Source organism: Leuciscus leuciscus (assembly GCF_965113295.1).
Source record: "Leuciscus leuciscus genome assembly, chromosome: 1".
Classification (NCBI taxonomy): Eukaryota; Metazoa; Chordata; class Actinopteri; order Cypriniformes; family Leuciscidae; genus Leuciscus; species Leuciscus leuciscus.
The window spans coordinates 51,371,918-51,516,096 of record NC_138725.1 but is presented as its reverse complement, the minus strand read 5'-3'; the positions used below and the strand labels follow the sequence as shown (position 1 = coordinate 51,516,096).

Below are 144,179 nucleotides of genomic sequence, written 5' to 3'. Positions count from 1 at the left end.
TGATCCTCATGGGACTTTAGAGCAGTATATCAACCTGGCCCTTTTGTTGAGTGGCTCATCGTTTACTGTGGGCGGGGTAGAGGAAGAGCTCCGTGAACCCACAGTATCTCCTGAGCCAGAGCTTCACGTCACGTCTGCCGAGCCAGAGCTTCACGTCACGTCTGCCGAGCCAGAGCTTCACGTCACGTCTGCCGAGCCCGCACTTCACGCCAGATCTGCCGAAGCCAAGGCAGTATGCGTCATGCCCGCCGCCCCTGAGACAGCAAGCGACATGCCCGCCAAGCTAGAGTCTTCACCGCTGGTCCCGTCCAGCACAGAGCCCTCTTCAGCGCTGGTCCCGTCCAGCACAGAGCCTTCACCGCTGGTTCCGTCCAGCACAGAGCCCTCTTCACCGCTGGTCCCGTCCAGCACAGAGCCCTCTTCACCGCTGGTCCCATCCAGCTCAGATCCCTCTTCATCGCTGGTTCCGTCCAGCACAGAGCCCTCTTCACCGCTGGTCCCGTCCAGCTCAGAGCCCTCTTCATCGCTGGTTCCGTCCAGCTCAGAGCCCTCTTCGCCGCTGGTCCTGCCCAGCTCAGAGCCCTCTTCGCCGCTGGTCCTGCCCAGCTCAGAGCCCTCTTCGCCGCTGGTTCCGTTCAGTTCAGAGCCCTCTTCATCGCTGGTCCTGTCCAGCTCAAAGTCCTCTTCGCCGCTGGTCCTATCCAGCTCAAAGCCCTCGCTGACGCTGGTCCCGTCAAGCTCAGAGCGCGCTGATCCTGATCCAGAGACTGAGCTTCACGTCACTTCTGCCGATCCAGAGACTGAGCTTCACGTCACTTCTGCCGATCCAGAGACTGAGCTTCACGTCACGTCAGCCGATCCAGAGACTGAGCTTCACGTCACGTCAGCCGATCCAGACACTGAGCTTCACGTCACGTTCGCCCGTCAAGAGTCTCGTCCCGCCGAGACTGAATCTGATCCGGATACTGAGCCTGAATCTGTTCCTCTTCCTCTTTCTGCGCCTGTGTCTTCGGAAAAGATGGCCGACTCTACGCCTGTGTCTTCGGACAAGATGGCCGAATCCTCGCCTGTGTCTTCGGACAAGATGGCCGACTCTACGCCTGTGTCTTCGGACAAGATGGCCGACTCCACGCCTGTGTCTTCGGACAAGATGGCCGACTCCACGCCTGTGTCTTCGGACAAGATGGCCGACTCCACGCCTGTGTCTTCGGACAAGATGGCCGACTCCACGCCTGTGTCTTCGGACAAGATGGCCGACTCCACGCCTGTGTCTTCGGACAAGATGGCTGAAACCACGCCTGTGTCTCGGGACAAGATGGTCTCCACCGAGCCAGTGTCTTCGGAAAAGATGGCCGCCGCTGAGCCGGTGTCTGTTCCTGTCCCTGAGCCGGTGTCTGTTCCTGTCCCTGAGCCGGTGTCTGTTCCTGTCCCTGAGCCGGTGTCTGTTCCTGTCCCTGAGCCGGTGTCTGTTCCTGTCCCTGAGCCGGTGTCTGTTCCTGTCCCTGAGCCGGTGTCTGTTCCTGTCCCTGAGCCGGTGTCTGTTCCTGTCCCTGAGCCAGTGTCTGTTCCTGTCCCTGAGCCGGTGTCTGTTCCTGTTCTAGAGCCCGTTCATGTTCCTGAACCGTTGGATCCGCCTGCTCAGCCTGCTCTGCCCCGGCCGCCTGCACAGCCTGCTCCGCCCCGGCCGCCTGCACTGCCTGCTCCGCCCCGGCCGCCTGCACAGCCTGCTCCGCCCCGGCCGCCTGCACAGCCTGCTCCGCCCCGGCCGCCTGCACAGCCTGCTCCGCCCCGGCCGCCTGCACAGCCTGCTCCGCCCCGGCCGCCTGCACAGCCTGCTCCGCCCCGGCCGCCTGCACAGCCTGCTCCGCCCTGGCCGCCTGCACAGCCTGCTCCGCCCTGGCCGCCTGCACAGCCTGCTCCGCCCTGGCCGCCTGCACAGCCTGCTCCGCCCTGGCCGCCTGCACAGCCTGCTCCGCCCTGGTCGCCTGCACAGCCTGATCCGCCCTGGTCGCCTGCACAGCCTGCTCCGCCCTGGCCTTCCGCCCTGCCGGAGTCTTCAGGTCCTCTTCCGCTGCACGGGCCTGGCCCTCCATCCCGCCCCCGGGTCCGCCTCCGCTCCACCACCCTCCTGGACAAGTTAGGAGCGTCTGGAATCCGCTCCTTAAAGGGGGGGTTATGTAACGGTCACCAGCTGGAGTGCCCTTGAGAGCCACCAGAGGGCACTCCACATCAGACACTCACGTTCACTCTCAGACTACAATTCCCATACTCACTGACCGGACTCATTATCTCTGAACACTCATCACATTCACCTGTACCTCATTATCACTGATTGCATTCACCTGTGTCCCATCACCCTGTTAGTCTCAGTCTATTTATACCTTGTTCATTCATTCACTCACCGCGAAGTCTTGTTAAGTGTTACACTGCATTTCTGAGCGTTTCCCTGGTTTTCTTGTTTCTTGGTTTTTGATATCTTGCCCTGTTCCCTGGATTACTCTCTTGCCTCTGGTCCCTGGATTACTCTCTTGCCTCTGGTCCCTGCCTGTTTTGTTTGTTTTGTTTGTTTCTTTGTTTTGACTACCTGCCTGTGTATGACCCTAGCCTGTACTTTGGATTACGCCTCTGGATTGCCCCAGCCAATAAAGCTGCATTTGGATCTCCTACTTTGTGTCTCTGAGCAGTTCGTAACACAAATAGCCTACATCAAGTATTTAAAATTGAAGTCTTTAGATTTATTTAGAATATATTTGTCTACATGGCCATAAACATTTGTTATCAAATAACTTATTTATGATGTTACATCTTTTTTATTAAGTTAACAATATCACTGATATATCATTGATAGGGGGTGCCAACATTTGCTGCACACTTAAATAAAACTTTTTAATGGGTGCTTTCAGCTGGCGCACATCTCTGTCCAGTCCTCTTCACAAACTTTAATGGTCTTGTTTGGCCTCCAGCACAATAGATGACTCAAACAGTGACAAGCAAACCTTGTGGGCAATCACTTAGATAAGGAGACAACCTGTGTAGACCCACACCAGCGGGTAAATATTGATCCCATTTCCACCTAGCACTAATGATAGTCCACTGTCTTGCTGGGCAATTCAATGCCACTGGGAGAGAAGACCTGTTCCCTAGGCAGCTGCCGTCATCTGCACCACTGCACCGATAGAGCTGCTCCCCTGTGCATTGTCATCAATCTTTTTCAAAACATGCTTTCTTTCCCTCTCTTAGTCATTTCTTCTTGATGGTGTGAAGATGTGACATTTCATCCCAGACTGTTTAACCTCTGTGAGCATTAGTACACCATTGGTACTTGTAAAAATTAGTTGCTCAGTGAAAAAAGAGTGAGGTGATTTGAGTTTTTTGTTCCTAGACCACCTATGAGCAAACAGTCAGTTATATTGGAATATGCGACTACAAGATTCCCATTATACATTCTACAGCCATATCCAAATTAGCATGTATGCAGCCTATTAAAATGAGTGATTTTTGATCATTTTGTTTTAGCACTAGGCCTATACAAAATATAAATCCTTTTTCAGTTTGAAATTAAAAGGATAGTTTGCCCAAAAATGAAAATTTCAAAAGATGTTATTTTGGATTGAAAGATACTTGAAATTATTTATTTTTTTATCTGCAGATGAAAGAAAGTCATACAGGTTTGGAATGACATGAGGGTAAGTAAATTATAATTTTTGGTGAACTATCCTTTTAAATTGGAGCACTATTTGCGGGTGTTATTTGCTATCTGTCCTAAGTGTCAGTTAGCAATTTTTGTCATGCGCTCTCCGCTCAGTTAGATTGTACTGCAGGCCAGACCGGAGGCTCTGGCATTGAGGGTGTTCAGGTAGAGAATTTGTTCTGGCACATCAGAACAACTGAACCGCTTCAGGCAGAGTAATTTGCCCCCATCGTACTGTCATCTTTAGAAAGCATCTTTATTATTTTAGGATCACTGTCTTTTCTGATTTCCTCAGGTAGACTGAACCCTCCTTTATATTGAATGCAGCATGCTTTTACCAAGCAGAAGTAATGTAGGCAGAAGTAATGTAGAAAGCTTTCAGTGTGCTAATTCTCCCACTCAGACTATACTGTTTAAAAAAAACACATGACTCATGAGGGAATCAATTTCCTGGATTTAATTGATTTTATAATAAAATAAAAACAGGTTACTATAGTTCAAGATCAATGCTGAATAGTCCTTAATCAGGGTAGACACCACGTTTTCGAAAGTGAAAATGAGGCTGTGAGAGATGGATAATGGGTTGTATTGTAATGTGTAATGTACTATATGGAAGTCAAATAATGACAAATGTTTTTGAAACAAAAAAGCTTGTTGAATTGCATTACTTGAAAAAATATGCATTGCATTAACAATGCTTGCATTTTAATGCATTGTATTTTTAGGGCTTGCATTTTTATGGGCCGAAATTCAACATGGTTGTATATTTAAGCTGTGGATATTTCGATTCAAAACATTTCACACACGTTTTCATTAATAAAAATTCAATAATCCATATTCACCTTTCAGATTTCACTTCCAAAATATTCCTTCTGTTTAAAAATAGAATATCCAGTGTCAAGCCAACTTTATGCCAGTATTTCACTGTGAATTTCTCAGCGTTAAACTTTGCGCGTTACGTTCATATTCTGAGTCCGCTTGCCTGTTCCTATATCTGGAATAGCCCAGAGCCATAGAGAGACTCTATGTCCAACTCTTTCTCTCTATGGCTCTGGTATAGCCTACATCCCCAATAAGGTGCGAGTTTGGTCTTTTTTATTTCTGTATTAGTCCATTAAGCGTTAAGTGTCCTGACCGCAGAGAAATATATGTCTACTACCTCAGATTTAAAGTTTTATCTATACATCAGCATCGATTATTTATACATCACATTATAATCTCGTTCACGGTAGAGAAAGCTGCTTACATGTGCACAAATAACTGTGAAGATTTAAATGTAAACAGCTTTTGTGTCTTTATCAGCTTTTCCATATACTGGCCCTGATCATCATCACAAATACTTACCGCTTGCTCCATTTGTGTAAATCCGTTTTTATGAATGAATGACTCTTTCATCCATTGCTCTATAGTTTTCTTCATCAACAGCCGCTTGCATCCCCTGCTGGTGAGGTCGACTAACAGCTATGGAGATTGTTAATCGGCAATCTACTGCTATTCCTGCTGTTCCTGGATGTGAAATGTTGAATTTTCTGTCGAATTTGAACCACTGAATTTGTGGAAGCGAATTTATAAAGCTAAATAAAATGGACCGAAAATTGCCTGTTGAATATTATAGGTTGTATTTTTAAACAGAATGAATATTTTAGAAGTGAAATCTGAAAGGTGAATATGGATTATTTCATTTTTAGTAATGAAAATGTGTGTGAAATATTTTGAATTGAAATATTCACAGCTTAAATATACAACCACGTTGAATTTCAACAAGCTTTTTTGTTTCAAAAACATTTATCATTATTTTACTTCCATATACTGTAATTGCCCAATGTAATGTTTTTTCACAACAGTTTTTTTTCTCTCTCTCGAAAAGACAGATTTTCAATATTGCATCAGCTCAACAATTGATAGCAAAGTTAAAAACTTTACAACCTTCTGAACATGTCTATACTTCACAGGCTTGTCTCATTCAAATGAATTATGGCTTCTAACCTATAAGGTCCAAACCAGGGCCATATGGTCATCCTGATGTTGTGCAAGATCCTATCCCCCTTTCTCAATGCTTAATCAAAAAATCATCATGCTGTTATATTATGTTCTGGCTGATTAAACAAAAGTTAATAATAAGTCACCATGAAATCAAAATGGACAATTCTTATTTTTTTATGTAATGTTGCAGCGTTTATTGTAAGCGATTTATCTGTGCACATCAATACTTGTGCCTGCATAAACTTTAATTGAAAACATTAACTTCCTCTCCCTCTCGGAGCGTCATCTCTTCTCTGATGACGAGTGGACTGGACAATAATTCATCCCCTCCAGCAACCTCTCAATCACATGGAATCAAAGTAATTGGCAAATGACAACGATCCAATCAATTACTCTTGGACAGTCAATCCCTGATGGACCCTACTTTTTCTAATTTGAGAAGCTGTTTCACTTGGATATACAGTACATCACAATAGAGAAGAAAATACTAACACAATTTTCGTAGTTTCGAGTAATATAATGTGATATGTAATATAAAAAGACTACAAAATCATACTGAAATTAACATGTTTTCATGATTGAGACTAAATACATGGTAAAGCAGCACATTTTTAAGCTGGTTGGTTTAAGATTTGACCAGCTAAAAAGTGCCCAAGCAGGGTAATGTTCAGTACAATGTACAGGTGGAATATTTTATTCGGACAGCAAAGACACAGAATATTAAAATGGTTTAAGTTGTTGAAGAATCAAAGGTCATATGCCCATTACAGTATTTATTAGTTACACTTTATTTTGAGGTGTCTTTGTTACACCGTAATTACATATTTAAGTACTGAGTAATATTAAGTAACTATGTTACATTAGAGTTAGGATTAGGGTTTAATTTAGGGTTAGTTGATTGTAATTATGAATAATTTACTGTTATTACTATAGTAACTACTTGTAATGTAATAATTACACTGTAAAATAAAGTGTTACCTATTTATGATTCTAAACATATTGGATGTTACAACAGCCCTAGCTTGGACAACTAAAAGGGTGAAGCTAAGAATTTTTTTTTTTTTTTGATTTATCATTGACCCAAACGTCAAAAAATAATGGCGACATCAGTTGAAGGCTAGTAAATTGTTCTGATCCTCCCCTGGAGTGTTTCACATTTTGGAATGGGAAAAACATAATTAGGGCAATCAGCTGTGGTGAAGAGTCATGTAGGTTTGAATTAGATCATTTTGCAGTTTAGTCTTTATGAGGGTCCGTGACAGTCTGAAGCAGTAGGTGTCACGGGGCGACAGTATAAAATGTGGTCCATCGCATCCAAACCCGAAAGGTCTCCACGGCGACAGATATGAACTAGTAATAAAGAGGTATTCTTCTGGCAGTGGGTGCGCTGATTTGATTTGTCCAGCGGATCAGTGAAGCGTCTGCCCCGCAGGTCTTGACTCTACCTGCCCCTCACAGCACATCTGTGATGATTGTGATATCTCAACGCAATGCTCGCATTACCCTGCTTGAGTGTACTTCTGATGAATGGCAAACATTTGCTTCAGCCGGATGATATTGTGCTCTGGTATTACCTTATAGACCCTCTGAATACGCCACCTGAATTGTAGTAACTTGGATTGTGTCAGATGTCAGACTGAAATTACAAACAGAATGATTCAATATGTTTTTTTGTTGTTGTTGATATTTGCTTCACATCTCCCACGTCTGCAGAAAGATGTTTTTGGTTTGTTTTCTCAAATTATGACTATAACTTCCATTATGACTCAAATTCCATGCATTATTAACTTAAAAGTATGATCTTTATGTGTTCTACTTTGAGAGCCTCATAAGGAGACAATGACTAGTTTTTACTCCAGTGACTAATTTATTTTGTGACAGTATGCCTCAATGGTAAGACTTAAGATGCAAAAGCCTCTAAGTTCAGTTTTTCTTTAATATTAACATTTTTATCAGACTCCATTTCTGAATGGACTGAGGCTGGGATTTAGTGAGTTTGAAGGGAAAGTATTTGATGAACGTATACTATGTACGGAGAGCATTCACTCAATATTATTATCTCATTTTTGACATAGGTGGCTTTTAGAGGCTTTTGCATCGGAGGTCTTCATATATATATATATATACCATTGAGGCATACTGTCACAAAATAAATGAGTATATATATACATATTATAGTTGTTCTACTTGAAAATTTCTGATTTAATTAAATGTGTTACTTGCTGTTTCTTTGTAATTAGTCATTATTTGTGAAATATTAGCAATATCGGAGTCCAAATTGTAGCAAAGTAAACTCTACACCAACCTTTTTCAGTGTACCATTTAAAGTGTTGAAGTCAGTAAGAATTTTTTTATTTCATTTTTTTTAATGTTATTGAAAGATGTCTCTTATGTTCACCAAGGTTGCATTTATAGTCAAAACACAATAAACATTAATATTGTGAAATATTATTACAACTGTTTCTATTTTAATTTATTTTGAAATTTAATTTATTCCCTGTGATGCAAAGCTGAATTTCAGCTTCATTACTCAAGTCTTCAGTGGCACATTATCCTTCAGAAATCATTCTTATTATTATCAATGTTGAAAACAATTGTGCTGCTCAATATTTTTGTGGGAACCTACAAATCTTATTTTATTTTTTATTTTTTACATTTGATGCAGCTTTTTTCTGGACTCTTTGATTAATAGAAAGATCAAAAGAACATTTATTTGAAATGGAGCAAAAAAAGTCTTACTGACCCCAAACTTCTGAACGGTAGTGTATATATAATCTATCCTAAAAATAAGGAAATATTGTCATTTTTATTTTTAAAAATGAATGTTCAAATCTGAACTTGGCATTTGGAACCAACTAGAGAAATCAAGCATTTGTATAATTGGACGTTTGACTCAAAACATAGTTATTGGCATAAAGCTCTTTTGACAAATAGCCCTGGTCTGTTGTATATAACTACTGCAAGCTTTCATAATCAAACCTCTATGTTTTCATGAGCTTTTGATTGCACCTGCCTTTTCAACACTATCAATATTAAAAAAGAGATAGTGAAGAAAATCCTCACAGCAGATCAACACACCACAGCTTAATAAGTAAATGTTAACATGATTTTATCCACTATTTATTTTATTTACAATAAACTTGATTGATGTTCTTCTGCATTGTTGAGAGCAATCAAGGGCACTGGAAAAACACTTCTCAAAAATAAAAACACAGTGCACACCAAAGCCTTCAAATAGGGCAATCAAAATACAAACAACCCAATCTGAGAAGAACAAGAGTCCCCTTCCCTCCCCTCCCTCTCCCCTTTAGAGGTTAAGAGGGAGAGAGACCATTACAATCCTAGTTCGTCAGGCCTAAAAAAGGGTAATCTTGTTGCTTAAAACTCATTTTTTTAAATAAGATACTTGCCCTGGTAAGATACTTGCAAAACATCAAACTTTAATCTGGATGAGGGCTCAAGGGAACTAGAACAACAGCTCCAAACAGCCATCCAGATTTATGATTGCATCACATTTGTCAGAATCTGAATAAAAACATTATGAGGATAATAGAATAACTCAACAATAATGGGAGATCACATGGAATTTGATGCAGCTGGTATGATTTGTATGGTTGACGTGCAGCAAGCTATTACGTATGTTCTTTTTTACGACTGAAGAAAATATTTTCCTCTAAGAATGTCTATGTCTCTTGAAAGAATGGTGTAGTTGATCAATTTAATTTTCCTGGACTGAATAATGCTTTTTAGCCAGCTTACACAAAGTAATTTGTTTTGTTTAACTTAAGGCCCAGCCTTGTCATTTTGCCAAGATAAATAGCTGTAATTAAAATGTTGCCGTAGGCATGTTTATGCTGGAGGCAGGATAGTTTTGGCTCAATAGAAGTTAAATGTAAGTTGTTGTTGCAGGTGTCATCATTTACTCCCCCCTTCAGGGAATAGTGCACAATTGTATCAATATATCAAAAAAAGAGCAAAAACTCCTATTGATATTAGACTAGAGCAGTACTATTTTTCTATTAAGCACCCGCACTGCCTCGTAAGAATATATTGAAAAGAACTGTAGTTTAATGAACAATGTCATGTTCATGTGTAAATGATGTGTCAAAACCCTTTGTCTTTACATCAGTATTTTAACACCGTTTAACAGCTTAAGTAAACTATTTGCAATCAGTCTCTATCTGCAATCATGCTTTTATGTTCAATCATGGATCATTGAACCCCCCATGACATGTATTGAATAAGAAGAGATAAAAATAACCTCCCATAGACAATTGGATTTGGTATGTTAGAGTCTCTTTTTGAGCACAATATGAGAACAGAAGAAATTTTGTTAAAAGAGTAAAAAAAAACTAAAAAAACACACTCTCAATCTGAATGTAAATGTGTACAGATGATTTTCTATCATGCCAGCCATTTTAAAGAAATTTTAATGTGAGAATTTAAAACATTTTGTAAGAAAAAAACAAACATTTTACTGTGTTAGTAAAGACTTACTAACACAGGAAGTTAGCAAACAGCCACTTGTTGTGTTCGCAAGCTTGATACAACTAATTCACAACATCACACATTAAACTCCACTTGAAGCTTGATAATGGTTATCCACTTGGTGATTATGAGATCAGATCTGTCATTTTAACATAAATGAAACATAGAACCTTCGTTTATCAAGATGTCAAGGCATCAAAAGAGCCCTTAATTTAAGAATCACCCATTAACCTTATTTGCATTACCAATCCTTGAATAGCATCTTACCTCCTTCTGCAGCTGCTATTTTTAGTAGTCATAATCTGCTTGTCTAAAATGTTGGGCCGCGGTCAATAGCTAGCAATTTATTGGCAGACCAGACAGGAATCCTTTCAAAATGGCCTCTATTACGGAAACCATCTAATTCCATCTCACCCGAACAACAAACAAGGCAATAAAAATTGACAGTCTAGTAGTATCAAGAGAGTTTAATGTTTGGTCTGACTGGCGAACTCCTCAATTCTTTATCTCTGTAATCCTGACGAAGCCCTTAAAACCCCTTACAAACATGTCTCGTGGGACTTACACGAGCTTCTTGTCCTTGGAAAAACACCTGGTGACTATCAAACCAAATGCTGCAGTTTGATCTAAATCTAAATTCAGTCACACTAGGAAGACATTTCAAAGACACAAAGGTCTTCATGTTGCTTATTATTATATTTTAAATAGCACTTGAGCTTGTATACATTTGTATACATGTTTGTGTTAAGATGAGTGTCTGAATGTTCTTTTTTTTTTTTTTTGCCTAGATTTTCTAAATAGACTAATTGTGCGGGAAAACCGCAACACTAGAAATGTTGCCTGCTAGAACATGCAGCGACTGTGATACAGTGAACAGTCCCAGTATTGATAGTGCTGATATTTAACTGTGACTTATTTGAAGAACCAGTTATTTACCCTTGCATTGCAGACAAGCAGAGATGGTCCAAACTGCATGTGGCACTTCGTTCACGAGGTGGGAGGAGTTATGAGGTTTTACCAACAGTTTGAGGATCCATTGGAGTTACGAGGTTTAGTCACAAACTCTTTTCATTGGTTGAATATTTGCCACAGACAGACGTAAAGGGTGACCAATAGTAATGATTTATGAACAAAAATATTGTGAGTCTGATGGAGATACAAGGTTTATGCCCGACAGCGAAGATGTGTGTGTGTGTGTGTGTGTGTGTGAGTACATGTTTATATTACATTTGGCACCAAATGTCCCCACAAGGGTAGTTAAACCTGAGATGAAATTGAAAATGAATTAATAAACATACTAAATTATGTTTTATTGATAATTCAAAAATGCAGGAAGTTTTCTGTGATGGGTAGGTTTAGGGGTAGGGGACAAAAAAAATTACAGTTTGCAGAGTATAAAATCTATTACGCCTAAGGATAGAGTCCCCACAAAGTATGTGTGTGTGAATAAATTTCACATTTAGTTATGTTTCAAATTTAAATGTTTTAAAGCTAATCCTACTCCATTTTTTTCTACTTGGACTGAGTTTGGATATTATTACAATTTTAAATAACATTTTTTTTATTTTAATATTATTATAAAATGTCATTGTGTCACATACTGCTCTGAGACACAAAGGTTGAGGATCCAAATGCAGTTTATTTAATAGAGATAATCCAGACACGTAATCCAAAGTATAGGCAAGGTCAAACATAGGCAGTCCAATCAAACAATCAAACAATCAAACAATCAAACAGGCAGGGAACACAGGCAAAAGGGTAATCCAGAGACAAGCAAGAAATCCAAAACCATAAGACCAGGAAAATGCTCAGAGATGCAGTGTAAACAACTAACAAGACTTTGCAGGGAATGAATGTGAAAACCAGGCTATTATATAGGCTGAGACTGACAAGGTAATGAGACACAGGTGGACGCAAGCAGGGATGATGAGTCCGGGCAGTGAGTTATGGAAAATGTAGTTTATGAGTTTCTCTGGTGGCTCTCAAGGGCACTCCAGCTGGTGACCGTTACACATTGTATGTGATAACAATGCTGAATTTCCAGCAGCCATTACTTTAGACTTCAGTGTCACATGATTCTTCAGAAATCATTTCACCTACATTTGTATACATGTTTGTGTAAAGATGAGTGTCTGAATTCTTACAAAAAACAAAAAATTCTGTTGGGTATAAGGCCAAGCTTTCATATTTTGGCAGTAGACTCAAGCCATATGTTTTCTTCCATCGACAGATACAGCAGCTGTGTAGTCGGCCTGGAAGCTCATCATCCATCAAATCTAGAGTTGGTTTGAGTCTTCTATTGTGTTTTGCCAGTTTATTGTGTCAAGAACCTGATTTCATTGCAGTCTCTAGATTAAGATTCAAAGATTGTTGATTTAAAATGGTTGGTTTCATCTATCACAATTATAACTATAAATATTTTACAATATGACACAGACATTTTATTTTTTTAAATGCCATTTAACCAATTAATGTGGTACAAAGATCTTTCTATTCCGACCAGGCATTCTTTAAAGTACAAAGTAAAGAGTTAAAAAATGTAATGTCTCATTCTGTCATTTCTTAATGTACTTTTGTGAATACTTGTATCTCAACAGATGTTTTTTAATTATGCGTGAAATTAAGGCTCCTGAATTTCATTTGTGTTGTCACCCAGCTTTATATTCAGAGTTTATCTTGATTTATGTTTTTTTTCTTCTTTTTTTCGCATTTGTATCTTCAGAACACATGGCTCGACAAACATTTCCATATGCTTATCTTCTCCTCCTCATCAGAGATAGCAGATCATAAAATTAAGACGTGATATTTATTTAATCCCCATATGCAGGAAAGATCACTGTCAATCTTCTGTGTTAGCCTTTTCCCCTTGCATATATCAAATGCACTCTACAACAAGGAACAATGAGTCAGATTTCCTCTGTCATGATTTGCTGTTGATGTAAGATTTGCTACTGCTATGATGGCAAGCAGAGATGCAGAAAAGATGATTGCGTTATAAAAGCATTTGGCTTAAGGTTATTTAATCAAAACCAGCCATATAAAAAGGGTTCAGCTTTTCTGCCCTTTATTCTCATCATCCTCTCATTATATTCCCAATAATTTCTGCTTCTACAGTGGCCTTAACCATAATCCAGGGTTTCTCAAACTCGGTCCTGGAGGGCCATTGTCCTGCACAGTTTAGCTCCAACCCTGATCAAACACACCTAGCTGTGAGTTTCTAGTGATCCTGAAGACATTGATTAGCTGGCTCAGGTGTGTTTGATCAGGGTTGGAGCTAAACTGTGCAGGACAGTGGCCCTCCAGGACCGACGTTTGAGAAACGCTGCATAATCCCTCTTTAGCAACAACAAACGAACAAATCAGGTCTGCTTCACTGCTCAAGTTTTTGCTTTTAAGCGGTTGTTTCTTGTATACATTGTGCTTACTAGAGCGTCCACAGGGAGCTCCTTAAGCGTCACTAGTTTCACATGGCGTCAGAAAATGGCATATGGCCTCTCTTTACAGCTCCACATGCCCTCATTTGATCCGCTGCTGTGTTCAGAAAGACAGAGTTTAAATGAAACAGGGTTGAAGTGAGGAATTGGGAAAAGTTATTGTATTTTTTGAAAAAAGAAAAAACTGAATTATTGTATCCGTGTTTCATAGTTTGTGTTTTTGGACATTTAAGTCACACTTAATGTGTGAATGTGCAAGCATCTGCAAAACAGTGATGCTAGAGATCTGACAACTATCTTACTTTTCTGAGCCTGAAAAACATTTGGTTCTTGCATGTGTTTTCTTCTGCCTATGCGAACTAAATATCGATTTAATACTCTGACTACTGCCAGCAGTCATCACTCTGCAGCTCTCACCTGAACGCCCACTAAAGCTAAACAGGGTTGAACCTGGTCAGTACCTGGATGGGAAAAATCATGGGAAAACAAGGTTGTTGCTGGAAGAGGTGTCCAGCTGTGGGTTTCACAATGTGGTCTGTGTGGCCCCAGTATAATGATGGGGACACTTTACTGTCAAAAAGCACCATCCTTTGGATGAGATGTTAAACCAAGGTCCTGACTCTCTGTGGCTATAAAAAAAATCCCAGGATGTCCTTCATAAAGAGCAGGGGTGTAACCCCAGCATCCTGACCAAACTTGCCCATTGGCCTCTGTCCATCATCATGGCCTCCTAATCATCCACATATATAATACTTTGGCTTCATCACTCTGTCTCCACTCTGTCACAGACTGGTTGGATAGACTACACTACAACAAAGATGAAATTCAATGTCTTTAATTAGAAATCCACAATGAGTAAAGAAGTTAAAGACAGGCAAAGTAACAACCATCAAACATAGACAAGACTGGACAACTAGGAACAGAAACACAGGAACTTAAACACAAGAGAAAACCAAGGTAATCAATCACACTGCTGAACAGAATGACGAATCAAATGAGTAACCAAGGTGACACCAGTGGTGGGAAATAGGCAAACAACATAGAATCGTGACTCCGGTCTGCCTCGCTGTCTTTCTGTCGTGTGGTTTGCGTCTGTAAGCTCCATATAGCTTTCCGTTTTGAATCTCTATTTACTATCATTCCTTGTTTATATCGCTAAATATATCATACTCATCAACGAGATATCTGATATTATCTAATTTTGTCTGTCACATTGATCTGACTTTGCTAGCTTTAATCCAAATCACTATCGCTCGCAAAACGCACTTTGTGTGCTCGTGCCTTTTCGAGTCCATCAAACAACTGTGGTGAGTAGGATCAGAACTAGAGACATGCATCCAAACTCGAATCGAGGATAGTTAGAATGCAAGGGCTTTAGGTACTGCTTTGGGTGCGACTAGCTTAGTGAACTCTGTACATTGTTCGGTTCCGGGCCGGCTAGAGCCCATGCAAGCAGGGCAACTGGGTGACCGTGAGACGCTGTAGTCGCGGGACAAAACACTGCTCTTCCGTTCCGATAACAACATTTAACAGGTTCTCTCCACTCAGTGAAGCACCCACTGAGAATCCTGTTGAAAGTGCCCTAGTTATTGGCGATTCTATTACACTGAACGTGAAAATAGAGACACCAGCCACCATAGTCACATGTTTGCCGGGAGCCAGAGCGCTTGACATCAAAGCAAATTTAAAAGTGCTGGCTACTGTTAATCGTAAATTCTATAAGATTATTATTCACGTTGGCACTAATGATGTTCGACTTCGCCAGTCAGAGATCACTAAAATTAACGTTAAAGAGGTTTGGTAACTTGCAAGTACAATGTCAGGCACTGTAATTTACTCTGGCCCCCTTCCTGTTCGAAGGAGTGACAAGATACTTAGTAGACTGTCCTCACTCAATGGCTGGCTGTCCTGACCTGACCTGTTGAAAAGAGATGGTATTCATCCCTCTAGGGATGGTGCTGCTATTCTCTCTAGTAATATGGCACAGAGGGCCCTATCTTGTACCCAGCGCAATTGACTTTGTACACCGACGCATGAATCATTCCCATTTTGCACCCGACACACAGCTGACTTTTCCTTCTACAGACGCACGTCGGTAAATTAGGGAATGAACTTGCGCCGGGGGCGGTTTAGCGGTGTGTTCCGGCGCAAATGTTCCCTGGTGCTATTTTGCAGTTTCAGAAAACAATTCCGTGGCGTGTTATTCAGATGCTATTTTAAGGGCGCATGCTTGGCCATAATGTAGCATGTGCACAACACGCATACACTTTGCTTCTCTCATCTACACAGACACAGCAGTACCCATTTTTGCAAACCATACATAATTACAAGGAAAAATATTACCACACGAGGGAAATCATTGTGGTGTCCATGAAGATGTGAAAAAATAGGCACAAATCTAGCTTACACATTTACCCAAATTATTCAGGCTATTTGTAGTAATGACGGATCAAACCTTTTTGACCAATAGTGGCAAGACATTCAACAATATTATTTATCTGCCTTACTTAAGGTGGACGATTACGCAATTTTCTTCTTGAAACAAACTTTGTTGCATTATTTTCATGTTATCATTGTGAAGCTGCTTTGATACAATCTGTTTTGTAAAAAGTGCTATATAAATAAAGGTGACTTGACTTGACTTGACTCTCCACCAATAAGCTGGTGTGTGTTCTGGCACAATATGGCTGCCGTCGCATCATCCAGGTGGATGCTGCACACTGGTGGTGGTTGAGGAGATTCACCCCTTCCATATGTAAAGCGTTTTCAGTGCTGAAAAAAAGACCAGAGTCTGATTCCCAAGCTCTTCTTTATAATTAATCAAAAACAGGCTGTGCAACCAAAGCAGTCCGATTCCTTAACGAATGGCTCTGAGCCATTCTACATTCTATTTGGTGAATTAAAAACATGCTGTGCACCTGGAGTCTGATTATTTTAGCGAATTGGACAAATATAACTATGAGACTTAAATCACTGTAGTTACTGTTGTTCATATGACAGCATGATTCTACAGATACACATGATAGGCTAAGTTTTGTTAGTAGGTCTAGGAATGTAACATATTTTATTTAAAAATATCCACCTTTTTTAGTAGGCCTATTGTTGTTTAATATATTAGTTATGGCTAATTAATTGATTTCATTTATACCTCTAAAAACAATATTTTTTTATTGAAATTATCAGATAATTTAATAAATCCTTAAATTGCTAAGGAATAGGAATCATTATGAGGAATCAGAACTGGAGCTCTTCACAATTACAATCTTCATTCATTAGCTATTGACAGGTTCAACTAAAGTTGGCTACAAAGTGTGACAGAATGTATTGTTTTATAGTAAAAGTATACTATAGTATAGTATTTAGTAAAATGTCCTTAAAGTCTGCCTTTTTTATTTATTTTTTTATAAATGGTTTGATATTTTGTTACATAATATAAATACTTTTTTTGTCCAAATGGGGGTCACAATACATTTTCAGTATGGCACAGTGTTTGCTTTATTTGTGCACTTGACATGTTTTTCAGGTTTGCAAAAAGTTTTTTCGTTTTTTTCTATTATTATTTAGATATTCTGGAACTCATTGACATACATAAAATCACATAGTGTAGTAGTGGCCAGTGAGTGGAGTGTTGAACTTGCGTTCATGGTTCAGTGCACCGTTTGCAGGGACGGCTCTTGGAGGCTGGGGGATGGTTATGAACTCATGAGTGTGCTATTGAACAGGCCACAGGTGTTAAGGTTGCATGAGGGCTTCAGGGCTTTGGTTGGAGCTGTCAGCTTCGATCACATTCTCTAATCGAGATATAATGTTACAACCTCTGCACCAGAGGGCTGAAATTAAAACTAGAGTTACCTCAGTTGTGGTCACCTCAACAGAGAGTTCAGAAGCCACCGGTGTCCTTATATGGCCTTTTTCTTCATAAACCCAATATAGCATAGTTAAGACCTCAAAATACTTCAAGCGAAATAGAAGAATGAACTGGTGTGACATTTCGAACAAAATCAGTCCAAAGCGAAGTTTGTTTTGATTTTGTTTCTGGAGTTTGTTACAGCTTGCCAGAGCAAACTCTCTGGAAAAGTTGGCTGGTAAACAACTTAGAACTACTGTACCAATTGTCCGTGGCGATTTTTAATGGGTAGGTGTGGCTCTGGCTTTTCTGTTCAGTTCATCCCCGAGGTCAGACATGAGTAAAACGATGAACACACTGGAGAGCTGCTTTAGAGTAGAGACTGACGTTGTAATTCTATTTGAAAACGAAACTGGCAATGTTATTCATGTTTAATACTGTAAAGCTACTTGCTTTAAATCAATATATTGTATAAAGTGCCATATGAATAAACATGATGTGACTTAACTGGAGTGCCAAATTGCAGAGCTGGTGCAAACATTTCCATGTCATTATTATCAGTTGCTTTCTTATGCTTTCTTAACTGCCGTTTTCTCACATCTGTCATTTTTGTTGTGTTTATTTTGTTTTTGAAAGAAAGCGTGCAGCACATTTTTACATATCCATCTAAACATCGCTCTCAGCAGTGTCATGAAGTTTGGTTATAGTATACCGCAGCAATACCTTTAAAGGTATTTCAAACTTCCTTTTTACCTGAGCGAAGAATGAAAAAGAACTTTGTCGTGAGTATATCGGGGCCTTTAATAGACTGTAAAAAAGAAAAAGAAAAAAGAAAAATATGTTTCAACTTAAAAAAGTGTACATACTGCCTTAACATTTTAAGTTTAGTCACCTTGAAATGTGAAGTTGTACACATGTAAAATTTTAAGGCAGCATGAACATTTACTTTTTTAAGTTTAAACTTACTTTTTTTTTTTACATTGTGTTGATTTGTATGAATCATTGGTCAGTGGTTGCAAGAGCAGCAAATACCAGTAAAACAATACCTCCTACTTCTTATTACCTTTGCGATACAATATACAACCTAACGCAATAAAGCAACCCCAAGGAAAACTGCCACGAATCAAAACACATGATATGGACATTGTATCTACTGAGCCAGTTCCATATTATCATATTGTTTGAGTCACTTGGGCTGCAGGTGAGCATGTGAATGATGATGAATTGCTGGTAATATGGGGTCAGTCAGTGTTATTGAGGTCTTACTTCCTCTTCATAACATGTTCTGCCATCGGCGCTTGGAGTGACTGTTCACTCATCCTGCCATTGCTCAGATTTCACCGGTGGTCTGCTGCCAGATAATTGTTCTCATAGAAACACACTTGTGCCAGTTGCTCTTGCAGTAAAGCGCAAAAATCAAACATCACAAATTCCTTGTCATTGCCACGTTTGGTCATACAAGTTGCATAATGACGCGACTTCTCTCTCCACTTCCTGCCACATGACAAATTTTATCTGAAGATTTTTTTTTTTTTTTTTTGCAAAGAATGAAAATAAGTGACTTCACAGATACAAACTGGCTTCTAATATGACTAATATGAGCTGAATGAACAGCAAGTAATGCAGAAGACACAAACACTTCCATTTCCTGTAAAAGTATCACAGTTCACAGGCTATTTTCAAGGCCTCAGTATTTGCATTCTTTTCTTAACCTCTTTTTTTACCACCATTTCGATGGATTAGATTGTAATTGATTATCCTTTTGCTTTTAACCAGATGTTTATGCCATTTTTGTTCACCTGAGATCTTTGCAAGAAATCCACGGTTGCCAAGACAGAAGGCTGCGTGACTGACAGTGTGCGTCTGCAGGGTGTGTTATGACGCAGAGTCTGCAAACCCCCTACACATGTTCTCTTACTCCCTCAACCGCAGGTGTGACGGCTGGATCCGCACAGAAAATGATCTTTTTCCAAGTTCTTCTCCTTTTCTCTTTCAAAGAAGCTCAGCTGCTGCATATGAATATTATATTTTTTTGTAACATAAAATGCTACATACATTTTCACTGTGTTCAGCTGCTTGATTTCTATGTCATTTTAAAGAGGACCTTTTATGCTGTTTTACATTTTACATTTTTTTTTGTGAAAAATGTTGCTGTTTGAGCATTAAAAAGGTCTGCAAAGGTCAAATAAAGGTAAAATAGTCTTGAGTTTTCTTTCAGTAATGTACTTCACAATATCGCTCATTAACAATTAACAATTCAAACCGAAGGCATTCGCAAAGAAAAAAGGGACGAGTCCTGAATTAGTTGCGTTAAAAGTGTGTTGAAACTGTTAAAGGAAACATTTCCAAAACACGCTCAAAGCAGTTGACCAAGCACGCCACACTGGCACAGCACTACAGCTGACCAATCAGAGCACTTTGGGTTTGCTAGGAGGAGGGGCTTCATAGAGACAGGAACTGAACAGAGCGTTACTGACGGACTGGGAAAAGTGGTGCAGCAAAAATGTAAAATATATGAAAAAAAAAAGTGTTTAAATTCTAGTAAACATTTTTACTCCTATTGAGAAATAAAAGGACACATTTAACTTGTCATAACTTGTCTAAAAGGGTTCCTACCTGCTTTATAGGTTTTTGAATCCTATAAAGTTCCCCAATAAATCTAAAGGACATTTGGGATTTGTGTAAATGGCAAGCAGACAGTTTTTCATAGTTTTTGTTGTGCTAATAAAAGGCTAGTGGATTATGTGACACAACCCTGAGAGGCGGACAGTGAAATGAACAGGCACAGACTGAGTCACAGCTCATTCTGTAACACTTTTGTCGGTTTAACATACATTGATATTTGTATGTGGTATTTACTGGTGGTATTAACTGTGGTATTAACTGTGGTAAAACTAATTTGCTTTTGTATCATAAACTGATGAGTCTTATTCAGAGAGGGAAATCACACTTTTTAAAGTTGCAATGTCTGTTAACGCCCAGGAAGTTGTATAAGCCACAGCTTTAAGCTAAAACCATGCAGATGATACAGTATAATAATCCAAGCATGGATGGGATCATTTCACAGTGCCCAGTTTTTTTTGTTGTTGTTTTTTTTTGTTTTTTTGCAAATGAGTGTACTGGAAAACAAATGTATTTAACTATATATGATCATATGTATCATCTATGAGTCATGAGCTATTATCATCACATGCAAATCTATAGTGATGTGTGTATTACAAATGCTGTTATATTTCCTCCACCTTTAATGTTTTTATTATATTTCCAATGTCATACAATGGAAAATAGATAATACATCAATTGTAGAGTGATTTTTCTTTTGGACGGGTGAGCCATGGGTTTATCTAAGTCTGTCTCTCAGCCTGTTAGCTTTGACCTAATATTACCATGTCAAAGGAATTTATGACATGTGGTTGTGTGTATTTTTCCAAATAGTCTTTTCCAAGAAATTTCCAAAATGCCATTCATTTCTTTTCAAAGCCACTCACACTGTTAAAAGTAATGTAGTTTTGCTTGTGTAAACTATTGTACATGTTTTGATTTAATGATGCTAACCATTTTAATAAAATTTATTAATTTAGATGTTACATGATGCACACTTTTTACATCAACATTTTGTTCAGTGCACTTGAAGAGACACCAAAATAATACTTAATGGGAGTGTCATCAACCCCAATCCTGAGAAACCCTGGCTATGACGCTGTTAATTTACTCCAAAAGTTTACAAGATTTCATTGTCTTATTCTCACTCTCATTCAGATGTATAGCCTACTAGAACTATTATTATTGTTTACTCTATTTATTTATGTTCTCATTTAAATGCCTGTTCTAATGTCATATATGTATGTATGTACCAAGAGCTCCTGTAAAAAACACAAAAAATTCCTTGTGTGTTTGTGCACACTTGGCGAATAAAGCTCATTCTGATTCTGATTCTGATTCTGATTCTGATTCTATTATTTGTGCTGTTGCCATATGAATTAATTGGCATTAATTTATGCAGCTACTGATATTTCATTCAGGCATCTTTTAGCCACACTTTTAGTGGTGTTTTTTAAAATCCTATTGTAAAAACACACAAAAAAAGTGTTATTATGAAGTGAATAAATTGTATTTCCCTTTCAAACCATACTTAATTAAATATTAATAAATAAATTATAAATAATAAAAGATTTGTATTAATTAATAAGATAGACTTTCATATCCCTTTTTATCACTGACTGATATACTGTGTATATCCATATATCAGGTCTTAAAATGAGGTAAGTACAACCTCAGATGAACAACATATTACAACGACACAAAGGTACATATTACAATGTGTCATGGTTTATTTAACAAAAATAAAGTCAAAATGAAGAAGCCATGTGTGACAAACTAAGTACACCCTATGATTTAATTGCTTGTAGAAACACCTTTAGCAGCAATAATTTGAAGAAATAATTTTTCTGTATGACAGTATCAGTCTCTCGCATCATTGTGGAGAAATTTTGGCCAGCTCTTCTTTACAACGTTGCTTCAGTTCATTGAGGTTTGCGTGCATCTGTTTATGCACAGCTCTCTTAAGGTCCCACCGCAACATGTCAGTCTGGTTGAGGTCTGGACATTGACTGGGCCAGTGCAACACTTTGATTCTTTTCTTTTTCAACCATTCTGTTGTAGATTTGCTTCTGTTCTTGGGTTCATGACCCAATTTCGGCCAAGCTTTAGCTGTCGAACAGATGACTTCACATTTGACTCTACTTTGGTATACAGAGGAATTCATTATTGACTCAATAACTGCAATGTGCCCAGGTCATGTGGCTGCAAAACAAGCCCAAATCATCACCACTTCACCATTGTGCTTCACAGTTAGTATAGTGTTTGTGCTGATATGCTGTTTGGTTTTCACCAATATTTGCTCTGTGCATTATGGCCAAACATCTCCACTTTGGTCTCGTCTGTCCAAAGGACGTTGTTACAAAAGTCTTGAGGTTTGTTCAGATGCAACTTTTCAAGCCTAAGCCGTGCTGCCATGTTCTTTTTAGAGAGAAGAGGCTTTCTCCTGGCAACCCTTCCAACATACCATGCTTGTTCAGTCTTTTTATAATTGTACTGTTATGAACTTTAACATGCTAACTGGGGCCAGTAGAGTCTGAGCTGTAGTTGGCCTTGTAACCCTCTCTAGACTGATGGGCAGCAACAATTGCTTCTCTAAGATCATTGCTGATGTCTTTCCTCCTTGGCATTGTGTTAACACACACCTGAATGCTCCAGACCAGCAAACTGACAAAACTTCTGCTTTTATAGAGGTGATCACACTTGCTGATGATCAGTTAATCAAAGACATTTGATTAGCAGCGCCTGACTGCTACTCACCCTCTTCATTCCTATGGAAGCAGTGAGGGTGTATGGCTTCTCAATTTTAGCCTAGTTTTTGCTAAATAAATAATGACACAGTGTAAAATGTCAAGTGTTGTTGGTCATCTGTGGTTGTATAGTTTTAAGACCAGTTAAAGACCAGATGGTTTTTTTTTTTATGTCCTGAATCCTGATACGTAAAACCATAGAATTCAATAGGGTGTCCTTTCTTTTTCAAATGAATATATATTGGATATAGAAAATATTTGACAGAGTATGTACTGTATAACTAATTCAGAGCCAGATGGGATATGTGACGTACTGCCATCACAACATGCAAATGCTTTTAAATACAATTTGTACCTGGCTTTAGTCAGATTGTTTGATATGTCATTGGCACTATCTTTTAACTACAGGTGTAAAATGTTGAAAGATGACATTATTCTCCTCACAAGGCAAGAAATAGGTTAGCAATCCGAATGTCACTTGCACTTGCAAATGTAATAATGTCACTTACATTCATTAAAGTCCTGTGTGACATTTTAAAATGTTAGACTGTTAAGACACTGATGCTGAATTTTGAAAGTTAATTCTTTGATGTCTGGCCACTCCTGTTTATTTTATCTATGAAAACTTTTATTGTTTGTTTTATAATGTTTTTGTTGTGTTTTTTTTCTTTCTTTTTTTTCTTCATTTTATTTTGCCTTTTGTGACTTATTTTGTTACTTATCTTACTTATTACATAGGATAAGGATAGTGTACACATGAAATGATGGGGAAAATGATCAGGAAATGTTAAGCTTAACAACTCAACATGTCAAAGCACTTTCTTTTGAGTAATAATGTACATTTATTATGAAATATCATTATTGAGGGCCTCTCTGCAACAAATCCATCCATAATCTGTGTAAAAAAAAAAGAAGAAGCTAAGACTATACAGATAAAAACACACATTTGTATCTAAAGAATAACTTGAACTCTTTGTGAAACGCAACCTTTGCTATTCAGCGTAGACTCAGGCTTTTGTGTGGGTGACTCCTCTTGAGTCAGTGTGAGTTTTTTTTGGGGGGGGGGTGGGTGGGGGGGGGGGGGTCTCAGAGTTGGTGCATCAGTCCGAGTGACTAGATCGCACCTCAAGGGGGTTGAACAAGCCTCCAAACTGCGATTGATGTGGAGCTTATGAGCAACAGCACCTATCTGAGGAGGAGCAGTTAGCATGAGCAAGCCCCATTGACGTGTCCCGCGCTGTGATAGGACGATTATGATGCTTAGGGGTGGGGGCCTCCCTGTGAGGGCTCATGCACAGCCCACGTCAGCCACCCCACGACTAAATCCAGTACTGTGACGTATAGTGCATGCATGAGCCAGCAACAACTTGAAAGGACTGCAAGAAGTCATCACTGCCTGTTGTCACAATGAGTCAGATATTAGTTGACCTTTTTGATGCAAGACAATGAAGTTAATGACAAATGTAGATTTGAACTATTTGGATTATGACTTTAGGTTTATTGTGTGGAACAATGGATAAATTCTCATGGAGAAAAGCTCAATTTTGACTTTGCACAGACTTTTCCAGCACATATTTTAGTTCTAAATCAAGAATGTTTGTTAAAACTTGTAGCATACAGTATGGAGCACTACCAAATATATTCACCATTGGCATTAAACCAATTAAACTTTACTAGTCTTATTCTTTAAATGATAAATTAATTGGAACTTAATACACTTAAAACTTTAGCTATTAGTTTTATAATTAGTTTATACAAGACAAAGAAAGCAAAGAAACACTTTATAATGAGTTAATCAGAAATAATCAGATGAAATTGCTTCAAATGTGTAATACCTAAGATTATGTTACTGATTACAATTTCATGAGTGCAATTTATAATCAGTACCAGATTACACAGTAATCTACCCGACACTGCCCACATCCAAATGAAGTCGGTGATCAGTTGCTATTTTTCTGCATATCTTCAAGTCATTTAAAAGTCATTTGAGTCTCATTTTATTAATCATGCCTTTGTTTTGTTTTTTATTATTCTTTTGCCATGTATTGTAATAAACCACAAGTAAAGACATAATTGAATTACCACAAAGATCTCAGTGGGAGTATTAACTACCTGCAACATAATCAGTCTGTTGGGAACAAGTTTTATGCCTCAAGGGATCCTGCAAATATCAGAAATCAGATGCAGTATTACAGACCCACAGCCACAGAAACGCTTTCATTTCTTTGTACCCATATCCTCTTACTGATTTAATAGACCTTATGCAAATGTGTCACTGCATCTTCTGTAAAAATCACAGATTCTTCATTGTCCTGTTCCAAGCGATATCGACACAGATATACATTAATCTTTATTAGGCTAATCTTTATATCCGTGTAATTTGAGACGCAGCTGCAATATGACGCAAATTGCATAAACTATATTCAGCAAAATCATATTTCTTAAAAAAAAAAAAAATTATATCGGTTTTCATTTATCCAAGCTTCCAACCGCTATAAACAATCTCGTTGAACGATGAAGTAGCCAATGGCTTGTTTTTAGTGTAAGTTTTACACAATAAGCTTGCAAACCCTAACGGAAGTAACAAAGTTCCAGGTGTTTTAGTAGGCTACAAAAAAAAAAGTTTATTTTTATAGCCAACGTATCGTTTCAACATGGGTTGCATGTTTATGTAATGGTAAAAAATATTTAAAAAGTAAATTTGTGGGTAAATAGACGCGAACGAACAGAGGTCAATTTCGTCAGAGGTGGTAACCATAGCAACAGTGGGTAGCTCGAGAGAGTTCCATGACGGTCCGATAGGGATGATAGCCTATCATGACAAGTTTGTTTTATAGGCTATGTATTAAAAACTTTTAAAAGTCTTAATATTTGACGTTTAGCTAACGTAGTCACGCGATTTGACAAACTGCGTTGCACGAGAAGATTGCGCCACGATTGCGCCACGAAAAGAGAGAGAGAGAGAGAGAGAGAGAGAGAGAGAGAGAGAGAGAGACCAATCTAGAAGATAATCTCAGTTGTTTAGTTGATGAGATGAGACGCATTGATTGCTCGATTAGTCGTGTTTGAGTTTTGATTAGTCGGTGCAATCAAGAGGTACGCCAATCTTTATAGAGTATCATCTGCTGTTTTTGTAGTCTAGGTAGGCCTATTCAAAGGCCACTCCAACTTAATTCCTTTCATCAAAAATACTGACGCAAAACAATCTGAACTTGATTATTGAATTACACTTGACAGACCCTTGTTGCTATATCTGCTCATAAAGAATAAGGTAGCCTACATATTTAATAAGAATCTTGCATGAAAAAAAAAAATCATGTAAGCTTCAAGAATGTCATAGATGTCCATTTTAACTTACGTCTCATATTCAATAAAACTGATCTGCAACTGAACATAAATGATCTTGATGAAAATGTCTCGTGAGTTGTATTACGGTCAGGGGATCTCTGGATAATCCGTAATTCGTTTGTAATTATAAAACGAAAATACCGTTTTTCTGTTTTTTGTTTCAAAACGAAAAACCAAATAACCGTTTTTGGTGTCAGAATCAAAAAACGAAAAACCAATTAAAAACGGACCGTTTTTCGTTTTTGGCGATCATTTTATCGTTATTCCTTTTTGAACAAAGAATGAAGAGAGTCTTTGAACTTCAGTCAATTCGTTTTTCGTTTATAAACCAAAAATGGAAGTCACCCCTTTATTCGTTTTTTTAAAAAAACGAATAAATGACTTCAAAATTCGTTTTCCACATGTGGGCGGCCTGACACGCCCCCTTCCGCCGATTGGTCAAGCAAGTCTGAGCATGTGACGTCATCAGTTGTCGCTCAGGTCTGTTCAACAAAATAATAGTCCTCTACTATGGCTACAGATTCTTAAACTGTACAGGGCAGGTCCTATTGGGCTTTCTTCTGTGCAACTTTACACGTTTCACAGACATCTTTACATCAGAAATATTAATTATTAGTCTGCCACCAGCCTGTTTTATTTAGCTGTGCGCAGTTAAATCTGTGTGGTGAAGCTGCGCTTGACAGCGCCGAGCGGGACTGTTCAGTAAGCAGTCAGAACTTTTCTTTTAGACGCTCCGTTTTAACACGGGATGATGATTGCAAATACTGTAATGCCAATCGGCTGAGGCAAATGTTTTTGAGACATAATTTTTTTATTTTTTTTTATTTTTTTATGGTATAATTATGTAATCTGCTTATTGTGAGCCTAAATGAGTAAATTGGTATTCAATCATTATCAGGCTGACTTGCCACCAACTAGGCCTACTGGTGTTTTTTTATATATTGAAAGTAGTGTTTCATGTTGTCACTTCACATTTAATAGCCTCTTAGAATGAAATTGCTATGCAAATTCACAGTGCCTCCTTTGAGCTGCATTAGACAGTGTGTAATGTACATCTAAATGCAGGGTCAGAAAAGCCTAAAGCCTCTTACGTTGTTGATTTATATTTCAAACAACAATTCGACATTTGCTCGCAATGTTTTTCTTACAAAAAACCTCATCATTCTGCAGGACAATTGTCTATTACAGTATGCAACACAGATAGAAGGGTGTCAATAAATCTGTGGTGATATACAAGACACTTTAAGAAAAGTTTATTTCCATCACACTGTAAAGTGTTTTTAGATATTACATATAGATTACATATACCAAAGATTTTACATATAAACTGGGTCAGCATAATTACAGTTAGTACCATGGGAAGTAGGGGTGATGAGCGTGACCCCTGGCGTGGAGCCCATGAAGAAATATGGTTGGGGATAAAAGTTCACACAAACAAAACCAAAAAACTGTGGTGTTTTGCCTATAGGCATACACATATTACGTGTGTTTGTTTTTATTTATGCTGTATTATAAAATACCCATATTATAACAAATAAATAAAATATATTTGGAAATTGCCCTTTAAAACGAAGGCTCAGTTTGTGGTTCACAATTATTTGATTAAAAACAACAAAAACAATAAAACAAAGACAAAGTCACTTATATTAAACACTTTTTTTATTTATGTTTTTGTTAACAGAAGTTATCTTGCGCCTTTAATTGCCTCCGCTATCGACCTGTCAATCATCTGTCTCATTCTCGCGGGTCGCGGCTATGATTACAGCTTCAGTAAAAATGTATTTCACCATCATCGGTACCCACCCTCAGCCGATTGGCATTACAGTATTTGCAATCACCATCCCGTGGCAACACGGAGCGCCTAAAATAAAAGTTCTGACTGCTGACTGAACATTGGTCAGTGAGCCTCTCCCACTAGTCTGGTGGCAGACTAATAATTAATATTTCTGATGTAAAGATTTCTGTAAAACGTGCAAAGTTGCACAGAAGAAAGCCGGACCTGCCCTGTACAGTTTAAGAATCTGTAGCCTATTATTTTGTTGAACCGACCTGAGCGACAACTGATGACGTCACATGCTCAGACTTGCTTGACCAATCGGCGGAAGGGGGCGTGTCAGGCCGCCCACATGTGGAAAACGAATTTTGAAGTCATTTATTCGTTTTTTGAAAAAAACGAAAAAACGAATAAAGGGGTGACTTCCGTTTTTGGTTTATAAACGAAAAACGAATTGACTGAAGTTCAAAGACTCTCTTCATTCTTTGTTCAAAAAGGAATAACGATAAAATGATCGCCAAAAACGAAAAACGGTCCGTTTTTAATTGGTTTTTCGTTTTTTGATTCTGACACCAAAAACGGTTATTTGGTTTTTCGTTTTGAAACAAAAAACAGAAAAACGGTATTTTCGTTTTATAATTACAAACGAATTACGGATTATCCAGAGATCCCCTGACCTATTACGAATGTGTTTATGATTGACGTATATGATGTGGAGTTGGGGGCAGCGCTACTGTCATCTCCACCGCCCGGCTCGTGTTTACGCAAGGCGCAGCACTGTATATAAAGCACTTGAGGTGCAGGCAGGACAGATCCGTGAGTGTAACTTCTTATTGCTGAGAGACCTCACAAAGATTCGGGAGACGCAAAAAGAAGATTGGAACAAGAATCTTCAGAGTTCCAGTCCAGAGAAATAACTGTACCTAAACTCTTAAACTGCTGAAAGTAAGTTTGTATTGTGATTATCATTCTGCATGTGGAGGCGCCAAATCAGAAGTTACGTTACGTGCTAAATTTGACTTGAAGTGCTGTGGGAAATCTAGGCATTATTGTTTTCATTAATGTTAGATTCATTCTGAGTTTGCTATGCCGGATACAAAATATGTTTTCAGTGTCATTTTTGTCAGTACGAGCACATTCAGCACCATGGACAGCAGATACAAATTAGTCCAAGTTCGTTCATAACCTACTTCTTGTAATTATCTGCTAAGAAAAAGGCGCGATAGATTAGATTAACAGAACATTTTTTATTATTATTATTCGTAATTATTACATCGTTTCACAAAAGTTTGTATCGTATGCTACGCAAACAAGTGAGTCGTTGCTTTATGCAGTTCAAACCGTCTTGATCTCAGTTGTTTTTTTGTTTTTTGTTTTACTTTCGATTGATTCAAATGATAATTCTGACAAATAATTCCGAATTTCAAAGAGATAGTTTGTAAGTTTTTCCAATCGTGTTGACTGCAGTGTAGCGTGCACATGCAGCTCATGCAAATCTGAATTTTACACAACTATATATGCATATCAAAAACCGATTTACGCTTTCCCACCTGTTGTCGCTCCCTTAGATCCATTCAGACGTTTTATAAAACGCAGACCACACGTGCACTGGTTTATGCAAGGAAATAAAAGGCGAGTTGTATTTTTCAGATGGCTGTCATGCTGAAGCCCTGGACCGTCATCGCTACTCTCCTCTTCTGCGTGCTCCTGTGTCTCGGGACGCTTGTGGACGCCTATCCGCCTAAACCAGAGAATCCTGGAGACGACGCTGCTCCGGAGGAACTCGCCAAATATTACACCGCGCTGAGACACTACATCAACCTCATCACGAGACAACGGTGAGAAAGACACGCGGTGTATCATACAAACGCACCTGTAGCTATCATGTTTGCTTAAAATGTTCTTATTATCACCCGACCAGGTGACCATGATAAAAAATAATTTCCCGTTAGTGTCATTGCACCGTCTCCCATTAATACATCAGGACAAATGACTAAGTTCTGCAATATGATTCTGAAATTGCATTATGGTCCACTTTTCAGTAGCCAAAGGCTCTACATATAACAAATCAGAGTGATAAAACCCAACAGATGCACCTCGGAGAAGCTTCCAAGATTGAATAGGGTTCTCATCTGTCATAGATTGATGTTTCTCTGCAGCCCTGTCCTATAGAGGACTACATTTATTTACATATTTTATAGTCTAACAGGCCTTTGACATTTAAGACTATGAGCAACACATTCCAATAAAAACATTTACAGTAAATTATTTTCTCTCCCCACAATACACCTTTATTCCAGGGCCTCATACTCTGTTAGTCCACCAAATAACCTAAAGTCTTGCCTGTATAAGAAGCCAAAAGGAAAATCTATGATGCCTATCTGAGATAAAACAAACAGACGTGATGGTTCAAGCAGCTAAACCATGAGTATGTTACAGTCGTGACTACATCAAATGAATGTTTGCCACTTCACAAAGTATTGCCGATGTCCGTAATAGGGAGCAGGTGGGATTCTGTAGAGCTCATGTTTCAGAAATAGCTTAAACATTAGTTTAGTCTCAGACTCATTGATGTTGTTTGTAGGCATCTATTGAGGAGTAATCTGAGCATGAAATTGCTTTTTTATTCGAGTGCCAAACCAATGCACTTTTAGCTTGTTTTCAGCATAGGCCTATTCATCTAGAAGATGCTGTTCTGAGAGTAAAAATACTCAATTGTCTCAGGTCCATATTCAAACTCTTTGCTCCATTTCCACTAAATGTTCTCTAAAACTGACATTCATGTTTTTTTCTAAAGATATAGAGGCTTCATTCATATAATCTGTGAGATAAATGTCAGAGTCTATAGGTGACATGTCTCAAGCACATTCAGCTTTCAAGAAGTCAAAACTGCTAAATTAGATTCATAACGTCTGGGGTGAAAAGACAGTTTGTATTTATATCGATGATTGGTGTCTGACAGATAAAGTGGGCTGACTAGTTCTTTTCACTTTCTGACACTTTCACACACCACAGTGAGCTCTGTGTGAGCAATTTGAGTTCATTATTTCAGTACTGAAATGTTCCCAGCTAAGATACACGGATGGAATGAAGTAATGAGGGAATAAATTGTCATATTTCTTACATGCAGGTATGGGAAAAGGTCCACTTCGGAAGATGTGATGGCAGAGCTGCTGTTCGGGGACGATACAGAGCGCAAACAGAGATCAAGGTGGGAGTCTTTTTTACTTTAGCTGCAATTTTAATGTTAATTGCTAATGGGCTTGTTAGTATACTTACAACAATAAAACAGATAAACAAAAGTTTCCTGATTTACATGGTATTCTAAAGGTATTTTGGGTGAATGCAGTTTTTTTTTTTAAATCCTCGAGGAACTCATTAACAAAGGGTGATAGGTTGTGTGTTAATGGGAAGAAGGACAACTCATGATTTTTTTCACACCTGTAGAGGAATAAGGGGACAGATGGATCCCTGGCTTTCTTTCTCTCTGTCCGTCAGGAAGGGAGTGGGTTAGGGAACATGACGCACAGTGAATATTTGAGAGGCCTTGACATTTAACAGCCCTTATTAGGCCTCAAAATAAAAAGTCACACTGTGCTAGCTAATTGAAAACTGTAATAGACTGACAGAAATTCTAGCACAAATTAGAAGATGGAAAGATTTAAAGGTTAAATACTATCAGTGTAAACAATCAGAATAGGGAATAAACTATATTGATGTCAGTAAAAATAAAAAGTTGATTGTTTCTTTTTTCTTTTTACATTTGTCTCTTTCAGATATGATGACTCTTATATGTGGTGAAGTTCAGTGACTGTGTGTTGACTGTCCTGAGCTAAGACCACCTGTGCCTCCCACAGAAAACCTCCAGACAATTAAATGAGAACATCAGACAACCTCATCCACCTCTTTATTATACATCATCTTTTTTCTTTGGTGCGCACAGAACAAATATCATTAACAACTGTACATAATATATTATAATAGGAACTATCAATGGAAGTGTATATGTGTATACTTCATTGTGTCATTCAGACATGCTTTTCCGTTTGTACCATGTAAATTATTCTATGTGATTAAAAGTGTATTGGATGAATTTGGCTATTTATTTTTGCTATGGTGGTTTTTGAAAAGGCTGTGCCATATGCCGTATAATGACAAATGACAAGTTAGGTTTATTTTAAGTTTTTATTATTATTTAATATAATATAGTCTGATCGTAGTACATTTTCTAAATACCTAGTTGTTTTCGTTATAAGGTTATTTCTAAATGACCAGCAGATGTCCCTCCTGTAACATAAAATAAAACTCTTTTAGCTTCCACACGTCAATAACATTTAGGCAAAATACCTCAATTCTATTCATTTCTTTTACAACAAGTCATTGCTAACATCTCATTCTACAAAAACAACTGCTGAAACATTTTTTGAACAGCAAAATGTATATGAATGACAGATAATAACACTTAGAGTCACGTTTGGTAATATTTATTTAATGACGTGATGGTCTCGACTTATTTTAAACACATTTAGCAGAAGAAATGTTGCCTGCAACCTGCAAATGCACATTACTCAACTGTTTGCCACTGTTATGTAAATGAATGGAGAACATTTAAAGCGGGCTGTCGAGAACATTCTATTGTAAACGCGGCCCATCAGCTGGGTGGGTCCCACCTTCTGAGACATTTGAGCGTTGCCCCTTTATGTGTACGCAATGACTAGCTTCTGATTTGATGCTTTGTAGCGGGTTAGACACCTCTCTTAGAATCAAAACAACGCAACGAAGCTATACGGGAAAGGTTAGTATCTCTTTTTATTATACAAATAATTAAAAAATTGCGTATTTTGTGTGTTGATGTAGCCCTCTAAACGTATATTCCATTTAGGGATGCAAACCATATAGCCGTTTCATCTACTGTATAGTATAGTGTTGTCGTCTTATTGTTGTTAACGTTTCACGTTTAGGAAGGGGGGGAACAACAATGGTTTGTTGTTCTCCATTGACATGATATTCTTTTATTCATCTAATTTAAGTGAAATGTGAATGCTAATTAGTGTAATTGAGGACTGCATCTGATATTTGTTGGTATCGCTTCTGTCCATATTGTTGGCTGTGTGAGGGAAATTCTTGAAGCTCTTTTTTTCCTTATCATCAGCACTTAGCCGATTTCACAGTTATTCACCAAATAACTGCAAGAGAACCTGTGATCAGGATGTAGAAATACACTTTCTATAGTGCCTAGGAATTGAGCTATACTTTATTAAGGATGTAACAAAGGTATAGGCTAAATAACTGAAACATTATTATGAAAAGCATCTTTTTATGAGAGCTCTAAAAAGTATAGGATACATTATTATAGGCTGCAGCAATTAGTTCTGGTCCTCTAATGTGATTGGTCGAATTCCATGAAGTCGCAGATTTATTATAACAGCTCTGGGACGTTTTACTAGCTGTGTCCGAAATCGCCCCTATATGTCCTTTTATAGTACACTTTATTTCTGGTTAGACATTTTGTAATTGTATTCGAAACCATAGTGGAGTGGGTTGCCTAGTTCACCTATTCAATATAATTTTTTTTATTATTAAAGCACAAAGGAATAAAAACATGATATTTGGTGGTCCTTTTATTTTGTGTTTGGTGACTGAAAACTTATTTATGATACCATTACACTAGCAGATTTAAAGCGTTAATGCCTATAGGAATATTATTTATGTGCTGTCAAAACCAGGTGATTAAAAGCAGAGAATAATCTGGCATAGTCTCAGCTTCTTGTTATGGTTCCTTAAAGGGGACGCATATGTATTTGTCTGTGCTTGAGACAGATGGGCCATGCCTTTTTCTGGCTCAAAGGGAGCAGATGGAGAGCGTGGCTGCTTGTGATGTGGGCTGGGCCAGACCAGGGTGTCATTAGCATGGGGGGCTCAGTGGGGTCTGCAGGAAGGATGGGAATGGAAGAGGTGGGGGCCTCAAGAGTTGCCAATACATGATAAATTCACCACCCCTCCCTTTTATAAAGGGCTAGAGGAAGACCCCCTCGTGCCTTCTCTCAGGGGATCTCACTCAGATGCTGAGTTTGCATTCACACCTGGCCAAAACACACTGGAGCAGTCTGATTGGTTATGAGATTGAAATGTGCGCTTGAGCATATCCCATGTTTGGCTGACAGCTCTCCATGGGAATTGACATCAAACATTAGTAGACCCTTCAGCTTAAGCCAGTCTGAGAGAGTTTCGGGCAGTTGACAGAACGTTTTTTATTTTATTTATGGCTGTTTTTGGAGTTTAGGAGTCATTTTCAGATATTATTGCAAATCTAGTTAAATAATATTATATTGATGAATTATTTAAAAGATATGTTTATGTTAAATACTAAATGTAATATATATAAGCTAATACATAAGGCAAGTGAAAACAAATCCATGATTTTTAGTTGATCCATGTAGTTTGCTTTGTTTTTGAGGTGTATATTACTTTTAATCAATACCTGTTCTAAATGATTTAAAACCTTAAGAACACATATTTGTTACTTAAAAAATAAAACGTTAACTGAAATAGCCTACAATAAAATATTTAAATTTTTATTTAGTTTAACTTGATGTATTAAAATAATTAAAAATGAAAAAAATGAAAATGAATAAAATCTGTATAGAAATATTGAAAAAAAAATCTAAACATTTTTAACAAACAATGGCAAAACAAAGTTACTAAAACTTAAGCTAAAACGAAAAAGAAAAAAAAGAAAATGAATATAAAACCATTCCAAAATATTCATAAAAACTATAATAGTGTCTCAGATAATAAAATAACACTGATTTGGACTCTTGGAAAGAACTAGCATCAATTATTTCCATATTATTCAGACATTTTAAGTGATTTATGGATCAAATATATATTGGGCCCGCTGTGTATTTTATATTTTATTATTTTTAAGTTTTGACATGATATTTTGCTTTGCTTTGTTTTTTCCCCAGCAACATTTATGCTAATATTTTTCTAACTGTGGTGTTTAATATTTAAAGTTTAAGAGGAGCAATTTATGTCCTGTTATTCTCAAGCTGTGTGCCTGTAGGTTAACAATAAAATCTGTTTGTTTTGTGTGGGTTAATAAAAGCGAGAAGAAGATGTAGCCCTGAGGTGCTCTGTGATTAAAGATGGTAATAGTGGACAATCAGAAATCAGATGCACTTGAGGCGTTCACAACACCTATATATTCAAAGAAAGCACAGCCAACACCCCTTAATAAAGACCGTTTTTTAACAAAGGAGTTGTTGCTGGAAATGAGCTGAGTGAGACACTTAGACTCCATTTAAATGAGTGTCTGTGTTTGCCTGAACTGAACTGAACTGAACTGACACTTTATAGCAGTATAGCAACATCACTCTGAGGCTTGTCATGCTTGTGAATAAGCTAGAGTGTGAGAATGAAACGGAGGTGTGTGTGAAGTCTGACCTCTCCATCCCACCAGGGCTGATCTCAGCTACATAAACAACAGATTCACACTAGCATCACACAACCACATGATCAGAGATCCTTTGTTTTGTGTTTTCTTCTTTAGATTATTAAAATAATTAGACTATGTATATTGCAATTAATAGAACCAAAATGTGGAAATGTTTTTCATAATTTCCTTAGCTTAAAAATGATTTTATTTCATGGCTCAGCAAAATCAATGTATTTTTATAAAGTGGATAGAATAAGCCATCAGTCTGAGTTCTTTCGGGAATTTATATTTACATATTTATATTTATGCATTTAGCAGACACAACACACACACACACACACACACACACACACACACACACACACACACACACACACACACACACACACACACACACACACACACACACACACACACACACACACACACACACACACAGCTTGTCCATAAGCCATTTAAAATAAGCAATTTGTCCTAGCCAGCATTATTAATAGTGTACAATGTCAGGTTTATTAGAAAGCTAGACTAGGAAACAAGCTAGAGCAGAGGTGAAATGCAAAATTTGGATTTATTTATTATTATTATTTTTTTATTCCTAAAAGCAGAGTGTCAAAAGCAGGCTTATTTGACCTTGTTTACCCTCTACCTCATACATATAGAGAACTGACTCTATATGAAGATATTTTAGGACTGTTCTGGTGTTATTTAAATGTGTCATGTTCAAAGTGTTTTCATCTCTGTCATCATTTACTCTCATGTCATTCCAAACCTTTACACAAAAGGAATTTTGAGGAATGTTGGTAACCAAACAGTTGTGGTACCAATTGACTTCCATTGTATAGACAAGAAAGAAAAAAACACTGAGACATTTTTCAAAATATCTCCTTTAAAAAAAACAGAGGAAGTCATGCAGGTTTGGAATGAAGGTGATTAATGATGACAGTATTTTCATTTTTGGTGAACTCTCTGCATAATAAGCATTCAGATAGTTCAGATTCTTAAGTAAGACGTTCCGACTTTCTGGAATTCAGCTTCAGTTCTGTGCAGTATGTTAGGCAGCTACTTTCCCCTTTAGGGAAGTAGGCTAGCCACTCAGCACATAACCTACGTAACATGTGGGGGGAAAAAAGGAATCGCTATAGCAACCACCTCCGTCATTCAGTGTATGTGAAAATGGTTGCATGGGATTTTTGAGGAATATTTTTTCGTTCCCATAATTTGTGTTGAAATCCTCATAATGTTAGTAGAACGGTGCGTTGTTAATGCTCCGATGGGAAGATCTGTCTTTAACCTTAAGTAGTGAAGAGAGTGTAATTGTCTCTAGAGTAAACACGGCTAATGTATCGCCCTCTGTGTGCTGTATCAGTACATTCATTACAGTGCATCCTGTTTTACAATGTGATTGACAGTTCGTGAGAAACACAACAGATGTCTAAACCAAGAAAATAATTGTTTGCCTAATAGTTTGATGAGGCGTGATGAGCTCTCTCTCTCTCTCTCTCTCTCTCTCTCTCTCTCTCTCTTTGAAAATGTAAAAAAGTTTTCTGTGAGAGTGTACAGTATAAAAAATATTATTTCTATGAAAATTCCCCATAACACAACGACTCACAACATGTGCGTGTGTGTGTGTGTGTGTGAGAGAGAGAGAGAGAGAGAGAGAGAGCAAGCAAATGAGAGGGAGAAAGAAGATCTTGCTTACTGGGAAACCATTTACAGAGTTTCAGAGCAGGAACATATGGGAATCTATCTATCTATCTATCTATCTATCTATCTATCTATCTATCTATCTATCTATCTATCTATCTATCTATCTATCTATCTATCTATCTGTCATATGGCATAATGCATCAGCTATTTGACTATAATGACAAGAAGGCAGAACATTATCCTTCTAATTAGCAAATAAATGGACATGAAATATTGATTTGGTTGTTAGAAATTATTTTATTATATGGGAAGAAATGGAGTGGAGTTAATCTATTGCCTGGAACAACAGTCAATTATCCAGTTTAGTTAATTATACAGAAACAGTAGAATGCAGCTACTGACCAATCTGAAACAAGTATTCCAGAAATCTGTATAATAAATACATTTAAAACCTTTCAGTCTTACTCTCAGCACTTCTGTCGCTCCCATCGTCCATCTCCCCTCTCTCCTCCTGCAACTGCACCTGCTCCCTGTCATTGTTTCATTTTGAGGACACGGCTGAATCTAAGCACAATTCCCCCCTAAAAACAATTCATTCTCTCCCTCCCACCTCTCAACACGCACACAAAGACTGCATGTCTCATTTTATTGTATATATCGCCATAGCAACTTAGCAAAGCTTACTAGTAAATGCCCCACTCTTTTACATTTACTTTTATTCCCCATATCTTCTTTGTTTATACTTTACCCTCTAGTCCTAATGATGTAAAATATTAATGTTAAATCTCTCTCTCTGATGCTTTAGTTGCAGATTTCAAACATCATGCCTGTGGCAGCCACCGGCACAGAGCATGGTAAGTATCATCATCTAAGAGTGTTTTTGGCCATGTGGACTTTTATAAAATAACTCTTAAATTGTTCACACTGTCTCTAGTTTATTTGATGTGTCCAATAACAATGTTTAAAAGTGAACATGCATGCATCACAGAAGATTTTTGTCACTTTTTCTAAACTGTTGTGAATATTTCCACCAGTGTCATTTCTATCACATTTCAAATTATGTATTTTGTTGCATAACTGCATTATGTGATGGAAATAATGGTGATGAAATGCACTTTTTTTTGGTTTAGATTTTTTTTTCCAACTCCTTTGTCTTGCTTATTTTAATGTCATAACTAGGAATTTGTCCATCCTAAATAGACCATATACAATATTTTTTTTGTTATTTTCCACACAAAGGATAAATGCATGATGAAATGCTTCCAGTGTTGTTTTAATGTGTTGTTTTAACATTGTTTACAAATGTTGTTTTAATGTGATCTTCATATAGCAAAATTAAAAAAGTTTCGGTTATTTTTTAATGAAAATCAACCCTTGGGAGATTGTTTGTATTTTAGTTTGTATGTTTATGTAATATTTATTAAATTAATACCTCAAATAAACATCTAATATGAAAGTATTTATTTACAGCATATATTTATTTCTTTGCAATTCTTTGGACCCTAATGCAGATGGTTTAGCGTCAATACAGCACACTAGTGTTGTATTGTGCCTTTGGCGTAAGCAGTAGCCACATCAGAGCTGTGGCTCTGTTCATTCAAAGAATTTGAAGTCGAGCCAAACAGTACAGATCAAAATATGAATTAGAGAATAGATGAAATACAAAATCATTGAAGGTAGTTTTAATTGTGGTGAAGATTTTCTTGGCGCTGTAAACATGGACACACTTGTGCCAAAGATGGCTGGCACAGCAGGGAAACCCAGCTTTAGTGAGATCATGCTCTGCATCTTAAGAAAAATGCTTCTAAACAGTACCAAATTAGGGTTCTTTGGCTTGTAACAATAGCAGAACCCTTTTTGTTGCTAAATAGAACCCTTTTTATAAGGTTCCATGAAGAACCATGCTTTGAAAGTGTTATAAAGTTCCTAATTTTTAACAATAGTTTATTTTCATTAATATTAGTATATTAGTATCTTCAAACTATAATTGTTAGTATTATTAATATAATTTTTTATATATTATTTATTAATATGTTTTTTTAGTCCTTTATCTGCCTGGTTTTATAATATATTGTTGCCTCTAATTTAGATTTTACATTAAAAAAATAAATAAACCCCAGCATGTTGTGTCAATTAGGTACATTTATTTTTTTATTGACATGGCAAATTGTAGCAAAAATGACCTTGCTCTAACAACAGTTGATAGCTGAATACATTAATAAATAACATTGACATTGGACACAATATTGATGTAATGTGATATAAGTATGTGATATAAAGTCATGGGATATCAAAAGTGATATAATATTTTTTGTGACTGGGTGTTTAGGCATAAAATAATAATTAAAGAAAAGTTTTTTTAACAATATGGATCATAAATTCAGTATCTCTGTTACTTTGTGGAGAAGAGAAGATGAGTAGCTTATATCCTTAACTGAACAGAGCTACTCACACTTACATGTTCTGTTAAACTTAAAAGAGAAAAAGACATGATTGGTAGGACACCAGTTACAATATTTAAAAACAAAAGTGACAAAATGTATTGACATTTTGAGAAATAATTAATTTACCTGTTGAGAGTGTGTTGACAGTCTTTGTAGTTGTATCTGAGCTCCAGAAAAGCAGTAATGAAGAGGCTTTGACAGTTACAGATTTGAAAAACAAAAAGGCGGGAAAGAACCCTGAACTCTAACACAAAGAACCATTTCAGCATATAAAGGGTTCTTCAAGACGATACAGTTCTAAATAGAACTGTAAAAAACATTATTTTTTTTAGAGTGGAGGTCCACTTGACATTTTCTTGCCCTGTAGTGTCTGCTAATACATGTGTGATTCTGAAGAAACTCATAGATTAAGGGTCTGTGATCTACCCTAAAAGGTCAGTCTTGTAGTGTAAACCCTCTACATCATTCCCAGTCAAATTTCAATAGTTAAAGGCATAGTTCAAGAAATCTTTCTTACTGGCCTGACAAAAATGTAGTGTTCTGGAAAAACTATGGCAAATGTCTGGCAAAAAAAACAAAAACGGATTCACTACAAATTCATATTTCATGTGCAGTTGAGCTGTACTTTTAAAAAAAGACCTAATATCATCCATATGTGAATATATAATTATATAACAGATTGTGTGAGTGTGTTTGATCAAACAGCACAGTATCTCATAAGCAGCTGCATAATCATGTCTCTATCCCCCCCAGCAGTGCCGCAGATGCTGGACACACTGAGTGACAGCACCAGCTCTGCCACTGCCAATGACCTGGACCTCATCTTCCTCAAGGGCATCATGGAGAGCCCTGTGGTCAGTTTTCTTTCTGCATACAGTAGGGCAATTCCAGACCCAAAATGTTTGGCTGTTTGGGTATTGTAACATTGTACATTTTCTTTTTTCTTGTCATTACTATGTATAATGCTTTGCCAATATTATATGTAAATAAGTACTTTAAATTGAAATTTGAAACACACACACACACACACACACACACAGTTGTCAAAAGCAACAGTATGATTACTATGTTGTTTAAAACCTGAATGATCTCCCAGAGTGCAGAGAGTCTGGAGGAGACACGGCTGGAGGCCGTGAGGGACAATAATGTGGAGCTGGTGCAGGACATCCTGAGAGAGTTGAGCCCATTTACACACCGCAGCAACACTGCCGCAGAGCTGTCACTCATTCTCAACCAGCCGCACTTCCAGGTACACAGCTGCAGCTCAACAAACCTGTGAAATGAAACGAGAGTAATACACTGTCTGTATTTATGGCTGACACACTATGCTTGTGATGATCAGTCTCTGTTGGAGACCCACGACTCTGTGGCCTCTCAGACGTGTGAGACTCCGCCCCCAAGCCCCTGCGCTTTCATGGAGCCGCCCATCAACAGCGTACCCGTGCCAGCTGATGCCATCCGGATGGTGGGCATCCGCAAAGTGGCTGGAGAACACTTGGTGAGACCGCATTCAGTGTATAATTTGTAGTAATGTTATATTAAATGATAATACTAATATTATATTAAACAAAAGGATTAAATAAAAATTTATGGTCATGCTCTAAAATATGAGATTAATATACATTACACAAAATGTCTGTAGTGAATATACGTTGTATATTTACTTTTACATTTAGTCATTTAGCAGACGCTTTTATCCAAAGCGACTTACAGATTAGGACTAAATTAAGCGAGTCATCATGAAGAGGCAAGAACAACGCAAGTAGTTTATATTAAGTATATTAATTAAATTATATAATTATATATTGTATTATCATATTTCCATATAATAATACTATTATTCAGAGCACAGCATAATGATGGGATTACATTTAATTTATAGTAATACTCTGCTCTAAAACATGTGATTAATAAACATTATACTAATTTTCTGTAGTGAATATACATTGTATAGTAATTCAATTATGTAATTATTCATGATATTGTAATATCATAGTCACGTTATATTAAATTATAATACAAATATTATATTTTAGAGCAGAGCATAATGAAAGGATTAAACTAAATATGCTTATGCTTTGTTCCTAAATATGAGATTAATGCACATTATGTATTAAAAATAGATTTCATATAGAAAATTTCCATAGTAACAATTACATTGTATATTAATGTATATATTAAATTAATATATTTGCATTTAATAGAAATATTTTATTAAATTATAGTATTATATTATAATACTAATATTATATTTTTGATCAGAGCATAACAATAGGATTAAATTAAATTCATAGTTTTGCTTTGTCGTAGATTTTTCCCTAAACCTAACTAAGTCCTGTCTCATCTGGCCTAAGTCTATCTGGGCCTATAATATTTATACTCTAGCGCGTCTACACATCGACGTCGGCTGAGTCTAATCCTATAGTCTAACTTACTTGCTGTGCAGCAGAAATAACAGACAGACTTCAGCAAATGTCCTTTGAGTTCTTTATTTCTGCCTGGAGAGTACTCGAGCAATTCTCAGAGAATCTCACCCAAGCAAAAGAATACATCAGGTTTTATAGGACAAAAACAGATACATCAAAATAAAATCAGTGTGACTAACATGTCACCTTCTATCAATGATTGGTTCAATTGGTAAAGCAAGCCCCTCCCTTCTTTACCCTCTGTTACTGGCATAAGCAAAATCATCAAAAAAACATTGTAAAGGGTTAACAGTCAGTTGATTACTCAATATATATCATGACATAATGCAGGCAAAGAACAACGTTTTGGTGACATTGTGTTCAGGAAGTAGTAAGACCTGACCTAAAAGAAGAAGTAAAATTTAGTTTTTTATATTGTTAGACCTAGAAGAGGAAGTCAGGTAAAAGTTTGTCATAATGTTAGAGAAGTCAAGTTAAAAGTTTAACAGGTTGAATTAAGGTTAGAAGTTTAACACAGGTTAGATTCAGGTTAGAAGTTTTAACACAGGTTAGCTCTAAAAAAATTTGTTTACAATCTTATTTATTAAAAATCCACCACAGATTGCTCAAATTTGTTGAAAATATTAATATTTTATTGTTTAAAAATCCTGTTAGCCTGCACCCCCACTTTAGAAAAATGCCCAGAAATGGCATACCCAAACTAAAACAGATACAGTTCATGACCCCTCTGCACTAAAAGCACAAGTATGGTCTCATTTGAAAGCTGACACTTGGCAGTTTATTGTAAATTTAGAATTAATTATTGTCATAATGAACAAAATTGTTATAAATAGCTTCAAAGTTTTGTAAAGTTATTAGACATTTATTTTATGAAATATCTTCATGGAAATAATATTGAAGTTGCCATTGTATCAATCTAGAAATGCACTGCAGCTAAAGCCACATGTCTGACCATATTATGTTTCAAATATGAAGATGATAAGTCTAAAACTCTGTATTTAATTAAATGTTTCTAAAGATCATGTCATATGACTTTATTTTGATTAGACTCTAAAATGCAAACTGATGTTTATTGTCATCTTCTAAGCATCTATTCAGTCTATTGTCTCTATTGTTTTGTGGTGCAAACGAGCCCCATTCAGTCTCAGTCTCTCCTGCACACCTTCACACCTCTCCAGCCTTGTTATGGCTGTAAATATGCTTTTCTTTTGTCTGCATTATAATTACTAACCACTGGCTATTCACGCTGTTTCAATCCCTAATTTCTTTTATCAAACTTCTCACTTCACATTTGAAACTGTATCAAATGCCCTTCTTGAAAAAAGAAACATTTCAGTAAGCATTCCTATTTAAACTTTTTCATAAAAATAACAGCTAGGTGGCAGGTGCATCTTGGGCTAGGTAGCATGTTAGCTTAGCACACCATCAAAACATGACATTTTTGAGATTAAAACCATGTTTTTGTCCCAAACTTACTTTATAACGCAAGTCGAGTGTTTTAAATAACATTCTGTGATCTGATTTGGCTTCGGATAAAAAAAAATTGACAGAAAATATATTATTTTATAGTATTCTGCACAATGATAAAGTCTATATCGATTAGCATTACATTATAAATATAATCTATTATTATGAAAATACCTGACATGGCTCGAAGAACACAGATAAATCATACATCGTTGCAATCATGTTTACTGTCTCCAAAACATCTTTATCTGCATGTTACAGCGATCTCTGTTTATGTCAGGTAGTTCCTGGAATGTCACATGACATGGCTCTCCTTCATGTGTTCCATATATGGACTAAATGTACATAGGGCGCCCTCAGGCTGCCAGAGTGTATTGAAAACACAGTGCATCAGAGTATCCAGCACTCATAATGATTACATCGGCACATTTGGGTATAAATTCAATAAATATTATTCCTCTCTATAGAAATCTAATATAAACCTATGAGAATCGATCAATATTTCTCCAAATCTGCACATTTTTTAGCTAAAAGCCCTGAGGGACGTTGTTTTGTGAAGCGCTTTCATGACGACCGCACAGGAGGTTTTTTCTGAATGGGAGCGGCTGACGGCATGACGTATCGACTCATTTTTTTCATTGCATAACTCCTGACACAAATTAAGACATAACTAGTGTCACTATAAGTTTCTGAGGATAAAATAGTGGTCAAATACTGAAACTTGAATCTTATATCTTTTTAATGATGTATAGTTTGTCAAGGTAATAACATTAAATCTAATAGTAACTTTGAACTATTTAAACAAAGAACGATTCAGTGGCACTGGTGAAGCTTAACAGGTTTGTTTTACTCTAAAAATATCTATTATATTAAATTCTACAGTGAATATACAGTTTTTGTTGGTATGCTAAATATTAAATAGTAAATTAATATAAAAATGTCATGGTAAAGTCATGGAAATTCATTGCTCGAATTCAAAATGTGCTTGCAGTGTTTTGACCACCAGTTTCTGACTTCATCTCATGTTGTTGTGTCAGGGTGTGACGTTCCGTATTGACAACGGAGAGCTGGTGATTGCACGTATTCTCCACGGGGGGATGATCGACCAGCAGGGTCTGCTCCACGTGGGTGACATCATCAAAGAGGTGAATGGGAGAGAGGTGGGCGACGACCCTCGTGTTCTGCAGGAGATGCTGCAGGAGACCAGCGGCAGTGTGGTGCTCAAAATCCTTCCCAGCTACCAGGAGCCACATCCCCCGAGACAGGTACCATCCCCTCCCCCTAAATACAGAACGGGACATTGAGTGAGTCCCGTGAGTCGCTCTCAGTTAAAGCCAGATGTGTTTACTATGAGATCAGACAGGATCGTGAGCTGGAAGGTTGAAGCTTGTTAGACGGTCACTTCTAGCAGTATTTTACTATTCACCTCCTGATCTTATCATCTGTCCAGACTACATTTATATGGTTGTTTGATGGGGTGTATCATTTTAACTTTCAGATAGGCTGGGCATTTTAGGTTAAATAACTTCTTTGAAAACTGACCTAATTTCGTATATATATTTTTGAATCATTTTCAATTTTCTAATAAAATTGTAACTTTAATGTAAACTATATTTCTGTCTGGATCACTCTCATCCTTGTCTCTACAGGTTTTTGTAAAGTGCCATTTTGATTATGACCCTGCCAATGACAACCTCATCCCTTGCAAGGAGGCGGGACTGATGTTCTTAAGTGGAGACATTCTGCAGATTGTGAACCAGGAAGATGTGAACTGGTGGCAGGTTGGTTGGTCAACTTAGGCCCTGTTTACAGCTGCTATTAAGATGCGTTTTGGTCGATCACATCAAGTAGTCGAGGGAGACACATTCCCGTTTACACCTGGTGTTTTAATCCGTCTCTTTTGTCCACTTTCAACCACTTCTGTCCTTCAACCACTTTTTCGAGAAGAGCCTCTATGGGCGGTTGTAGGGACTTTTTCAGATCTTTCGATCTAATAGATGAAAAAAGCTCATGCAATTTACATATAAACAGAAAAACTTACAGAGAGAAAAACTTTTGTTTCTGCTCTGATAGTCTCAAGTGCATGTTAGAAATCAGAAATGATGAGAGAACATTGTGCTTGGTATGTTTTTCATCTTCAAACCAAACTTGGGTCTCCAGCCAAAGTTTAAATCCCGTCTGGATAGCGCGCTTCAAATAATGTTTATACATTAGGTCAGTAGGCAGAAATTATGTGATATTTTGTGACTGTTTGATTGCATTCGACCACATGAGCGTTTACACTACGAAAGCAATCCGGTCAAATGAGTTTTCGACTACCTCTGGAAGTGGTCTAAGTGGACAAGCTCAAAACGTTTTAGACCCCGTTTACACCTGTATTTAGCGTTGTCCACTTGTGATCGGGTCATCAAAACGCATCTTAATACCAGGTGTTTACAGGGCCTTAGAAGCGCTACAATATTTTTGTGCTAAAATGACATGCCAGATAGTTTATTAACTTTTGAAGGACCTAAAGTCGCATCTGCTTTTTATTTAAAATGTAAGATATCTCTTTAAAATTTCAGTCGAGGGAATTTCTAACAAACACACATAAAAATATGCTTGTTTATGATATAGAACAATGATACAACAATATTACCCTCTGAAAGCTGTACATTAGAGTCATATATCTCTTTGCAGGCACGCCATGTAGAGGGAGGTAGTGCTGGCCTGATTCCCAGTCAACTTCTGGAGGAGAAGAGGAAAGCTTTTGTGAAGAGAGATGTTGAGCTGTCACCAGCAGGTATAGAAATATATGGATTAATTAATCATTTCAGAAACATTTCTGAAGGATCATGACACTTAAGACTGGCATAATGGCTGCTACAATATATTAGAATAGAAAACAGTTCTTTTAAATTGTAGTAATATTTTACAGTTTTACTGTTTCCCTATATTACTATATATTCGATTAATAAAAAAAATCTTAATTACTCTGAACTTTTGACTGGTAGTCATAGTTTTCTCTCTTCTCTCTTACATTACATATTATTATTATTATTATTATTATTATTACAAAATTACAATTTATTCCTGTGATGGCAAAGCTGTATTTTCAGTATCATTACTCCAGTCTTCAGTGTCACATGATCCTTCAGAAATCACTCTAATATGTTTATCTGCTGCTCAAGAAACATTATAGGTCCTTGCTGAATAAAAGTATGAATTTCAACTGTTTTTAAATCTACCCTACTGAATGGTTGATTTGTGTATACTGCCCCCTGGTGGATTTAATATGAACCATTACTATGTCTTAATCTAATCCAGTGCTTCTCAAAGTGTGGGGCAGATCAGCAGAAAAAGAAAAAACAGAAAACAGCCAAGGCAACGGCGTTCTAGTGCATGAATAGTGGTTGGCTCTCTGCCTTTCTGAACTCCAATTCCTCTGAACGTTTCTCCTTCAGACCAATGACTTCGCACCACTGCTCTAATCAAACATTCACACAGCAATGCAAACAGTAAAAGTGCAAACTTTAGTTAAGATTCGATAATGCTATAAATGTTTTTATCTAAAAATAATATCATTGTGTATTGCAGCCAATCTCTGCACTGGAATGGTTGGCAAGAAGAAGAAGAAAATGATGTACCTGACTACAAAAAATGCAGGTTAGGTTTTCTTTTTCTTCAAAAGCATATCTTGTGTCTTTTGACGCTCAACACTCAACAAACTCGGTATTGCTATGCGATTTATTATTTCTCTTTTATTCCCTGGAAGATTTTGACAGGCATGAGTTACTGATCTATGAGGAGGTTGCAAAAGTCCCTCCGTTTCGCAGGAAGACTCTGATTCTGATGGGTGCACCTGGAGTGGGCCGACGAAGCCTGAAGAATAAGCTGCTAGTGTCAGACCCTCAGCACTACGGCACCACCATCCCCTGTGAGTCTTCTCGGGGCATATCGGGTGCAATTCTCCGTTTTAGGAGGGTTCAGACCAGGGCCATATGCAGGGTTTTAAAGAGGTCCCAAAATGAAGCTTGCTAGGGGAGTTCGGAGGCATGCATTTTAAGAATTAAAAATACAGAGGTAATTATTTGTTAATGTTTCTTGTCTCGTCACATTGCCAGTCACGAATTACTAGGCCTATTTTCAATTCAAAATGGTGAAATTAGAAACAAGTTTATTAGTTAGCATCCCTGTCAGTCGTTTAACATTTCGACCGTAAACCGGTTTCAAATATTAAATGTTTTGTTTAGCTACTCATCTTATCTCGCACTTTATGACTGTTAACTGAAGCGTCGGCCTGTAATTCTTGCTCAGCCGCTTCTGTGAACATAAAGCCCGTCTACTTTCATTTGTCCAGGCAAGTATTCGAGACTCTACTGTAAGCTGCTGTTTGAACGGGACATCCCTTGTGAATGTAGTATTCCCTTTAGTGTGAGAATTTGTTCTTTGGAGAAATTGTGCCACTAATCTGTTAATAAACAGATAATAAAGAATGATCTGATGTTCACTCGGTTGTTCTTGTATCAATGTCCGCAGACACCTCTAGAAAGCTCAAATCAGCAGACAGAGAGAATATGATGTATGCCTTCACATCCCGGAGTAAGATGGAAGCTGATATTAAAGCTGGTCACTATCTTGAACATGGTGAATATGATGGTAACCTCTACGGGACCAAGATCGACTCCATCCATGAAGTAGTGGAGGCTGGACGCATCTGCATCCTGGACGTCAACCCACAGGTAAGGGTCCTCTGACTTTCTAAACATTGATGAGATTCTATAAACTATTACAGATAAAAGTTCTTTATTGGCATTGATAGTTCCATGAAGAACCTCCATGGAATCTTTCCATTGCACAAAAGGTTCTTTACAGTGGTGAAAGGTTCATTTGATTATTAAAATTCTTCATTCTAAAAAGAAAACGGTTCTTTTAAACCCTAAATGGTTCTTCCATAACCTTTTTTTGGAACCTGTATGATGCTGTTTTGTAGTAGTTCATGAAAACCAGGTTTTGATTCTGATTTTTTCCATAGTCCCTAAAAGTCCTCAGGACATCAGAGTTTTTGCCGTATGTGGTGTTCATCAAAGCCCCTGAGTTTGAGGTGCTTAAGACCATAAACAGATCTGGGATTGAGGCAGGAGTGGCGACCAAACTACGAACAGTAAGTCCCACAGTAGCTGTTTACTAAACTTGGTTCTCATAAAAAATCCTAAAAATGTCTCTTTTTAACAGGACGCAGAGCTAAAGAGGACAGTGGATGAGAGTGCCAAGATTGAAAGAGTGTACGGGCACTACTTCGACCTCACCATAGTGAACGACGATTTGGAACAGGCGTACAGGACCCTCAAATCCTCCTTAGAGCAGTTAAAGGGAGCTCAGCAGTGGGTTCCGGTTGGGTGGGTCTTTTAGAGCTCACTATAGCAGCTACTGTATGTTTCATGTGACACTTTATATCAGTGCTACCTGGTTTATATCATCAACCTCGTTCCAAGGGTGTACACTGATCAGAGAGATCGGTCTCTTATATGAGTGCAGGTGTGAGTGTGTTTGTGAAATCACCATCTACCCTCTCCGAACACATCCTGATACAAACCTCAAAACCAGAATATCTTGTGTCAGAATTTAGCCAGTCTTTTTCTCAAAATCTTTTTGTTTACAGCATGAGTATTTACATTTCTGAATTAAGATACATTTAAAAAAAAATTTTTTTTAATTTTACATACAAAAAATATTAGTCTTAATCTGATTTTTTTTTTTTGTCCAGTAAAAATAATCCCTCAAAGAATAAGATAAATTTACTTCAGACACAACATTGTGTAAGATAAAACTATATTTTGTAGAATATATCTGTAATTAATCATTAATAATATGATACCCCATTTGCAAATAGTTTTTTGTTAAAGCATAAACTCAAAATTTTGTTAGATTTATGTTTAAACCAATTTTCTTTTTTAAATATAAACAATTATATTCAATATATTAACTTCTGTTAAAGTTTAGATTTTTTTAAAGAAATTAATTTTATTCTGCAAGAATGCATTAAGTTGGTTAAAAGTAACAGTAAAAACATTTATAATGTTACATAAGATTTCTGTTTCAAATAAATGCTGTTCTTTTAAATTTTCTATTCATCAAAGAATAGAAAAAACTTTTCCACAAAAATATTTCAACTGTAATAACATTTTCAATATTACTCTTTATACTGTATTTTTACCAAATTAATTCAGCCTTGATGAGCATAATAGGCTACTTTCAGAAATAAAATGTTCAAAGGTTTGAACGATAGTATATATTCTCTGAAAACAAGTCTTTTGCAGATTTGCAACTGAAGTAAATTTATCAAGTTATGTTTTTTTGCAATCCACTGGTTAGTGTACGTTAATTCTGATGACATGATTGGTAGATGGTAGATGATTGGACAGTGTTTCATCTCTGAATTATATTTTTTATTATAAGGTTCTATTTTGCTTCAGCTCCTGTTGTTGTGTCAGGCACATGACTTTTGTACAGTTAGTTTCTTAAACATCCACATTACAGTACTTTTTAAAAATTTTGGCCAGGAATATAGAAATGTGATCCTATTTAGACACTGAGAGCACACTGAAAGGGGCATGAGAACTAGAATCAGCAGGCAGATCATATTTATAATAATATAATACTGTGCAGAAGGGGTCACTGAATGCAGCCGTGTATTGATTTCAGATGGTTGTTTTTGTAGATTTGTTCACCATATCAACCATATTTACATACTACATGAAAATGTGGCAATAATAATTTGTTTGAAAAAGTTGAAAGGACCAAACATCAGGTTTACACCCTAATTAGAAATGAATCTGTGAATTGAAAGCAAGAACAGTGCTAGAGCATGACATTAAGACCTTTATGTTGATATCTATGAGGATGCTGTCGGTGTAAAATGTTGTCACTGCATCTGCATGTATCTGTGTATCTGATCTTATTCACTGAAAACATTGTTGCATATTTATTATAATGCTGTATATGCTTATTGGATGACAGTGTCTCTTTTTCCTACAGGCAAACCCTCTCTACTTTTTTATTATGAACAAACATAATTCAAGTGCTAATTAATATTCACCAATTACCATTCATGCTAATGGTATTTGGTTTGAATTCTGGCAGCTATTATTTATTTATTGTTTTTTATTGTTTATATCTAGGTGTAAGGTATTTGGAGTTTAGTTTTGATATTGATATTACATTTTCTACATATCAGATAATGGTATAAGCTAGAGGCAGATACTGTATAGTCATGTTTTACTTGCAAAATCAGTGTATGATTAGAATAACACTCTGTAAATTGCCTGATTTCTGAAATAAAATGTTTGGGGAAATAATGTGTGGAAATAAATGAATGACTAATGCATGACTTTTCCATCAAAATCCCCCCCAAATATTGACAGCTCCTATTTTTATTAATTTTTTTATACACCTATTGGCTTAAATCTGTATTGCTATTGGATGAACTTAACTGTCTAAATTGACACTGACATACAGGCAAGAACCAAGAATTTTCTTGATTTGAATGTTTTTAAAGAATAACTGGGGCATGGCAAAGAAAGACTGACAGAGGTGTCTCTGCCAGTGTTTTATATAAAGTGGTTTGCATGGAGCAATATAACAACTCAAAGCCAAAGAAGGTTTGGGTGAAATGCACCCTATGCAGTTTCTGAGCCCATCAAGCCAGCACTCCAGGGTTACCAGCATCATTCATCTGTCAGCACTGTGACTCTGATTAAGAATATACACACACTCACACGCACATTGACATGCTAGTTTTTGTTAGACTTAAAGATGTACAAAGATGTTCTTTAATCTGGTACATTGTAGTAGTGTTTATTAAGTACGTTTGTTTAGTAGATTCATTTACACACACAGACATGTTTTTTTTTTTTTTTTTTTTTTTTTGACCTAAAGATGTACAAAGATATTATTTAATTAGGTACATTGTAGTAGCCTAGTGTTATTATTAAGTGTACTGTTAAGTAAGTTTGTTCTAGTAGACAAATGTTATTGAGAGAGAGAGACATTGTTCTTTTATTTCAATAAATCTGTTTTTGAACAATATTATATGGTATGGCATCCATTTTTACTTCTTTTGTCTAACTGTAAGCCTACAACTTACCCCAGCATGTGTTACTCGGTAGTGGGGTAGGTTGTAACAAAGGAACACCGTGTATTTTAGATCATAACATCTATATTCTTGTATGCTGAATTGGTTCCATTTGTAGTAAACAAATGTGGGTATTTTGTATAAAAGTTTGAGAACTCAAGCTAAAAAATTCAGCGAGATATAGGTGCTGAAGCAAAAAGTGTTACATCCATCCCCGGTCTCTATTTCTGCAAGTCCCGGTCGTTTTCTGGCTTTAAGTGCTTCTGTCACTCATTGCTAAATTTCACTAAAATAGCACATCCATATAAACCTGCAAGTTGTTAAGAAATATCCTCCTGGGACCCAAGAATAGACTTTTGTCCACTGTAGTGGACATTATATTTTAGTGAATTTCTCTGACATCATACATGTCACATGACACAACCTGGGAGGCCTGTAAAGAGCACATTCAGGACTTTTCAGAGATACCAAATGTTTGGAGGTTTCACCATGAAAACAACTTCTCCTTGGTCTTTAAAAATGTCTGACATTAATTTAGTGATCAAATGTAGCATTCTTATGGAAATATGATAATATATTGTAATTATCATTTAAATTGGACTACTTTTCAAATTGTATTTCATAAAACAACATCTCAGGAAAATGTTAAGGGGTTTCAAATAAAAAAAAAATACTTTCTGTTACAGAACAGGGCGTTGATTTCAAACGTGTCCACTGTAGAGGACACCAGGACTTAAATCATGTTTATCAGGCATTTTGGGAGACACAAGAAGTGAATATGGAAATAAATTATACATCAATATTCCTATGAAATATTAGATATTATTATTAAAATGTTGCCAATTATTACTCCAATTATTACACTTCTTTTTTCATACATTTTTGCTCCAAGAACACATTAAGGTGCAAATTAGATACAGTGTATAGATACATTGCATTGAATGGGAATATTAATTTATGGCCATTTTACCCACATATTGCATAAAGTAAAATGGTGTATCAATTCATTCAGTTATATCTTTCATAACATAGTTGAGAATAATCTTTATACAAATTTTGGTTGAAAAAATCCTGAAACCCCAACATTTTTTGGTGATAAAAAAAAAAAAATCCCATTGTTTTTGCCTATACATATAATTTCATGTCATTTTATTTTTTAAACAACTTAGTCCTGGTGTCCACAGAGGACATAGCATAACGTATTAATAAAATATTTTTTTTACCATTTGTTTATTGTGCTCTAAACAGTGTGATGACATGGAAAAAAAAACTAAATTCCAAAAACTTTTGGAGGATATGAAGGGATTTTTGAGTAAGAAATTTCAGAATTATCCTGACGTAAATGTGGGAATAACTCCTATTGTCTGTGATAGAGTTAATGCATTGTGTTTTTCTGTCTGCAAGTGAGACATAGTGAACTGACTTAAATTCAGGTCAGCTCATATTTTTTATTTATTTATCACAATCACATTTTCCAGCCCTAAATTGTCTAATTTTCTCATGATTTTGTTTTGATCAGTTTCACCACCAGAGGACGGGAGTTTGTCCCACAAATATATATCACTTCAGCGGCTGTATGCCGAAAGGTCTTCGGGTGCGGTAGCCTACGGTACAACGACGTTACTCGCTGCTTAACTTACCGTAGTACGACGCTTCGTTGAAGAAATCAACTAGCTCGTCACTACTGTTTCCGAATTCGTAGTGTCCCAAATCTGTTGTTCAACCACGTTGATTAATGATGTCACGCAGGTGGTGGTGGAATAATAAACATTTTTTTTTAATTAAACCGTTTGAGATCGAATTAATGCTAGATGTTTTGCCATATATTACGGACATGGCATCTGAGGACTAATTCTCGTTTTTTCTTAGTTATTTTTTGCTTTATTTCCAGACTAAATTAGGCTTGTTCTGACGTAGGCCACTAGAGCACGTAGTGCGGTGGCCCAGTAGTGCACAACAACACAACGAAATTTAAAAAGCAAACATGTGTTGTACATTTTCCGTTGTGTTGTGGCTTATTTCCGTTGTGTTGTGGATTAATTTCGTCGTGTTGTGAACTAATGTTTGCTTTTTAAATTGAGTTGTGTTGTGCACTACTGCCACCGTATATGCACATGCATATTAAAATTATAATATGCTACATAGCAAAAATGTAAAAATTACATACAACGAAAAAATAAAGACACCAAAGCATCACATATGTACACGGTTTATAGCCTGTATATATAGCTGTATATATACACATAGAAAAAGAAGGGAAAAAAACAGACTGAACAAAAAGTTGACAAAAAGTTGAAACTAGTTTATTGTCTTAATAGCTTTAAGATTCTTAGATGATGACATGCTTTGGATCGGTGCTTTAAATCTCTTGACAAACTAAAAGATGTAAACGCCATTTATTCTAAATAAAAGATATAGCCTACTGAATGTCAGCTTGCTTATTTGGCTCAAGATAAGGATTTATTAAGTCCACGTGCCATGCAAACAAAAAACTATGCTTCTATCCACAGGTCGAGAGCTGCCGTTCCGATCACACAACTTTGCGATGATGTTTGATAGTATGTGTTGGAAATAAGGTTTCGGGAAACACAGACTCTTTGAACTATGCTGATAACGATGGAACTTGACCATACTTGGCTAACGATGCTTTCGGGAAACACACCCATGAGAGGTGGAGCTGGACGTCATTTGACTCTGCAGTGAGCACCATTTGAGCAGTGCATGGGTAGACATTTTGTCCGACTTGAGACAGCGCCGACGCCAGGGGGCCAATGTTTCGGAAAAAACTGAAGCTTCCCCGGGCGCCGCCATTGATTAGCAGACCATCACCTGCTGTTAGCATTCCATTGACTCTCATTCATTTTGGCGTCACTTTGACAGCGAATAACTTTACATCTGAGGCGTTTAAAGACTCCATTTGTCCATTATTTATTTCTAAAGAAACACAAAAATGTATAAAAGGCTCCATTACCTTGTATCTTACGTTATGGCCCCGTAGAAGCAGTTTTTGTAAAAATAGGCTAACGATTGCGTCATAACCACGCGACTGTCTGTCGCACAGTAGATAAATTACAGTATGGACAGGAGGAGAAGCTTGCGGGCAATCGGGGGGACGTGGAGGCAAAATGACAAAATAATTCATCAGAATACTTAGCAAAAGTTTCTCCTGCTCCTATAGCTCATGGGACTCATGGGCAAGTTTTGGAAGGGAATGATTCAGATTTCTCTTGGCACAGCTACTAGAAGACAGACGGGTTGCTCACGTCACATCTTCGTCGTCAAGCTCAGTTTGAGTCTGCGCAGTACGGTCAGCCATCAGGAAGTGAGTGCTTCTAATTGACTTCACTTTTCTCCGTTGAATCCAATGGGGTCGCTGTGTCCATTTCTTGTCCATTCCGACGCCCGTCACTGTGATGTATGGCATCAAAGTACCGCGAGAGAAATTCGAGAGCAGACGGCTGACTAAGCCGGCTCAGCTTCTCAAGAGCGGCTGCACGAGCTCTGATGACGACACAGCTGTTTCACGATTGGCTGGATTCACTGTAGGTTTATTCTGAAACCTTCAGTTCCACTATCTGTATTTTTATAACAGTAAAAGCTCTTTTCATGTGACAAAAACAGTTTCAAAAACTGATAAAAATGTAGACCCCACTGGCTGCGTTCACGGCATTTCATAATGACCGTAATTGTGAGATGACAACACGTGACGTTCTACGTATGGAGTTGCTCACGTCCTCGGACTCGGAATTATGCGGGTCTATTGCAACACTATCAAACTAAATGAATCAGCAGAGGTCAGGTGTACAGAGGTCAGAGCTCTTCCGAGTTTACACGTTAACGCTTTTACAAGCGTTTTTACGTAATTACGGTAATTACAACATGCTGTGAATGGAAGGCTTTTTATGTGCTTTTCATGGAAAAACGTCTCTGAATGAAATCAGCACAGGGAAGAGATCAAACTAAATATGATAAATAAAATAAATAAATGTAAAAAAAAAAAAAAAAGAATCCTCTTCACAGCTCGGTCTCAATATGAATGTGAAATCTAAGTGTAAAAAACACTTCTCGCTTAAACTCTCTTATGCAAGTGATAGGCCCTATGTGTGTTTACACCTCATTACATGTTACCAGCAGTGATGTACACTCCCCTCACTAAAATGTTTTATCTTCCCGCATGTTTGGAGATGACAACACAGCTTATTCCGATAGGGGGGTGACTTCTTAAGTAACCTGTAGAATTGCAGATGCTATTTGAAAGCAGAAACCGCTGAAATGATCGAACTGTTTATTAAGAAAAGATAATTCAGTCTAAAGAAAGTCCTTCTTTTCAGCAGGTCAAGTTTTCAGCCATTTAATTTTAATGTCCCGATGGGTCTGAGAAAACAGAGAGAGGCCATGAATAAAATTGCCTCACTGAATCCATTCTTCCTTTTGTAAATGCAGTATACTTTCTCCATTCACTTAAATGTCACAGTTATTTTATCCGGTAAACTACAAGCAAATGGGAAAAAAAGCTAGCTTTTTATGTGTTTCTGCAGGTCATTTCCTGGATGTCTTACATGATTCCACATTTTATGGCAGAACAGTGTCATTTCTGAGAATATTTTAGTCATATAGTATTATGGCATGGGCGTGTTTTATGTTTTTGTTTCCACTCACTTAAGACATGATGCACAAGGACTAGCTATGTAGACCTTTGAACCAGTAAACATTCCATTGCAACCCTAAATCCATTGCATTTACAACCCAGACACTTCTTTTATAACATTATGACAATCATTAAATTACATAGATTACATGGCACAAAAAAGGATGTTTTGAAACAGTCCTTGAGCCTCTTGAATTTAAATATAGGTCTATAAAATCAAACATGAAATCTTCTAAAATTATACAATTTGATTATCATCATGTATTTTCTTAGGTCATAAGATATTCTTTCTTTCAGGGTATGAGGGCAGCACGGTGGCTCAGTGTTTAAGAAGCTCAAGAAGGTCCCCGGTTCGAGCCCCAGAGCTGAGTGTATAGTTTGCATGTTCTCCCCGTGTCAGCGTGGGTTTCCTCCGGTTTTCCCCCCACAGTCCAAAGACATGCAGGTTAGATGAATTGGTGAGTGAATTGGCCTAAATAAACTGGGATAGGCTCATATGAGCCTAGAAGGTCGTATAAGGAAATAGATCAGGGTATGAACCTATCAGTATCACAATAGCGTAGCCTATCAGTAAATGGACAGACAAAGAGAGAAACTGGCAATGTGGTTTTATACTATAACATGACAATTCAATATTTTTACAGTCTATGGTGCATAACTGTGGATGCACTTTAATACAAAGCTGTGAATTCACCACATGTGATATTTCAGCTATTTCATTTGTTTAAGTAGTTCATTTGGTTAATTTTGTTGTTAATTTTATGAGTAATAAGCATTGCATGGTGATTATGCATAGTCTATGGCTTATGTTTGTGTGGGACCGTGAGGACAATGACAGTGGGAATGCAGGAGGTGGAGCTTCCTCTGTTGTAACAGCGCTGGACTTTGAGCTCAGGTGGAATGTGGACCATGAAGAGTGAGCTTCCAGACAGGAAAGATGGCTTATATATATAAAAATGTTTTATCTCTTGTTAACATTGAACATTTTCAGGTACATATAGTGGAGTGTGTTAATACAACATTCATATTTTATTTTACATTAGCTATACAATTTAGAGCAAGTCAACCATACATAGCATTTATTATAAATTAACACATTTTATTTCACAAAGTCAACAAAAAAGGTTTAGTTAGCATGTGCAAAATTTATAAATATTCACTAAACAAAACATAGGCCTATATACATTTTTTTTTTTTCTTTTAAACAAGTTCCATGCTCATTGTGTGAAACAGTTCATGACCCTGTATGACATGTTCAAAATCTCAAAAGAGTCACAGATTATCACATCTGTGATATTTTCTTCCTCACTTTGTATATAGCATGAGTAGATAGTAGTCCTTGGAAAAAGTCAGGAGAATCCCACTTTGCTTCTTATTTTTCCTTTAACCAGTCCAAGTGCTTGAGATAGTGTGTGTGGTGAGATCATGATTCATGAATGTGAGGGTGAGTTTGAGACAGATTCTGAATATGCAGGAGGGGGTTCAAGAGGGGAGGCTTCAGGCTTCAGACGTAACTGCAAAATAAATGTTGAATCGTCGTTATCTTTAAAAACATTTCAGGACAAGATTCACTCAATGATATTCGACAATATCTCCACGGATACCTCGTGATAAGCCGGAGGGGGCTCGTGCTCATAGAACTGTACGGTGCTGTAGCGCGGCGGCCTGTGCAGGTCATCTTCGGACAGAGGGATCGGAATGACGTACACAGACGGATGATCCACGGCTCGAGCTTGACCCTGCAGGCGCTCCATGCGCTCCTTACGGGCCCGCTGGAACATTTTACAGAACCCAGTACAGCAGATTGTCAAAAAAGCAAAGGTTATGATAGGTGCGAAGATCCTGAAACAACAACGACAGCATGAGTGAGAGTGAGCATGTGTGCTGATGTCATATTGGTGATGATAAAGAACATATTATAGAAAACTGAATGGACCATTTTCACATTTCCGGAATGAGGAAGTAAACAATAGTAAACTTTGATAAGCTACAGGTACATAATAAATATTATTATAGTTTTAAAATCTCCAAATGAGATTAAAAAAAAATCTGCTAATGCGTTTTCACGAATCTCCAAAAAGTGAAAAAATATAAGATTGAAGTCAGAAGAAAGATACTACACACACACACACACACACACACACACACACACACACACACACACACACACACACACACACACACACATACAGAGAGAGAGAGAGAGAGAGAGAGAGAGAGAGAGAGAGAGAGAGAGAGAGAGAGAGAGAGATTGAGATTGTTTCATCACAATCTGCAATCTGTTTTGGAGAGCATTGAGAGCAGGTATACATACTTTATTATTATAAACTGATCACTCATATCCATGGCAATGAAGGAATTGCCAATTCAGAAGCAACTCTGTAAGGAAATAAATTACATTTGGTGATGACAGCTTTAATTAGTCTGTGATCAATAATATAGTCCATATACATTGGATATTTAAATCATTGTGGGGGGGTTCGCAAACTGTTGTAACTCAGGCATTATCCTATGGCAGACTGGACAGGGATGAAAAAGAAGCAAGAGCTTAATATTTATTCAGATCGTACAGTCTTTCATCCAACATTTAAGAGGCGGGTTTTTATTGGACAATTTTAAATGAATCTTTCAAAATGCCAACAAGCAAGTTAAAAACCATTTAGCACCATTCATTTATTTTAGAAACAACTTTTTTCTTTTGTAATTCAGATCCTGGAATTCCACTAAATATAATTTGTAATACGACAGGATGCTATATCACTTAAATGTTAAGAAAATACAGAATTTTCCAGGTCCTATTAGATCTTTAATGTCTTAAAATGAATGTGTGAATATTTAACTGTCTTTAACCACCATAATAAACTTTTGTAACCAAATGAGTCAAGACAATGATGCAAGATGTCTTGCTAACCGGAAATGTCCTAGTTCAGTATTGAGGACAGATGTAAAAGATAATCCACAGCTCAAATCAAAATAAATCAACTGTGTGGTCAGATACATCTTCTTGAAGTACAATTTTAGTTTGTTTTTTTTAATTAAAGAACTTTAAACACAACATATTGTCAATTTCCATTCATAATTTGCCATTTACTGTAAGCCAGGGCCACCAAGGTCATCTATCTCTGGAATGGCCAACTCACTGGTCACAAGAGATCCTTGTGGTCCTGAGATTTTTGTGCTACACACACTCCTTCAACACACATCAAGAAACCCTTCTACTGACACTATAAAAGCATGTTGATTTCTCCTTTTTTCACTGACTGCCAGCAGTGTTTTAGACAACACCTGTCATTTCCAGCGATCAAAAGAATCAGAGAATCTCAAAATAAAAGAAACTTGACAATATAAAAAAAGGTTTGAACTCATGTGGAAAACTTCTCCCCTCAACATTAGGATACAGATCAATATATTTATACAAGCCCAGCCACATGTCTGTGATATTCTACTAACATAGGTGAACATCATACACACTTTATTTATGTAGTAAGTGAATTTATTTCTTAAATCAAGCACCTGACTGAAAAACTAATAAAAGTCTTACCTCAAAGAACGCAGGAGATTACGGCAAAACAGTTGACTCTGTGTGCACTGCTCTGAGTCTTATCTGAGGGAGGGTTTATAGTGCTGATAGTGAAGTTTGAACACTTTTATGCTGACTGTCTGGTGTTTAAAGACACAGCACCTATTATTACATGTGTTTCCTGTAGCAGGACATTGTCTTTTCATTTTAATCACAGAGCAAGTGTTCTTCATTATTTGTTTTTGTTTATTAGAAGATGCTTTTTCACTTTTTACCTCAATTTATCATTAAAGAACAGTCATTATATTGTCTCTCCCTGTTGAAAATGAAAGCTTAGATCAACATGAATTTCCAGGTTGCAAGTCCAGGCTGCACTGTAAAAACGTTATGCATAATTGAAAAAATTAAGTTATGTGAACTTGACAATTAACTTATTTTTTTTGCAGTTATGCATGAAGTTTATTATCAGGTTAAGTCACCTGGTCATTTTTTACAGTGTGGTTTGTGTTGTTTTGGTTTTGGCACAACTGGTGAAGCAGCATGTACTTTCTGGCAAAGATTGAACAAGGAAGTCTTACGATTTAATCCAGTAAAGATGCCTGGTTGGGACAAGCATCCAAAACATTATTTGCTGTCTACAAATGCCTCCAAATTATGTGGAAATAAAGAGGAACACATTTAGATTGACAAACTTCGGACAGTTTAATATCTTTCATCAACATGAAATAAACATTGTGAAACAGTCTAAAAGAGAATAAAAAATGAAAATAATAAGGCTACTGGTGCTTATGAGCCAGATCATCATGAATGAACAAAACAAATGATATTTGTATAAGGAGTGGATAGTTATAATTGACATAAAACAAATCAAACTTTATTCCCAGACATCAATGTTAACAGTTTATTGATTCTATGGACTGTAAACGCTAACTTGGTATCATGAAATTGTGACTGAATTGTATATATTAACAGATTTCAATCATTACTAGGGGGAAATACTGCATTTGCTGGGGAATCAATAAAATGTTATCAATTTATCATGAGTAATAAAGGTTTACAATTAGAAGACTAAATTATATTACACAAATATATTATTTCATTATTTACTCTACACAATTTAAACAAATATGTTTACAGAATTAACAAATAACCATCCACTATCTACTTCCTTGTGAACTAGTGTACATCATTTTTTTCTTAATATGTTGTACATTTAGATTATAACTTAAAGTCCTGAGAAATCAATTATCATTATCATCATCCTTATGAAAGACCAAAGTACACTTTAAAATAGGAGAGGCTTTTCATGTCCACACAAACTCCTCTCTGCTGGAAACATCAGTCAGCATGTTAGGGATTTTCTAAAACTTCAACATAGCATAAAAGCATTTCAACAGCTCTCAACAGCCAATCGTTTCACTGTTTCACTTGATAAAATGCGAATACAAGATGCCTTATATGTCTAATAATTGTTTTACTGACATTCTGTATTCTTATGGCCAGTTAAGCGGTGGACTCCACATAGTTGCCAGGAAAATAACCCTTTACTCCATTCAGAACCCCCTGACACCAGCCATCCTCGGTCCTGCTGGTGAGGTAGATGATGTCCCCCTCCTGAAAGACCAGGTCACCTGGGTTGCCTGTGTCGTAGCTATATAGTGCCACCACTTGGTAGGAAAAAGAGTTACGATGGAAAATCAGTCCCTGTAGGTATCTTACATTCTGAATGTCATGACCAGTGGTGGACGAAATACTCAAATCAGGTGTTGAGTAAAACTGTAATAAAATAATACTCCAGTAAAATTATTAAATGTAAAAAGTACAGATCAATGAATTAATGTTTATTTTTTTTGCAATTTTATATACTCAAAATACGTGTGTGTGTGTGTGTGTGTGTGTGTGCAGGCGTCACATGTTAACATTTTTAGAAAAAAAGCTATGCTAACATGCCAGTTTTCTATCATTTGAAACTGCTATGGAATCGGGAAATGCATGGGCTTTCATTTGTGTTATTTTAACGTTCTGTTCACCTAAAATCTTCCCTGTTCAGACACAGTGATACACAAATGTGGACATGTGCACATTCAAGCATTTCAAACAATGGGCTTAAACAGCTCGCCCTTTTACAAGCAGATTTAGTTCACAAACAACTGACAGCTGTGATCTAAATATGATTTTCATTTACAATAATAAATCCTAAAATGTACTTTTCGAGCCATCAGTCGCGTGCGCACTCACGCCCAGAGGATCTCCCGTTATCGGCACATTTTGAGTCTGATTTGTGAATTCATCCAAGTGTTGACTCAAGAACTGATGCAATTGGATCAATCCAATTCATTGTACAGTGTGATTTGCGAACAGATTTTACAGGCTAATTGAAAAGAATCAGTTCACGAATCGGACACAGGGTGATTTCTTCAGTTCAAAATAACGAGGAATGACATGTTTCGATAAAAAATTCTTCATGCCTTAAAACAGCTGGAATGTAACTCTACTACACCCTTGCCTCATTTAAACGCAGTTCTATAAATATGCAAATTGGCCCCGCCCCCACTCACTCGCACCAGCTCAGAGATCCACTCATTGACGATCACAAGTTGATGTGATTGGTTATGGTTACGAGGTAGTTTGTGAAACACCAACGATTTCAAACCGCGTTTTTGAGACTGTCTTTGGTTCACTGCAGTTTTAAAGTAAAAATACTCAGCAATGGTGAGTAGACTTATGAATTTGCACATAGTTTGTCTTAAAGCATATTAAAAGCACCACATAGACATATAAACAACATTAAATACTGGATTTTCACCACAGGGGGACTTTAAAATAAAAAATACAGAGATAAAGCACAGATTCTTGAAAATTTTTATTAAGCTACTGTCCACCACTGGTCAGTACAAAATTATCTCGGAAACCTAAAATGTCAATACAGTCACTGTAAACACCTACTTATGAAACACCAAAGTCTTGCTATTATGATACTGATTAACAATGCAAATTCTTTAGCTCTCTAAAAAAAATAGTTTGACTCAAATTAGAAAGAAATTACCTTTCTCCAAATAGTCGACTGGTGCAGATATGTCGTAATCAATAGGGGGAGGTAACGGGGGCATATCCTCATAGTTGTCAAAACCATCTACTGGTGGAGGTGCTGGAATCTCAAGGTCTAAATGTGCATCGACACACAATGTTAACACATATAGACAACACTAGAGCAAATGCACCTTTGTCGTCACAAGCGAAGTGTGTGAGTTCTGCGCTACAAGCCACATCAAACAAAATTGTGAAAACAATATTTTTTTTCCGCTTCAAACACATGGAAGACCACACAGGCAATCAATCATGATAAAAATAATAAAAATGCATTATCCCTGCGGGTGTCCATATGTTTGAAAAGAACAATAATGTTTGCAATTCCATTTGTTTACAGTACAAATTACACACTTCACATATAAAGGAATAGTTCACCAAAGATAAAAATCATCATATGGCTTCAGATAACTTGGAATATAGTGCACCAGTGTTATTAATAGCTATTTTATTATTAATACTTTGAATTATCTTTTATTTTTACATTTCCGTTTTCATTTGAAGTTTTAGTAACTTTGTGATTTTGTAATAAAAAAAAAAAAGTATTTATATTTGAATTTGAATACTTCAACTTAAAATAAATGCAAATTTTTCATGCAATATTTAAATTTTATTTGAACAACACTATAGTGCATAAATTGCATGGATTACTTCTATCATGCCTTTTTGGAGCTAAAAATCATACAGGCTTGGATTAACATAGTGAGTAAATGATGACAGAATGTTCATTTTTTGGCTGAACTATCCCTTTAAAATCACCGGACTCATTTGAGTTTTCAAAAGAGAGATCTAACTTCGTTGAGGATGTAGATCGAGTGTGGATCCTGTTGCATGCCAGAATGGCGTGATACGAGGTCAAATTATATGCTGGCTTGGCTCGCTGAAGAGCAGATTGAGGGAAGTGGCAAATATTAAGGAAGAAAAGAGCATCAGACAGCAATGCGCCACACTTACCCAGGTGCTCTAGGCGAGCAGGGATCCTGCACAACGGGCTGAACGAAGCAGGCGGAGCCAGAGGAGGCGGGTATGGAGGGGGTGGGGGTATCATGACTGACAGGTGTTCATAAAGAGAAGTGCGATGAAATGTTTAACTAATATGAACAGATTAGAGATGTTTTCAAGGGCCAGATAATAAGAGTGATTAGATTTTAACTAAAAGGGTCTTTGAAATGTCGAATGTTTTTGGTATGTCATATCAACATTTTTGAACATCACTACCAATGAACAGTAATGAATCAGGTTTTAGGAATGAGCGGGGCCTTACGTGATTGAGCAGAGGGCAGAAAAAGCGAGCGTGTGTACAGCGAGCGAGCGCTGGGGCCCATGCGGACCCTCAGAGAGAGAGAGCGAGAGCTAGGAGGATGGCGTCGCACTCGTGACCGGCGAGAACGCGGAGCTGAGTGAGAAGAGAGAGACAAGTGTGAAAATAAGAGCATAGAGAATAAAAGCTCACAGAAACAAATAACAGCAACACCAAGATTAAGAGCAAAGGCTGGCTGTAACAGAAAGCAAACATGTGATCATTCAAAGCATTTTGAAGCGAGACACAAAGCATCATACAAAACTAAATACCACGTTTGAACAAACATACGCTTTGATTTGGACATTTTTGTACCTTCAAAGTTCTCTTCATCAGGCAGAGGCGGTGGGGTTGGAAGGTCAAGGCCATCAGGGGCTGGTGGAGGAGGCATGTCACTGGGAGCTTCTGGTAGAGGAAATCCATTCTCCTCGGCCACTAGACCAAACATTTCTTTATTCAATTCTATTATACTATTTTTAAACTATTGTCATTGGATTATTTTCCTCTGGCTCCACTGCAGCAGCATCCATATATGCCTACTGACCGGATTGTATTTTTACTACACACATGCATACTTATAGAACATCATTTCTTTTTATTTATTTTTGTGTGTAAAGTATAATGTATAATTTTTTATTTGTTTTATTTAATAATATGTAGGTATTTTTCCTTGTTAGTACATTTTAACTAATGTAGTACCGTCAACAAATGGAACCTTATTGTAAACCAAAAAATCCTACCGACCTGAAACTTTTGACTGGTATTGTATGTGGAGCGGCTGGTAAGGACAACAAATGTATTGCTCCTTGCTTTATCATGTCACATCTAGATGGCATATAGCGTAACCTCCTGAAACCTTTGAATGTCCTGCCATGTTGATTGATCTGTCAGTCAGCACAAACTAACCTGTTTCAAGAGGTGGAGCTGGTGGAGGAGGTGGTGGTATGGTTATCAGGCTGCTGGGATCAGATGTATTTACTGAAGCAGACATGGGTGGAGGTGGGGGGATGTCGGTACAGTCAAGGGGAGGAGGTGGAGGTGGAGGTGGATCAGTCTTCTGCCCGTGATCCTTTTCACCCTCTGCCTCCATCAGTGGGGGTGGAGGGGGTGGTCCTTCATCCAGCAGCGTGTGGATGATGTCACCATCAGGGCTGGTGGGCCAGCTGGGCACTACAGGGGGCGGCACGGCTTTCCCAAAGCTCGAACTGCGGTGATGGGAGAAATCCAGTTATGAAAACTGATACAGATGTGACGTTAGGATTATAATCAGGAATGATAAAACACTTTATGAGCTCTTACGCAATAGACTTGTCATTAAGTGAGGTGAGGGACGCTCCATGAGACAGAGTGGGAGCCACAGGACACTGGACAGGCTCTGGAGGACGGCTGCCTCGACTTGATGATCACGCACACACAGAAACACATACTGAGCTGTCAAATAGTTAATATTAGACATGTACTTCTGTATTTTATGCAGAAAGCCTCTAAAAAGACACGTGCATGTCTCATGTACTCGTGCTTAGAAACTAATGCTACCACAATGCAAGCCTTGTTGCTTTCAGGCAGTGCAAAGAGGGGAAGTGGGTAGAACAAAACTAAAATCACTTCCTGGAGAAAGGCCCTCTAACTGAGAAAGAAGAGGAACAGAGGCCTGAGAATGAGGGGTTAGTATGAGTATATCTGATTTCATCCAAATTTTCTTTTTTATGAACAACAGAGACATTTTCGTGGAGAATCTAAACCAGAATAAAAGGAGATGTGATGACTAGCATGATAGTTTGTATTAGGGTGGCTGTGGTCATGTGGGCATGTCAGGAGATCAAGCAGAGAATGAATAAATGTAAACGGCATTCTCACACAGGATAGATACTGCTTAACAGAATGAAAATTCCTCGAGAAATGTTTTTAAAATTAAACAGCATCACAGCACTCATGGCACAAGATGCTAAAAATAATAGCCTGATACTTTGTAATGGTCACAGAATCCCTTAAAGCACATTCTGTAATTCTTGTTATTAAGAATGGTTTTCATTAACTGAAATAAAGCTGAAATAAAATACAAATCTTGGATGAAAAACTTAAAAAATGAAAATGAGAAAAGTTTTACCTGGAAACTAACTAAATTAAAATAAGCTGAAGTACTAAAATTACTAAAACTGAAATAAAAATAAATTAAAGTTAAATAGAAATAGAAATATATTTTTTTAAATCCTAAAAATTACAAATCCACATAACACACTTGCACTTAAACTGCAATTAAAATGAAAATATTCAAATAAAAGCAAATTCAAAATATAAATAAATTCTATAACAGTATTTAGACTAAAATCACACTCGCCCTGTGTGAACAGGCCCTAACATGTCAAACAGATGTACCTCAGCGTGCTGGCGCTCCGTGTCATCGTAGCTGTTTTTAACTGTGGCTGGCCAGAATCCTGAAAACAACAAATCTGATGATTAGCAATTTGTAGATTGAACTGAATTATAATATCAAAACAAAAACAATCTACCTGACCACCCTGACTCCTTTCTATTAGCGTTATCTGTTTCCCTTAATATTCCAATAGGGGACTTTAGGGAAACCAGTGTGAAAACATTTCATATTTCTGTAATTCTTTTTGATGATGCTAGTAGCATAGACCTCACACACTTCAGCTTTACAGGTGAAATATGAGGTAAATAAATATAATTATATTTGAAGAGTTCAGATGCAAAAGCCTTCAAGTGCCATCTGAAATTTTCGTCTAGAATGATAATTTTTATCAAGCTTGTATATTAAAGTTCAGTAATTTCACTTAAATGGCAATGAAAATTACCTATATTAATTGTCATTTAAGTGAAATTACTGAACTTAAATATACGAGCTTGATATAAATTATCATTCTAGAAGAAAATTTCAGATGGCATTTAGAGGCTTTTGCATCTGAACTCATTTATTTATACTAATGTTCAAAAATTAGGGTCAGGAAGATTTATTTTTATTATTTTTTTATTTTTATAAGTCTCTTCTGGTCACCAAGGCTTAATTGATTTGATCAGTAATATTGTGAATTATTATTACAATTTCAAATCACTGTTTTCTAATTTATTCTATTTTGAAACGTATTTTATTCCAGTGATGTCAAAGCTGAATTTTCTGTATTGTTACTCCAGTCTTCATAGTCACATGATCCTTCAGAAATCATAATAATATGATGATTTGCTGCTCAAGAAACATTTCTTTTATTATCAATATTGAAAACAGTTGTGCTGCTTAATATTTTTGTGGAAACCATGATACACCATAATTAAATGCACCCTTGCTGAAAAACAACAACAACGTACTGATCCCAAACTTAGTGCTTATAATAAATGTATGATTAAAACAATAACATCTCAAATGAAAAACTACCTTCTGCAAGTATACAAATATGTGTTTGTGCTTATGAGTATATGCACAGTGTAAGACTTGGTGTGTGTGTGTGCTAACTTGATACTTTCTAAATATGGATGTGCTTCACCAGTCTTCTGTGGCAAGTGGACTCCTATGAAAGTCTGCTAAATGCTATTACAGACCTAGCGGGGTATCAATGAGCTAGCTTAGCATGAGTAGCACCAAGTAAAGACTGTAGCTGCTTTTCCCACGCTGCTTAGTGGCTGGTAGCCAAATGTGTGTTTGTTTTTGAGGGAAAGAGGAGTGTAGAGGAGGTAGGAAAAGAGAGTAATCTGAATGTGCCTTTGCTCTGAGTTTGTGTGCACTGTTAATTGGTCAGACTAACTGCTTTATAACAGGATGTGGTCAAATGTGTGACACGAAGAGATCCTCTATTTTTTTACCATTTTTATTTTTATTTCGAACTGTTATGAAGGGAAGAAATTAAAAGTTCCATGCTGAAACAGCTAAATGTTTTATCTTAAAGATTCTTGACACCATTAATCATTGTAACACTTGGTAAATGTAATCCTGGCTTATGTTGTTCCATGTGTCACACTATTTATACTTTACCCTAGGTTAGAAAATAATACTGAATAGACAAGTGTTCCACACTGTACAATTGTAAACCCTGGGTTAATATTGTTATTTGCACAGCACGCAACATGTATTTTCCCTTCCACTTAATATATTTCCTTTTACATTACATCATTGTTTCCCCTCAAACACTGAAACTGTTCAAGGCACATGGATATTTAAGAACTAAGGCAGATTCTGGTTGGTTGTCTTGATAATTAACTTACTGTTACACACTGTATACCTCTGACACCACAATATGGGGGGGGGTAAGGTTAACCATGCTCTGTACTCACTTCATGAGATTGTGTGTGTGCTCACCTTCACGCCATGGCCAACAGAGTCCAGGCTGGAGAAAGAGATGGGTGTGCGGGAGTACTTGAGCTTGGCTTCTTTATTTTTTGCAGGGGGGACAATCTTATGACTGCGTGAAACCCTCTTGGCAACTGTGAAAGCGCCAATCTCTCTGCGGGCCACCTTCTCCCTGTGCATGTCCACTGTCTGTATACAAGCAGAGAGATTGGGAAAAGTCACACCTGGAATTCTCCTCTAAAACAACGTTTTGGTAGAAATCTTCACAATCGACATGCTATAATATCACTCATTAAACCGCACCCTGGAAATCTTGATTCTGATTGGTTATCGCTGCATTCTGCAGTCAGATTTTGTTGTTGCTGTTGCTGATACACTTAATGATTAATATTAAACATGAAAAATATTTTTTAAAACACTATGTAACCCATTTATTTTTTATTAATTTATTAACTAATATTACATTTTATATTTTGGTAACACTTTATTTAACAGTGTCCTTTTTACATAATATTACATTTAGTTGCTATAATAATACCAGTAATTATTACAAACCCTAATCCTATCTTAACCTTTTGGTAAGTACATGTTGTTAATTAATATTACTCAGTACCTAAATATATAAATACACTGTAATGACACCTTAAAATAAAGTGTAACCAATTTTCTTAACTAATTTTCTTAATCATGAATTAGTTCACAAAGCAATTAGCTATTAATGTTACATCTGCCCATTCTACGGGCATTATTATCTAAACCACTAAAACCCTTAAAAAAAATGTTTCATTGAAATAAAGCTGAAATAAAAATTAAATATAGATATTAGATGAAAAATCTAATGAAAAATTAGTAATGTTGCCTTGGTAGCTAACTGAAATAACATAAGTTGAACTAAAGTGCTAAAATTACTAAAACAGAAATAAAATAAAAAACGAATAAAAAATGACAAAAGATCATAACATAACTACTGGAAATTATAAAAGCTTATTCAAAATAGTAATAAATATTAAAATAGTACACAAACAATACTAAAATAACACTGTCAACAGGACTATATTAAAAATATAACCGTAAGCATAATCTAATGGTATTTCCATCCACCACAGCCTAAATCTTATTGCTGTTTAGGCTGTTCCAACGCACTCAATCCCCTCAGTAAAGGTTTAGTCTGTGATGTAGGAGGAACTGGAAGTCTCGCTAAGACATTAGATTCTTCCTGAAATATTCCTATCTGGCTTTCCTCTGTGGGCACTCAGATAGGGTGAGAAGGATCAGTATTACTCCAGGCCTGCTTGTTACAGCTCTTCTTGGGCACAGGGCAGACAATAGAGAACATCAATCAGCGTTCAAACTTTGCTTCTGAGCGAGAGAACAGTGGCCCTTTCATTCCAAGTCTGGGATCTGGCTCACCCCCTCTCAGCCCTGCCTCAGGTGACCTGGTTAGGCAGGCTGGGCACGGAGCGCACTGGAATGCTGCTGTGCCGCAGTGAGAGGAGCCAAGGGAACCGAGGGGCAAGGGGGGCCCTGGTGGCATGGAGTATTATCACCCGGGTGACAGGGGGCCCCAAACAGTGACTACCTACACTGAGCTTTGGGACATTTCTACAACAGCCCTCAGCACTTTACAGTAGGAAATCCTCCTTCAGCAAGAGACCAAGAGCGGTTTTGCAATCAAGCATGTTATTACCATGTTTGCCAAGCAGTAATAACAGATAAACCTTTTTGAAACCTTTCACAGATTCATGTTCAGTTCAAATGTATGACAAAATTCAAGGCTATAACAATCATAATCGTTTAAAAGTCTTATCAGCAGGATTGTGTATCACTGAATTTTATTGAGAGTGCTTTTTGAATTCAATTCAATTACTGAATTTAAATTGAGATTGAAAACATGATGAAAAATTGCCATTTGAAACTGAATATAAGTAATGTAAATGTAAAGAAATTAATACAAATGCTGTAAATATAGTTTTTAATAAAACATATCATTTTCTATATAAATTACCCATAAATGTTATCATAACTACAGCATATAGGGTTTTTCCAGGAACAAACAAAAACATTTATTTAACTTTTATATTTTTATTTTTCATTTTATGTACTATGATGGAATAGATTAAAATGACAATATTTATGAATGCCAATAAGAATTCTGTGGATGCGATAAAAATGTTGTGGTGATGTATGAGTTGATGTACAGAGGTAATTGTTTTGACATACTGATGTTTAGAGAAATATTGGGAAACAAATAGGTATTGATGTTTTGCAAATCTTGTATTGAACTGATCATTATCATAGTTTAGAGACCAAACCTTGTACCCATATATAATTACTAAGGGAAGTAAGGAACCAGCACATGCACAACTTCCATTTTTTTTTAAGAAATGAAAATCGACATTGTGGAGCCGACAGTTCATAGAGTCAGCCTGATAGGACTTAACTGCTTTACACTGATAATAATGACTGTATCGTGATCATATGATCAAAATAACAAACATGTTCTGAAGTATCTCAAAATATTTGACTGTATATTCCAGTCTCCCTAAAAGAAAGAGAGGAAGGGGCTGATACCTGTCCGATCTGGTTGACGGAGGACTCTATCTTGCGGAGCTGAAGGGTCTGTGCATCCAGAAGCTTGAGCACATTGGTGGCCAGAGAGCTGATCTGATAGGCCACACTAGCCAAAGACTGAGCAGTGAAGGCCTTGGTCTCCTCCAGAGCTTTGCTGGTGTCATTTCCAGACTGCAGAGGTAGAAACATCCGTTAAACAGACATGACACGCTTCAAACAGGTTCATTTTACTTCGTCTTAATGTACTTTATTACTAGCTGTCATTGTGTTGCATGCAATAGCCTCCATGATCTCATTTTACATCCTGTCGCAAAAAAAAACGGAACATCTGAACTTTTTTGTATACAAGTGCGTTTGTAGCCAAATGGAGTTAGGCTACTTTCATTTTCTGTTCTTCTTTCCACTGACTTCTATTGTGTTTATAATGTGCCAATTATATAAGTTATACTTTAAGGCTTAATCCTACAACTCACACAAACATTTTTGAATTTTTAGATTTTTAGACATTAGTTTACTAAGCAATTTCCGTCTCTGAGACCGCTGACAGGTGATTACAAGTTTTACTCTTTGTGGGGAGTCAGATTTTGTCTCTACTGCAAGGAAGAAGACATACTTGCTTCATCTTCTCACTTTGTATCCTTCCTGCCTGAATTACAAGAGCATTCACATTTATATTGAGCAACCTTTTAAATACGAGTATAAGCAGGTAAAAGTTCCTCAGATTTAATCTGCTGCAATCGGTTATCAGTTGGTGGGAAAGTCAGTATAGCCTACTGAGGGACTCCAAACACTCAGTAAAATAAATACTATACAATTTGATCAGGCAGAGGAATTGTGAAAGGGCGCAAGATATTGTCACGCGTTTTTAAAGTTGAATTTCTATCAACTTGAACGCCACGTTTTAAGAACACATTGTCATGCGCGAGACGCTGCAAAAGACGCGAGCGAGATCCGAGCGCAACGCTCTCTGTAAGCGCGTTTTACACAGAAAAACAATGGAAAACCCTTACATTTATAATGACGTCACTTAATTATGTTATTAATATGTTTAATTACATGAATTCAATTAAGTTAAGTTGTTGTTTTGTAAATGACACGTCTCGTCATTTTTAACAGTCTCAGACTGAATATGTGTTACGTTACGCTGCTCGAGCGCGTGTCAGCATCTTACCTGCAGGTAGTTGCTCTCGCAATACTTCGCTACTTCGTGTAAATTGTTGTAGTTGTCTAAAAGTGCTTTGCGAGCAGAGGGGGCATCCTCAAGTATTTTTGTAACTTCTTCGCCGTAGTTTTGATCCTTCATTGCGCGGAGGAATGATAGACCGTTGAAGAACAACTCCGGAAACCTCCGTGCGACAGCAGACTACTGATATCTGTCAGTCAGACCCCATCCGCCACTGCCTTCCTCTGTCATCAGTTCTCCTTTGATGCTGCAAGCACATATCTGCTCATGGGGTGTGCAAGCATGTGGAAACGAGGAGCTTTGAATGCCATTTTATATTTAAACCCCATTTACATTTAAAACAGCAAGCAATAATTTAGCAGCTAAAGTGACTAGCTCAAGAAACATAAAAGAATACTACACATACTAATACTGAGGTTTTATTACTGCTACTTTCATGGTGAAAACACGCCCTCTAGCGATTGTATCGATTGCTACCATGTGTCTATAAAAGTGAACTATGAGAAGAATAGACAGCACTGAAAATCTAAACCCCGGTTTCACAGACAAGGCTTAAAGGGTCATGAAACCCAAAATTAGTTTGGTCAAATTTGGTCATAGCCCCACGGTTTATTTAAACCAGAAAATAAAAGAAACCTTTACATAATGATAATAAAAAAAACTTATATTGTAAAATGAATTACTTGCATTTCTAGGGCACAAATCATTAGAACATTTGTGACAGTGACATTAACCATGTATAGGCCTAGCACTTTTTAATCATGTAAAACAGTAGAAAAGTAATGTGAATTACTAATAATATTCTTTTTCCTATGCTGATCTTTAAAATATTTATTGTGTAGAAACTGTGAGTATATATATATATTTTTTCTTACCCAGTAAATCACAAATGACTGGAAAAGTCATGTGAATTCATTTGTTTAATAAATTTTTTTTTCTACATTTCTGTATCATGTCTGAGAATAAAATAATAGGTCATTTAAAAAATGTAAGTACATATTGATTTAGTTATCCTCCATCTCAGTATGTTAAAGAACAAAAACATTTGAAAAAATCATATTCAGAAAAATCATTAAGCAGCATATTTATTAAATTTCACATTGCACTTCACAGTAAACATACATCAGCATTGCTGCAAATTCAAGTTCTGTTAATATCTGCAAATGTATCTTCCTTGCTTATCTGCCAAATAAATCTGACTAAGACAGTGAAGAGAAACATAGCTGTAATGCCAGTGTAGCAAGCAAGTATAAGTTGTAGTGCATAGACAGACTCGGGGTCAGAGATTTGACGCAAACGTCCCAAGCGGAGATACACCCCCAGTCTGATCTGTGCAGCCAGCTCTCCTTGGAGCCAGCAGAAATAGGAGCCTTTATCTTTCAGCCGCACGGGCCTGAAGTGTAGGTGGTTACCGGTGTCAATGAAGATGCGAGAAGTCTTATTCAAACCCTCCATATACTGAGAGCGGTAAAGAGGTGCTGTGCCTTTATCCCAGGCCACAGCATCCTGGGGTTTGGCGCCAGGACAGGTCAAGACCAGATCAGAGCCTGTGGGGTGGTTGTGGTAGTGGATGGTGACACCCGAAGAAGCTTGATCATCATCCTGGAGGAACTTCAGCAGAGCTCGTCTCTCTGGAGATGTTGTAGGTTTCGGAGGACAGATGGTGTGACAGTTCCTCACCTCAAGCTCGGCTCCGTAGCTACTGCCTGAAAGTCCAAACTGTTGGGGAACGGCTGAGGAACCACAGGAAGCCGCTGCGTCCGATTCATGCTGATAACGTATGTGGAGGTAAATGCTTTTGACATAACACAATCCCACACGCGTCTGCTCCCCCCGGATGTCACAGCGGTCACATTTAGACCATGACCAGTAGCTGGTGAACACTTGAAACATTTCCGTTTTCATTCTGACGGAATGCTTTGCTTCTTGTACTGGAGTTCTCTGTTTGACATTCAAGGGAAATAAAACTTGATGGACCTCCTGGACATCAACATCGTAGCCGTAGAAGAATTCACCAGAGGCCGTGCCACAGATATAGTGCCCTGAGTCAGCTTTCTGGACCCTGAAGACCAGAAGGCTAAACAAACGGATGGAAAAGCGACTGTGCAGATCAGACCCTCTGCCAACTTTGGATGATTCCACCACCGTAGTGCCTTCAAAGTCTGTGAGGACCTTGGTGTTCATGGAGCCTATTTTTTTTTGATAGTACCATACCACTGAATGAGTCTCCTCTGGTTTGCAGTGACAAGGAAGTTCAATGGTCATATCGGCTATGAAGGCTGCAGTGTCAAAGACAAGAAATGCAGGACAGGCCCTGCTGGCAAAAATGTCCTTCTTATCCTCAGGAGCCTCATAGGCTGAAAGTAACAATGGGCAGATGGCCCAAAAACAAATGGCCAACACTTCTTTTAACATATTTCCACTGGTGTAAAGAAAAAAAAAAAACAATAAAAAAAAAAACAATGGAGTTTTCAATATAAACTATTTTTGTATACCATATTTCCCCATTAACCCTTTAAGTTTTATTGTAATGTCAGTCTCATCGGCCTCCACATGTGTCAGACTGGCCTCACAAACCACTGAAGTGTCAGAAGAATCATCTTTAGAAGTATGATATTCTCCTCCTGCAACTTGTAGCTTGTGGAAAAGCTCCTCACAGGCTTTTTGTTCTGCCTTACTAAGAAGAGTCTGGTTGAGGCCAAAACGACCAGTTCTGGAAAGGCCGTCCAGCACTCCAATCACTTTTTCCTCATCTCCTGACTTAAGACACTGTGACAGAATCAGAAAGAACTCGCCTAGAAGACCAAAGCCAACCTCAGTGCTGAAGATTTCCTGCAGAGCCTTGCCTCCCAGACTCACAAGCAGACTGTACTTTTCAAATGAGCTCCCTGCAAACTTGCGCCAGCCACGGATGAATTCTGATGAGTTTCTTGGCTGGATCTCAGATAACTGCGGCTAAAAACAGAATAAAGTTAGTCATAGTCAGTCAAGAGGGATGATCTTTGGTGAGATCTAGCATCCAGATGATACATTTATTCATGTGCAAGAGAACATATACTAGGTCAAAGGCTCACCTGGACCTCTTCAGTTGAAGCACTTTCATGCTTTGTCCCAAAAGCAATTGTATTCCACGGCTGTTTTCGGGGTGCACCAGAGATGTCCTTTCTATCAAGAGGCTTTAAGTGAGATGCAAGTACTATGTCCCTGAAATCAAAAATAAAACCTTCCAATTAAAATATAAAAACGGTTACAAGAGAGACAGACACATGCAGTAACGTTAGCTACACGGTAAAGATAATTAAAGTGTCAGAGTTAGTAACGTTAGGCCTAATCGTTTTGGGAACTAATGTGAATTACACAGTGAGCAACGCACCTGAATTCTTCATAGCTGGCGACATTTTGGTTCAAAGCACGAAATTTGGCATCATTTTCCCTCTGATATTTCCTGTCCGCTTCCAGCGCCGCTTGTAGCTCTTTTTCAAGAGAGCTGAAATTTATCACATCAGATTTCTCCATACCTGCTCTTACTGCTTACCGAAAAATATCCCCGTAAGAAGTCACTCAATTTACTTTTAGAAGGAACTGATCATTTTATTTACCTCTAAAGTCAGAAATCCAGCAACTTCGGTTAGCCGAAAATGAGTACAGCTAACTTGCTAGCTCACGCCTCCACAACAAACTGGTCTCCATGACAACAACGCAACTGTCACTGTCGCACTGGAACTTCGGAACTGGCAGGAAAGTTTGATTGTCGGATTAGCAAGTTTTATTGAAAACAAATTGGATAGATTGACAATGTGTAAATTACCACAATTCCACATGTTCAACTTCACAATTTGTACTCACTTTTGTTGCTAGCTATTTTGACAATAATGGCTGTATGATGAATTATTTTCAGAGGACAGTAAATATACTGCTATACAAGGAGCACATTGACTACTCTTAAAATATATCCAAGTTCCATTTCTATAGTATTGTCCCTTAAGATACACTAAAATGTTTACTGAAATAGGATGGATGTACTCTGTGATACTGTATATAAAAAAATAATTTGACCAACTTATTTCTGCTAATTATCTATTAAAAACACATCCTTTAGGTTCTTTATCAAAGTTAATGCACTACTTAGAAATCTAGCTTTAGGCCTTGTTTCACAGACAGATTAATGCCAGGACTAGGCCTTTGATCAATAAGGATATTTAAGTAGCTTTTCTTTTTAAACATGTCTTAGAAAAAACATTACTGGTGTGCATCTCATGGCAAAACAATGGCAGAGACATTAAGATGTGTCAGGGCAAGTTGCTTTCAGTTAAAACATGCATTTTAGCTTAGGACTGGATTTAAGCCTTGTCTGTGAAACAATTAAATGTCAATCCTCAAGATTCAATATTTCCCATTCAACTGCATTTACCACATGTAGTGAAGTCAAAACTTAATGCCCAACAAAGTCTTTTTTGCATTAAAAGGCTTATAAAATGCCATCACAAATTCAATCAAAACATTGCAGTTTAATTGTATAGTCTCAAGGCAATTTCCTGCAATCAAAAAGAGTGACACGTGTAAACTTTTGAGTATTTATTGAAAACGACAAGCCACATTTGAGCTCAGGCAATGCTACCAGCATTGGAAGCAATTCTGGGCCACAGGTCTGCACATTCCTTGGCTACGGGTCCTGTGATAGCGGAGCCTAAAGAAAGAGAAAAAAGTTAGCACTGCACCTGAGCTAAATCCGGAAATTGAAAATGAAATGCATCAAGAAGAGAAGTGAAATGTTCCATCACGGATTGAGATTTAACAGCACATGGCGACTGCCATCTCACCCATTAGCAATGGGATTTACTATTTCCTTCTACGACGACTCACCCAGCCACTGATCAGACAAAGCAAGTGCTTTAAGAAGGATACTGAAAAGATCTGAAATTCATCACTTACCTTTCATTTCTCCTTTGTTATTCACTATGACCCCTGCATTGTCTTCAAAGTATAGAAACACGCCATCTTTTCGCCGATACGACTTCCGCTGTCGTATGACCACCGCAGGATGCACTAGATTAAAAAGGGGACATCTATATAAGCATATATGCTTCTCTAAGCCAAAGCCAGGAGAGTACAGTTGCAACAGGCTCTGAAAACTCACCCTTTTTCCTGAGCTCTGGCTTGCCTTTCTTCACTGTGGCCATAACCATGTCTCCCACACCAGCAGCAGGGAGCCTGTTCAGACGACCCTTGATGCCTTTGACGGATATGATGTACAGGTTCTTGGCACCTAAACAAGAGAAAAGCCACAGATCAGTGGAGTTAAAAAAACAACTTATTTTTTAACATAAGTTATATTTTCATGCTGCAAGTTAGTTTAATATACATAAGTCTGCAAACCCTCAGCCAAGAAAAAGCCTGCGACAAACCACAAACATTTGTTCCATCACGGATTGAGATTGAACAGCACATAGCAACTGCCATCTCACCCAACAGCAATGGGATTTAATATTTCCTTCTACGACAACTCACTCAGCCACTGATCAGTCAAAGCAAGTGCTTTTAAGAAGGAAGATTCTTAAACTCTAAAAGGTGCCCAATGCTGGAAGATCTCATACCTGTGTTGTCAGCGCAGTTGATGACCGCTCCCACCGGGAGACCCAGTGAAATACGGAACTTGGCTCCCGATGACCCACCACGTCCTGAAGAGAAAGACAAAAGCATTATGATTTTACAACTACCAAAATACACTAAAATCACATTTGCTTTCCATTTAGCAAGCCGTTATGACATTTCATTTGTTTATAAGTGACCGACCATCTAGTGACAAAATTATGCGTACAGTGGTTTACATAAAAAAATTTTTTTGATCAAGAACATGTCATTTATATTAAAACTACTCCAACCTCATTATAAGGGAAGGAAATATCTGGGGCCAGTTGCACAAACATAGCCATTATGTTAAGATGGTGTCTTAAGTTTAGTAAGATCATCTAGCAGTTAGTCAAGGGGCAATTAGTCTTACTTTTCAGTCTGTTTTTATGTAATTGACTTAGTTATGGACAGGCTTATAGAAAAAAAAACAAAAATGTGATGACTAACCTTAAAGACTAGTCTAAGCAGTTTATGCAACCGGCCCATGGTGCAATTTTTTTTGGAAGCGATAAAGGCTTCAGTCACCATTCACTTTAGGTGCATAAAAAAACCTAATGAAAATGAATGGTGACAGGATGTTCATTCCACCTAAAATCCAGTGTTTTCGACAAAAGAAATGAAGTTAAACAGGTTTGTAACAACGTGCGTAAAAAATGAAAGACGTTTGTTTAAAGGTACCGACACTGCAGCAAGTTTATAGTAGTGAACTGATGTTTTCTATCCGATACCAGTCTGATTTCATTCAGATACATTTACGAAAACAATATTTCAGAGCAAGGCAAATTGATTAATTCGGTTGCCCTGTACGATGGTACGATGAATCTCCAAAATATGCATTACTCAAACACGCTAAACGTGCGATTCAACTCGCCACCATTCAGTCGAGTGTACCCGCGTCGCTGCATGTTTAAAGTCTCGCACCTCTAGTGCATTTACAGTCATTGTTAATTTTACATGATAGTTATCATGAAACAGTGTTCCAGAACTTGCTTTCACACAACAAAGTTTAGCGTAAGAAGCGTTTAATCACCACTACTGGCTCCACGAGCTTGGGTCTACGTACTTAGCAAACATGGCCCCTGCCGTTAGCCGAAAAGGTACATATCTGTTTTTATCAAAGATATAATTGAGCATTTACATCAATATATCGACAATATAATTCCTATATGATCAGTTAAACCTATGTATTGAGTTAGGGAGTTTTAGCATACCTCATTTCAAGGATGATTTTAGATTTCCATGTGTGTTTCTTACCTCTCTTAGACATTGTCGCCGAAAGGGAAAGAGGAAGAGAGAGAAAGGAATCATGGGATATATTCGTGCGCTCACCACAGATCTCACAGCATCCGGCGCAAACTTCAACGTCACTCTCTGTGCATCGCCACCTAGCGTGGCGTATGTCGCCTAACTGTGTAACACAGTCATTAAATCAAATTATATGCGAGACCCAAATTGACCAAATACATTGTCATTAACGTAGTGACGTGTAACTTAATGTCGTAAGACATATTGAAAATGAAACTTCAGTGCGGCTCACATCAGGCTAACACATTCTGAAATCCACGTTGGTTTTTCAATTAAAGTTTTACTCATATTGTTATATGCATAATATAATATGTGAATAAAAACAAATATATATTAAAATGAGAACATAATGAAGTGAATAGGCTAACTTTTGGACCTCACTGTAGATTAGCTAAAAAAAAAAATATATATATATAACTTTACACACTTTTTAAAATAAATTACCCTCAGATATTGCAAGTAAATTTCACAAATAATTGCAAAGAAATGGCAAGAAACACATTGAATTAAATTTGAAAGCTGAAAGACTGAAATTGTATTTTCTTGTAAAATGTACTCAATAATCTTTGTTTTATTTACAACTTTGAAAAATATTTTTTACAGTGCATATTAATTATTTGGGATGGAAATTACGGCCTATAAGAAATCTAACTCACAGTTGGAATTACACTATCACAATTTAAAAAGAAAGAAATGTATTACATTTATTATAATTGCCATTATATTTACATTTAAAGAAAATGTCAAATGGAATGGGTAAAATCAACAAAACATTAAAGATGCAATGAGATGTTCAAACAAGGGGAAAATACTCAAACCTGAGGTGTTTTAATACATAAAAATATGTTTCCATTTGACCAGCCCTTTGAATTGGGTGTTGCATGCTCCACTTCCCATCTAAACAAAAACATTTATCGTCTTTATGGAGAACAACATTTTACTGGTTAATCTAATACAGTATTACATTTTTTTTAAATCTATTGGAATAAACATTGAAATTATTCATTAAATGCATCATATTGGCCATAGAATAAAACATTTAAAATTCAACAACATGCTAAAAGAATGAGATGGAAAAATGGGAGATAATGTTTTTAAAAATACAGTGCTCCATATTTAAATGTGCTTTATAACCGCATCTTAATAAGTAGACAAAATGATATACAATAATATACACATTTAAACTACCGTTCAAAAGATTGGGGTCGATTGGCCTTCTTAATGTTTTTGAACGTTTCTTTTGTTCACCAATACTGCATTTATTTGATCACAAATACAGTAAAAAAAAAATTTGTTTTGTGAAATATTATTGCAATTTATAATAACTGTTTTCTATTTAAATATGTTTTAAAATGTAATTTATTCCTGTGATGGCTCCAGTCTTCAGTGTCACATGATCCTTCAGAAATCATTCTAACATCTTGATTTGGTGCTCATGAAACATTTCTTATTATCATCAAAGTTGAAAACTGCCTAATATATATGTGTGGAAATCCAAACTTTGGAATGTTATAATTGTGCGTGTATACAGTAATGAAACATTGTGATACTGCTATGTTGCTTCTCAGAGGGTTGCGGATCTGGGTCAGGGTGGGCGGGGGTGGTGAGGTTGGCTAAAGAGGTCAGCATTGGCAGGTTGTGTTCACCCTGGGCACAGACACTGCATGTGCTCTGCATCCCCTCCTGCCTGTCAGGAGAGCTGGTGCCAGGCACACTTCCCTTCATGGGATGGCATCCAGCCTGGGTGAGAACACTCTCTCTTTCTCCTTCTCCTGCTCCTCCATCTGTTTGGATGTGTTGTCGGAGTCAGTGGCTTCATTGTCTGCTCGCTGGCGCTCTTCACAGGTAGCGTGAGGGTGCGCCTGCCACGTTCCATCCTGGTATGTGCAGAAACACACCGTCTGCTCATCAATCTCCACTCGCTCTCCAGCCGAGATCACGCGATTCCCAGCAAAGCAGTTTGGCCCTTTAAAGAGGAGACAGGAGCACACTGCAAAAAATGCTATTCTTACTTAGTACTTTTGTCTTGTTTCCAGTCCAACTATTAAATAAAATTCTTAAATCAAGATGCATTTACTAAAGTTTTTGCTTAAAACAAGCAGAATTATCTGTCCATGGGGTAAGAAAAATAATATTTTTTTCTGTTTGAATTAAGGTTATTTTTCTTACCCCATGGACAGATAATTTTGCTTGTTTTAAGCAAAAACTCACTTAATTTTGATTAATTCCCCCGGAAAACAAGACATAATATCTTATCTAATTTTACTTATCTATAGTAAATTAATCTTGATTTAAGAATTTTTAGATATTTGGACTGGAAACCATTTTTTTGCAGTGCATCAAGCTCAGAATTTGGGGGGAATTATTGCTAGTTCACCTAACAATTAAAATTCTGTCGGCATTTACTCATTTCGTTCCAAGCCTGCATGACTTACTTTCTTCTGGAACACAAAATAAACTGTTTCTGTCCGTTTAACCACTTTTGACAGAAAATGTTTCCGTTTTGAAATTGTAAAAGTTGTAACTTTATTGGAATGGTATGAAACTTGGTGACTTTTGTGGCACTTGTAAAGTGAATAGAATTTTTTTTCTTCAAAATTGATGTTTTTATGTTCCACAGAAGAGAGAAAGTCATGCAGGTTTGGAACGACATGATGGTGAGTAAATTATGACAGAATTTTCATTATTGGGTGAACTATCCCACTATTGCGCTCAAACAGAAATGACCAGGTAGACGCCCACAAATGCATTACGTTTATACACAATGTCTATTATACGTTTTAAAATGTATACACATTACATACCCATTTCTACATAAACATTACACACACACAATCTGTCCACCTCTTGCCTTCTGTTGTCAGGGATGGCCTAATGCCCCATAGTGCCTGTGCCATCCCAGCATGCAGTGAATTAGTTCCTATTTATAGAGGGCATGTTGGTAGTAAGCAATCTATCGAACAATTCCATTGCATCATTCTTTTTCCATGACATCACTGCGAACTATGCAGTAACAAATCAATCAAAACAAGAGGTGTTGGCTCCACATCACCAATGAAACTTCCTCATTGATCCTTGTGAGTTGCACAACACAACATACATGCCTCTCAAAACACTAGATGCATGTGATGGTGTTGTAAAAACATTATTGGATGCACGTGTAATGTTGCATGTGTAAGGACCCTCACCGCTTTTGCACACAGGACAGCAATGGTTGGGTTCGTATACAGGATTTACACAATGTAAGACAGGACAGCCGGATATGGTGCAGTAAACTTCTCTGTTGACTTCACACCGGCAACGCTCACAGGGTGACAACTATTTTACACAGGAACAAATGCTAAATGCATTAATTTAAATATAAGTAAATTATGAGTAATTAAAAGAGTAAACAAGCCATTAAAAGAGAATTGAAACAGTCTTATACTGTTTAATCATTTAGGCTACTCTTATTTTTCTTTATCCCACACAAAAATAATAGATCATTGACTAGAGTCAAACAAAACGCAGATATTATACAATTATCATGCAATTAATATTATGTCCCAACTTGAAACTCTTAGTTAATAGGCTAGCACATATCCTGAAAGTGCAGTGTTGTAATGGGGAAGAAAAGATGATAAAGGTCGTTATTCAACGCTATATTATACTTTTTACATGGTTGTGATAAACCTAAGAACATCAGTAAAGAAAAAGACAAAAAGGTCATTTATTATAATATCCGGTTAGACCAATATAGAAATGTATTTTCCAGCCTAAGAACTTATACGCTGACTCACCCTAAATTCCTCCAGCATTCTGTAAGTTTTGCCTCCATGCACGCAAACTTTACTGACAGCTTCACACACGGGACAGCACGACTTGTATTTGATGCGCGTGCATCTCGGGTGTATACGCGGGCACTTGGGTCTGACACACACGGGTCCATCCTCTGTGCAGGTGCAGGGACACGCTGTGGAGCTCGGATAATAAACCTCTCCGATGCCATACACAAAACCTTGATCGTCGATGCAGAACTTGCCACGATAGTCACCAAATTCGTATTCCAGCTCGGATTTGGAAGAGTACTCTGATGCGCTTTGGAGAACGAAGCACTGGAGTGCAAACGAGATGCACAGGACGAGAGATCGCATCGTTACTGGCAGTAAGTTGTAGACTGGTTTGTCTTCATGCGCGTGGGTCAGTGCATGAACATTTGCCCAATGACATACACAAGAGAAATGACCCACCTCCTGTAACTGTACAGGCTTGCAGGCAACTGTATTTTTTAATGTTCGATGACTATCAGTAAAAAACAAACTTTTACGTTACATTTACTTTTTACAATAATAATAGCACGACTGTGTTGTAATTTTTGAATCATTCTAATCTTTTTAAATATTTTAAAGACTTAAAATAATATTGAACCGATGGATGGACGGACAACTGGTTTAGGATACAAATATCTCACGTGAAGAGCTTCACAGAAACGGTTACGTACCGATCCAAGTTGCTCACTCACCGCAGAGCTAAAATGACATCCAGCTCTCCCTCTCTGGACGTCCTGCTCCACCTCTGGATCTGATGGGTGGAGAGAGAGAGTTCTGGGTAGGTTTAGGATATGGTTGGACCGTCTAGCTCCACCCATTACGGCCAAATAAGAGGTGCCCTTACGGAAGAGTATAGCCTACTTCAAGTTCATTTTATGAAGTATACTTAAGTAAAGTTCAAGTATATTTTTATACTTTATGTAGTAAGTATACTATATCCATGTAGGCAACTGGTAGTAAACTTGTAAGCGTACTATTTCAATACTGCTTGGGACTAAATTGAGTGGTGCAAGTATAGGATGTCACTTTGTAGGCCAAAGCACGGAAGCGAGTTAGCATTTTAGCACTTCCGGTTCCATGTCCTGAAGTCAAAGATATAGTATTTCAATACTCTTTGCTGAAGTCAATTGTTTTTTTGAATGGGGTTTTGGTTAAATGGCTGAAATAAGGTCTGTGGTGAACACAAGCTCAAGACACTTTCACGTTTTATTCTACAACATAAAATACATCAATATTTTTTTAAGCTGTTACGTGTCTTGAAAAAGGCGGTTGCTAACAAATGGCTAAATGGGACTACAGAGGCTGTTGGGTCAACTATTCTGACTCAATCGATCTGGGAAAATGTTTTTTTAGATAAAAACTGAAAGAGTTGTCGGAAGTTTAGTGGTGGTGACGTTGAATTCGTGGGACCGTGGTGTAGTTCGGTTATAGCCTACCTTGAGCTTTTTACTCCTGGCAATTGCATTTAGGCTTCAAAATTCAAAAAAGTTGTGTTTATCTGTGATAATTATCTTGATGGACAAAACGTGAAAGTTTCATAAACTTCTGTTGATCACAGAGCTTGTTTTTAGTGATAATCCAAAAGCCTATGGGAAAATCCTATTGAGTTTTGGCTAACTGCCGTTTGGCCTACAAAGTGACGTCATACCTGCACCACTCTATTGGCCCACTTTTTAGTATATAAAAGTTTCTCATTTGTACTGCATCTTTACTGCAAGTATACTATAGTTTTAAACTTTTTTTTAGTTTATGAAAGTACACTTTGAAGTATAGCCTACTAAGCAAAATACCATTTTAGTAGTTTTATACTTACTTGTAAGTTTTTTTTTTATTGAACATAACATTTTACTTACAGTTTACTATTTATATATTATTTTTGCACTTTAAGTATAGGCTACAATGTTCCTATTTTGGATTTCTTTTATATTTTGAAACATAGGCCTACCTTTAACTCCTTCCATTTAAAAAACCTTTTATTCTAGCTTCATGCATTATTTTTCTATTTTTATCAACACTTGATATCAATATTGCTTTAAAAAAGCAATATTTTAAACAAAAAGCTGAGAAAATTGCATTTTTGTCAAAGTCCGGATAGGATTCAGAGTGATTATCAAAACTCAGATGGAGTAGATCAAACCCCCAAAGCTTCACAGTCGTCTCCTCTTCATGAATTAGACATTTCATTCGGTAACAGGCAGTTTTGATTTATTATGCTGTTTAATGTTTGATGATCGTGTTGTTTTACATTTGCGCGTAAGCAATCTTCTTCACCTGTGTTTTGATCCGGAGAGTCTGTACTCTTTCAGAAGAGGCGTAAACCGTATAACAGTGAAAACATGAATAGCCGGAAAATTCAGTCAGTGGCGGGGAAAGAGTTGAGTAGATTTTAAGTAAATCCCTATGTACACTACCAGTGGACTAGGATGCTCAGAATTAGCATCATATCTGTTTTCTTTATAAATAAATATTTTCAAATATATATATATATATATATATATATATATATATATATATATATATATATATATATATATATATATATATATATATATTAAATAAACAAACTGTCTCAGACTTGGAACTACAAAATTTTGTGAGCTCTACCTGACACTGAACTGATTCTGGTCTATGGACTTCTTAAATTAAAACAAATCGTTACAATTTTTGTCATTAGGAAGTTGGAACTATCTTACAAACATTTCTTGCTTGGTTGATCACAGTCATTTTTAGAACCATCTCACACATTTCACATGTGCTAAAACGTCTCCTTTTACACTTGACTTAACAGGGAAAAGCTAAATGATAAGTTCAGGACAGGGCTCCATCAAAAAGACGCACTCTAACAATATGCTTACGGAGCACTTTTTACTATCTGTGTCAGACATATTGTTCTGTCCATTGTTCCAGGTGGTTGCTTGTTTTTTTGTTTTGTTTTAAATAAGCCCATTAACTCTGATGGGAGGAATATGGAACAGCCAGTGTCTTTTTGCTTCTGGTTGATATTGAGAGCTGGATAGGCCGACCTATTAAAGACACTGACAGGTTTTTTTTTTACTTTCAAACTGGACTACTTGCATCTACTGCAGGGGGTTTGGGATTTGATGAAAAGCTAATAATTTATTGAATTATAAAAAGGTACAAGAAAAATAAATTAATAATTTATTAAAATAAAACTATTAAAATATTTTTTTGATTACACTTTATTTTAAGGTATCCTTATTACAGTGTAATTATACATTTAAGTACTTCGTAATATCAATGTACTTATAGGGTTAGGATTAGGTTTGGTTTAGGGTTAGTTGCATAGTTATGCATTATTCATAGTTATTACTAACAAGTCTAACAGGGACACTGTAAAATAAAGTGGTACCATTTTATTTGTTTACCAGCATGCGATGCAACCATTAATGAACGCTAAAGAAGCGTGAACATGTGAATGTGTTGTCAAATTATTGAAATGTTAATGGTAAAATCTCAGGGTGTAGGCCTACTTCAAGTAAAAGTCTTTAGGTAAAAAGGTTTTGGCTGACAAAAAAGTTTTGAAATCCGTGTTTACAGTATGTGACCTCAATAACAAGCGCTACAACTTAGACTAGGCCTATATTCTTGTTTTTGTTCCACTGTTGTGTAGCCTAACTCAAAAAATAAAATAAAAATCTTAATTTCTGGCCTAGGCTACAGTGTAGCCATTATACAGCTATTTAACAGTCATTTATATAGCCTATTTTAGTATTTGGTAGTAGGCCAATTTTTTTGCATTGCATTAACCTTGCCTTTATATATCCAGAAACCTTATTCCTTTTTGGAAATACTGTCAGCTTTGCTTATCTATTAAGTGATTTTAATAATTCTGACAGTAACTTATATTTATACAATCAGAGGAACAAACAGAATTAGTTAGATTCAGAGTTTAGTAAGTTAGTTAAATACGATTAAACATAACACGATAATCTGGTGACACTTTATTTTTGATATTCTCGATACACGGTTTGTAGTAGCACGTGGTTTGATTAGTCTCTTCTTTTGTAATTGATTGTTTTTTTTCTTGTACCGAAACAAACCTTGCGACTTTATAAATAAATGTTGCATCATTTGCAATATAATTGCAGTGTATTAGTAAAGATATGCACCGCCCACGAATTTTCATTGGATAATAACACACGTGATTTGGCTTCTAAAGAAAACGATTGGCCTCAACTCTGTTGAATAATTAATGAGGAGAAGAAAAACACATGATTCATTTTCTTAACATTTTAAACGAACACTTAAATGTGCACAGTGACCGATTTGTAGTTGAGTGTGCTCTATTATCAGTTTAGAATGTTATTGTGATACCAGTAATATGTAGCGATACTTGTTTATCTCGACGCAGCAGGTTTTAGTCTAGTGGCAAGAGTAGTGTTGAGCGGCGTTACAGGCTGAATGTGTTTGTGCTGCATCAGCTTACAATTGTTCCCCCAAAAGCCGTATCGTTTTAAAGTTTTTTAGCTTGATTTTAAAAACTGCTCCCCGAGAGATGGCATCGTTAACGACGACGGATCCGGTTTTTAATCCAGGGGCCATAGGGCTGTCAGAGTCTGTAGTCCCCGCTAGCATGTTTGCTCCTGGCCGGGGATGCGGCGATGATGACGGGGCCGAGTGCTTCGAGGACGAGGAGATGTTCAACGGCGAGGCCCTGGATCTCGGCATAGACTTCTCCAGCAAGGTAGGCCTCAGAGTTAGCTTAGTCGGAGTGAATTAGTGTGTTTACAAAAAAAACCCTATTATTAATAACATGACTACTTTACATGTTGAAATTTTGAAGTGACTTTTAATCATGCGATTTATTTTGCATCACTTTTTTGATATTTTCACGGTTTTACCTGCTGACCGCTGAGTGCTTGTAACTGTAAACCTAAGCTAACCCGGCTATGTATGTTCAACGATGTTTTAAAAAAACATATTTCTTGCCTGTATCGCAGTGCTGTATTAGAATATAGCTTTCTGATTGATCCATCTTTGTGGGGGTTTCGCTGTAAAGCAAGCTGATTATGGGCTGTAAATCTGTATTAAACCCAATGAATGAAAAACATCAGTGAGGGAAGAGATGACAACCTGACAACACAAAACCTGATGAAATATCAACGCAACACAGAGGGTTTTCCCTTTAGCAGGAGGGAGTCACTGAGGAGATAAACAGATCAAAGAATGAGGAAGTCAGTGCATTATTACACCTATTGATAACTTTTATTTATGTTCCCAAAGTTTTAACACCACGTAGAAACAGAGCTATGATCAGGGTTATTGTAGTCAACTTATACCATTAAAAACATCTTCTTACTTGAAATAAAATACGTCAGCAGAAATACAATTTAATCTTATTTAATTTTAGCTAGTTGCCAAGGTATAATGTCTCATTTTCACTTGGTTTTACTTGATGTACTTAAATGTTTAAAACTAAAACTGAAATAAAATTGATGAAACCAATATTGGTACATTAAAATCAACCTAATACAAATAATAATAATAATAAAAAAAAACTACATGTTTAACTACAATGGAAAATATAAACATAAAAAACCCTTCATAAAATAACCAACCTCTGAATATGAACATTCTGTAAGTAATAATAAGCCGCCAGTGCCTACTGTAATGTTTCCAGTTAGTTAGTAATCCAACAGTGACTAGCCATCATTTGTTCATTCGATACAAATTTTGCTATTTACTTTTTTGTTACAGGTAATAAAAACATTTTGCCATTAAGTTCTATATCTTAAGCACAGAACCTATCAACGATTTATTCCAAATAGCATTTCATTGTTTTTAACCTCATTCCAGTTTTACTAGTAACTATTCAATAGTTTTAGTAGTTGTTTCTTAGTTACTAGCAACTCAAATTGTTCAATTTTATTAGTTTCCCTTGTTTTAGACACTAGTGTACATTCCAGTTGATACTAGTAACAATCTTTATAGCAATATTTTTAATTGAACTATTAAGTACCTGTTCTGACTAATGATGTCACATGGCAAATGACTAGTGAGATTATAAATGGTACTAGTATGAATTGGAATAGATATATTAATGTCTCGTAAATGGGTAAAAGTAGAAACGCACACACGCCAAGAAATAAGAACTAGTACCTAATGAGAAGTACAAATATTTAATGTACTCTCTCAGTTACTTTGATGTATTAAAATGACATGCATTATAGTTACCCAAGAATTAGAACAGCCTACACCTTTTTTCGGTTATTATGTATAACTTTATTTGTTGTGAAAAATTGTCTGCGTGGACCGAAATAAAATCTTATGTTATGTTACAATGAAAAGCATGTCACAGCACAGCTCGACACGTCAGTTTCTAATTTAGGTTTACATAGCCACCAGTGCTTAACCTTGATGGACGTGGGAACCAGTGCAGATGAGAGTTTGTGTTTTCTGCTGTGACAGCGGCCTCCTTATCATTCATCAGACCGTTTCAGTCTGAGGGAGGATCTGTTTTCATACAGCTGGAGCTGAGCTCTGTTTCTGCTAAACGGTGTTTTGCATGGAGCTTCGTCACTCCACCTTCTGCAACATTACTCCTCATGACATCTGATGTAACGAGCAGTAAAGTCAGACAACTGTTCTCAAAGTCCATTGATGACTTTGTTGTTCCTTTTTTACGCTGACGTTGAGTCAGATGGCGATAACAAAACAAACAGGAGAAATATATTTTCCACAACCATTCTGTGTTTAATAAGACTCTTTTCCTTTATGCATCATAGCTAGCCCTGGTCAGTCCCAATGGAGAACAGTATGACTTGTTACTACGGCAGCTGCGTGAGAGGATGGACGAGGGCTGCGGGGAGACCATCTATGTCTTGGGTGTGGGTTCAGGTAAGACACTGAAATGAACACAACGAGACTCAATTTAGATATTTTTTTTATGAATACTCACATGCTTGTGTCTCTCTCTTTAAGATGGTGGAGACTATGGTTTGAATGAGAGTGATATGGAGGCGTCTGTGGCCACAGTAAGGTCCATGTGTGAGCAGATCGAGGCAGACCTCATCCTGTTGAGGGAGCGTACTGAGGCTGGTGGCCAGGTCAGAGATTACCTTATTCGCCGCCAGGTGGGAGAAGCCGACTTCTTGGAGGTTAGGTGAGTGATGGCAATGAAGAAAGTGGCCTTTTCTTGCAATTTAAGGGACAGTTCAGCTCAAGCAAAAATAAATACTTGGACTCATCTACTCATTGTTGTTCGAACATCTTTTCTTTTTTTTTTTGGTGGAACACAAAATGAGATGTTTATTAGAATGTAGAGGCTGCTATTTTCCATACAACAAACGTTGACGTGAACAAATGCAAAGAGCGAGAAAAGTTAATCCTAAACAGTCCCTCCAGAAAAACGCGATTATGCGATCGCATGATTCCATGCATAATCAGCCAAAGTCCGCATATTTATGCGGGGGGCGCATTTTTTTAAATACGCCGCACTTTTGCCGCATAAATTGCAGATTTCCGCGTGCAAAATATGCGGGCTTGCATGATTTCATAATCCCCGCATTTTCGTTGCAAAAAGTCAGCAGAAAGTTGACAAATGTTGGGTTTACTTCACACAAGCGCAGCCATTTCCCCTGTTGCCATGGGAACGTTATGAAGTGACGTAATTACGCGACATCATTGAAAAGCTGCAAACCCCGCGATAGGCCTATTTCACAAAAATCCGGTCGTATCTTACACCGCAGGCCGTGCTTTGCATGTTTTCATGGAACAACTGGGGAGAAGTTAAATCACGTCAGACACAGAAGGCAAAAAGACGTGTCTGTGGTGTGAAGGAGTAAGTTAAGCAGATGTTGAAAATGGAGTGTTGATGCTGGTTCGGGAGTGATGCCCTGACAAAACATGTTTATTGCACTTGATTGTTATCTGATTTGCACGTCATGCACTTTTATTTATTATTATCAAATGTTGGCAAATTAAAATTGTTTGTAGAAGTTGTTTTCTGTAACTTTCTTAAAAATGAGTGAACATGGAGCAGTTTTTCCGTGAGCGGGACTGGAAAACCCGGAGTGGATCATGAGCGGAGTGATAAAAGAACGCTTAGAGTGGAGAGAGGAACATGCTTTTGCTCCACTCCAGGCTTTGATCGCATCCCCCTAAGCAGGGTGAATAGCCTACACCTCGTCTTTCCCATTCAAACTAAAATGAAGACATTTATTACACTATTAATGTAATTGGTGTTGGGCAATCACTTTTTTTTTCTCTTTTTCATCAAACTGCAGTTTTCGCAAGTTCCCGCAATTTTCGCAAGTTCCCGCAATTTTTGCAAGTTCCCGCAATTTCATCGCATAAAATTGCATAAATATCCCGCATATTCCATCGCATTTTTTAAGAAATCTTGCCGCATAATCAAGGATTTTTGCCCGCAACAATCACTAAAAAACTCCGCGTTTTTCTGGAGGGACTGCCTAAAGATCAAGAATGTACACTACCATTCAAAAGTTTTTCAGCTTGGTATGACTTTTTTTTGTTGTTGAAAGAAATGAATACTTTTATTCACATTAAATTGATCAAAAGTGACCGTAAAGACATTTATAATGTTAGAAAATATTTATATTTCAAATATACGATGTCCTTTTGAACTTTCAATTCATCAAAGAATCATAAAAAAACACTGCATCAGAGTACACACAAATATGTTAAGCAGCACAACTGTTTTCAACATTGATGATACAAATATTTCATGAGCATAGTGTTATGGAAAGATATCATATCACAATTTTTTTCAGGAAGATCACAAGTCATGATTTTATCACGGTTCTTTTATCACTATTCTTCAGTCACTGAGAAGTACTGCAAAACTAATTTGCCTATTTAATTTTTATTTTGCCTTATAAGGTAACAAAATATAAAAGAAAAAGAATGACTTCACTGTATACATTATACATTGATTCTTATGAAAGCTACTGAAGTTATTCAGCGAAGAGCAGTAAGTGATTTTTTTTGTTTTTTGGGGGATTAACAATAATAAAGTAATTACAAACAGCAGCAGGTATATTAGGCTGCTGTCACTTTCAGATCTCATGCACTGATCTAATAAACAGACACACATCCGATTTTCTCCCAACTTTTACTTAAGACATAACTGACTGTGTTTATGGACACCTTGTGTATATTTGACAGAGAACTTAGTTCAGTACATACGTGCTGTGTTAGCGCTCAGAAAAGCATATGTCAGAACAGCGTGCACATTTTTTTTTTGCCAAAGAACTGCAATGTCACGTGAGCATAACCCTACGGCTGTGTTACTAAACATATGATGTGAATGTACAGTATGTTGGGACTGGGCGCCGCGCCAGAACTGCAACTGATAGAATGTGCATTACTATATTTCTTCGAAAGCAGATCGTGGAGACATTTTAATCGTTCGCAATCTAAAATCGTGATATCGCAAACCCCCTACTTGAGCATCAAATCATCATATTAGATTGGTTTCTGAAGAATCATGTGACATTGAAGATTAGAATAATGATGCTGAAAATTCTGCTTTGCAATCAGAGGAATGCATTACATTTTAAAATGTATTAAAATAGAAAAGTCACTTTAAATTGTAATATTTCACAATATTAAAATTTGTAGTGTACTTTTATCAAATAAATGCATTCTTGTTGACTTCTTTCAAAAACAACTTTTTAATGGTAATGTACCATATCAATGACCCATATGACTTGTGCTCTGTTAAAAGGGCATCTTTAATGTGTCTTATATTAAGACACTTTTGCTTTGAGTGTAGCCATTTCGGATTACTAACTCAAAGTCATAATGGTGTTTATCTCAGGGTGGCTGTAGTGGGGAATGTGGATGCCGGTAAAAGCACTCTGCTAGGGGTGCTGACTCATGGAGAGTTGGATAATGGTCGTGGCTTTGCGCGACAGAAGCTCTTCAGGCACAAGCACGAAATGGAGAGTGGGCGTACCAGCAGCGTGGGCAACGACATCCTGGGATTTGATCAAGAGGGCCAGGTAGTCAACAAACCCGACAGTCACGGAGGCAGCCTGGATTGGACCAAGATCTGTGAGAAGTCTTCTAAAGTTATTACCTTTATTGACCTTGCTGGCCATGAGAAGTACCTGAAGACGACTGTGTTTGGAATGACAGGTCATCTGCCTGATTTCTGCATGCTTATGGTAAGGAGGGAAGACAAAGCTCTGTTTCAAAACCTATTGAGCCTTGATGTTTTGATAGGCAGCTACAGTTTCTCCAATGGCAGCATCCTATTTGAAATGTTCTTCATGGGCAGCAACACTGTCAACAGTCACTCACGTGCATTACATAAATAATATGAGTGAGCCACACAAGAACTGCCTCAACTCACTATTGCTCACAATTGATTTTGTTGTAGTCGGATATTTGCATGTTTCTTAGCTAAGGACTTGATACTACATCAAGCACAGCGAATACATGGTGAAAACAAATATTGGTACATTTTTATTTTTTATAATTAAACATTTGAGTGCTGATTGAAATAGATTTATATAAGACATTTCTCTTAACTGTGTAGGCCATCTTGAATTTTGGCTAAAATGTAATATAAAGGTGTGGTCACATTAACAACATTTAAGCAAAATTTGCAGGCAAAAAGGTCCATTGTTTATTTTCAATGGTGTAGCAATGTGTTAAGCACAGATCACACAGAAGTCATTCTCAAACCGAGCAGCTGTTTGTTGGTCAATGCGGCAAATTGTGTGACCAATTTGAACCTGCTGCAAAATCTGTGGATGGAAATCTTCCGCTCTCATGCAAAACTCCTAGTCTGTAGATTCCTATTGCAATGACTGGATTTCGCCTGCTAAAATTAGCTGAATAATGGTAAATGTGACTGCATCTTAAGGCAACGTGATGATTAAGGAACTATTTGGATCAAACTTCATGTTGGGAGTACACTTGCTAGGCCTAAAAGTGCCGCCAAAGTGGTCAGCTCATATTGTTTGGAACAAAGTGAACTGATGATCGTTGACGTCTTTAAATTTACTCATTTTCACTCTCTTTCACAGATTGGAAGTAATGCAGGAATTGTTGGCATGACCAAAGAGCACCTGGGTTTAGCATTAGCTCTCAATGTTCCCGTTTTTGTGGTGGTTACTAAGATTGACATGTGTCCAGCTAATATTCTTCAAGGTGAACCATTAGTCCACAAATAATGCCATTGTTTCATTGACTGTAAATTTGGAAAGCTGTAGGTAGTGCTATACTAGTGAATTTAACACTGTCTGTCTTTTCAGAGACCTTGAAGCTCCTGCAGAAGATATTAAAGTCTCCAGGCTGCAGAAAGATCCCTGTCCTAGTCCAGAATAAAGATGATGTCATCGTCACAGCATCCAACTTCAGTTCTGAGAGGTAGTGCCCCGCAATACACATTGCTTACCTGCCAACTTTTAACCCAGTTATTCTCCAGACTTATTTATATTTGTGTGTTTTGTAGAATATGTCCAATCTTCCAGATCTCTAACGTCACAGGAGAAAACATGGACCTACTGAAGATGTTCCTGAACCTGCTCTCCTCCAGAAGCTCATTCAAAGACCACGAGCCTGCCGAGTTCCAGATAGATGACACCTATTCAGTACCAGTAAGCATGCTTTCTGTCTCTGTTTATATATTTATGTTTCCCCTCTCTCAACGGTCTGATATTTTTTGGGGGAAGGGTGTAGGAACGGTAGTGTCCGGGACCACGTTACGAGGGCTGATTCGACTCAATGACACTTTGCTTCTTGGACCAGACCCTTTGGGTGCTTTCCTCTCCATCACCGTCAAATCCATTCACCGAAAGAGGATGCCTGTGAAAGAGGTCCGTGGTGGTCAGACGGCCTCTTTTGCTCTGAAAAAGGTATGTGATGTGGGTTCCAGACTAAATAAACTGCTAAAATTAGACATTTTGTCCAAATTATTTTAGTTGGCAATTTACAGAATCACTCAAAGATGATTGATCAGAAGCGGTTTAGTTCCTAATTGACGCTGTTTCTCTAGTGACCCTGATAGACCCATTTCACAGACTGCAATGAAGCGTTTCCACAGTTATCAACATCACAATTCTAGTAACGTTTTTTTTTCCAAATTTCTATAAAAATGTATATAAAAAAACACTATGCAAGATTTGTACCTTAATATAACAGCTTCGAAATCATTTCGATGGTAAACGAACTTGTAGTAGGGTGAATCATCCCAATAGCAAAGAGAAAAACGGCGAGAAAAAGCTTTCGCTTTTAGAGAAAAACGGAAACTGCATAGTGTGCCTTTTACAATACATTTACAACGCTAGATTTAGTTTTATTACCTTGGTAGTAAATAACAAAACATGAATGAATGCTGCTGTGAGGGTGTTTCTAATACAACAGCTGAGGGAGTGATGGCAAATTTCACATTATTCTCTCTTCTAACTGCTGTAATCAATCTCTTGATATTTTCCCCTCTTTTGGAAAGTTATGGAAATGCTATAATGTTTTTTTTCTTTTGCTGGTGGGGCAAATAGGAATACAAAAATGATATTTGCGGATATCTCCCATTCGCCGCTATAGAAGTTTACCCAACTATGTCGACTTCCATTTCTGAGAACCCCGTAAATGTGAAAAGGGTTCATAGTATTTGTGAAATATGGCAGTTTTGTGAAAATTTCAGCCTTTTTGGGAAAAAAAAATCAAATACTGTTGTGATTTATGGTTCCATCATGTCGCCCACCTTACAGTTTTAGATTCAGCATTACAATTGGACCTCACTGCTAAAAGTTGACCAATAATTTTTGAATATGTTTTAGTATACTATTCATTACACGAAAATTAAGTTGAGAATATGTATTATTAATTACAAATAATGATTCCCGGTTAATTTTGAATCGGACACAAATCAGCTCAGCAAGAGAATCAGTTGCAAATGTTTTACTCTGAATCAGACTCGCTCACAATCCTTCAAACCGCTAATTCACAAATGAGTTTGAGACCGTTTTGTGAATCTTTTTGGCTGATGTATTAAAAAGAACTTGTTCATAAGAGCAATTTGTTCATTAACCTTATCATTTCTCTCTCCTTCAGATCAAGCGCTCCTCAATAAGGAAGGGGATGGTCATGGTGTCACCAAGATTAAACCCACAGGCATACTGGGAGTTTGAGGCCGAGATACTAGTTTTGCATCACCCGACGACCATCTCGCCTAGATATCAAGCCATGGGTGAGATGCATGCTCTTTTACGCTCTTGAACGCAAGTATGTGAGATTTTCCTCTTACCATTTTTCTCGTATTTCCCTTCCCACAGTGCACTGCGGTAGCATCAGGCAGACAGCTACTATCCTGTCTATGACCAGTGACTGCTTGCGCACAGGAGACAAAGCTACCGTCCACTTCCGCTTCATTAAAACCCCAGAGTACCTGCACATAGACCAGAGGCTTGTCTTCAGAGAGGGAAGAACCAAAGCTGTGGGCACCATCACCAAGGTCAGCTTCATGGGGCATAAGATTGAGTGTGTAGTGTGTAACATCATTATTATCGTTTAGAATTATATTATAAACTTCATGTTTATGAGTGTTAATTTTTCAAATTACAATTGGATCACTTTTGTTCTCTTGACTTGTAGTTGCTCCTGTCAACAAATAACCAGCCGTCAAACTCCAAACCTCCGCAAATCAAGATGCAGTCAACGAAGAAAGTCCCAGCTAGAAGAGAGGATGGAGCGGCTCCTCCCTGTGAGGAGACTGTTTGCACAGGATCGCCGGCCGCTCAGCAAAACATACCACAACAGGTAACAACAGAAAGGGTGTGTTGTGCTCAGATTTATAAGTATTGTCAGTTTCTCTTCCTGCTCTGGTTTGTCTATGTCCAGCTTTCTAATAGCTTTCTATCACTTTTTCCCTTCACTCCCATTTCACTTTTTTCATTTCCCTTTTGATACTCGTATGAATTATTTACCTTTCTTTATCATGCTGTTGCTTTTCTTCACCTGTTCTTCCATTTCATCCCTCCTTATTTCCCATAAACTGCTCTGTTTCCTTTACCTTATTGTTTCACACTTATTACTGCTTCAGACAGAAATGGAGGAAGACCCTCAAAACAAAGAGAACAAGGTAAAACAAGGAAACCAAGTGACTCACTCATTCCCAAGACTGCTAATTATCCCCTCACAGGAACTGTGCTGTTTATAGGTTCTCAACATTGCTTGATGCATCTTTTAAGCAGGGCTCAGACTACAGGAGTTTCATGCCGATTTATGTCTGATTTACCCCTCCCGACATTCGAGGAACAATCGCGTCCAGGGCATCGGACAGTTCCGATGTTCGGCCCAGGTTATCTGGTAATGTTGAGGTGTTTACAGATCAAATCTTAAACCTCCCGATCTGCTCACGGACACATCAGGGCTGCCCAGACAATATCAAACATGCTTGATGTTTAGTATTTTAAATCGGGATGATTACATCAGTACTTCCACTATAGCCAGTGAGAGACAAGTCTACAAGGAGACAGAAGTGATGGAACTTTTGAAATGGCGACCGTGAAACAACAAGCAGCTGGACGAGTCAGGTGAACAGTGTGTGCAAGGTTGAGATTTGAAAGAGGAAAATCTGTGAAGATTTTCCTTATTTGTGTGATGTAATGCAACCAGATTTCACAATCGGTTATGATTTAAAAAGTCCTGTAGTCTGAGCCTGGCTTTACCCAAATTATACTGTGGCATGGAAATGAGCGAGGCTTCTGACCACCTGATTTCATTTCGAGAAGGTGTTGTTTAATAGTTGCTGGTTTGTGAGTCCATAGTGTTCCTGTTACTGTATATTTAGGAACGACTTGCTAGTATTTTGGGTGATGGTTATACATTTTTTTGGGGGGGTGATTGTTAGTATGATCTGTTTGGCTGACAATGACAGATGGACAAATATTTAGAATTTTGTTGAAATTTGAATCATAGACATTTACCAATTATTTTTTTGTGGCAAATTTTATAGTTTTGAATCCAAATTCTGCATGCGACAGTTTTTTGTTTTCCGTTTTTTTTGAGATACGAAATGTAATATTCCGATCATAAAATTACAGCTTCAAGGTTTTTTTTTGTATCTGAATGATTTTGAATGTATTTCTAAATTCCATCTTAAAATGACGCGTCTAGAATTCAGATTGACAAAATTCTAATGTTTTTGTCTTCTTTTTTTTTTTTTTTTATAGAAAATGGAAACGTTTTCAGTTACGTTTGCAAATCAAATACTGATTAATACCAATGAATCACATGTATCATTTTGTGGAGTTCTGTTGTTATTATTATTATTATTATTATTATTATATGCTTTATACTTTTAGATATTATACCAAGTATGTATAAAACAAGTGATATAAAGTGTTACCAAAAATGTTACTGACCATATCAGGATCATGTGTAAAGTTTAGAAGTCAACAATCATCTTAAAACCTCCTTCCTCTTTTTTTTTCTTCTTGCAGCCAAAGTCTGGAGGCAGAAGACGAGGAGGTCAGCGGCATAAAGGCAAACCTCAAAACACCTCCACAGTGACCCTTGCTGGTGCAGTCGGGGGCTGTTAAACTCGCCCCTTTTCAAGAGTCCAGTACACCCTCCATGTTTTACTCATGCCTTTTACCCGCCCACACGGACCATACAACTTCAGTGACAAAGCTTAAGGAGTTCACAGAACCAACATGCACATTGTTTTGTGAATTTTAACTTATTATAAGACGTGCGTGTGTTCGTAGACTGTATATACCGTAGATATTGAGACCTATAGGACAGGCATACTGCATGGTGGTTCTGTTTTGGCTGTAAATGTCAACTTGAGGATAAACTTTTAGTCTGTTTTTGTTCTTGCTGAACATGACATCATTTACTTGCTCAATGACAATGACTTCTATCCCATTTTTAAAATAATCCCATTGGAAACTAACTCTTCATTATGTAGCAAACTGTTTTAATGGGACTATTAACAAGCCTCGTCACAAAACCACACTTAATTTGAATTAGCATTATTGTGGACCATAACGATAAGAGATGCTTTTGGAAAGTGTCTTGAGCTGAATTCACTGGCGGCTTTAAGACACTGTGACTTGCAACGTTTTTTGGCAGCTAGTTGAGTGTGAAATGCAAATTGGCATTTAAACATACTTCAAAATCTAATAACATTGCTAATTATTACCTCATATTTCAGTCTATTCACAGTTTCCCAAATCCTTGGTCCACCCTAGTGTTATTAGGCCTCACAGACTGTGCTCAGGTTTTGGGAGCATATTAAAATTGTCAAATAAGATATTTTTATGGTTACCCAGTGAAATATATGCAGAGTAAGGGATGAAGAACAGAATGTAGATTTTAAGTTTCAAAGATTTGTGTAATAGTTCCTCATGGGGAAACCTTACAAAACAGTGGCAGTTGTTCTTGGATAAGAAAAAAAAAAAGATGTTTTTATTAATTAACCTGTTTTATTTTCAGCTGTGATTGACAGGCCTCCTGAACACTTGCTGTATATTCTTTCAGATTGCTATACTGTTTACTGAGCTTTAGTATTCACACCCTTGAGGCAATTTGAAACCTGGACCATTCTCTACGTTTACATGTTGTGAAACTTTCCACAACCAATATAAAAATAAACTGATGTTGACAATTTAAGCAGGGTGTGATTCTTTGCTACTCAGAGTTTATCTAGTCCAGGGACCCCTCTTATGTATCATTTATTGATGTGTAGCGTTTTAACTTAAAACTCAATTCATTTTGAGACAATGAAACATTTAGCTGAACTTTAAATAACTTTTTTTTATAGTCAGCATTACTCTATTTTCTAAATGCATTACTTTTATTTTAAAAGCTTAACCTAGTTACTTTTATTCATAACTCGATCTTCTGGTGATGTGTGCGGAACTTCTCCAATCATTTAATCCGCTTAAACCTCGTCCTTTTTTACAATCACCTGCAAGCTCATGTTCAGATCTGCCTCCATCCAATCAAACATTCAATGGATTGCTGCATCTTTTCTTTCCAAGACAAAGTAAATGATTGAAAACCATTAAAGCAAGTAGATGCTGCACAAATAAAAGACAAGAATCGTTACAGATATAGATTTTTATTTACGTACACATTATCGGTTATCGTGGATATGATCTACAGCCCTGCGAACTGGTCATGCTCAACCAATACAGAGACTAGTTTTTGGTTCAAAACAAACTTTCATTTTTTTACTTTACCAATTACAAGAACTACAAAATGGACCCTTTTCCTTTAACTTACAGTATCATGTAATTGTGCTGCTGTAGGCTCGAGCTTCTGTCATTCTGACAGGATCAGAGTGGTCCAATTCTGACTCGATCTAGACTAATGCAGCACTGGACTTCACCAACTCTACATCTCAAAAAAGCTAAATACCACTTTCTCTTCATACTTTACATGGTTCGATTCATTGCCACACATGGCCTGATAGAGGCCGATTCAATCAAGTGTCTTAATATATGAGAGGGAGAGAAGAAGAGGAGAGGAGAGGAGGAGAGAGAGAGAGAGAGAGAGAGAGGAGAAGAGACTACAATAAAGTCTCAATCACCTGCCATCATTAGTTTGCTGTAGATGTAATGTGATTTTACAGATGTGTGGTGGTAACCAAAATTAGTTTGGAAACCATCTTTCTTGATTTGACAATCCTCTGAAGATCATTTGACATTGCGAAGCGTAATTATGAAAATGTGTTTGGCTAAATGTGGTTTAATTTCAGATTTTACATTACCTCTATACACAAATGTGAAACGTGATCATTCAGACACTGATTTAGCTCTTCAAAACAATCCTTCAGGAGCCAAAATTCAATTATGAGTCATAACCACCATAACTGAGCCCCAAATGGTGCAATATTTATTTTGCTTCTGAGGAGAGGAAGTGCTTGCAAGCAGACCACACTGGCCCTTTCTGTAGTTTGATTCTGTGACTTTGACTCCTCCTTTGTACAGACAGACTCTTAAATGAGTCACAAAAAGTGAAACTATTGTGTCAAGACACACAAACACTCACCATTTCAGCCATGTGACATAAAGCTGTACATGAAATGAACATGAATTTCACATGTGACCCCTGTTTTTCTGCAGATGGAGAGTGATTTGGCCTATGTTTGCAGCTCACGGGATGTGTGTGATTTTTTTTAGCCATCGATGTCCCAGCTGAAGAGGTGATGTTTCACCAACATGTCCTGAACTCCCTCCTTCAAAGGGCTCTGCTCCTTCTCCTGGAAAAAGAGTGGGGGTAAAGTGAGCCGTTTGGTAATGTGTCTTCACAATTGCACTGCACTGATTAAACGGCTCTCTGTTGTCTTAAATGGCTGAATTAATTAAAAACAAATGGCTGCGCTCAGCATTCCCGCTGATTTTCATGCTGTAATTAAACGTGGCACTCTATCAGTGCTTGAGTGCTTAAGTCAAGAAGGTCACTGGTGACATGAGAACCACAGTGCACTAACAACAACTCAGCTAAAGGACAGAGCGGAAATTCCTCTACGAGCTAACAAGCTTTTAAGTGAATTCTGAACTCCAGGTAATGCCTGTCACTGCTACTTACAGACAACAGCGAAGTCAGACAACCATTAGCATCAATCCTACATCTAGACTGAAGAGAGGATTTTCACGAGCATGTATACTTGAGTCACAATATCATCTTGTGCAACACCTGTCAATTCCGACACTGAATTCTGTCAGAACACCCAGACAATCCCCCCTAAAGCCTGTTCACACAAAGTTGAATGTCTGCATGAAGTTTTGATTACATGCATAGTCATATTTTTAAATACATTTTTCAATTGTTCAGATGCAAAAAAAAAAAAAAAAAAAAAAAATATCCAATGAGTTTGCATTTATCATGTTATAATATGATATATTATACACTAGTACCGTTAACATTTTTGGGATCAGTACAAAAAAATTTTTTTTAGCAAGGATATTAAATTGATCAAACGTGACAGTTAAGACATTTATAATTTAAGAAAATATTTCAAATAAATGCTGTTCTTTTGAACTTTTTATTCATCAAAGAACCATGAAAAAAAGATCACTGTTTGTCTAAAAAAATATGTAAATCACATTTTCAACTGATTATAATCAGAAATGTTTCTCGAGCATCAAATAATCATATTGGACTGATTTCTGAAGGATCATGTGACACTGAAGACTGGAATAATGCTGAAAATTCAGCTTTGTCATCACAGGAATAAATTACATTTTAAAATAGACTAAAATAGAAAACAGTTATTTTAATTGTAATAGTTTCAAAATTTGACTATTTTTGATCAAATAAATGCAGCCTTAGTGAGAGACTAAATAAATTCCATTCCATTTAGATGGAGCACTGGCAAAAACTGATGAAACGATTAAATAAACCAGCATTAGATTCATTGTGAATAGTTTTGGTGCTAAATGTTGGCTGTTTAGCTGCATATGACTTGGTGTGAGCAGGCTTTATCTTTACAAGCACACTGGGATACAGGGCCAGGGGTCTGTCTGAAGTGAAATGTAGTGGAGAGTAATATTTGCTTTAGAGCTTAATTAGCATTCAACACAAAAGCGGCTAAACTGTTTTTTTTAGAGGTTTAGTTCACATTATCTGGAGCCACTATGTAAACAGCAGTGCAGGACACACCAAGCGCTACAGCTACTAAGCTACTACTACCACCACCACCACTTCTTGCTCTGGCAGCTAGTTATCAAGCAGCAGGGCTAGTAACTAGTTGCCAGCATTACCTAGAGGTCCCAACTAAAGAGGTGATGTTGGACCAAGACATCCACCACTTCTGATTTGAGAACGGGAGTCTTCTGGAATGGCAGACAAACACGCAAACACGTTACCCGTGGTGTCTTTAAGGGGTATTGAAATTAATCGTTACTAAGATGCATCACGATGTGGACGTGGACGATTTTGCATCGATGCAGTAATAGACCATAATCGACGTTATAGCCTACTGAAATTTCTCTGACGTCACTGGTTGCATATGCACTTGCCGCACTACTGTAAAATGGCGGAGGAAGGTGAAACACAAAAGCGAGTAATAAAAAAAAAAAAAACAAACAAACAAACAAACATTATTTTAACATTTACAGTGTGTGAGCGTGTGCAGTAGCGGTTTTTGGCATGGGCGAACCGGGCAATCGCCCGGGGCGGCATTTTTGGGTGGGCGGCGCCGCCGGCACGAGCAGAAAAAAATTTAATAAAATAAAAATAATAATCTGGCAAATTTGCGCCCCCTGCAGCTGCAGGCGCCCCTGCTTGCTGAGAAGATGCCGTGCACAGAAGCTGTTTGTTTGAGAAGGGGAAAGGGGAGGGGGCGCGGAGGCGCGGGCGCGGATGACAGTTCACCTCTGGGTCTCTCCCAAATGGAACGGACGGGGGGGGGGGGGGGGGGGATCCATATAGTTATCTAAGTCAGTCAGACCTCGACTTTCTTCCAAATAACGCACATTTCATTCATAATATTATAAATACAGGCCTCTATATTTCCTGCACATTTTTGTTTTTCTGAATTGTCTGAATGGCTAATAAAAATAGGTAATACAAAACGATTACTTGGTCACCACCACCAAGGTGAATTGGTTTAGTCTTGACTTCTGGTCGTGACTCGTCGTGAGTGACAGTTGGTATGGGGGGGATCAGGGGAAATCTGTTGATTGTCGATGTCGAGTGCCAAATAAGAGATGGATCATGGACAAGAAAGGTCAAAGCCATCAGGTGCCCAATTTAGAAACGAGCGAAAGATAAAGGTATGCAACTATGTTTTCTCTGTATGATTACGGTATCCATGTCATGAATGAAGGGGCAATATTAATTGGTGGGTATAACTCTTATTTGTTAGCCTTTTTGCTATGATTCTTGCTATGCTTAACAATAATTCGGTTTTAACTCAAACACGAGATCTAATTTCACCATAATATTGTGCTTTGCAACAAAACTGTTACAAGTTCAGTTATTACACTGCAAAAAATGCTTTTCTTACTTAGTATTTTTGTCTTGTTTCCAGTCCAAATATCAAACATTTCTTAAATAAAGATGCATAATGTTATTTTACTAAAGTAGTAAAATGACATAAGATATTAAGTCTTGTTTTCTGGGGAAATAAATCAAAATGGGTGTAATTCAATGTAGAACCGCCACTGAGCGTGTGCATGCGTGCAAGTAGCCTATGTGTGCGATGGTGTGTGCAGCCTGTGTGTGTGTGTGTGTGTTAACTTAAGTACACTACTTGACAGTTTCATGTGCTTTTAATATTTACTAATGTTTATTAGATCTAAATGCTGCTGTCGACAGCTGTGTTCAGACTTTAAGGGATAGTTCACCCATTTTGGTTCACCCATAGTTCACAAATTTCATCATCATTTACTCACTCAACTCAAGTTGTTTCAAATCTGTATGAATTTCTTTGTTATGTGGAACATAAAAGACGATATTTTTATGAATGTTTGTAACCAAACGGTTGTCGGACACCATTGACTTCCATAGTATTTTTTCCCATACTATGGATGTCAGTGCCTCTCCACAACTGTTTGGTTACCGACATTCTTCAAAATATATTCCTTTGTGTTCAACAGAAGAAAGAAACTCATACAGGTTTGGAACAACATGAAGGCGAGTAAATTATGACAGAATTTTCATTTTTGGGTGAACTATCCCTTTACGTTTTGTTTGACTACAGGAAGTGTACTTTTAAAAAGGGAGTTCATATTTCTTACTGCTTGTATTCATTGACGAAAATGTAGCTATGTGCAGTAATATATTGCAACGCATCATATCATCGAATCAAATTGAACCGTTGACATGATAATCGTAATTGGATTGAATCGTGAGACCAGTGACGATTCCCACCCATAGTGTCTTTGTTCGTGTGGGAGGACATGTGAGACGTTTAGTGAATGTGAGTGAAGGAAGTGTTGATCTCGCACCTCTTTTTTGGTAGGCAGCTCACAGTCTTGGGAGAGACTGAAGGCAAACTTTGAGAGAACTCTGAAAGCAGCACATTCAAACTCATGTCAGTAATACACTCAAGATAACAGTTATGGCAGTCATTTCTAATACACAGAAAAGCTTTAAACACTTCTTGACCAATGAATTTCTATGACCCTTCCAGTTATGATTAACAGATCATTCGGCAATGAATCATTCAGACCAATTTGTGAATTAAAATAATCATTAAGAGCCTAAATAAAAATGTAGAGTAACACATTAATTTGTACATTTTAAAATGTTATTTCTATAACTAGTCTTGAGAATTAAATAAAAACTACATTAACACATTTTAAATTTCTAATTTAAATTGTATGTTTCAGTTTCCTCTTTGTTTGAATGGTTTGTAACCTCGATTTCAGCCCATCAACAGAGGCTCAGTCTTACCTGAGTTCACACTTTATCTGAACCCAGCCAGGACTGCGCAGGAAAGACCAGGGATGGTACCATTTCTCCACGGCACTCATACTGGAACACAACACCTCCAGCCACAGGTGCAGCACCTGCTCACTGACACAACACACACACACATACAGATGAAGAGAGTATATGCTGCACTCTTGCATTATGGGAAAAGAACCGAAAATTAAAGAGATACTAAAACAGCAGGGGGACTTACTTTAAGCCCACACAGATGAGCGAGCGGAACTTGACGTCCATCTGAACATGTGCAGTGTCGTGGCTCATGTTGACAGACTGCACTGCCTAAGTTGACAGGCAGAGAGCGCTCAATGCACACGCAAATAAACAGTACTCAACTGCTGATCACTGACAAGATTTCTATTGTAAAACTCACCCTGTACAGTAGCTCTTCAGGTGTGAGCACCTTCCCATCTTCATCTAACCTAAAGAGACAAGGATCCGACCAGCTATCAAATCAACAAAGTACTTTTATGAGGATTTAAAGAAGGTTAGATCTTATGTTATTACATGTCTCACCTGTAGGTCTTGCATAGCACCAGTCTGGAGTAGACAGAGTTGAAATCTCTCTCCACTTCTCTGCTGGCTGCCTGTGATCAACACACACACACACACACACAACTCTTTCACTCACTACTGGCATATACACATCTATACTGTATATTTATATAGGTAGCACAACCTGTTGCAAAAGCACTATAAAAAAAAAGGAGAGACTAACAGGGCGGTCACACTACACTTTTCGTTGCATTGACTTCCATTCATATGCATGCGAATGCGTCAGACCACAAACACAAGCTCATGTTGGGGAATGCCTGTCACCATCAATTTTGTGTTTGGTGAACTCTGACCTGCGAATTCATCACGTGAAGACGTGACCAGTAGAAGATAGATACGTCACCAGTAGAAGACAGATACGTCACCAGTAGAAGATAGATACGTCACGGCGTGAGATTTTTGCAGTTAAGTCAATGAGATTGTATATTTTTTACAACTTGAGTGTATTACTATTAGTTATATGTTGAATTCATGTTTATAAAAAAAGACTGCAGAGCGTGACGTTGTATCAAGACCGTTGCAGTGTCCAAGGAAATTTTGCATGCTCAAAGACTAGTGTGACCGCGGCTTAAGACAACATTTCATGTACCTCCTCAATGAAGAGCCATGGGTGACAGGGTCCCCCAAGTATGGAGGGCTTCTTCAGGCCGTGCTGAAAGATAGCCTGGAGAGCAGGACACAACGAGCCTCTGACCAAGTCATTGACAGCCTCAGTTACGGTGTCATCTCCAGCCAGAGAGTACTGAACAACAACACAGATGTGCATGAGAAAATAAACCTCTTAACAACCAATTATCTGAAGCAAAGACATTATTTATAATCACCTCTTTACTTCGTTCATCCAAGACTTCCACAAATTTTGCAGGAAACCAGCCTAAAAAGACAAAATGGTTGTGGGAAATACTAATTGGCTGCGTCCGAAATCGCACACTCTTGAGTAGGTACTTATTTTGAATTTGAGTAATTACTTCAGGGCTGATAAAAAAGTTCCATATAGTATCATATGCACACCAGAATCTCACTGGAAGTAGAAGGTCATCCAGGTACTTTTTTGCCTACTCTTTTATCAGTACTGTGAATTTGGACCTACTGCTTTTGTCACATACTGTTTTTCTTCTACTATATAGTGGGGAAGCATGCGATTTCGGACGCAGCTATTGACTTCTAAGTGTAGTTGGGATCATATCAGAAAATCAGATTTAAAGGGAACCTATAATGCAAAATTCACTTTTACATGGTGTTTGAACAAATGTGTGTGTCGGCAGTGTGTGTACACAACTACCCTATAATGGTAAAAATCCACCCACTCTTTTTTTAATCCCCATAAATCCCCGTTTGCAGTTTCTGTGCAATGTGACGTCACATATGCTTATCGCCCACGACTGCTGATGGACTCTGCCCTATTAGCATAGACCCCACACACAGAGTGAACTGTACACAGTCCGCCATGTTTATCTCCTCGCCAGAGCATTTAACAGCAGCGTTCAAGTAAGATATGTACTCTAAAATTTCCTTTTGTTTTTTTATTCATATTAACAGCATATATAGCAGTAGGTACTGTATATTATGCTGCTTTCAATTTAATACACAGATCTAATAAATACATGCGATTTCTTTACTTGCTGTTCACGTTAATAGACATAAACGACAGTGTTTATGTGAACTTTGTCAAATTACATGCAAGGTTATGTCAAAAACACAGTTTAAGCACAGTATCACATGAAAGAGAACTTAGTTCAATAGTCATGGGACGCTCCATCTGACAGCCAGCTATCTATGAGTAGTGTACTTTCTACGAGCTCAGAAAACCATATATCAGAAGTTTAGACTGATATGGCTTTAAAACGCATGCAGATAATAAGCTTTCATGATGATGAAGAACTGCAATGTCACGTAAGCGTGACCGCGATAGAGATGATGATCAAAACCAAACAGATGTTTTCGTTTTTGGCAGAGTAACCGAGGCACGAGCTATACATGCTCCGCCCTCTTCTGGAAAGCACGGAGGGGAGCAACAGCTCATTTCATTTAAAGATACAGGCATGAAAACAGCATGTTATTCCTTCCACTAACAAAATAGGCATTTACAACATGGTATTATAAATTATCTGAGGGGTACTTTGAGCTGAAACTTCACAGACACATACTGGGGACATCTGAGACTTGTATAACATTGGTAAAAAGGGGCATAAGCTTATTATAAGGTCATCTCAGCTCACCTCTTAGGCCGTTCAGCTCTCCCACCCAGCAGTGCTCGTCTTTCTGTGAGATGATCTAAGAATAAACACAGAAATACAGTTAAGGATGAAAGGTGAAGTATCAGTTCAAATGTTTTAGATGACAGAAACAGCAGTTTCTCACTGTAATGATGTCATTCTTCCGAAAACCCAGTTCATCATCGTCGTGCCGTTCAAAGTCCAGTAAGGCTTTGGCTCGTCTCCGACGATTCCGAGACACGACCAGGAAGTTCTCGTGATCCCTTTGATGACTTTCCATAGAATAGTCTGGAGTTAAATCCTAGAGAGAAAGAGACACACACAAGGAATGTACAAAACAAACATTTTATGGGCTCAAACTAAAATATATTGCTAATAATAATAAATATAATAATTTTTATTATTACAATACTGTAAATATCATTATTACAATTGTTATCATTAGTATAATCATTAATAAACAATGATATAATCATATTAATAAATTATTAATGGCTACAAGTAAGATGGACAGAAAGAGGAATTCCGTATTATTAAATGAAATATCTGGCTTGTTATCCGACTAAATAATTATAATTGATTAATAACTCGAGACTCTCCATGACTCACAGTGGTCTGTTTACAGGGAATGCAAGTGTGCTGCTAATTTCTTGTTGCATAGGCCTAATTTATGCAATTCAACAAAACAACTCAGTGAGTCATCCGGTCGGCTCAGTGCAATGATACATGAGTCACAGTGTGGCTGTTTCAGTGCAAATGTTCTGTTCCTAATTGACTTCTTCCTGGCAGATTTATAAATGTGATTCATTTGATTGAGTGGCTCTTACAGTGCTGCAGTTGCGGGGGTCCAAGCAGTGAAAGTGTTCTGCTGTGCGACTGATGGCTTCTCTCAGCGCTGCCACCAGCTCTGTCTGTTTAATGTTTTTGGCCTTTAGCGCCTCCACCTCATCCTCGCCCCAGAGCAGCGAGCTCAGGGTGGATTTCCTGTGCAGGCTTTGTCTGCGGACCACCTGCACAATGATGACAATTATGAGCGAGCCTTTGATCACATTTTGTATATTGTTATTGGGGTGTGTTAAAATGTGTGAATCACAGATGATGGTTAAAGATGCTTTTCGTGATCTCACCTTGTTGAGGTTGGTGTGGAGAGAATGAGAGTTGTTGGAGTTGAGCTGGGCCTGCTCTGCCAGGATGTAGGCCAAATGCTTGTGTCTGAGTGCATCTAGGTTATCCTGAGACAGAGATCCTGCCAGACGCACAGCCTCTCCCAGCACTGCGGCCCCGTCTTCTAGTTGACTGGGCAGATCTGACAGCGTGTTGAAGATGGATGCAGAGTTCTCAGACGATACCAGCTCTTCCTCCTTTAAAACACAGGAAGAAACGATTATTATTGACTGTGTGTCAATCAAACACTCATGATTGCCTTGTTTAACATATGAAGGCTTAGTAAATAGAATGTTTTTTTTTTCTTGTTTTTCTTTCATACAATCAAAGCAAAACACCCAAAGACATGTGCTACCTTGATCTTTAGCATGCCCAGTGTAACCTGGAAAAGCACCACTGAGCTCTCGTAGAAGAGCAGGTCCCAGATTCGCAGCAGGATGCGTATGTCCACCACACTGGCAAATGCAGTGAGGAACCAGTGTAGAGTGATCAAAGACAGTTCTGAGAGGGAAAACAAACGATAGAAGTTTTTATTTTATTAAATTTTTTATTCAGCATTTGTTTAGGAGGACTACATCTTTGGAACTCTGAAAAATGTATTTAAAAAAAACAGCAACAAGTAAATCAGGGTATCTGCAGTTTTTTTAAATGAAATTTTAGGCTTTTTAAGACAAATACAATTAATACCATATGTCCCTACAGAACAAATCCATAAAATGTTATGCATCTCAGATTATTTTACTTAATTAAACAAGTAGTTGTACATTCAATTTCAAAACAGGGTAACTGCAATTGTAAAATACTTAAGACTAGTTTTATTTAATATACACAAGTATTAAAAATGGTTTATGTACTAATATATCAATACATAAAAATTATAGGATGACTGATATTGGATTTTACTGATATGATAATGTGCGTAAAGAAAGGTAATAAATAGATTATAGTGCCGATGCTCAAAAAAAATGTATAAACTGAACGTGTTAAATAATGTTCTTTCATTCCAGACTTTCATTCCTGTGATGGCCACAAGAGTTTGTTGAATTAAATGCTCAATACAGCTTATCTGTAATTGGACTACAACTAATATCCATAAGAAAAAAAAAGATTATGCATAATGTGGTACTTTTAATTATAGACAAGCCCAAAATACACTGGGACTCTTATTTTAAAATGTCTATGCTGCTCGTTCAAAAAGTGATAAGGAGGCTGATAAATATGCACTTCTACAAACATCTACAAGATAAAAACAAAGTAAACATTGCCATTATTCATCAACAGTAAATCATAGGCAGTCACTTGGGATAAATGCACAGGATTCATTGATTGCGAATCGCTGAAACCGAGAGCATGTAGAGCGTGCAGCGTTTGGACTTTGAATGTGCAGCTCTCACATTAATTACATTTAAATAATCGCCTTTTGAAGTTTAATAATCAATGGCTGTATCGCAATTCCTGCTTTTTCTGTCCTCTAATTTAAGACCTCTTAAATGTGCAGTAAATGATTTCTGAGAAACGCTGTTGAAAAATGAAATCAACACCCAAATTAAAAAATGGTGAATATTTGCTAGATGTCTGCTCTGGGTGTGTGCTGAATGCTGTATTTGTACATAGTCCAGGCTGTGTAAATAGTTGAAAAAACAAAGTGGATCGGACCGATCCACTGAACACATCAACGGACTTGTAGCCGATCAGCAGCAACACTCATGATAGGGGAAGAGAGAGAAGGGAGATTTGTAGAAAGACTGTAGAAAGAAAGATGGCTGAGATATTACCAAAGAGAAAATGGTCAGAGGAATAACTGGAAAGAATGGTTACGATCAGGCAAGAACTACCGGTAGGTCCCGCATTAATATTGGAAAAGCTTTCTTGCACTGGAGAGACGTTAAGGAGCGGGAAGGCCTGAAAACAGACGCAGAGGTTGCTTTGTTTCTGCTGTTTCACAAAACCAAGATATGCTGTTGTTGTTGTTGTTATTGAATCACAGCTGTCTGATGCTGTTTGTGGTTGCCTGTGTTGCATTGTATGAAAGGACGGGTGTGTTTGTTTGGGTGTTGATTTCAAATATCAACTGTATTTCTCAGACAACACTTACTACACCTTTAAAATGATAATTAACACTTTTGTTATATCAATTAAGATATATAATAATTGTTGGCCTGGTTTCACAGATAGGTCTTAGATTAAGCCAGGACTAGGCCTTAGTTCAATTAGAACATTTAAATAGTTTTTATAAACATGCCTTAGAAAAAAAACATAACTGGTGTGCACCTTGAGACAAAACTTGGCACATATATATTTCAGTGCATGTTGCTTTCAGTTAAAAACAGCTCAAACATGCATTTTAGTCTGGGACTTGGCTGAAGCCTTGTCTGTGAAACCAGGGGGTTATAACCTTAAATTTGATCAAACTGAATTAAAGACGTTTAAAGGACCCTGTAAATGTGAGGCTGTGTGTGTCTCACCAATGTCATGCTCCTGTAGCAGCTGATCCAGGCGAGGCAGATACTGCACTATGAGCTGTCTGAGCACACGCTGGTCAGTTTGAACACCCAACAGAGTGGAAGAGAAGTATGAGGGAGGCAGTATGTCCTCTATCAGAGCGCACATCATCCACAGAGCATCTTCCTCCTCCAGAAACAACAGAAGGCAGGACACCACCTGCATCAAAGACAAACACAAATGCCACAGAGTCTGACACCCGATGACCCAAACGTTAGATAGCAGAGAGACTAAGACTCTGTGTTAAGGTTGTTCCTCACCATGCCTGTGCCCTGACAGTAGCCGATGTCGGGATACAGCCACGCAAGCCCTCTCAGGACCCGCCTGAGCTTGGGCACCCCCACACTCAACAGAGTGTTGAAGCATGCATTAGTGGGCATGGTCCGCAAAAGATCCTTTTCTATCTGCAGAAGAGACAGAGAGAAAACCTTAATACAGGAAATATTGGAAGATGGCAATAAATTAATTAATCAAACTAATCATGAATAAAATGCATATTGATGTCAGCTGAAACACCACTTGTGGCAGACAGGTCAAAATAAAAGTAGTTATGTTTTTTAAGCACATATTTCAAGACTTTTATTTTGAGATATTCAGATATTATCTTTTACGTATATTTTTTGCCATAGTGAATTTAAATAATAGAACAATGTAAGCTTGCTAACATCTTTTTGAATAGGCATGTTTCATTACTCATCAAGCTGGAAGAAAACACAGAACATGTTTTTCCAGTAAGATTTCTACATAACTTCTAAGTGCTAATATTACAGGCTCCTGTTTTTGTCGTTTGTATGCATCAGCAAAATAAATAAATAAATGTTTGTTGAATCATGAATGATTAATTTTTCCTGTTTTCACTGTAAAGCTGCTTTGAAACAATCTGTATTGTGTAAAGCGCTATAAAAATAAAGGTGGCTTGACTTGAAATGTAAACGACATACACTACCATTCAAAAGTTTGGGGTGTGTATGATCTTTTATTTCTAAAGTCTCATTCTCATCAATGCTGCATTTATTTGATAAAAAAAAAAAAAAAAAAGTAAAATAATATATATATATTTTTTTTTTACTTTATATTCCTGTGATGACAAAGCTGAATTTTCAGTGTCACGCGATCCTTCAGAAATAATTCTAATATGCTGATTTGGTGCTCAAGAAACATTTCTTATTATGATCAACAGAAAACAGCTGTGCCACTTAATATTTTTGTTGAAACTGTGATAAATTTTTTTGGGGATTCTTTGATAAATATAAAGTTCAAAAGAACAACATTTATTTGAAATAGACATCTCCACTTCAAATAAATCTCAGATCTATGGCAGAGATGACATGTACCTGCTTGGCTGCTGTAGTGTCATCATTAGAGCTGTTTTTGACGATTTCCCTGTAGGAAATTTCTGATGTTCGCTTTTTCTGCAGGGCCCCTGATAAACGCATCCACAACTAAAGAAATGCATAAAAGAGACAATGGAGTACGAGACAGATAAACACACAAAGATCCAGCAGAGATGCGGCTGGAAGATCACAGATTCGAGACGCACCGCTGTTCTCATGGGAATCTCTAAAAATAGCAATAAAGCATAAACAAGATATTACCAAGACATCATGTCCTATTTCAGTGAGATTAAGAATCCCTCAAGCATGAACATGGTTGCCATGGGAACATTACATCAGCAGATTAGCCGCCTGATGTTGTGTAACAATACAAAGACAGCTTTAAATATGTTGTGAGGTTCAAACACACACAGAAGCACATTCAGAGGTCGATGAACAAAGGCTCTCAGTGCTGACCTGTGGTCTCATGCTGTGCGGTATGCCCCCCAGCACGAGGGACCGAAGGCGGTCTGAGCGGGCCAGTGTGGGGGAGATCTTGTCCCATGTCAGGTCTCCTACGGTGTTATTGTGGGTGAACTCCAGATGGGCTTGCCAGCGAAGTCTTTGCTGAGGGTCTTCTCTCTGAGGAGCTCCCTCACCGTGCAGCCATTTCCGTGTCTCAACACCATCTGAAACGCACAAAAAAACCCACTTTCAAACTCGTCAAAGAAGACAGTACCAGATGAGACATGATCTTTTAGAGGGCTTGACATTAAGCTTTTCCTTTTTAAATCTGATCACTTACTTTTCCAAGTCACCTATCCCAAAAACACTTCTAAAACAAAGCTTTAACATTAAATTATTGGCAATAATTATACAGTGTTATTTAATACATATTATATACTTGACCATTCAAAAGTTTGGGGCTGGTAAGATTTTAAAATGTTTTTCTTATGCTCACCAAAGCATTTATAAAATAAAAATACAGTAAAAAATTTATATTGTGAAATATTACTACAATTTAAAAGAACTGTTTTCTATTTGAATATTTTCAAATGTAATGTATCCCTGTGATGACAAAGCTGAATTTCCAGCATCATTACTCCAGTCTTCACGGTCACATGATCCTTCAGAAATCATTCTAATATGATGATTTGATGCTCAAAACACATTTTTTGTGCTGCTTAATATTTTTGAGAAGATTATGATAAATATTTTATAGGAATCTTTGATGAAAAGAAAGTTCAAAAGAATAGTGTTTATTTGAAATATAAATCTTTTGTAACATTATAAATGTCACTTTTGATCAACATCATGCATCATTGCTGAGTAAAAGTAATAATTTCTTAAAGAAAATAATTAAAGAAAAAACACTTACTGACCCCAAACTTTTGATTGGTGATATGTTATGCAAACTTAGTGAATAAATATAATAAAATATAAGTTTTTCTGTGGTTGTCCTAGACAAGTGTTAAGGTTGATCCCCATTTAACTTTTTATTAGTGCTGATGTTCCCACACCAACCTTCACTATCAATCCGGAACCCAAATTCATCATAATGCAGTTCTGCTTCCATACTGGGGTCTTTCTGCAATAATCAGAACAATGTATGTGAGAAATGAACCATCTCCTATGACAATGAAGATGTTACAATAACAAAAAAAACATTTATCTGGCACTTAAGTATCAATGCAATATTATAAAACATGCCCTCTAAGAATAAAAAAGAAAGAAATGCAAGTAAACTACCTGACAGTACTTTGCCAGGATGTCCTGGGGCCACATGCTGGGTGTGAGGGCCGCAAAAGGCCCCCCTGGGGCTGGAGTGTAACTACCTGCTAAACAGAAAACTTTATTAGGAGAATTACTGTGTTTGACAAAACACAAATACAACCATGCTCACAATTAAAAATGTGTGCATTCATGCAGTAGCTTACTTGACATGGTGTTTTTTTAGTGTCTAAAGAGAAGAGTCCAATGAGAGCAGGTCAGTTTGAGGTTCACAGGCCCTAGATAAGGAAGACCAACACATACCAAATGTGAAAAAACCTTTCCCATAAGACAAAGTAAAGCCATTAACACACATAGAGCGTCATTCCTCAAGTGATCAATGCAATTCACAGCCTGTGGAAATAATCATCTCAAAATATGTGCTTAAAGGAGCCAACAAAGCAGAATATCATATAACATCACTTTAGTGCAATTCAATAAGGAAAAAAAGAAGTACGCTATGAGGAAGTGAAGTGTCTGAAAGCTTTTTTTAAAGCTAAACTTGAGCTTCAGGTAACCTATACTGTGTCCTCCTTTATGCTCCACTTCTCCAAATCAACGCAGACACACGGGACAGCGAGCTAAATCTTCAGCAGCACAGCATGTTCAGATAAATTAATCATGCCAGTGAGAAGCCCATAGACCACACAATACCTTAAAAGACTTCTCTCTCCGTAACACTGACATCAACCGGGTGTACAACCTACTGTGATGGAAATGGTTTATGTAATGGCCTCAGAAGTGGTCAAAAGGGGAATTCAACGTGGAATGTGCAGAAAATGCAGACTAAGGATGCTCAGGTCAAAGACCCTGTAGACTTACCCAAAAAGTGCTTAAAGTAGAACTAACAGTCACATATTTAACTTAGATAATTACAAACCAATCACAGTGAAGAAGACTTGAGTAACATTGATTTTTGTCCTCAACTGTAAGATATAGATGCACATGTATCTTTCTGTTCAGGGAATCTCTCTAGGTTGTTGTAACCTGTGAGCTCCAACTTTTATTCCTGCAAAGAGCAACTTGGGAGTCGTGTCTGGTAATAGACAGTGTGCGATACTAAACAGTTCTCTTCCGCGTCTTTTTGCACTTGAACGGACAAATACACACAAAAATGTCAAAATATCAGTGTAAACACAGTCGGTTATGTCTTAAGTGAACGAAAACAGTTGACAAAGCACAACAGTATAGGCCTACTGGATCTGTGCAGCTCCTAAAGTGACAGCAGCCTAAGATTCCTGCTCCCATCTCTAACAAATCACAACAAATGGCTGTCGCTGTTTTTGACTGAATAACTTTTGTAACTATATTTGTAATGTATATTTTATTTATAAAGTGTAGTGTTATTTTACATTTGATTACAGTTTCTGAACCCAAAACAATTTTTTAAATCGCATCTTTGTTCAGTTGTGTTTATTTATCCGATTGCTAATTTGTGCAAGGAGTTCTGTGTTGGCGTTGTTGCTGAGCCAGAGAGACCCACCCTGCAAAAACTTATTTCCGGGAGATGGCACATCTTAATATCAGGCTCTCTTGATTTCCGGGATATTGTATATAATTTGCCGGCGTCAGGGAGCCGCTATCAAATTCGTGAGAGGAGGGATGTCAGGGTATTGTTATTTCTGTGTTACAAATATTCATATTATCACAGAAGAACTGTGGTAAAAGTTTATAGTTCGGATATAAACACTGATGTCTCTACGTAAGTGATCAAAATAGAGTAAATCACCTTTTGAAAGTAAATTTACACTTCAGATAATGATTTTTATAACTACATTGTTACGCCACCTGGTGGCGACAAGTGACTGTAAAAAAAAATGTCACTGAATCATTCATTCAAGAGTTGTTCAACACTGATTAATCCTGTAATGAAACAAGGTACTCTAAGAGCGAGTCATTGAATCAATCACTTCTTTTAATCATTCACACTGTCACCATACTTCAGGAGGGTAATTACCTTGAAGTATTGTATGTATTCGGGATGAGAATACCCAGAAGGTACTGTAGTATTGTATTATATTATATTGACAACTGGAGGTTGTTCAAATTGTCCGTGGTGAAGAAGTCAGATTAGTAGGTTAATTATAGGTTAATTATATTAGTAGGTTAATTATATAGTAGGTTAATTTTTCTTCTATTTGGGCAAAATGGCTTAAACCCCAAATAATAAATTCAAAGCAATCATCTGTGAAAAAAAAAAAACCAGGCTTTAGGATGCCATCTACTGTTTATTATAGATGATTGTAATAGATGAGAAGCTTGTTCCAGGGACGGAAAGTCTTGGCCAATAGGAGGATCTTTGTTGACATCTTTGTACGCATGCGCGAGTGGTTGTGTGGCAACAAAACAAACAGTATTGCGGGCATTAAAGACGCGACGAGCATTTTCAAGAGAGTTAGCGGGCGAAATCCACAATATATAAGCACTTTAACATCTGAAGACCGGAGGAGGTTTGGAGAGAAGCTCAAAATTTGTATTGGTGACAAAATCGAAGTTATTCAAAGCCCATATGAGATCTGGGATGACAAAAAACGTTGGTCAGACTTGCCCGTGTCTTGGCCACCAATCTGCTGGGGAGACATTTATTCTTATTTAATAGAAACCCACAACTAATCTTTCACTCATGAAAGATTAAAGGCTTTCAAAAGTCTGGAGGCCTATGATTATTTTGTTTTTTCGAAAAGTTGGGCCGATCTTTTCTGCCAAACAGAAAGCAGTGATCGTGCTAAAAGCAGAGGTTAGAACAGCCTTTTCTTTTGCTTTTAAGTTTTGCGATCCAGAATAGCCCATTTTGATGTGAGGAACATAGTCTGGGTGCTGTGGATCGCGGTTTGGGACACCTGAATCAGAACGCGAAAACATATGACTCGGTTGATTTGACTCAGTTTTTTTATTTTTTTTTATTCAATCTTCTATAAATACATAGTCACTAAGACTTAGGCCTACCATGAACAAAATGAGCCTCACAAACTCGATCAGTAACGTTAGCTGCAGGAATCCAGGCTTTCTTCGGAGCGTCCAGGTTCAATCGCCTAATTGCACGCAACCATTTCTTTCGTTTTTCGCGATCCTTTTCGGAGGGAATTCGAAAAAACTTTTTATCAGGCCCCCAACGAGCCGTACTCGACCACACAGCAAGAGTGAACCATCTTCTTCTCTAAATCCTCCTCCAAACGTGCAAAACAATCAAATTACAGGTATCTAGCGGTGTTTCCTGCCACACGATTCCCATGATGCAACGCGACAAACATAAAAAATGACGTCACAAAAGATCCGCCTATTACATGCTCAGGAAAAAGGGGGTTGCGCATATTGAACTCAGGGACAAAAATTATAAAATGAGCGAGTACATCATGAATCCATTTTCCAAACCATGTTTTTGTCTTATCCTGAATCACTACGGTCCACCCATAATAAGTGTTTATATTCAGATTATTTTAGACTGGTTCGGGTTGTACTGCTGCGGAGTAGCCCAGTACCTGCGTGACTCGTCAGTCGTCATAGACATAAACAGAGAGAAGTAGCTCCGGCTACTAGGGCTGGGCGATAAAACGATAACGACATGTATCACGATAGACACGTAATCAATATCAATAAAAAATGCGTTCGATAAAACGTTGGATTTTTTTTTTTTTTTTTTGTCGGAAGAAACCAGAGGTTGCGAAGCAAGTTTGGTTGCATGAACAAAGGCACTCAACTCTCTGGTAACCTAGCAACGTAGGGGGTGACATGCTAACAGCCGGTCATGTAACAGTATGGTTGCGCCATATCGTTGTCTCGTGTTGGATTCTTCAGTAACAGAACCGGCGTGGAGTGATAAGTGGAAAATTAGTGCCCCAGCGATTGTTGATAAAACAGGAAAAGTCAGCTCGCCAGTATGGCAGTTTTTCTCTATGTCGTCGGTTTCTCTATGTTTATATTTAACACTTTGCACTATTTTATTACACTTTATTATGCATTTCTTACGTATTCTTTAATTTTGCACCTTAATGTTAAGAGATAATTGTTAAGTGTTCATTGTGATTTTAGACTTATGTTTACATTTTAATTATTTGAGTGTTTTCCATGGTTGTGTTGACATTTCTGCCTTTATAACTGAGGGGATTATAATCAGAGGAAGGTTAAGTTTAAAATAATTTTTTTTTTTAATGCAATATATTTGTCTCCTGGTCCTTATTTTAAATAGGTCATAAAAAAAGATCAATAATTATCGATATCGACCGATTTGAAACACTTATATCGTGATACAGCCATATCGCCCAGCCCTACCGGCTACAATGTTCTTCCACAAGATGCATGCAGTTCTGTTTATTAACCGAAAAGTTAAGGACTGCAGCTTTAAGGAAATGCGTGAGAGAGAGGGGATACGAGATTATAGGCTCACCCACATAAAAAGAAACGATAGCAAAACTGAATGCCAGGATTCTCACCTATTAGCTCTCAGACCTTTTGGTCTCCGAGTCAGTGTTTTAAGAAATGTGATGGTTTATGGCTGCTGTACCAGCCAGAGGCTTTTTAGCTGGTATGCAGATGCACCATTCAATTTCCTCATTTGTTTAAAATAAATCACTTCCTTGTTGAATAAAAACCAAAGAGTGAAGGACTGCTCTATAAATGCACCAGAGCTTATCTTCCTGCTCTGCCTACGTGTGTGTGTGTGTGTGTGTGTGTGTGTGTGTGTGTAAGAAAGAGAGCAATGGAAAACTTAGATGTTATCTGGATATGCATAATGCAACCTCATGGAAGCTACATTTCACTAAGGATATAATACACAGAGAGAGAGAGAGAGAGAGAGAGAGAGAGAGAGAGAGAGAGAGAGAGAGAGAGAGAGAGAGAGAGAGAGAGAGAGAGAGAGAGAGAGAGAGAGAGAGAGAGAGAGAGAGAGAGAGAGAGTATAAGGCCTCAACTATAAGGCTGGTTTTCTGCTGAAAATTGTACATATTAATCATTTTTTGTACCCTATTTTGGTGCTTTGGATAAGTTTGCTGAAGTCCCCTGGTTGAGAACCAATGTTCTACATTGTCACAAAGATAATATGATCTAAATGGCTAACATATATAAGGTTTTGTAAATCCTGGAACCCTGTTTTGTGAAGCAAACTGCAAACTGGCAAAAAAAAAAAGCCTTGTGAAAGTTTTGAAATCATCAATAAGAATGTCTTCAAATCGTCAATAAAGTTTTGCAGTGTACTCCAATGTAATGGAGTTACATTATGTAAGGGATAATGTATAGCGAGGCGGTTGTTATAGCAATACAACCCCGACAGGCTGATCACGACCCCGACTGGAAGCAGAGGAGTTTATTCATTTAAAAAGGATTGTATTGCTTCCGCTAAAGAAAATTGTCCGTTCCGTCTCTACGGTTAGAATCCTGCGTCCATAGCAACGCTCTGTTTTTCATGGCAACGGTGTGTTATAGCAGCGGTCTGTTATCAAGAAATAACAGACCGCACTCTACATTAGAATTCAACCAAGCCATGTAATAAATCTGTATAATGTGCAGCTTATGAATTTTCTGTTTGTAAATAAATAAAATTAGTGAAGAATTTTGTAAAGAAAACATTGAATGAAAAACATTTATAATTGTAGTTCTCAAAGTTAAAATATAGCTTTTTATACATTTACAAAACCCAAATGAGATCAGATTCATGTACAATAGACCAGTGTGCCTGAGCCTCAGAGGACAGTCAGAGTCAAGACATCACTGCTGGCTCTCTGTAGGAGTCTCCATCATAAACAAACACTTACAAACAATGACACTCCTCATCACGCTGTGAACCCCATCGATAGTATCATCCCTATGGCAACAGACCCCACGGCAACCAAAAAAACATAGGAAAGCAGCCGAAGGCACCGCGTTAGCGATCAGTGTGTGAGAGGAGTCGGTGCTCCTATGGTTGGGAATCGAAAATCGATTCTAATTCTGGTGAGGTCAGGAATCGGATACTTGTTATAAAATTAAAATGTTTGATTCCTTTGTGAGCGTTTCACTATGACTTCAAGCGCAAGACGACTCACTTGAAAAATGCCTGTTTTCAGTGCGGCCAGCATGTGTAACTATATTAGGCAACTCTTAAAGTGACAGCAGCTGCATATATAGCAGCTATAACACTAATCAAACAACAAAAGAGAGAAAATTCACTCGTTCTTGACTGAATAACATTTGTAACTAGGCCTATATTTGTAATGTAAATTTTATTTATAAAGTGCAGTGTTGTTGTTACATTTGATTACAGTTTCTGTACCTGAATACCTGAGAATCTTAAAACACTTTATTTTAATCGTACCTTTGTTCAGTTGTATCTATTTGTTGCGATTGCTCTTTTTTTTCTTTTTTTTTACTGAGTCTTTACTCCTCTTTAATAATGCTTGAAATTTATATTAGTTAGGCTAGTTTTTCTATGGTATTTTTAAACCACAGGCAAAAGTTCCTTGCGTAAGTTTTCTTTAGCCTGTTGATTTTTGTAAATGATATTCAGCTACAATTAAATGTTTTGCAATAAGACTAAATGTAAATGATATCTAAGGCTTTTTTTTACCTTATTGGAATCGGAATTAGGAATCGATAAGAATTGGAATCAATAAGCAGAATCGAAATCGGAATCATTAAAATTCAAACGATACCCAACCCTACTCTCAGAAGACTCTAAGAAACCTTACAATTTCCTATAACAGTAGGTTACAAATTCCAGTGTGGGCTTCAAGCTGCTAATGAAAGTAGATTGGATCATGTCAAGTTAGGTAGATAGATGATTGTACCGTTGTCATTACACCGACACCAGGGTATCTGTGATTTTGGGGTGAATTTAAAATGACCAAACTGCTGGTGTGGCTGTGCAATAACGGGTATATTAGCTAGGCTAGTTGATGAGGCAACATTTTTGTAATAAAGGTAACTTGATGTACTACTAACATAATAAAAACATAAAAAAATATAAAAACAGCAAATTTACTAAAACATTAAATTAAAATTAAAATTGAAAAATGTAAAATAAAAATTCAGAATATTATTAAAAACTACTCCTAATGACACAAAAATAACACTGGTGTGTGCGAGACCGTGATTGTGAGAGACGCCTGCCAACCGAAGGCCATTCATGCCATGAGGCACGTGGCAGCTCTCTGACGTCAGCAAAAAGGGGAGAACAGAGGGAGGGACGGGGGCAGTCAGTGTGTTACATGACTCACTGTGTGTTGTGACTAGAAGAAGCTGGAGGAAGGAAAGATGGAGGTGGGGCTGTTGAGAGACAGGGGATCTTTCCCATTGAGGCTATTATTGGGGTACTTTTTTCCAACACAGCTGGACACACTCAGAGGCCATCAGACATCTCAGCTCCCGGGTGTCACAAGTTGGTGATCTCTGGCAGGATATCCTAACCTACCCTGTGCTTAAGGAGGGCGTGAACCACAGTAGACAAACAGAGCCAAACCTTACAGCCACACTATACGTATGTCAAGGGAGTGTCGGTTTTAAAGAAGGTTCCAAAACTTCAAGCTGACAAAATCTTTGTTAGCACTGACCAAACAATGGGTCTCATTCACCAAGCATGCGTACGCACAAATTTGTGCGTGAAATCTGCGTACGAACATTTTTACAAACAAATCATGATTCATCAATAACTTTAGTTCTAAAATATAGAACAACTGAAACCACTTGTACGCAGAAATGACATACTCTTGGTGGCCTAATAAACATGTTAAGAGGCTATTATTGGGGTGTTTGTTTTTTGGGGATGGAAGGAGTAGAGTTAAAGGGGTCATGAACTGAAAATTCTAAACTATCCAAAAGCTTTTATTGAGATCAAGGACAGAAAACGACAGGATCTGAAAAGTGTGGAATTATGACGTAATAGTGCAGTGAAAGACCGCCTTTGCAGAAGATGATCAACACCGATGTCTAAGGCCTCGTTTACACTGTCAGTGAAATGTGACCCAATTCTGATTTTTTGCTCATATGTGACACAGATCGGATGTGTTCTATGATGGTGTAAACAGGAAAAAACACATGCATTCGATTATTTCGAGATCGGTTTCCGGCCTCATTCATAATGTGGAAATAAATCAGATATAAATCGGATATGTGCCAATGTGACTGTCATGTAAATGGGAAGATCGGATTTTCAGAGGCATTAGGCAACGTCTCTGTGGTTTAATGACGAGAGAAACCCCGACGTGCTTCTGCAAAGGGACGGATGGCCAGACGAGGAGAGGAATGGGGACAAACGTTGACACAACATATCAAAGGTTGGCTTGCTCATCCTAAAATTTCAGACCCACTGCTTCTCGTTAAAACCCGCCACAATATGCTCCTATCAGTCCTGAAATCTCTCTCGCACACAATAACTGAAGCATATGCACAGGCTGCAATGATGGCACTTTTCGTCCTCCTCCGCCTCATAATCATGGTGATGATTGGCGAACTTCGCATATATCGCAGAGCTAGCATCAATCATATTTTGCGTTCATCCATCTGTGCAAGATCATTTAACCCTTTAAGCATGCGCGATGTTTCAGATAGTATGGCGAGTTTAAACACATGAATAGAATATGGGTCAAATCAGAATTGGGCATCAAGACCTGCAGTGTAGGCCTAAACGAGGCCTAAGTCACAGAGTCTTTGGTGCCGCCCACTGGCACGTTAGTGAATAGTGACAGGAAAACGAGAAAAGATCGACACAGGATCAATAACATTATCTTCCAAAGGATTCTTCTAATGCAACTTATGCAAGGAAAGTGTTTTTTTTGTTGTTGTTTTTTTTTAGCTATGCAAGTCTCAGCAGTGCATTATTTGTTTGTATTCGGTACATTTCACAGTGGATTATTCAAGTTCCGACATATTTTCTTTGTCTCAAAATCGTTCAATAGGCAACTGTTTATGCATCAGTAAATCAAACCAGTGACTAAATTATCAACTTCGTATTGTTTCTCTTAGTACCATGAAAATAATCTTATTTAAATTGTGATTAAATTGAATGTGATCAAAGAATGCTTCCTTTACAGTCACCTAAGATATCAATCACACAGTTTATCTGGACACTTGCCAAAACTCCCATTATCAATGACACTGCACGATGAAGCTCTTACTGTTTTTACATCGTGTTTGCATTGTTATTTATGGTGAAAGCATTCGTGAGAGAAGCAGAAATCGTGTTGCAATGATAAGATCCATTATGAATGTTAGCCAATCACAGTAGTGGGCGTTAACACTGAAGTCTCACAGCAGACACACCCCTTCAAACAGAGCGTTCAAATCAGAGGACTAAAATCAGGGTAATAGCCATTTATTTCTAGAGTGTGACAATTTATGTAAAAATCATATTATTATAAGTGTACCTCAGGAAACACTTTATATACACACACACATATATATATATATAAAATCCAGTTCATGACCCCTTTAAATTACAATTAGACATTAAACCTGAATTATAGTAACACAAATTGCTTTCACTTATTGATGGCATCATACACGCTAGTGAACATGGGGGTGGAGGCATCAAGCTAGGGGTGAGATCTTTTTGGGTAGGGGCTTGTTTGTATTGGCGATTTTAAATATTTTAAGCATTTACCAGAAATTGTTTACTGCACTTTTAACAGCTTCAGTGAGGTAAAGAACTACAATCCTATGAAGCACTGTGGAAGAGAAACAAAAAAAAGAGAAATTTTAAACTATTTTATTAATAGTTTAACTATTTAAAAAAAAAAAACTAATTATTATTCTAATATAATGAAAGAAATTTATTTTAAAAATAAATTAATGTAGGGATAGTTTATCAAAAGTAAATTAGTCATCACCTGTATGACTTTCTTTTGTGGAAGACAAAAAGAGATGCAAGGCAGAATAAGAGTCTCAGTCACCTTTCACTTTATGGAAAAATGTGCAATGAAAGTGAATGGTGACTAAAGCTGTCAGTACAAAATATTCTGAGTGTCTAGGATCATATTTTGTGTCCCAGAAAAGAAATGATGTGACCAGCATGACCGCATTCTTCATTTACATTTTATGGAGACCTTTAAAAAAGGAATAATCAATGGCAGGACGAGTCATTTTACCATATGGCACCTGAAACGAGTTCAAGAACTAGCGCACGGGTGCAGTTCACAATGAATCATTCAGAATAACGGACCTGCTGCTGTATTAATAAGGGTTCGGGGAAACCGAACCCAATAAAACACAGGAAATTCATCCCCTCAGCGACATTAGAAGACAATCATCTGCTATCGTTATCCTACAAGAGTGCGTTTAAACTAAGTCAAAACACTGTCAAAACACTGCTGCTGTCAGACAAGCAAACTTCACGAGTTGAACACCTTAGAACAAGAAGAAACGTTGATGTTCGTTCCTTAATATAATCTTATTTTGTATTCAGTATTATTACATATACAGGGCAAATTATAGCAACCAAGTCCTCCAAATATGAACATACTGCTCCTAAATAATATACGATACTCTCAATACGTGCAAACTACTTCTGAGAGGACATTCAAATCTGTGTGCCGCTTTCATAGTCGATACCGTGACTGAGAAAATACATCTAAATAACACGTAAACAGTAACGTTACACTAAAAATGTAAGATAGCCCGCTTGGCAGAAGCCATCCAAGCATCAGTAACGTTAATCAAAGCACTTGCCGCTACGATTAGCCACCGAGCTAGCGAACCAACACATTTTATCTATCTTCTTACCTTACGTCATGCTGAATCACCTTTCTGAAGAGATGTACTTCGTTGTACTATTAAGCATATATTTTGCGGATACGGTGCAAGTATGGGATGTGTAATTGTAACTCGGGTTTTGTGATGGTGGACAGACCGACTGTTTTGCGTCATACACCTGTTCGTGTCTCGCACTGAAGGATGATATCCTTCCGCCAAAAGAGATTTCCTAAAGAAATAGTTCCCATCCTACTAACAGATTTTGTCAGCTTGAAAGCAAAAAAAACAAAAAACAAAAACAAAACCTTTCTATAGCAGAAACGGTAACTGTGATTTAAAATGGAGGAAAGTAAACCGTATTTTTTTTCTCTATATATATTTTACCAATCTTTTCAAAATTTACTTTACATCATATCTGGAACTTTACGCTTCATATGAGCTTTCACGCGAAATATCGAGTCAGCATAGAGAGTTGAATAAGAGTTGTTTGGCAACGAACTGCTCACGTTAGCCGCGTTGTGTAACGAGCCCATTATCATCTCAGTGCTCAGAAGTCATGTAGCAGAGCAGGAACTATAGCAAACTGCCAACACAACATAATATCCATCCGCCGTCTTGATTAAACGTCATGACGTATACTTACAACGTTGATTAATCAGTTTATTCATTCACTCTTTACCACCTATGTTTAAACGGTTTAAACTTTAAAGCGTATTATTTGCTGTCCATGTCGGTATTTTAGCACTTCTATCTGATCACAGGGCAGATTACTGATTTGCTTAATAATTTCTTAGCGTAATTTTCGCAGTAGATTTATTGCTTTAAAAAATGACATAGAGAAATGTTGGGTTAAAATACATTTTAACTGCTGGGATACAAAAAGAAAGAGTCTTAATGCAGTCGTCAATGACAATAAACATAGGCTACATGAAATACATATACGACAGAGACTTTATGCTATGTGGATTTATATTTATGTGGATTTATTATATGTATATTCACACACACACACACACACACACACACACACACACACACACACACACACACACACACACACACACACACACACACACACACACACACACACACACACACACACACACACACACACACACACGAACTGTTCTCTATTTCACTGAATAACATTAACTTTAAAAAACAAAAACAAAAAAAAACATGAATTTAGGTTGAAAAGTGCCAATGCCAACTTCACCACAAGGTGTCAGGATATTGCAAAATATTTTAATTAGAGCAGTGAAGTAGCCCACAAGATATTACTGGAAGATGATTTTATTTATGGCATACTTCAACAAAACACAGAGTGAAAAGGGGACACATAACAGCAGAAGAGGAAAGTTAAGTTTATATGCTGAGAAATTGTTCATGTAAGACAATAGCCTACAGGTTTTGGGCACATGAAGTTGGTTAACTGCATTTCCCAGAGAACATGATCTGTCTCTCTCAAGGTGTGAAGTTTTTAACAGTGAGAAAAATCTACAGTTAGATATACACACAATGGATTGCTTCTGAAAAAGTTCTCATGCGAAGTATGTATACAAGCACTTGTTAAATTGCAATAAATATATAACAGACATTGTAATAGAGTCTATGTTAATGGAGAAAATATACATTTATAAAGGTTTGGCAATCCTTGGAACTTGAAGTGAAGACCAACCAAACTAGACAACTGTACGGGCAGAGAAGTAACCAAGAGAAAGCAACAACGTTTCGCAGCAGAGCACATTGACTGAAATATGAGAAATCTCTTTAGCACTTATTCAGCCTCTTTGGGTGAATAGCTTGAAGGAAACCACTTTATGAGCCAACATAAGTCATGCCTGGAGTTAGAAGCCATGTGATGACCTGAAAAAAATGAGTAAAACTGCAGACCGAGAAGATGAAAGTTGAGCTTTTTTTCTTCTTCTTGAAACTCTGTCGTGTTGCCTAAATATTTATTCCCATAGTCCCATAAATATAGATCCCATAGTTAACATTAATGCATTAACTATAACAATAAGCAATACATAGGCTATGTTTGTCAGCAAGGGGTTGCAAAAAGGCAGACATAAAAATGCTGGATCTATTTGCAAGCTGTCTTCTTAAATGAAAGCTTATTCAGGCTATCTGGAATCAAAAACACATACATCTGAAAAAAAGATTGAAACAAACAGGGCTCTTTAGGAAAAACTAGGGCTGAATCCGAAATTGCATACTTCCCTAGTAGGCAAAAAAAGGTAGTACTGAGTACTGAGTTATGAGTAATTATGCATTTCTAAGGCACTAAGAGAAGATCTAGGATTCAAAATGAATCTTCAGCTGTCAGGCGGAGGTCTCAGAAAGTTGAAATTTTGCACGTTTCTTAAATTATGAGTGCTGCAACTTGTTTATTTTTTATGGTTATTCTGACATGGTGTGAACGCACCTGTACATAGGCCTATTTATCATGGCTTACTATAAATAGTGCATTTCTACAATGGCATTAGTAGGCTAATTGACAGATTTTGCATGTGATGCAACATTAGGTGTCATTGTAAGTCCAAAGTGACAGTCATACTGGTAAAAAAAACAAAAAACACAAAAAAAAAAACACAATTGTGACAGTAAGACCTTAAATTAAGGGAAACTGCAATTCACAAATTCTATTTTGGAAGTTCCATATTAAATATAATGTTCAGACATCATTACTTCTAGAACAGTTTACTAGGCATCACAGTCATTTTACATAGGCTATATAAATCTGCAGTGTGAAAGAACTTCCAAAGATGTTATTCATCTGCACTCATTTTCAGATTATAGTGTGTCCGAGTTGCAGGTCAGAGACTAGGTAACATGTCTCTGTAAGTAGATTTTTGTGTAATGTGCTCATGTGTATGTGTATTGTTCCTATTTGTATTCCCAAGATAAAAACCCTTTCAGATGTAGCTATTCATCAAGAGGGCAGCTGTATTACTCATACCTCTGAGTCAGCAGCCATAACATTTCTGTATAATATAGACACACACACAGTGCAGACAAATGGTAAATTGATCAGGATTCTATAAGAGCATGAATGAAGTACTGTAGTGTTTTGAACAAATCAATTGCCTCAGTGATTCACTCATCAAAACAGTTATTTGCTAGTTCCTGAATGAATTGGTGTTTTGAATGAATCGGGTGGAGCGAATGATTGAGTGATTTACTCATTAAGACAGTGGCTGTATCCGAAATTGCATAATTTCTGAGTAGGTATTTCTTTTAAAAAGTATGTTCTATATATCCAGCTCAATTTTATATAAGGTCAAGTGTGGCCATTTGTAACTTGTAAATATTGCAAACTGGTATTTGTTATAATATTGTTAATTTATTATAATCTGTCATGTTGTTACTGTCATGTGACCCACCATTATCAGTTGCGTCACTTCCCTGCTATTCATGACTCATCTCCCGTGGCCTCATGGGATAGTAAAGTGTCCATAAGATGAGCACTTCAGAATCTCAGCAGGGGCCAGTTGCACAATAGCCATTATGTTAAGACTGTGTGACCAACTACCAGTTAGTTCGGGGTAATCAGCATTATTTTTTGGTATTAAATTAGACTTTTTATGACTTAAAAAAGTTATGAACAGTCTTAAAGATAAGACTGATAAGTGATAAGACATGTCTTAGCAGGCCCTAGTACTTTTCACCCACTGTTTTATGAAGACTATGAATTCAGACATACTCTCTTCACACACTGTTTTAGTAGGGAAGTATGTGATTTTGGATGCAGACAACACTGTAAAAAATTTGGAGTAGGATTTACTTGAAAAAAGCTTGCTAATTTTTTTCACTCTGAAAATGCTAGTAAATTTACAAAGTTTGCCAAGTAAAAACCTAAACATTTATTAGTAGCTTTAATTAGAAATCTTTAAGTTAAATTTACTTGGAATATGGAATTAAGTAAACTTTACTTAACCTAGTTAAGTGAAAGTAACAAAGATAATAAGTAATTTTAACTTGGCTAGTAAAAGGTTGATTGATATCGATTTAGTTGAATATTCCTTTGCATTACATTTCACTCAAACAATAATATTGAATTATACCAATCATTTATAGTATGTGCTTTACTTAGATTATCTAAGTAATTTATAAGACATCATGTCAGATGTTAAGTCTCATGTGAATGCAAATACAGTACCTCAATACTTCGTAGACAATACACAATGACGGTAACATTTGATGGATCATTTTTGTGTTTGAATGTGTCATTTTGAGCAGAAAATTTACTCAAAATGTCACAAAATGGCAAGTTACTAATCCTGACAACAAAAGCAATGATAAAACAGTGTAAATACAGCTGGAAAACAGTGAAAAATGAACCTCATTAATTATTCAAGGTCCAGTGCATGATGGGAACCCCAGTATCAGAAAAGTTGAGTAATTTTTACTTAATTTTATTGAGTTGATATTTACGCTTTCATTTCTACTCGCTTGAAATAAGTACTGATATGGAATTTACTTAGTTTTTTAAATTCTTGCCTGGACTAACTTTTTCATGTAAATTACATTGTTTTTTTTCAGTAGTATTTACTTCACCAAAAAATCATTTTTTACAGTGAATGTAACCTGCAGAAGAATAACTAAAACAGTGAAAGGGTGCAGTTGACTGGAACTTGTTTTATAGGCTTATTAACTGATTATTAAGTCATGCGTTTTATTCTGCATTTGGTATTTTTTGTCTTGCTGTGTTTCATGGTCAAAGCCCAATCCATCTCTCTCTCTTTTCTTCATGTGTGCCCTTTGTGCCCCTTGCATTCTTATCCTTCTCATGTTCCTCCATTTGCCCTGTTGCTCGAACAGTTATGTTGTTACCGTATCCTTCCCCCATCCCCCTTTCCTCTCAATCTTTCTGTCCTTCCCTTTCCATTCTCTCTGTCAGTCTTAAATTTGTCTTTTCTCCGCCTGATCCTAACTGCTCCTGGCTCATCAGTGTGTCGAATATGCACTAGTGACTGAGACAGTTGCAGTCCCTGTGACGTTAGTGGAAGAGTTAGAGAGAGAGAGAGAGAGAGAGAGAGAGAGAGAGAGAGAGAGAGAGAGAGAGAGAGAGAGATGGCAGGTGGTTTAAAGAGAGACTCCACACATTTTTTTTTCATGTGCCTGTTGAATCGATGATATCAGACCATGTGGACGTGAGATGGCTACAGGATCAGTATGCGATACTGACCCAGCCGGCAGTGTTAATATTTATGGGGTGTGATTCAGCAGGCCTCGTACAGGAAGACGGAGGAGAGGAAGAAAGGGCTGGTGGGTAAAATAGGGTTTTTTGATCCTCAATAAATCCTGGTCCTCATTTGCACACTCAGTGCACTGCAGTACTGTAGCTCTTCCTGCAGCTCGACAGAGGGCGCTGTTGCATTCCACAATGAGTCTGCATCTGACACGCACGTCTACACTCTTGACACTATGCTAATTTAATCTATAGTGTGTGTACTCTCCAACTCGTTTTCATTATTCATACAGTTGTATATGCCTGGCAATCACATAGGCTAATTTGCATTACTTGTTACATTGTAAGACTTCTAAATCATTAAAGGGCAGGCTATGTTTTGAGGATAAACACTTTTGTGTGGAAGTTTCACTGTGAGCAAATGTTCATCCCAGACAAAGTGCTGTCAAATAGCTTTTCTTTTTTTGCTGAAGATGTATGCTCTTGGGGCTCTTAAACATCATAAACTAGTCAACCTGAGTCTGTCAGGAGCTAAGTTATCACCTGTGATATGTGACTGCTACTATATTGCATCATCTGGCTTGTGAGTTTGCAGTCTCTTGGGCTGAATGTGAGTCTTTCAGCAGATTCACAGATGCACTGCTTAGGCTCTCACATGGGTTTCTGTCACGTTGGTTGGCTCACATGTGTGATTCTCTCTTGTCTATGGTTATTTTCAGAGTGCCATACCATACTACTCATATGATGTCTGTAGTTTGCAGTGAGTAGGCCTATACTAAATACCTTCAGTACCAGGGCCAGATGATGGTCCTCTGAGGCCACTGCACAGCTCGAGCAGTACTGAAAGCATATCTGCCCTAGTTTTGTTTTTTGTTTCTTGATTTCCTTCATAAAAAAAAAAAAAAAAAAAAAGAGTAAAATAAATACTAAGTAATAACCAAACCAACTCAGTAAGATTTTATTTAGAAAGGACGCCTTAAATTGATCAAAAGTGACAGTAAAGACATTTATAATATTTCTATTTCAGATATATGCTGTTCTTTTGAACTTTCTATTCGTCAAAGAATCCAGATTTTTTTTATATATATATATATATTTTTTTTTTTACTGTTTTCAACACTGATAATAAAAAGAAATGTTTCTTGAGCACCAAATTATCATATTAGAATGATTTCTGAAGGATCATGTGACACTGAAGACTGGAGTAATGATGCTGAAAATTCAGCTTTGACATCACAAGGATACATTTTAAAATAGTTAAAGTTTAGTTAAAGTTTATGGTTTTTAAATTGTTCTCTAACTTTTAAATTGTAATAATATTTCACAACATTACTGTTTTTACACTAGTTTTGATCAAATAAATGCAGCCTTGGTGAGCATATGAGACTTTTGAATGGTAGTTTACATTTTTACCATTTGAATTTTGCATGATCATATTTGAAAATCCATTGTTCCAGAAACATTGTAAAGAACGAGTGGATTACTCGTCTGAGTTGAGGGGACGTGTAACATCATCATAACTTGCCAACTAAAGGGACTCAGCTGTTCATGTGACGGGGCCAGTGACCCTGGTGTTAAGCTTGCGCTGTGTGCGGATGGGCCTCAAGGCCCTCGTGTTCAGCTCGTGGTGTGTATGCTGGCGGGCCTAGTGGCCTTAGTGGCCAGCTTGAACTGTGTGTGCCGACGGCTCCAGAGACACTAGCGGACAGCTCATTCTGCATGATCTGAGGAGTCCGGTAGCCCTAGCGATCACCTCATGGTGTATGTGCCAAGGAGCCCGGAGGCTTTGGAGGACTCTGGCAGTCCGAGGCCCGAGGCACTGGCCTGGTCCCCTTAATTCAGCTCTGCGGATGACCTAAATGTGCAGCCTGAGCCTACTGCATGGAATATTGTACCTCACAATGCAATGCAAGCAGTGTTAACCAGCAAGCATTGTGTGATGGATAATAATAATAATAATAATAATTCTAATTATCCACAAGAAATATGAAATGCAGAATGTGGAGGGCCCACAGCAACAACCTGCACCAGGGCTCAGAACTCCATGGTCCTCACCAATGCTGTAGTCATCTGTTGAAAAATATGGTAAAACAGGAATGCTGTAACATTTACAATTTAAAATATCAGCTTTCTATTTCTAAATTGTATTTTATTCATGTGATTATAAAACAGAATTTTCCTGATACTCCAGAAATAATTCTAATATGCTGAATATATATATATATATATATATATATATATATATATATATATATATATATATATATATATATATATATAACATAAATATTATTATGACCGCCGCTAGCGTAGCTAGCGAAAGCGGTCATATAGGGATTGTCAAAGTTTATTTTTGTAATTTTTTTTTGTCATCTACTGAATTTTTCGTCAACGATACCAGGGACACCGAAACACCGGGGAACATGAAATTTGGTGGGCATGTAGCCCCACTAGACTTTTACGGAAAAATTTCGTTTGGTCCCCGGGGGCCACTCCCCCCCGCGCTGGGCCCCCCCAAACCCAAAAAACGCAGTTTTTCCTAAATAACTACCTGAACCGTGGCACCGAGGATGAAGAAATTTTTATGGTATGTTCGTCTTAAGGGCCCACATCAACCTAGCCCATAATCACTCATTTGTGATTTGCGCCCCTCCCATAAAAAATGAAAATGCAATATTATTCTGCTTTAATCGCCCCTATCTTCAGTTGAGATGTTCAGAACTGCACCATATTTCATGTGTATGATTAACTTGACATCCTCTGGGGGTATCCTCTGCTAAGTTTCGTAGAATTTCATCCATGGGGGGGTATAAAATAAATTCATTTATGTGCACATTTAGTGACTGTACACTCATCGGCCTGTAGATGGTGGTGTTGAGCGAAGGGTTGCTGGTTTAGGATGATACTGTCACACACACACATGCAGGAATACAAACAAACGCAAGCATGCACACACACTGACATCCACACGCACAGACACACACCCTTACACACACACACAAACACACACGCGCACACACATGTACGCACGCATACATACACGCACAGACACACACACACACAGACACACACATACACACACACAGACAGACATGCACATACTACTACTTTTTTTAGGTATATACATAAACACGCAATACAGCCAAATTGCTCCACGTCATTTTTTTTTGTGGAAAGCCAGTGCAGGCCTGAGCGGCGGTCATATTTTGTACCGCCATGCGGTACATCTAGTTCATATTAATATTATATATATTCTGAACATAGCCTGTCTCTTGCACACTGCCAGATCACATGGATGCTAGTAAAAGAGCTACGCTGATGTGTTCAGTGATCTGTGTATGTCTCTGCACATGCTAATCATCACTATTCACTCTGACAGTCAGGCTCAGGCATTTAAAAGGCTTAATAGATAAAATGCCAATGAATTTACAGCACCCACAGTTCATGCTGTGAACTCCTTTATTATGTTGTACCTGAAAATAACCATATTGTTTCTGCGTGTACGTGCTTGAGTGAGCATTTAATACTTCTGTTGAAACATGCTGATTGCATTACATTACCCATTTAACAATTGTCCTCCTGCTGTCTTTGTGTGCTTGTTTATTTGTGTGTTTAAGGATATGAGAACTATATGACGCCGGTCATACTCTCTAGGTATACAGTGTGTGTGATTACATTAGAATATAACAAATCCCAGAGGCTGCGAGTGTTCTTTGTACTTGACCATCACATGAAGAAATATGACAGGCTTTTACTAGCCTTAATCCGTCATCCTTCAACAGATTACGCTTGTCCCAACTCCATCTGTTCGATTGCGACATGCAAAGAATTCAAATAACATTTATTCGCTTGGGGTTCTGCAGGCAAAGCTGGATTTCTAGTCCTTAAGGAGCAGGTCAAGAGTTCAGCGTCTGTGCCGCCTTCGTACTATCCAAATAACACAGAGGCTGATGTCACCATTTCATACTCTATGAATCAGCCTGGAAATGACAATACTGGTTATTCTTCATGGGTCAAATATGACAGCAGAGATCTGACAATGAGAAAGAAGCACGCCGTTTGTAGATGTACCCTTGCGTTTTTTTTTTTATTCCAGCAAGCAAGCATGAATAATGTTAACTGAAGCTTTGTTTCTGCATGGAAAGAAAAGACAGTGATTTCAAAGTCATCATTTCGTTGAAGAAATATTTCACCAAAAAAAAAAAGCGAGAAATGTTTTTATCATTTACTCACCCTTAAATCAGTTTGACTTTCTTTCTTCTGTGAAAGAAGAAGATATTTGAAGAATCTTTCAGCTGTTTTTGTCCATAAAATGAAAGTCTTTGTAGTTTCAAAATCCAAAAAGGACAGAAAGGTTGCATAGAAGTAATCCAGACAATTAAGTTTTCTAAAGTGATATTCACTCTCAAGTCAAATCATATCACTAATTAGCTTATGTTTACAAAAAGCCCTAATCAATTATTGCAATAACGTCAAACCTCATTGGTAACATGCAAGAACCTTCAGAAGACTTGGATTAAACCTGGGTTGTATGAATCACGTGTACGCAACCCCAAACAATTCTAATACAGGACCTGTTTGAGACAAGTTAGCGATAGCAGAGACAAGTGAGCAGGAAGGGTCAGCGCAGCAAATCAATAGCTAGTGGCAAATGAAGTATGATGGTGAATGATTTGACACTTGAACATGTCTCCAGGTAGAGATTTTGAATGTGTATGTGAATGAGAATGAAAGATATTGAAACATTAAGCTGTAAATAGCTTTATAATAAGGAAAGAGACATTTTCTACTCTGCTGCAAGGTAATGTTGGGCTCATGCCAGCAGTAGAGTGATTGACTGATGTGGATATAAAGTAATTGAATGAATGGATCGCTGGGTAGCTATAGTTATCTGGAAAAAGACAGACCTTGAGTGAACAGATAAATCCACTTATACTGTACAGTAGTAGTCTAATAGAATGAAAAGGAAAGCGAACAATCTGCCTGTAAGCGCTTGCAAGAGACTGTGTTTTTCAGTGTTGAACATGTGACATAGTTACAGCACCCCTCCAACGGCACAGTCCATTAAGACTTTGTCACGTCCAATGAGGATTTATATGCACAATGCTTCACCTACACACAGAGAGACAGGGTAGAAAAGAAACATATTCTTTAATTCAATGGCACTACAAGTAACTTGATGAAACAGGACAGTGAAGGTCACTGATAAGGGACTTTTAATGAAAATGCCACGCAATACATAAAAATACAAGAAATAACAAGCAATAAAAATAAGATTACAACAATTTAAAAAGTGAAATGATCAAATACCAAATTAAGTAAAAAAACATTTTCAAGATTCACTGATATGTAAAGTCGAAAAACCGGATACAATGAACAACTCTTTGGCCCAACACCACCTTGCATATGGGTAGCCAACGCATTCTCATCAACATTCAATTTGAAATGTAATATGTAAAATGGCAATACATTTCTGTATTTAAATTTAAATTTTCCATTATATTTGTGCAACTTTGGTGCAAAATAAAAAATCAATTATTGTCAGAATTTGGGATTGAGGAGATGAAGCGAGGATTCAATTGCAGGGAAATGAAGGTTTTTATTAACAATAAAAATAAAAACAAAATACAAACAAAAACTACGCCGAGGGAGATGACTTGACTTGACTTGACTTGACTTGACCAGCCATGTGCTCACACAAAACAAGACATGAGCAGCTAATGAAAACACTCCTAAGCCACGTGTTCACACAAAACATGCAGAGCATGAATGTCTGAATCCCGACACAGAACCGAAACCAAACTAGACAGATGTGCCGGGATCCAAACACCACACCCCACACATGTAATAAGGCATACAGACAAGAGAGCGCACGGCTCAAAGACATGACAAAACAGGAGTGTCAGAGCTCTGTCACAAAACCAAGAAATAAACTAGACAGAAGTGACAGAATCCTGACAATTATATAATTTACATTTGCCATTTCATACACTTGTATCAATAATACATATTTTAACAAAATGAAAATGAAAATGTATTACAGAAATGATAAGATATGTTTAACATGTTCAAGCAAAAACTGTAGCAAAATGATGATTTAAATATAATTTTTCTTAATTGCATTTACACTCACATAAGACACTTGCGATTGCATTTTCATTAAATGTCCCGCAATGAATGTAGCAAAATTCAATGTGCAAACTGAAAATCCATTCCGGAAAATAGATTTCTGTCAGGACCACTACCGTCAAATATGATTGACAATTAGCATACAGTTTGGATTGGCGGTATGGTTCCGTTCTGGGCGAGAACTCCCTGCGCATCCATGCAGCCTAGCATGGATAAGAGCAGGGAGAGCAGCAATAACCCCCCTTGGGGTAAACAGAACAGAACCAACATGAACATTTTCAAATATATTTAATTCAAGATTTTAAAGTACAACATTATTCGATAATTATTCTGATTCAAGGGGAATCAGAATGTCAAATCCTGACTGGGCGAGAGGAGGAGCTGGGGATGGAGGAGGGTAATTAGCTCCTGAGAAACGCGATAGCTGCTGATAATACTGAAGGAGCTTATATATGTATATGGTGATAGGCGTCGTATTCCTATAGGTAGATGCGGATCAGCTGAGGGTCAGCTGATGCGAGCTTGACTAACGTGACCTGCCAGAACTAACGCTACGCTTGATATTTATAATTATTCAAACATTTACTATTAGGATTGATACAATATCTTATTCTACACACACACACACACACACACACACACACACACACACACACACACACACACACAGGTTATTGTAACATTCACAGGGAATGTTCAGTAAAGCAGACTGAAGTTGCTCAGACCAGATGTCACAGGAAGTCATAGTAACTCTTTGAAGTGACACATCTGAGCACCAAAAACATCAACTCTTTCTGTCCCTCCTCACCTGAAGCTGAGAGGATCTGAACATTCAGTGTGCAGACAACCGAGAAGAAAAACTAGCTACATTTATATTCACTGTATTTTGCATTTTGATAAATCTTTCATTGACCAGGACTCCACTATGCTGCTTTGTCAGTCTCTGTCTTGTCTAAAAGCAAGCATTAATTAAGCAGGCTTGTCTTGACATTTTCTTCCATTTTTATGTAAATGCCGCTGTCAAAACGGAAACAAACATGTAGGGCACACACACCCGCATACGCATGGTTACAACTCTTTTTGCTTGTAGATTTTGTCACCTCTTGCAGACACATGCGTCTTGATGAATTGTCTATTTAAGACCAGTGGCTTGGCGGGTGATATTCTGCAGGGAGTTTTTCAGGCTGTGAAACTGTGAAAGAGCTTCGCTGAGTCTGGGACGTCATTAACGTTTCCTCTCTGTCTTCCAGACACCGACACCATTCAAAAGATAATCTGGGAATTATCAATTATTCACGCCCTTCAATTATGTAATATCAGAAAAAAGAAAGGAAGCGGAAAGAAAGTCTGCAGTATGCGTGATGTTTGACGTGGTTGACGGGTAGGATTCACTTCAGCCTGCGAATATTAAAATTCAGCTCTGAGGTCCCCTGGAGGTATGGTTTAACATCAGCTCTATTTTTATGTAAAACCACATTTTTATCAAGTCAGGTTCAATTGTATTAGATACATGATTAGGTTAATAAGATATAGGCCTACCATACATGGGAAATATATAGATACAATGCATATATTCTCTCATAAATTCTCTTTAGCTTTTGGTAGTTAAACCTGATGAAATATGAGTTCGGATTAACCACATTCTGGTCCGAGTGGGATGATATATATATATATATATATATATATATATATATATATATATATATATATATATATATATGTATTTTTTTTTACTCCTTTTCTGCTTCTAGAATGGCCTGGCTAGAGCCTTTGCAAAATACATGTGCAATATTTTATCCAGGCCTTGACTCTCAGATGTGATTCTGCATTCAATTCTATAATCATAATTCTCCAAAAGGCCACAAAGACGGAAAGTTTTCCAGGGTTTCCCAGAAACCTTTATTCAAAGCATTGTTAGAACTACTCAGGTTGCTTTCAGGAAGTTTTCGCAGAAGGGATGTGCACAACATTTATCATAATTCTTAGTGCTTCCCTAAAAATCTCTTAACAAATCTTATAAAATCACTGCCCTCACTCGCTTCTTGAACCTGGTAGATCCATGCATTTTTTGCAGAGATTTACATTTTAAATGGTCCATCTTAATGCTTGGGAGAAAGCTTAATGCTTGGCTTGTCAACTGTTCTCTCTCTTCAGCCATGCTTTCTCCAGTTTCTCCCTGTTATTTTCATCAGTCCTTAAAAGGATAGTTTACTCAAAAATAAAATTGGTCATCATTTACTCATGTACCATGTTTTTCAAAATATTGTTTTTCATTTAGTACTTTTGAAAACCCAGTTATTTTCTGAATTTGGCCATTTCCTTTTTTCAGCATACCCAAATGTACACCATTGCTAGCTGATACAATAAAATATACTCTAGAGGCTGTTCATGATGAATGGCTGGCTGCCTCGTTCTTCACACTTTATATGCAGCATCTGAAGCTTTTACCATCATCACATGCATTTTTAATACATTATGTGCAACATATATTTTTTAGAAGAATATGCACATTAAAGTGTCTACATCTACCCAGTCTTAGTCATTTCCATATTTGTAAACAAATATCCATAAAACACATCAGGTTTGGAAGAACAGACATCAAACAAACCAGTCCCATTACATTTTCAGCAGCAAATGCCATTTCTGGATAGTATAAATTAATATTGATTGTTCCTGTTGAAATGGAATGTCCAAATCAACATTGTCCCAATCATCATCCCTCATCAAAATAGTTTTAAAGGGATAGTTCACTCAAAAATGAAAATTCTGTCATCATTTACTCACCCTCAAGTTGTGTTGAATACAAAAGAAGATATTTTGAAGATTGTTACCAGTACTAACCAGACAATTGATTTTAGCCATTGACCTCCATGGTATTTTTTTTCCTACTATGGAAGTCAATGGCTAACATCAACTGTCTGGTTACCAATATTCTTCAACATATCTTCCTTTGTGTTCAACAGAAGAAAGAAACTCATACAGGTTTGGGATAACTTGGGGGTGAGTAAATGATGATAGAATGTTCATTTTTAGGTGAACTATCCCTTTAATTATATGTTTTTATATTTTCATTAAAACGGTCAAGTCACCATGAAATCAAAATGGACAATTCTTTTTTAATTTTTTTTAATTAAATATTGCAGTATTTATTATAAATGATTAACTGTGCACATCATGTTTTGTAATTCTTGTGCCCTCATAATCTTTCATCAAAATAACTTCCCCTCCCTCTTGCAGCAACATCTCTTCTCTGATGATGTGTTTACTGGCGTGAGGGCGGGGCAACCTGTCACTCACATCATGACATCATGGCAATGGCAAACAACAACCATTCAATGATCCAATCAATTACCAATGGACAACAACATTTCTCAGAAATCGCTTACTCACCTTTTGAAGCAGCTGTGTTATTTAAAAAAGTTGAAAAAAATGTTCTAACAAGTTGGTATTTAGGGGCTACAGAATCCTCGATCCTATAAGAAATGTAAAAAACATCAGATATTTCATGATATTACACTTTTGTAAAAATGTTTTCTAAATGTATAGCCTAGCGTTTGCAACCCATTCTCACTGCCAGTCCCAAGCGGTCAAACACTGAAGCATGGTCAAGCGCCCCCGGCGTCACACTGAAGACGCCAAATGTGTCCCTGTGCGTCACTCTGTGGACGAATCGGAAACTCCATTGCTTTCAATGGGAAACCTGTGGCGTCAACAACAGACGCAAATTTTATCCGTAGGAAATCGCGCTGAAGAAGTCTCATATTGAACACATTGCGATATTTGGCATCAGTTCACGTGTGCCATATGTTGGTAAGTAGTCGTAAATTCGCTGTCCTCCTATAATGTATTTTCTTTTTGTCGATATTAATCAGATTAGCTCCCTCATTTTCAGTCACTGCATTATATCTGTTCCACTGAGGCTTTGCGTTTCATTGCTTTCTAATTCAAAACACCTTAAGCTATTGACCTTCAATCAGTTAATCATATTCATATCAGGTTCAAAGTAGTAGGCTACAATTAGTTCCAAAGTGGTATTTAGAGTAAAGCACAGTAAAAACAACACTCACAATGCTTTTATCACAGTAACCTTAGTTTTACTGCGATATTTGTTGTAAATTAACAGTAACCACAAAACTTACCATGCTTTTACCACAGTAACCTTAGTTCTACTGTGATGGGTGTGGTAAAAGGACAATAACTAACCACAAAACTTACCATGCTTTTACCACAGTAACCTTAGTTCTACTGTGATGGGTGTGGTAAAAGGACAATAACTAACCACAAAACTTACCATGCTTTTTTTTAACTCAGTGACCTACTGTGATAGGTGTAATAAAGCATAGTAACCACAACACTTACCATGCTACATAGTAATTATGTGTAATATCTGGTAGTTCTTTGGCTTAAACAAGACCTTATACTGCACAGACCAAAAACATTGCATTTGTGCTTTAAGATGGATAGCAAGAGAAGGCACAAACTTCAGAAGATTCTAGTGGGAAAAGACTAATGTGCAGCCGCAGAGGAATACAAGAGGGAAAAACTCCAGTCTCTAGTCTCTGAGAAGTATGCATGGCCATAAGTGCTTTATGAGGATGGTACGTCCTGTGCATCTGTACCCATTTCTTAATTCTTGCCATGAAATTTGTATTGCAGTATTTTAACAATTTTACATTGTACAGGTTATCACTTGGTTTTTGACCAAGTGAAGCTCTTGAAACAAGTAACAGAAGAGTATGTTGTCTTGAAAGAAATCCAGCATCACTGGCCTTTCTAAAAGATCTTTTAAAACAGGCTGCTGTTGATATGGGTAAGACAGTTTTTGTTCAGTACTTAGCTTATATTATGTGCTGCAATGTGTATATTATATAATGTACTGACTTCTGCTTTGTAAATTTAAATCAGGAACGGGCAACTCTGGGTCTTTTGCGTTCTCCTTTTTGAGGTTGAGAGTTTACCTCCATTCCTAATTGAGCACACCTGAACAATTTAACCAAAGTCTTCAGGTTTATTTAAGTTATAGACAATAGGCAGGTGGGTTTGAGGTTGGAGCTAAATCTGCAGGACAGTGGACGCTGAGGGCCAGAGTAGTATGGAGCTAATATTATGACAAAATGATTTGAATTTGAATTGTGTAAATTTGAATTATTTACAAGTGTAATCTAACAAAATTGAATTTTAGGTGGTAGTTTAAATAGTTCTGAATTTGAATTTCTTTAAACGAATATTGAACATTTGAAATTTAACAAATTGAAATGTTTTTATGGCCGAATTTTATAGACATGTATTTTCACACAGCTAGTTTTTTTGTTCTGAATTCGTAAAGTGCAAATATTCAGTTTAAAAAAATTCAGATTCAAGTTTTCAAGATGAAGAAATTCGGAACTTCAAATTCAGTTTTCTAAAATTCAATGTCAAAAATTCAAGTTCAAAAATTCAGATCTTACAGAAAGTAGGTCACAGGTCATCCACAGGGAAGAGTAGATGATCTCAGAAAAGTCGAACAGAGCATTTTGGCCAATTGGGGACTGCGGAAGTTTTCCAGCGCGAACGTGGTGGTGGTTCAAGAGGTTGCCACTTTCTGACTCTTGTCATGAATCGCCCGGAGGTAAGTGATTCTTAAACATGAATGATTTTGTGTTTATATGTTAGGTTAGCGTTCTCAGCACGTGAGACATTTGTCTAAGCGGTCTCTGGTGTTTGTTTTAAAGTATATTTTGTGTAAAATTGATTAGAACGCCACCGTGTCTACTAGGCCTAAGTTACACAGACAGGACGCGAGCGGCGCGACGCAACACAGTGCTTGAAGCGACTGTTGCAAAGAGCTGGGACTAGGTCAGAAATAGGATGGGGAATCCGTGTGCTGTTGGGGATTTCACGGGTCGCGTCGCACCGCTCGCGCCCGGTCTAGACTGCGTCGTACATGTAAGCATAAGGTACGAGAGGGTGTGCTGTATCGTGAATACGACGCGAACCGGAGTGCTTGCAACCCCTTCAGACGTGACTTATTCACGAGACAGCACTAGCCTTGAGTACCTTATTGCTTTTCTAGAGCGATTACCACTCAATAGTCATATTCAAGTCAAAATAAAATGTATTAGTGCAACTTTCATGAAGTAAAATCACCAAAAGCCAACCTTCCGCTGGAAATAAAATAGTCCCTGGCTGTGAGCAGCAGCAGAAGTTAAAATATTTCGCCTGTAATGTTAGATGGCGGCAAAGACAGTCTTTATTACTGAGTCAGTCATCAGTCAGTAGAGTAGAGAAGACTTTAATATTGAAAGGACAATTGCATTATGTAGGCTTATTGTAAGACATTTAATGGCTAATTCACACGCCGAACTGCAACAAATAGTTGTCACAGACCGTCGTGTTCAAAGACTACCATTATTACCCTTCGCCCTGAACTGATATCTAGCTAAAAGCAGTGGACCGTTAAACCAATAATGAACGAGATAAAAATTATTCTGCTTAAACTGTGTTTACAGGACAGTGAAGTTGTAAGGTCAGCCAGGCACTTGTTGTCATTGCTGACGTCTGGCAGTACAGCTGGTCCCAGTCAGGAAAATGCCAGGTTTTTTGTGTATTTTCTTTATTGCGTTAAGGATAGTTTGTGAGAAAATAAAACCCTGTTATATAAATGAATTTGTGCAAGCATGGTTATGTTGAAAATACTTAAAAAGTATATGCATTCATTTCATGATTCCGCCTCCATAGGCAGCACCCTGTTCAGCAGCACCTTGTTCAGCAGCACCCTGTTCAGCAGCACCCTGTTCAGCAGCACCCTGTTCAGCAGCACCCTGTTCAGCAGCACCCTGTTCAGCAGCACCCTGTTCAGCAGCACCATGTTCAGCAGCACCCTGTTCAGCAGAGGGCCACCATCCAAACTGAGATGACCCGGTTTTGCAATTACTTTATTTTTTATTTAATACTGACATAAAGAAACATGCCATTATTTGATGGTAGTTATTTTATATTTTTTAATTGTACTTTTTTGCCAACAGATCATTTCCTGGTTTTTTTAATAAAGGACGGGGTAAAAGGCGGATTACTTCAACAACCACTAGCAAACCCGCTAAAATATTGCCTGTGAACATTTATTTGCTGCCTCACCTCTTTGACCGAACGCCTAAAGAGAGTGAGCAACTCATTCACATGCAAGCTGGGTTGGGCCGAAAAACGATGCATTTAGAGGAAAATGCCACCTATGAAGAAGTAAGTATAAAGGATGTCTCTCTTGCGTCTTTTAAAATTGTCTTTTGCTAAGTGCAACAGAGATTAAGATTAATTCATTAGTACATCTGGAGTCCGTATACCTTCGGATAATTTGTTTTCTGGTTTTTGTCTTCTAAACGGAAAAACCCTTCTCATGAACATAAACAAATCTTGTCTTTTTATATTTTTATTTTCATCACACTTTGTTCTAATCCGCCAAATGGAAAAACATTAAAACCAAAATGGATAAACAGCTTGAATATTAGATCTCTACATGGTTTGG

At 37.5% G+C, this 144,179-nt stretch overlaps 10 protein-coding genes across 19 annotated transcripts; 3 read left to right on the top strand and 7 right to left on the bottom strand.

Moving 5' to 3' along the window:
- The first annotated feature begins 28,728 nt into the window (after nt 1-28,728).
- On the top strand, nt 28,729-31,997 carry pyya (peptide YYa). Of its 2 annotated transcripts, none has more exons than XM_082183309.1 (4): nt 28,729-28,858; nt 29,564-29,751; nt 31,044-31,124; nt 31,690-31,997. In XM_082183309.1, the coding sequence occupies exons 2-4, from the start codon at nt 29,564-29,566 to the stop codon at nt 31,712-31,714; spliced, it is 294 nt and encodes a 97-aa protein (XP_082039435.1). In that variant the 5' UTR covers nt 28,729-28,858; the 3' UTR covers nt 31,715-31,997. The 2 variants fall into 2 exon arrangements, with proteins under 2 accessions (XP_082039435.1, XP_082039436.1); XM_082183310.1 differs by having other exon boundaries at nt 28,736-28,832; nt 29,536-29,751.
- Nucleotides 31,998-32,600: 603 nt separating this feature from the next.
- On the top strand, nt 32,601-51,175 carry mpp2a (MAGUK p55 scaffold protein 2a). 2 transcript variants are annotated; one of them, XM_082138901.1, is made up of 13 exons: nt 32,601-32,708; nt 37,804-37,852; nt 40,196-40,296; nt 40,539-40,691; nt 40,785-40,940; nt 44,373-44,600; nt 44,985-45,116; nt 46,015-46,117; nt 46,912-46,980; nt 47,090-47,251; nt 47,854-48,056; nt 48,350-48,478; nt 48,550-51,175. In XM_082138901.1, the coding sequence occupies exons 1-13, from the start codon at nt 32,643-32,645 to the stop codon at nt 48,724-48,726; spliced, it is 1,728 nt and encodes a 575-aa protein (XP_081995027.1). In that variant the 5' UTR covers nt 32,601-32,642; the 3' UTR covers nt 48,727-51,175. The 2 variants fall into 2 exon arrangements, with proteins under 2 accessions (XP_081995027.1, XP_081995028.1); XM_082138902.1 differs by having other exon boundaries at nt 32,635-32,708; nt 40,199-40,296.
- Nucleotides 51,176-57,097: 5,922 nt separating this feature from the next.
- Nucleotides 57,098-59,913, bottom strand: LOC309504661 (uncharacterized protein). Of its 2 annotated transcripts, XM_082177878.1 has the most exons (4): nt 59,638-59,913; nt 58,411-58,475; nt 57,701-57,938; nt 57,098-57,610 (listed from the first exon to the last, which is right to left on the bottom strand). In XM_082177878.1, the coding sequence occupies exons 2-4, from the start codon at nt 58,440-58,442 to the stop codon at nt 57,527-57,529; spliced, it is 354 nt and encodes a 117-aa protein (XP_082034004.1). In that variant the 5' UTR covers nt 58,443-58,475; nt 59,638-59,913; the 3' UTR covers nt 57,098-57,526. The 2 variants fall into 2 exon arrangements, with proteins under 2 accessions (XP_082034004.1, XP_082034005.1); XM_082177879.1 differs by lacking the exon at nt 59,638-59,913 and having other exon boundaries at nt 58,411-59,619.
- A 380-nt stretch (nt 59,914-60,293) lies between these two features.
- On the bottom strand, nt 60,294-72,427 carry abi3a (ABI family, member 3a). Its single transcript, XM_082177824.1, has 9 exons — nt 72,046-72,427; nt 70,875-71,045; nt 68,313-68,492; nt 66,380-66,438; nt 65,303-65,398; nt 64,910-65,208; nt 64,319-64,438; nt 62,663-62,779; nt 60,294-61,283 (listed from the first exon to the last, which is right to left on the bottom strand). The coding sequence occupies exons 1-9, from the start codon at nt 72,175-72,177 to the stop codon at nt 61,120-61,122; spliced, it is 1,338 nt and encodes a 445-aa protein (XP_082033950.1). The 5' UTR covers nt 72,178-72,427; the 3' UTR covers nt 60,294-61,119.
- Nucleotides 72,428-73,125: 698 nt separating this feature from the next.
- LOC309504643 (Ig-like V-type domain-containing protein FAM187A) lies at nt 73,126-74,472 on the bottom strand (the record flags this gene model as incomplete). The annotated part of the gene is made up of 1 exon (XM_082177844.1): nt 73,126-74,472. The coding sequence occupies one exon, from the start codon at nt 74,470-74,472 to the stop codon at nt 73,198-73,200; it is 1,275 nt and encodes a 424-aa protein (XP_082033970.1). The 3' UTR covers nt 73,126-73,197.
- Nucleotides 74,473-74,538: 66 nt separating this feature from the next.
- On the bottom strand, nt 74,539-76,483 carry dnaaf19 (dynein axonemal assembly factor 19; the record flags this gene model as incomplete). The annotated part of the gene is made up of 3 exons (XM_082177854.1): nt 75,431-76,483; nt 75,132-75,261; nt 74,539-75,012 (listed from the first exon to the last, which is right to left on the bottom strand). Exons 1-3 carry the CDS (start codon nt 75,571-75,573, stop codon nt 74,539-74,541), a joined length of 747 nt encoding a protein of 248 aa, XP_082033980.1. The 5' UTR covers nt 75,574-76,483.
- Nucleotides 76,484-76,619: 136 nt separating this feature from the next.
- rpl23 (ribosomal protein L23) lies at nt 76,620-79,071 on the bottom strand. Its single transcript, XM_082177865.1, has 5 exons — nt 78,943-79,071; nt 77,652-77,735; nt 77,195-77,323; nt 76,990-77,103; nt 76,620-76,744 (listed from the first exon to the last, which is right to left on the bottom strand). The coding sequence occupies exons 1-5, from the start codon at nt 78,953-78,955 to the stop codon at nt 76,662-76,664; spliced, it is 423 nt and encodes a 140-aa protein (XP_082033991.1). The 5' UTR covers nt 78,956-79,071; the 3' UTR covers nt 76,620-76,661.
- Nucleotides 79,072-79,451: 380 nt separating this feature from the next.
- On the bottom strand, nt 79,452-84,586 carry LOC309476114 (von Willebrand factor C domain-containing protein 2-like). Of its 2 annotated transcripts, none has more exons than XM_082139309.1 (3): nt 82,773-84,586; nt 82,182-82,311; nt 79,452-80,983 (listed from the first exon to the last, which is right to left on the bottom strand). In XM_082139309.1, the coding sequence occupies exons 1-3, from the start codon at nt 83,124-83,126 to the stop codon at nt 80,715-80,717; spliced, it is 753 nt and encodes a 250-aa protein (XP_081995435.1). In that variant the 5' UTR covers nt 83,127-84,586; the 3' UTR covers nt 79,452-80,714. The 2 variants fall into 2 exon arrangements, with proteins under 2 accessions (XP_081995435.1, XP_081995436.1); XM_082139310.1 differs by having other exon boundaries at nt 79,455-80,959; nt 82,773-84,584.
- Nucleotides 84,587-87,003: 2,417 nt separating this feature from the next.
- Nucleotides 87,004-99,413, top strand: gtpbp1 (GTP binding protein 1). Of its 2 annotated transcripts, XM_082138664.1 has the most exons (13): nt 87,004-87,507; nt 89,549-89,660; nt 89,745-89,925; nt 92,605-92,953; nt 93,821-93,944; nt 94,049-94,163; nt 94,249-94,393; nt 94,469-94,651; nt 95,850-95,985; nt 96,071-96,249; nt 96,390-96,554; nt 96,838-96,876; nt 98,240-99,413. In XM_082138664.1, exons 1-13 carry the CDS (start codon nt 87,319-87,321, stop codon nt 98,336-98,338), a joined length of 2,016 nt encoding a protein of 671 aa, XP_081994790.1. In that variant the 5' UTR covers nt 87,004-87,318; the 3' UTR covers nt 98,339-99,413. The 2 variants fall into 2 exon arrangements, with proteins under 2 accessions (XP_081994790.1, XP_081994791.1); XM_082138665.1 differs by lacking the exon at nt 96,838-96,876 and having other exon boundaries at nt 87,005-87,507.
- Nucleotides 99,414-99,845: 432 nt separating this feature from the next.
- On the bottom strand, nt 99,846-125,889 carry sgsm3 (small G protein signaling modulator 3). 5 transcript variants are annotated; one of them, XM_082138613.1, is made up of 22 exons: nt 124,500-125,370; nt 124,274-124,337; nt 114,873-114,944; nt 114,685-114,773; nt 114,460-114,523; nt 113,413-113,624; nt 112,957-113,064; nt 111,883-112,026; nt 111,586-111,781; nt 109,476-109,621; nt 109,084-109,317; nt 108,784-108,966; nt 108,102-108,257; nt 107,960-108,014; nt 106,565-106,614; nt 106,330-106,482; nt 105,702-105,772; nt 105,559-105,607; nt 105,382-105,467; nt 105,150-105,272; nt 104,702-104,762; nt 99,846-101,007 (listed from the first exon to the last, which is right to left on the bottom strand). In XM_082138613.1, exons 3-22 carry the CDS (start codon nt 114,877-114,879, stop codon nt 100,924-100,926), a joined length of 2,271 nt encoding a protein of 756 aa, XP_081994739.1. In that variant the 5' UTR covers nt 114,880-114,944; nt 124,274-124,337; nt 124,500-125,370; the 3' UTR covers nt 99,846-100,923. The 5 variants fall into 5 exon arrangements, with proteins under 5 accessions (XP_081994739.1, XP_081994738.1, XP_081994741.1 ...); XM_082138612.1 differs by having other exon boundaries at nt 124,274-124,327; XM_082138615.1 differs by having other exon boundaries at nt 114,685-114,770; nt 124,274-124,327.
- Nucleotides 125,890-144,179: the final 18,290 nt, after the last annotated feature.

Bases quoted from the DNA above. Each gene is read 5' to 3' on its own strand.
- LOC309504661 (XM_082177878.1), bottom strand. From the start codon at position 58,442: ATGGATATGAGTGATCAGTTTATAATAATAAA. The intron at 57,939-58,410 runs GTATGTATACCT...TTGTTGTTTCAG, and splicing joins GATCAGTTTATAATAATAAA to GATCTTCGCACCTATCATAA. The intron at 57,611-57,700 runs GTATCCGTGGAG...TTTATTTTGCAG, and splicing joins CCCCTCCGGCTTATCACGAG to TTACGTCTGAAGCCTGAAGC.
- mpp2a (XM_082138901.1), top strand. From the start codon at position 32,643: ATGCTTTGTAGCGGGTTAGACACCTCTCTTAGAATCAAAACAACGCAA. The intron at 40,941-44,372 runs GTGAGACCGCAT...TTGTTGTGTCAG, and splicing joins AAGTGGCTGGAGAACACTTG to GGTGTGACGTTCCGTATTGA. The intron at 48,479-48,549 runs GTAAGTCCCACA...TCTTTTTAACAG, and splicing joins TGGCGACCAAACTACGAACA to GACGCAGAGCTAAAGAGGAC.
- sgsm3 (XM_082138611.1), bottom strand. The intron at 108,967-109,083 runs GTGAGATCACGA...ATCATTGTGCAG, and splicing joins TCCACACCAACCTCAACAAG to GTGGTCCGCAGACAAAGCCT. The intron at 105,273-105,381 runs GTAAGTCCCCCT...GTGTTGTGTCAG, and splicing joins CTCATCTGTGTGGGCTTAAA to TGAGCAGGTGCTGCACCTGT.
- LOC309476114 (XM_082139309.1), bottom strand. From the start codon at position 83,126: ATGCGATCTCTCGTCCTGTGCATCTCGTTTGCACTCCAGTGCTTCGTT. The intron at 82,312-82,772 runs GTGAGTCAGCGT...TGTGTAAAATAG, and splicing joins GAATGCTGGAGGAATTTAGG to TTGTCACCCTGTGAGCGTTG. The intron at 80,984-82,181 runs GTGAGGGTCCTT...CATTTTTTGCAG, and splicing joins CTGTCCTGTGTGCAAAAGCG to TGTGCTCCTGTCTCCTCTTT.
- abi3a (XM_082177824.1), bottom strand. From the start codon at position 72,177: ATGAAGGATCAAAACTACGGCGAAGAAGTTACAAAAATACTTGAGGAT. The intron at 66,439-68,312 runs GTGAGCACACAC...TGTTGTTTTCAG, and splicing joins CTGTTGGCCATGGCGTGAAG to GATTCTGGCCAGCCACAGTT. The intron at 62,780-64,318 runs GTACAAAAATGT...ATGCACATTTAG, and splicing joins TGATGAAGAGAACTTTGAAG to ACCTTGAGATTCCAGCACCT.
- gtpbp1 (XM_082138664.1), top strand. From the start codon at position 87,319: ATGGCATCGTTAACGACGACGGATCCGGTTTTTAATCCAGGGGCCATA. The intron at 95,986-96,070 runs GTGAGATGCATG...CCCTTCCCACAG, and splicing joins GCCTAGATATCAAGCCATGG to TGCACTGCGGTAGCATCAGG. The intron at 96,555-96,837 runs GTAACAACAGAA...TTACTGCTTCAG, and splicing joins AGCAAAACATACCACAACAG to ACAGAAATGGAGGAAGACCC.
- pyya (XM_082183309.1), top strand. From the start codon at position 29,564: ATGGCTGTCATGCTGAAGCCCTGGACCGTCATCGCTACTCTCCTCTTC. The intron at 29,752-31,043 runs GTGAGAAAGACA...TCTTACATGCAG, and splicing joins AACCTCATCACGAGACAACG to GTATGGGAAAAGGTCCACTT. The intron at 31,125-31,689 runs GTGGGAGTCTTT...TGTCTCTTTCAG, and splicing joins GAGCGCAAACAGAGATCAAG to ATATGATGACTCTTATATGT.
- rpl23 (XM_082177865.1), bottom strand. The intron at 77,324-77,651 runs GTATGAGATCTT...TCTCTTGTTTAG, and splicing joins CAACTGCGCTGACAACACAG to GTGCCAAGAACCTGTACATC. The intron at 77,104-77,194 runs GTGAGTTTTCAG...TTTTTAATCTAG, and splicing joins GCCAGAGCTCAGGAAAAAGG to TGCATCCTGCGGTGGTCATA.